At 39.2% G+C, this 144179-nt stretch overlaps 2 protein-coding genes and 1 pseudogene across 8 annotated transcripts; 1 reads left to right on the top strand and 2 right to left on the bottom strand.

Annotated features, from left to right (window-relative positions):
- Positions 1-40950: 40950 nt before the first annotated feature.
- Positions 40951-104636, bottom strand: GDAP2 (ganglioside induced differentiation associated protein 2). 4 transcript variants are annotated; one of them, XM_032420615.1, is made up of 15 exons: positions 104477-104636; positions 95824-96066; positions 94633-94772; positions 84284-84437; positions 83795-83883; positions 83511-83567; positions 78596-78672; positions 76809-76968; positions 74642-74798; positions 60352-60428; positions 59528-59604; positions 56736-56875; positions 56036-56090; positions 45303-45446; positions 40951-42351 (listed from the first exon to the last, which is right to left on the bottom strand). In XM_032420615.1, exons 2-15 carry the CDS (start codon positions 95997-95999, stop codon positions 42304-42306), a joined length of 1551 nt encoding a protein of 516 aa, XP_032276506.1. In that variant the 5' UTR covers positions 96000-96066; positions 104477-104636; the 3' UTR covers positions 40951-42303. The 4 variants fall into 4 exon arrangements, with proteins under 4 accessions (XP_032276506.1, XP_032276513.1, XP_032276532.1 ...); XM_032420622.1 differs by lacking the exon at positions 104477-104636 and adding an exon at positions 104314-104403; XM_032420641.1 differs by lacking the exon at positions 56036-56090 and having other exon boundaries at positions 45303-45409.
- An 89-nt stretch (positions 104637-104725) lies between these two features.
- WDR3 (WD repeat domain 3) lies at positions 104726-135648 on the top strand. 4 transcript variants are annotated; one of them, XM_032420591.1, is made up of 27 exons: positions 104726-104806; positions 107889-108090; positions 109069-109278; positions 111507-111625; positions 113492-113570; positions 114694-114789; positions 115684-115797; positions 115994-116095; positions 116548-116645; positions 117534-117641; positions 118158-118388; positions 120653-120746; positions 122947-123048; positions 124438-124523; positions 124699-124834; positions 125561-125617; positions 126659-126759; positions 126965-127076; positions 127218-127352; positions 127617-127667; positions 128854-128919; positions 129427-129519; positions 129954-130001; positions 130890-130933; positions 132592-132720; positions 134248-134341; positions 134656-135648. In XM_032420591.1, the coding sequence occupies exons 2-27, from the start codon at positions 107920-107922 to the stop codon at positions 134809-134811; spliced, it is 2832 nt and encodes a 943-aa protein (XP_032276482.1). In that variant the 5' UTR covers positions 104726-104806; positions 107889-107919; the 3' UTR covers positions 134812-135648. The 4 variants fall into 4 exon arrangements, with proteins under 4 accessions (XP_032276482.1, XP_032276487.1, XP_032276470.1 ...); XM_032420596.1 differs by lacking the exon at positions 104726-104806 and adding an exon at positions 104814-105094; XM_032420579.1 differs by lacking the exon at positions 104726-104806 and adding an exon at positions 105106-105192.
- A 3414-nt stretch (positions 135649-139062) lies between these two features.
- LOC116639324 lies at positions 139063-140671 on the bottom strand (annotated as a pseudogene).
- Positions 140672-144179: the final 3508 nt, after the last annotated feature.

Raw genomic sequence — 144179 nt, 5'->3', positions numbered from 1 at the left:
GTTTATATAATCATATATTATGTTTGTAGTTTACATATTTGTGATAAATATTCTCTTGAACGTGGCAAGTATTACATTAAACACAACAGAGGGGAAGCATTTAAAAAATGAAGAAAGAAACCAAAGGCTGAGATGGGCTAGATAGAGCAAGTATGTAGCCAACTTAAATGAGCTCAATTTCCAGGTCAGATGAATTCTGTCCCAGAATGTTAAAAGAATTTGCAGATGTGGTTGTTAAAAGTCTTTAGGAAATCATGAATGGGAGACATGATAGTAAAGTGAAGATAGTTAAATAAATACCCTGATTTTTTAACGCTGGGAAAGGTAGATTTTTTAAGATAATGGCAATCAATTTAATATTGATTCCTGTCACAAATTTATTTTATTTTATTATGTTATGTGAGTCACCATACAATACATCATTAGTTTTTGATGTGGTGGTTCTAACAGGTGATATGTTGGCATTTAGAAAAGAATCATGTGCCCACAAGGAGCTCCATGGGTTATTGGCAAATGTAATTTCCTTTTGTTATTGGGTGATTGGACTTGTACCATGATTAGGTAGGCATAAACATAGTGTAACAAGATCTCAGCAAGACTTTTGATAAAATAACTCCTCAGTTCTTGCCAACAAGATGGAGAGCTATAGATTAAAAGTAGTAGAAATGTGTGGATTTGTTGCTGATTGAGCAATCCAAAGGAGATTGGTCAGTATCAGCCTGAATGGAGATACGAGTGAGCTCTGTGTCTGCCCACCTTGCCTTTCTTGTGCAGACTTGAAATGAGGAGGGAAGGCTAACACACTAAGTGCCAGAACTAAGACTGGGAGAGACCTAGACAGGACATAGATTGAAAACAAAGCTCTCAGTTTAGTTTGAAAATGTACTTGGAATAACATGGTTGTGAAGAAGAGCTGAACTAACAGCCACTTGTCTGAAAAAGGGTTGGTGAGAGGCAGGGACTGGAGGAAGAAATATGTCCTCCAAGCTCAGCAAGGGAAACGGCCTGCTAAGGTTGCTAAAAGATCTGTAAGATCCACACTCTATTTTGCAAATGGTTAGAATGCATCTGGAATTTGAGCCCAACTATGAGCACCAATTTTAAAAGGGACATTGACCAACTAAAGAGAATCCTGTGGAGAGCAGGTTGGCTTTGTACGAGTCACAGCAGACAGGGTTGAAGGATTTTACGATTTTTTTGCTTAGAGAGGAAAAGCCTTGGTTTGGGATGGCTACTTTTAAATATTTAACCTACTGCAATGTGGGGAAGGGATTAGACATATTTAGGCTCCAGATAATCTAACTTGGTTTGGTAAAAGAAATCTTTAGGAAGGTAGATTTTTCTTTCAGAAAACAAAAGAGAGAGAGAATTTTCTAGCAAAACCATCCAGAGGCCGAATATCTGTCTCTCACAGAAATAAGTTCCCATACTAGAAGTGATCAACCAGTTCTGGGTGTTTTAGGGAGAATTCCATCACTAGGTGGAAGATTTTGCTAGATGACCATCAAGATCTTTACCAGTGGTTACGGTTCAGGGATTCTGTACCTACCCTTTAACAAAAACTCAACTCTGCTACTGACAGGATATTAGGAAAACACCATTTGGCTGTCAGTTGACTCCAGGAACCCATCTTAAAAGTATAGTTGCTTCTGGGTATAGGACGCTTTAAGCAATTAACACATAACCTTAACCTAATTTATCAAAGATTGGCAATAGACTGGACTCAAAAATCTGGAGGGAAAGAGAAAGAAATAAAAAATATATTACTTTTATTAACAAAACATGATCATCGTAACTGTAAAGGAATTTTTACAGCAGGAAAAGAAATCACCCTTGCCCTGTTGTCTTAAAATTGATCTCACTTTGACATTTCCTGCATTTGTCCTTCTACACGCTGTTTTTAAAAATTATTATTATTACTTTTTAACATAGGGGTAGTCGGAAATATTTTGATGGGAGAAGGTTGGGGAAATAGATTTATAGAGTCAAGAGTTAGCAGCCTGGTTCAGAGCAGAAGAGCTCTAAAAGCCTAGAAGTGAATGAAGGAGTGGGGAGGCTGAAAGATGAAAGGAACTGGCTGGTTAAGGAGCAGAGCTGTGCAAAGTACCTCCTTTTGGGTGGTGATTCTCTACTTGCTGGGCCCTGGCTCAACCAGATAGAATGGCTGGTCTTTCTTTAGGCAAAACCCACATGCCCCTGCCCACTCCCACTGCCTCCAATACCCTGGTACCCTCTCTGCTGCTCTGTCTCCTGGGCCTCTTCCTGCAGGGAAGCCCAGCCAAGTGAGGCTCCTTTTATTGCAATGTGACCAGACATGCTCCCAGTTCCAGATGTTGCTAGCATCAGTTGAACAAACCTCATGAAAACCATAAAGCCAAGCACAAACCCCAGATTAACTGTTTTAGATGTTTTCTTTGTCTGAGAATTGGGACAGGGGTCTCAATCTTCTTCATGCCTCTCTCAAGTTAAAGTTATATGGAGACAAATAAAAGTCACAACTTTCAACCTGTTGTTAATCATGACTGTATAAGAATAGCATAGGGCCCAATAGAGCCTAGTGAACGTTACCAAGGGTTGCAAACATGGTGCAGGGGGATCTGGCTTGTTCCAGTTCCATACCGTTGGGTGGTGGTCTAATCTGGCCTAGAGGCCATGGAGAGTATAGAAAGGTGACAAAAAGGCGTTTTGAGACTTGTTTCCTTACCTTAAGATAATAAAACTCACCAGAAAAATATAGAAAACTATTCCTCAGCTGATGGAAGGGCCAAGCCCTGCCAGGGTAAGGTGGACCCCCAGCCTATGTCAAGGGCATTAGAAGGAGGAAGGAATAGCGCCACGGTGATAGAACACAAGGAATCTGCTTTCCCAGGCAGGGTCTGGTCTGAGTTCCCATGGCAGGGAAGCTGTCATCTTTAATGCTAGGCTTCTTGTAGGACTTGGAGCCTTGGGCACCACATCTGCAGTGGGCAGGCCCCATAAGTACATGGGATATATCTGCAGGCCCCGTAAGTGAAGGAAGACAGAAATACTCTTTTTTTTCAAACCTTTAAGCCCTCCTATGCCTATGGGTCAATGTATGTTTCTCCTCTTGCCTAGAACTCCATCTCTATCCTGGATCCCTTTGTCTGGCTCCTACGTGTCCTTTAAAACCTTGATGTTTCCCCTCTGTTAAGTCTTCTTGAACTCTCACTTCCAAGTTCCCCATGGACAGCACCTGGTGCCCTATGACTGTGTTACACAGTTTTGTCATTCTCCCATTTAGCCCCCAGTCTTCTTTGAAGTCAGGGCAGTGTCTTATCCGTTCTGTCCACACAGGAACGCTCAGCACTGTTCTCTGAATAAACAAATAAAGGAATGGCATCCTGGGATTCTGAGGAGCTCCAGCAGTGTAGCATAGATGTCCTAAAGATGGAATGTCAGCAGAACAGAGCGGTGAGGCTTCTCCCAGGGATCCTAAGACCAATGGTTCCCATCAAGGTCAAGGATGGGGAAGTGAGTGGGGCCCCCAGGAGTGGCTTGGTGACCATCGTGTTAGTAGAACTGAATATGCAGAATGTGTAGCCGTTCTGAGGCGACTTCCAGAGCAGTGAGGATGAAGGCCTGTTTTAAGTTTTAAGTTATGATGTGGCCCCTGAGACATGTGAATACTACAGTGTTTCAGAGATGCTTCCAGAGCAGGGCTGATAGGAGCCCCAGTTGACCTGTGTTCTGTTGCCAGATACAGCGCAGTGTCACAGCGACCCTGGGGATAGTCACAATGGTGGTGGGGGCGGGGAGATGGATGTGAAGAAGCAGTGGGGGGGATCTGGCACTATTTTGAGTGGATCAAGTTGCCAGACATGATGTAAAGCACATAATTCCTGCCAGAGTAAGCCTCATATATGGAAGACTACTAGTAGTAATAATATCATTATTAATATTATCAAGCCAAAAATTAAAATGACCCCAACACTAAATAGCCAATTATCTGTGGGTGGAGGGGGTGACTTCATGGCTCAAGTAGTCTCATTCTGAGATGAAAGGAATAGAGAGCAAGTAGAAGACAAGAACCGACTAGGCTTGGTCATCAAAGAGCTGTGGGAATCTTGCAGTTTGCCAGTCAACATGTCTCACTTGAGACAAAAGTGGCACAGACCTGTGTTAATGGAGAACTATTCAGCTTCCATTATTAGTTTTTTTGTTTCTGTCCCTGCGGCACCAAGAGGCTCTCCTGGACAGGAGTGGTGAGGAAAGTGGAGGGCTTTGCCTTGGGGAGTTGTTGCCCTGCTTGTCAGCAGAGAGGGGCCCCAGCCCAATCCCTCTCATGAAGCAGGAGTACCTTGGTCACTACGGGGGTGACTGTACTGCCCTGTGGGGGGTCACCCTCCTTTTGTTACCAACTTACTGTTGTATAGCACTCACTAATGTCTTTCAAAGACTCAGCACCTTCTGAAGAAAACACTCACAAACCATTTCTACCTAGCAGAAACAACCGAGAGACTTCTTCAAACAAGCCTTTAGACTCAGCAGAGGATATTCTAGATCAGAGGCCGACAATTTTTTCCTATGAATAGCCAGAGAGTGAATATTTTAGGCTTTTTGCAGACCATGACCTTTATTTCCTAACTACTCACCTCTGCCCTTGAAGCGTGAAAGTAGCCATAGACACCAGGTGAATATGAGTGTGGCTGTATTTCAATAAAATTTCCCTTACAAAATGGTGGGCTGGATTTGACCTGTGGGCCATGGTTTGCTGACCCCTGAGATCAACAAAAGGCTGTCATTTCTGAAATGGTTCTTCCACATTACAGCAGGTTACTGCTGTGTTCTGGGTTCCTGTGGGGGAACAAAACGTAAGGATGGGTGTGACCTGGAGGGCAGAAAGTCAAAAGCAGGTCAATAGCCCTGCCCTGGCTGCAGTTCTCAAGGCCACTCTGCCAAAGAGAGCAGAAGGAGGACTGGTCAGGGGCATGAGGGGCCAGGGGAGAGGAAAAATTAGAATGTACGGTGAGAAAGGGGACTCTGCGTGGGACAAAAAAGGGGATGAGGGAGAAGCTGGGGATGGGAAGAGTAAAATAGGTGGAAGGATGGGAACCTCTGTTTTAGCCAACTCCCTTTCCCTGGGGCTGGGGCTAGGAAACACTTGCTCTGGGTCACAGACGACTTCTTCCAGCGTCTCCTGGACAAAGCCTCCAGCACCTCTGGCTGGGCCCTCAGGTGGTCCACGGTCTTAGTGGGTAAAGACCTGGTCCATTCTTTCTGCCATCTCAGATCTTGGACGCCTCCTACCCCTTCAGATTTCAACTGAAATCAAATAGATGATGTGCTTAAAAGTGCTGCAGGGCAGATCCCCTTTTTCTAGGCCTGCTCCTGCTCTCCACTGTCACAGAGGTAATCTTTAAAAGTACGGAGTCCCTTAGCCCGGTGATGGGTATTAAGGAGGGCACGTATTGAACGGAGCACTGGGTGTTAGACGCAAACAATGAATCATGGAACACTACATCAAAAACGAATGATGTAATGTATGGTGACTAACATAACATAATAAAATAAAATTTAAAAAAACACACAATACAATAGCATTTTAAAAAATAAAACAAATAGTGTTTTAAACAAACAAACAAAAAGTACGGAGTCCCCAGGATTGCTGTGTTTTTCCCGTAGGGGCGAGGAAATACTCAGTGATTTCTTCTTTCTTGTGCTTCTGCTTCTTAAAACACTGAGGATTCTGCAGTATTTGTTGTTGACAGCTCCCAAATAATGAATGGTCAGATCATGGAATGACTTCATAAATGGCAGTCAGCTCAGTAATAAAGAGCAGGTCTTTCCAAGGATGTTTGCATCATGCAGAGTCTACATTGTGCCTACATGTGAACATGGGGTGGAGGGAGGCAGGGGGCATGGGGCTCCACAGTTAGGAATTCTGAGCAAATACTGCACTGGAAGGAAGCATACTGGTGGCTGAGTGGCCTTCCAGGAGCCTTCTCTTCCCTCTCCTAGTCAAGGTTTTTACACAAAGGGGAGAGTGGTAGAGTGTTTAAGAACATGGGCTCTGGAGTCTGATGACCTGGACCCTAAATCACTGCTCTGACACATTCTGGCTATCAGTGACTTCAGGAAAATCATTTTACCCCTCTGAGCTGGATTTCCCTCATCTTTAAAATGAGCATGCTACGTCTAACTTAGAGAGCTGATGTGAGGATTAATTGAAATAAGCAGTATGAAAGCTTAGGCTAGTTAGAGTTTCTTTTTCTTCTTCTCCTTCCTATTGTTACATGGACAGGAGTCAAAGGATGTAGAGAAAGCCCCATAAAAACCCCAGACCTCCTGCTCTGAGCCTATTCTAGCTGCCTGAATTCTCCTCTGGAGATTCCTTCAGAAGAAATGCACATCTGTCTGGAGATAAAACAATGTCAGTTATTTACATATTATTATATTATTATTATACATTGTCAGGCATTTATATCTCAGGGAGAGTTAATATGCTCCTCTACATGCATTTTTCTTTACTTTAACAGAACACTTTCACATACATTATATGTTCAGAACTCATAAGTCCTGGAAAAGTAAGGCTAGGGAGGAATTGTTCTCTTCATTTCACAAAGGGGAAAAAATGAGTCACAGAATCTAAGTCATTCTGAGGAATCCTGGACAGAAACCAAGTGCTTATTGCTAGAGTAGTGTTTCTCAGAGTGTGTCCAAGGGTGCCCCTGCTCCAGAAGCATTGTGGGGCTTGCTGAAAAAGCACCTTCCTAGGCCACATCCACATGGGTTATTCAGACTCACAAGAGGCAGGCCTGAGAATCTGTATTCTTAGCACCTTCCTCATGTAATTCTGATACATGTTACAGCTTTGAAATCATTGCTCCTGAGTCTACACCAGTGGTTCCCAACCCCAGCTAAACATCTAGATTACCTGTGGGGGATTTACTTAACAAAATATACTCAAGCCATACCTACTCAAGGATGGGCCCTGTACTCCAGAACTCTGACTCAGTGGGTTCAGGGTGGATCTCTGGCGTCCACAGTGATTCTTATTCTCAGCTACAGTTGAACGCTTGCTGCAATTAAAATGACTTGCACAGACTGCACCCCAAGCCATTAAGTCAGAATCTCTGGAAATAGAACCATTCGTCTTTCAAAACTCTCTTCCAGGTTGTTTCTAATGTGTAGTTGCAGCTGAGAACCAGTGGTCTAGAGCAGGGGTCAGCAACTTTTTCTGTAAAGGTCCAGGTAATAAATATTTTTGGCTTTGAGGGCCATATGGTCTCTGTCACAACTACAGACAGTCCTTGACTTACGATGGTTCAACTTACAATTTTTTTTTTTAATTTACAATGGTGAGAAAGTGATATGCATTCAGCAGAGACCATACTTCAAATTTTTAACTTTGATTTTTTCCCAGGCTAGTGACATACAGTACAATACACTGTCATAATGCTGGGCAGTTGCAGCTCCCAGTCAGCCAGGTGATCAGGAGGGTAAAGAACTGATACGCTGACAACCATTCTGTCCCACACGGCCATTCTGTTTCTCATTTTCAATAGTCAATAAATTACATGAGCTATTCAACATTTTATTATAAAATAGGCTTTGTGTTAGATGATTTTGCCCAACTGTAGACTAATGTAAACATTTAAGGTAGGCTAGCTACCTTAGGTTAGCTCAAGTAGGTTAAGTGTATTAAACATATTTTTGATGTACACTATTTACAACTCACGACGGGTTTATGGGAACCTAACCCTATCATAAGTCAAGGAAGAGCCGTACTCAGTGTTGCCATTGTAGCATAAAAGCAGCCATAGACAATATGTAAATGAAAGGGTGTACTCGTGTTTCAATACATTTTTATTTACAAAATTAGGTGGTGGGCTGGATTTGGCCCATGGGCCACAATTTGCTGGTTCTGAGCAATGCCTCTCAAACTATCTGTGGTACAGGATAATTTTTAAAAAAATTTCCAGTCTGTGGTAGATTGATTTTTTTTTTGGTAAAATACAATAAAAGTGAATTCCTTATAAAAATGAAATAAAAAACATAAAATATAAGCCCACTGATTATGCAATTAGATGTCAGAGCAATGTCAAATTACTATCAAAGCTTCTAAATAGTTACACTCAATTTCTTTACCTATCTTGCATGGAATGGCAAAACACATCTCAGATTAGATCCATCCAAAGATTACACTCTGAGTCACACTGCTAAAATCACAATAGTCTTCCTGTTTAAGAGCTAAAGGTAAACAGAATTGGATAGAATTGATGGAAACTTTGTAGAGAAAGAACCTCTGAATCAAACTTTGAAGAAGATGATGGACCTCTGTTAGTGAAGAGGGAAAGAGAAGGCATCTTAACATAATCTTGCCACCTCATAAACACTCCATAAAGTAAGCGAGCTGGATTTGAATCAGGCAGGGAAAAGCAAGCTTTATTTGTTGAAAAGTTAGAGAGGAGTGTGTTGGCTGCTGTAAGTGGAGCAGTGCTGATGGACTCCCAAGTAGAAGCACTTTGAGGGGCTTTGAAATCAGACAGGAAATGAAAACCGGCATTGCCACTTGTAGTCCAGTTGGGGCAATCGTTGACTACCGGGAGCCTTGGTGACCTCATCTGTGAACAAAGTATCACCAACTTCCCGGGACTTTTGAGGAAATTCAAATCACATATAAAGTTCCTACCTCAGTAGCTGGCACTCAGTAAAGGACCACGACTGTTCCTGAAAACAGACAGGGCCACGGGGAGACTGCCAACTCTGCAGCCAGGCAGGTCTCGGAGTGCGAATTCTGACTCCGCCACTTGTGTGGCATTGGGCCATTTAACCTCGGGGAATCTCGGTCAGCTGTAAAATAGAGACGTTAATCCCTATCTACCTTTCAGGTTAAAGTAAGAATTCGAGATGATCAAGATATGTAAAACGAGGCACAAAGGTAGTGCTCAAAAGGTGGTAGGTCCTGTTTTTTCCTCATGTAAATTCTTTATTGAGCTACAGTACCATGAACATACAATTCACCCTTTTGTGTGTGCAGTTCAGTACTTTCTAGTATATTCACAATGCTGTGCAACGATCATCACCATTTAATTTCAGAACAGCTCTGGCCTTTTAACCCATGCAACTCAATAACCCCGAGGCCAGCCTCTGCCCTCCCACCAGCCACTGAAACTACTGACGGCTTGGTGAAGCCTGACAAGGGAGCAATGCGCCAACAACACTCAGCAAGATTTCTTTTTTTTTTTTAATTTTTTTATTGTTATGTTAATCCCCATACATTACATCATTAGTTTTGGATATAGTGTTCCATGATTCATTTTTTTTTTTTTTTAAAGATTTATTTATTTATTTGAGAGAGCGAGAATGAGAGAGAGTACATGAGAGGGGGGAGGGTCAGAGGGAGAAGCAGGCTCCTCGCTGAGCAGGGAGCCCGATGCGGGACTCGATCCCGGGACTCCAGGATCATGACCTGAGCCAAAGGCAGTCGCTTAACCAACTGAGCCACCCAGGCGCCCTAGTGTTCCATGATTCATTGTTTGTGCATAACACCCAGTGCTCCATGCAGAACGTGCCCTCCTCAATACCCATCACCAGCCTAACCCATCCTCCCAACCCCCTCCCCTCTAGAACCCTCAGTTTGTTTTTCAGAGTCCATTGTCTCTCATGGTTCTTCTCCCCCTCCAATTTCCCCCCCTTCATTCTTCCCCTCCTGCTACATTGTTCTTCTTCTTTTTTTCTTTCTTAACATATATTGCATTATTTGTTTCAGAGGTACAGATCTGAGATTCAACAGTCTTGCACGTAACAGTCTCTTTCCCAAGTCTCATGCCCTGCAGCTGCTGCTCCAATCTGTTCTCTCCCCTCCTCATCCTCTCCCTTCTCTGAGCTTCAGAGTCCTGCCCCACTAGCTCTGTGTCATTTCTCCCATTTCCTCAGCTTCTTCACTTTGTTACTGCCAGTCATTACTTCACCATGTCAGGGACAGCTAGCTGGTTTTCTGAGGTCTGCATCCCCTCTCAGGATGAGGGGTTCTTGAAGAGGGCTTTCCAACTGGAGCTACATTTCCCAACTCCCTGGCATCTGGGGAGAGCTATGTGGACCAGGGAGAATGGTCCTTATCCCTGGGAGGTGGGCAGAAATGATGTGTGTCACTTCCAGGCCAAAGTGATTAAGAACTGAGTATTTCTCCTCCACCTTCTCTTTCCTTGTCTGCCAGCTAAAGGCAGGAAGGACTCCAAGACCCAAGGGAATATAGCTAAGCCTCAAGGAAGGAACATGGGTCCATGAACCATCACATGGGAGGCTACCTCTGGAATCCCTGATGGGACTGATGGGAGCAAGAAATAAAACTATCCTAGTTATGCTATGGAGAATTGGAGGGTTTGCTTCTTACAGAAGCTAGTTTTGCTTGATTAGTATACCTGGTCAGCTCAAAGAAAATAAAACCTTTTTTAACCTCAGGAGCTTCCAGAGGGAAAATGGTTATACATACTATCCTTTGTATAGATTTTTCTGTCATATTACTATGACTCTTATTACATACCCAATTCCATCCAAGATTGGGACTTGCAAGGGTGATATTAAGATGTCTCTGTTGACAAAGAAAGATACTGAGTTGCTCCCCCAACCTGGGGGGTGCTTCTGGGGTAGCTAGTGAGGGTCCCCCACCCCATTTCCCACCCTCTGCTCTGGGACTAGATGCTCTAGCTCAGCAACTCAAGCGGTCAGTGGTAACAGGCCTTTCATAAATATTCATAAATGTATTTATTCATTTATGCATTTACTTGTTCATCTACCAGACATTTCCTGAGACTGTGCCTTGTAACCAGCAGTATTGTAGGTGCCACGGGGTGTGGAGAAATAAAGAGGTCATTATCCCTGTTCCTAAAAAGGAGAACACAGAGGCGGAGATAAGAGCAACAGCTTGTGACTAAGTCTGTGTCGAAGCAGTGGCAGCCACCCTCTGACAGTGTGCCAGGGAGGCCTGGGGGTTTGGTGGGACCCAGAGAGCTGGAGGCCCTTGGCTGCTCTGGGCCCTGTGGTCAAAAAAGACAAGGTCTTTGGCAGGGGCTGCACCATCTCCCAGCTAGGGTGGAGCCTATTGGCATTGCGTTAAAGCACAGCAAGAAGGAGACGCCAGAGTTCAGCTGGCTACTCCAAAGCACTAGGGAGTGGGCTCTGGCTAACTCCAAACAGAGATGACACCTCTCTCCCTGAAGTTGGCTGGAACAGTCCCAGAGAACAGCAGGAAACCTTCCTTGGAGACAGGCACTCAGGCTGAATTTCGGTTGTCAAGTCTGGCTCTCTCCCTTTTCTGCTTCTCTGGTCCCTAAGCCAGCAGTCCAAGTGAAGCCTCCATCACCTGCCCAGACTTGATCTGCCAGAGAAACCTCCATGGTGTCACCCAGGGGGAAGCTGGTGTACCTTTTTACAGTGTTAGAGAATGGACCTCTGGGTGTGTGTGTGTGTGTGTGTGTGTGTGTGTGTGTTAGGGGCCACGGGGATGCCCTGCCAATGAACAGGAGTCCTTTGGTACAGGTGCTACATTTTCAGACCACTACTATCTCTTTCCTCTCTCCCTTGGAAAGAAAATCAAGAGGACCATATTTCTTATAGCCCAGTGGGTAGTCAAAACCAGTTTGAAATCCACGGGAGATCTAGTTCTGGGGCAGCTCTGAGACCAAGATGACAAAGGATTTGGGTCAAAGCTCACAACCAAACAGGGGAAACACCTAGTGTTTCTTCCCTACAAAAAGGTAAGAGACAGAATGGGAAGATGAGAATGGCTCAAGTGTCTCCCTTAGTCTGTCCCTATGACCAGAGATTACAGAGCATGACATCTATTTGTGCTACAGAATTCAGATCTCCCCACAGGGAGCCAGCCTGAGGGTCACTGAACAGATGTCTGTCATCAAGGCTTCTCAAACTCCTTCCCATGCTGCCTAGTTTTAGGTAGAGAGCACAGTCCCAGAATTATGTGTCCTGTGACAACATATTGCTTCTCCAGTGGCCAGTCCCTTCTGTATAAGATGTTACCTTGAATGATGTTTCACTGATGCTGCTGAGAGACTTGCCCAGGGTTTCCGTACTGAGTCACCATGACCCAGAGGTTGGCCCTCAGGTTTGCTGGTTTGAGAACTTAATTCTATCAGTTCCTCATAAGGTCAGCAAGCTGTGGAGAACTGAGTCCCTAACTAAGGGCCTGAGTGACAAATTAGATACAGGCTTGTCAATGAGGGGATCAGGTAGGATCACTGGTGCCCAGCCTTTTCTCACAGAGCTCCTGAGGATAATACCACCCAGGATGCTAAAACACAAAGATATTCTTTGTGGACACAGATATTCTTAATGTGGACACAAGTATAGCAAAGCTTCAAGGGATATCCTTTGCTCCTAAGGAATATTTAATCATTCTAGAGTACCTGGATGAACTGTCCTACTGCACTCTGGAGATGTTTCTGGATGAATAGTGCTGGTTCTCAGAATCAGAAGGATCCCACTCTGGCATGGAGCTTGAGAAGCACCAACCAGTTTTGTGTAAATTCATAGAGACCACCTCCTTCTGTGATGTCTGCCTTGCCCCAGACATAATACAGTACAACTGAACAAATAACTTGATAAGCTAGTGCTTCGCAACTTTTTGTACATCATGCACCCCTGCAAAACAATGTTTGTATGGCATACTGGGTGTACTGATAGAAGCACTTGTTATCCTAAGTCCTGTTCTGCCACCATAAGGTTACAAGAAAGTAAAAGCCCCCACACATTTGCAAGTCATTGTTGCCTAATACACACACGTGCTGGAAAGCTCTGTCACATACCGGGATCTTCTTCACTAGACTTGGGAATATTTAGTAGAGATGGTAAGTTCTCTAGTCTCATCAGCAACACACCTTCTTTTAGGATCTGATCCTTTAACATTGAGTCTCGGGGTGTTTTGGTTTTATTTTCAGCAGGTGAATTCTTTGGATCCTGTCATCCACTCCCCAAATCTTGAATACCTTCTGTTCTCTCCAGATCCCCTCTTCCAGGCTGATGCATCCAGCATCCAGCTCCCAGCTGCTGATGGCTCACAGATTACTAGTCAGTGCCCTTGGCAGAGAGCTGCCTGGCTCAAGATTGAGGCCCCTCCCAGGGGCGTCTCACAGCCAGGACTGGCTAATGCAGCGCTATAAAGGTCAGGCTCCCTTGCTTCCATTGGAAATAATTCTGAAAGCACACCTCAGTTCCAGAATTGGAGATTGTCTAAGGATTATCTGAGGCCTCAGTTACAACCATAGTAAGGATCAATTTCTTCTTCTTTTTTTTTTTTTTTTAAGATTTTTTTATTTATTTGAGAGAGAGAGAGAGAGAGAAACAGCATGAGAGGGGAGAGGGTCAGAGGGACAAGCAGGCTCCCCACTGAGCCGGGAGCCCGATGCAGGACTCGATCCCAGGATTCCGGGATCATGACCTGAGCCGAAGGCAGTTGCTTAACCAACTGAGCCACCCAGGCGCCCTGGATCAATTTCTTCTTCTGACCAGTCCTTTTGGTGTATCTATGGAAGTACACCCAATAAATTTCTGCACGCAATTCTCTGCACCAGATCTGTTTGCAGGAAACCCTACCTAGGCCATTCTCTAAGATCTCTTTAGCATTTTATGTACTTAGTGTCATATACCTTTTACTGTGTAAAATGGCCAGATTTATATAAAACACACAGAGTAAACATTAAAAGTTACTTGATAATTCGAGGACTGGTGAGTAACTAAGAAAGGACAACAATTCAAAAGGAAAATCCTAGTCTCCCTATGGGAAAGGAGGGATAATCCAGAGAAACCAAAAGACTATCTGTCTTCTACATCTTCTAGGACAAGTTCCCTTCTCTCTCTGGGCCTCATTTCCTTCATCCATCATGTGATCACCACCTGATTGCTCTGTTCAGACTTCCCAGCTTCTACGTGTCTGTTTCTCTAAGGCAATGGTTCTCAAACTTCAGCATGCCTCAAAACCCCTTGAAAGACTTGTGAGAACACAGTCTGCTGGGCCCCAACTCCCAGAGTTTCTCATTTAGTAGGTCAGGGGTGGGGTCTGAGAATCTGCGTTTCTCATTAAGTTCCAGGTGATGCAGAGGCTCATGCTGTTGGGCTGGGGTCTACACTTTGAGAACTACAGCTCTAATGGCATCTAAGGCTGTCTCTTCTCTCAGACGGAAGAGGGACCGTTCACAAATTATAATGTAGTGGCATTATTACTCAGGTGACTTTAAAGAGTTACTTCAGCTTCTCTATTTCTTAGTGAGAAACTTTCTGTTTAGGGAAGAGATTTCCCAGCCTAGTTGCGGCCTAACTATCTAAAGCTAAATCTTATGTGGAAAAGAAGTCACTCTTTCCAGAGGAGACAGCAAAGATCATAAACCAAATAGATTTGGATTTATGGCAAGCTCCTCAAAGCAGGAGAAGGGAAGGAGGAAAGAGACCGTCTTTTGGAGAGGGTCTTTCTTGAAGACTCTTGCCACCTGAATGTGGTTTGGGATGCAAACAGGGTTAGATGCACAAGATTTCAGACACCAGCGCCCTGGGATTCTGGGAAAGTGCTATAACCTTCTGAGACATGCTCAGTGCCAGCAAGAATCATCAGCATAGGGCTGCACTGCTGGAAGCACTCTCCCTTCTCTGGCCCGGGGCCTCGCCACCCAGTCTGTTTTTACTGGACATCTTGGAGGTCTGAGAGCCCAGGCGTCAGGGCACTTCCTTCTTAAGAGTGTCGTGTCTGGGATGCTGAACCCAGGCCTGCCAGTTCCCATGCAAGCCTCCAGGCTGTGACATAGCTTTGCTGGCTGGAGGAAGGCAGGCTTTGCCTGTTCTCACCAAGTATTTGGTTGGACGATGCCCTGGAACTGTCCTCTGGAAGCACTCGGGCACTGCATGGATCAGGAACATCTTCAAATAAATCTTCCCTTTTTTCCCCAAGGCAGTTTACCCAGCTTTAAAGCATCAGAGGACCTCAGGAGTTGGAGGGACAATGAGAAACCATCCTGTCTGGCTCTTTCTCTTTAATAATCATAAAATCCTAGTCATCATAATGGAGATCACATTTGACAGTTTGCAAAGTTGACAAAGTTCTTCCATGCAGATTGCATTTCCCCCTCACATATTGCACTGAATCTGCTAAAGGCCTGCTGACTCTTCCCCTAAAGCACGTCCCATGCATCTGCCCACTCTCCCCATCTTTCCTGCTGCCACCTGAGCCACGCTGGTTCAGCATCAGCCTCCAAACAGGTTTGTTCTTTTGTACCCTTGCTCCCCTGCCACCCACTTTCCACAGATTTCTAAAAATACACATTGGTTGTGATTGCATGACATTGTGAATATACTAAATGTTCACTTTAGAATGGTTAATTTTATGTATGTTGTGTGAGTTTCACCTCAGTTAAGACGTGTGTGTGTGTGTGTGTGTATGTATGTGTATAAATCACAATATGTCACGTGCTGGCACAAAACTCTTCAATGGTTTCCCACTGCACTTAGTCAAAACCTAAATTCTTTACCATGAGCACACTAGGCCTACCCGATGTGACCTTGCAACCTTACCTACCTCATCTCCTACCACTCTTTATTCACTGCTCTGTTCCCAGGCACACAGACTTGCCTTCTGCACAAGCACGCTGAGCTCATTCCTAAGAACCTCTGCACTCCCCTGTCTATAATAATGTTCCACCCAGATCCACCCAGGCCAAAGGAGCCCCACCCAATTGCTTTCAGCACCCTGTTTTGCATTTTATTCATATCACTACTTGATATTGTCTTGTTTGCCTTATTGTCTGACTCTTGCCCCTCAAGAATATTTGTTCCCTGTCTCCTTCAATAGTGTATCCTATTGAACAATGCCTGACCCACAGTAGTTGTATTAGTCAGGGTTTTCCAGAGAAACAGACCAATGGGAAAGGGAGAGAGAGAGAGACAGAGATAGAGAGAGACCTATTATGAGATTAGCTCACATGATTATGGAGATTGGGCCTCCAAATCTGCAGTGTGGGCCACCAGGCTGGTGACCCGGGAGAACCAATGATGTAGATAAGGTCTGAAGGCAGTCTGCTGGACGATTCCCTCTTGCTGGGGGAGCCCGAGCTTTTTGTTCTATGCAGGCCTTCAACTGACTGAATGAGAGCCACCCACATTATGGAGGGTATTCTGCTTACTCAAAATTCACCAATTTAAATATAATCTCATCTAAGACACCCTCCAAGCTGACATATAAAATTAAACATCACAGTAGGTATTGTGTAGGTGTGAACTGAATTTCTAGTTTGATCCTTGGAAATCCTGTGACAGAGGGATGACTAGCCCCGCTTCACAGGTGTCCCTGAAGCAAGAAAGTTAATGGATTCATTTAAGAACACAGAGCTAGAAAGTGGCAAAGGCTGAGGCAAGCCCCTCTTCCACCACCGAGTCCAGAGCTCACTTTAACACTCTGCACTGCACTTGTACGCACATTGTCTTGTGCGTGATGCCAAGTAGGACTGCGTCCGGAGAGCGCCGTATCAACTCTTCTCAGTTAATTCGTCCTTACATTTATAAAAATCTCCCTGCTGGGACAAAACCCCAGAGAAGAGTCTGATGGAGGACTGCAGTGCTTTTCCCTCTTCCTCAATGCCCTTTTGTTTTTTGTGTCTTTTGCTTCCCACCCTCTTTGCTGCAATCAAGTCAATCAACAACACATTCAGGGGAAAACCGACCCACAGTTTTGCTCTAGCCCACTCCTCGTTGAAATAGCTACCATTTATCAGATGGTATGTCTGATATGCCAGCAACCTTAAAGAGTAGATATTAACTCCATTCCACAGCTGATAAAATGGAGGTTTGGAGGAGGAGTAGCTTGCCAAGGTCACAACTTGTAAATAGCAAGACAGATTCAAATCTCGTCTGACTCCAAAATTACAGTTTTCTCACTACCCCACAGGGCCTCTTAAAAGAAGTCAAATCTGTGACTCAATCCCCTCCCCACTTCTTTGCCTTCCTCTGCCAAACTGGAGCAGTGTGGTGCAGTACATAGATCGTAGGTCCTGGAGACAGAAGCCCTGGGCCCTTCCGGGCTGTCTGAACAAGGCTTTTGGTCTCTCTGTTATTCCTACAGTTTATTCATGTATGAAATGAGAAGAATGTACCACCATTTAGATGAAAAGAGATGATGTCTGTGATGGTCTCTGAGGACTAGAGAGTGATACATGTGTTAGTTGGTATTGTTATAATCTGTATACATGACTTCTTTGTTGATCTGAATTAAAAACTTAACTTGCAGGAGTCCTTTTCTGATTGATACAAACCCATTTAATCACCACTTGATTTGTATGCCTTGAGCATTGGCAAGCAGTTATGACCTCGTTTTTAAATAAATTCAGTTATTTGCTATGTATCCTCAAATGGACGGTTCACCGAGGCAGGGACTGAATCTTCTATTTCCTTTTTATCCTTCTGGCTTGCCTGACACAGGGATCTTCATTTAACAGAAGCTAAATAAATGCAAGTTGAAATAACTGGCTCAAGAATGAGAATTGGTAGGAAAAGTCAAGAAGTCATTTTGCCTAGGGCAAGTAAGACCTTTGATGAAGGCAAGTCTGGTGAATCCCAAAGTGCAAATTTGCTATGTATCCTAAGTTGGGAAGATATATTTCCCTAAGGTTAGTGAGGAATAACGGGGCCAAGGAGTGGGGCAAAGTCCCGAGATCACAGTGCTTTTACATTTTGAAAGGGTGGGTATTGGTTTTTTCTGTCTTAGGGTTGGCATGACATAGTGTAAAAATGACTAAACCAGGAGGCAAAAATCTGGGCTCCAGATTCACAAGTCATTTAACACCCTTAAGTCAGCTTTTAAATTTGTAACATGATAGTGCTGAACTCAATTATTGTAAGGTTATTATTTCCAGCTCAGAAATGTTATGATATCACAGACAAGAGGCCAACTTTCTTAACATATAAAGACCTCCTACAAATCAACTAAAAAAAAAGCCAGTAACCCAACAGAGAGGGTGAAGGATATAAGCAGATAGTTCACAGAAAAGAAATATAGGCGACTTTTAAACAAGAAGAGCCAGTGCAAGTTGAAGCTACAAAGAAATTCAATTTTATCAACTATCAGATTAGAAATAGAGTTCCAGGAGTGCCTGGGTGGCTCAGTCAGTTAAGCAACTGCCTTTGGCTTGGGTCATGATCTCAGGGTCCTGGGATCCAGCCCTGCGTGGGGCTCCCTGCTCAGCTTCTCCCTCTCCCCCATCCCTCCCCTCTCTCTCAAATAAATAAAATCTTAAAAAAAAAAAAAAAGAAATCGAGTTCCATATTACACTGTGTTGCTGAGTATGAGAAGGCCAGCACTCTCAAAAAAGTAGTGGGAGTGTATGCTGGAATATCACCTAGGGAGGACAGTTTGGCGATTACTGTTAAAATTAGAAGCTCACATACTCCGCTGTGGCAGTTCCACTCCTAGGTATTTATACAAGAATGCTTACACACATGAGCAACAACCTAAAAGGGCATTCACTGCGGCAACTGGGCAGTATCAGTGGACTTAAAACAACCTAAATGTCCCTCTATATACTGTTATTTAAATAAATTATGGTACACTATATTTCCGTACAATGCAACAATAGCAGTCTTTTTAAAAAGCATGAGGCATCTCTATATATACTGACATGGACAGACCTTCAAGATATATTGTTAATGAAAAAAGAGAGGGGGAAGACAAAAAGAATATATATGTTATATAATATACATATTCCTTTTTACTTAGAAATACTTTAAAACTTACAACAAAACTTGTAAAAAAAAAAAAGTGGTATAAAGAACATCTATGTACCCTTTACACAGATTTACTTATTATGAACATTTTACTGCATTTGTTTTATCACTTGAATATATGTATAGTTTTGATGTCTCTGGAAGCTAGCATAAGAAACTTGTAACGATGGCTGCCTCTGGGGAGGGAACTGAATGAGTTCAAGGGAGGAATGAGCAGGTGAGGAAGGCTTTTTATTCTATACCCTCTTGAACTTTTGAATTTTGTATTATATACAAAAAAGATAAATGAAAAGTTATAGGGGCATCTCTGAAAATTCTGAGGTCTGTACTTTAAAATCACTATTCTAGTTAAAGAAGTCAGAAATCTGGGGCTCCCTGGGTGGCTCAGTCAGTTAAGCATCTGAGTCTTGGTTTTGGCTCAGGTCATGATCTCAGGGTTGAGACCGAGGCCTGCGTCAGGCTCTGCGCTCAGTGCAGAGTCTGCTTGAAATTCTCTCTCCCTCAAAATATAATAAATAAATCTTAAAAAAAAAAAAGTCAGAAATTTGAAAGGTTGTGAAAGGGTAAAATGAAAGTCAAAAGATCGCCAAGAGTGACCAAATAGTGATAAGGGATAGTTTCTCTTAACAGAGATCTTCCAGCTGGTAAACAAAGAAAGAATGATAAAATTAGTTTATCAGCATTTGCAAGCCCTGTTGTGTCAGTGGGTCAACAGCTGTTTACACCAAAAAGGACATTTCTCTTTGTGTGCCCCCTGAAGGATGTACACACCACTGCCCGAAAAGATTCATGCCAAAGTGATCCTGCACTGGATTGCCTTCTAGACCTATTTATCAGTTAAAGGACATACTGGGATCAGAGGAACATGTTAGATAGATGATATTGCATGTCCGTAGGCAATAGTCACAACTGCAGAAAGATATTTAACCTCAAGAATATACAAAATTAGGAGTAAGAAAGGGGAATTAACTATAAATATAGAAGAGATTTTAAATGGCAAAATGTAATATTTTATGCTAATAATTTGAAAACCTTTTTGAAATAGATGATTTTCTTAGAAAATATTAGATGACCAAAATTAGAAGAATTAGAAGAAAAATTGATTTAAGAAAGGTTTCTGGGCTCAGGTGGAATGCCAGTCCAGGGCCTTCTGCCCTCCAATCCACTACATGCCCTCCCCCTGCTAGGTATTATCTTTGGCAGGCTGTCCCCTGCAGGCTCTGCTTCCCAGGCTCCTGGTCAACTGGCTTCTGGTAGAGGCAGGTAGTGAGAGATTATTGGAAGGCACACAGGAGGCTGGAGGCAGGGGGTGGAGAGAAGCCAAGGTCTGTCCTCTCCTACTCTGCCCCTCATGGAGTCTCTTCCACTGGGTTACCTCTTTTCTGGGACTCAAGCTCCTGCTAGTTACACCAACAGGATTCCAGCTTCCAACTCGTGATTTTAGCCTTCGGACTCCAGTTAACACCTCTTTCTACCTTTGTTCCCTCCAGGTTAGGGGTGACAGTTGTTTCTACTATTGCTAATTTCACTTGGTTGGCTTTTGGGTTCATTCTATCTTGATTTCCCTCTTTTTAAATACTGTGGGTGGTTTCTGTTTTCTTGATTGGACACTGAATGATACAGATGGCTTTAGAGATTTAACAAATATTTCCAAGGTACATATTTTTCAGAGCATAGAAAAGGGACCCTCTGTCTTATTTTATGAGATTAGCATAGTCTTGATACAAAGCCTGTAAACACAGCAGAATAAAACTAAACAAGGTATAAGAAATGGTTTTCATATGGCTACCTGATTTGTAACAAAGATACCACTGCAATTCAGCGCAGGAAAGGATGGTCTTTTCAATAAATAGTGTGGGGACAACTGAAATCCACTGAAATAAAAAGTTCATTGATCCTTTATTTCACACTCTATTTCACAGTATACCAAAAAAAAATTTTTTTTTAAACATGTAGGCCTATATATGATCGTTAAAGCAATAAGGTCCTAGAAAAAAAAAATAACAGGAGATATCTCCATAACTTTAGGTAGGCAAACATTTTTAAAACAAGATATAAAAACCACTAAACAAGAGAAAAACTTAAAAAATTGGATTTCATTAAAACTAAGAACTATTCATCAAAAGACAACATTCAGAGAATGAAAAGGCACGTGACAGACTGGAAGATAACGCCCTCTCTCCCCCAGCATGACAAGGGCCTCATCCAGAATATATACAGACCTACAAATCAAAATAAGAAGACTAAGAGTCCAACAGAAAAATGGGAAAACACCTGAAGTTGGCATTTAACAAAAGAGGATATTCAAATGACCAATACCCATTTTGAAAAGGTGCTCAATGTCATTCGATCAGGAAATTGCAAGTGAAAACCATAATGTGATACCACCACACTACCACCAAAATTAAAATGACTGATTAAGACCAAAAGTGGTAGACAACTAGAATTCTCATACATTGCTGATGGAGTATAAATTGGTTCAACCACTTTGGAAAACTGTTCAATAGGTTTTTAATTTTTTAGCTTTGAGGTATAATTCATGTATAAAATTGCATATTTTTAATGTGTATAATTTGATGAGTTTGACTTATGCATGCACCCATGAAGCAATTACCACAGCCAAGAACATAAACACATCCACCACCCCCAGAAGTTTCCTCAAGCCTTTTGGAATCCATCCCTTCTCTCTATTCTCCACCACCTCATCCTCAGGCAACCATGGATCTGCTTTCTATCACTATGGATTGGTTTGTCTTCTATATTCACGGAATCATACAGTAGGTATTTTGTATCTAGCTTCTTTTACTCAAATAATTATTTTAAAATTCATCCATGTTGATGTATCTATTAATAGTTTGTTTTTTATTGCTGAGTAGTATTCAAGTGTACGGCTGTAGCCCCATTTATTGTTTTATTCACCTGTTGATGAGCATTTGTGTCATTTCCAGTTCTTTGCTATTACAAATAAAGCTTTTATGAACATTAATGTACAAATCTTTGTGTGGATATATGCCTTATTTTCTCTTGGATAAATACTTGGAATGGAATGGCTGAGTCATAGGTAGGTATATATGCAAATATATTAAACAAATGAGCAGCAGTTTTTAATAGTGATAATGAGCGTCGTATTCCCTGTGACCCATCAATAGTGATAATGAATGTCGTATTCCCTGTGACCCATCAAGTCCACCCTGGCTCTATTCCCAAGAGAAATGAATGTGTACGTCCACCCAAAAATATGTATAAGCATGTTCATAATAGCCAGAAATTGGGCACATGTCCAAATGTCCCTGAATGGTAGCCAGAAATCCTCCACCATTGTGGTGTTCCTGAGTTGCTTTGAGCCAGTGGCAGGTATTTTGTTGTTCAGAAAACCTGACTGTGATAATCACTCCATTACACATACCCTCAATCCCTCTGCCCCTCTCTCCTGCCCGTGTTCTTAACTGTCACACCCGAAAACTCCTAAATTCAGATCTCTGCCTACTTCCTGCCAGCATCTGAGGAGCTGAATGTGACTAAAGAAAAGCATGCTCCCTTGTGACTAGTGTCCCAGTTCTTTCCAATGAGGAACGGTTCAGAGCCCCTAGCAGGTATTTGGAAATGCAAGAGGGAGCATTTTTGATCATCACAATCATCAAGGGATATGACTAAGGGCCAGGGATGCTAAATGCCCAGCAACATGCGTGCTCAAAAGGCCAATAGGATCGCCACTGGAAAACACTGCTTGATCACAAAACTCAAGTGGTAAGTGCTGTCCATAGCATGCTATAATTCTGTCATCGACTCCTTTTTCCCACTCCCCTAGATGACTTTTATCTCTTCTCACTTCAAACCTCCAAATCCTTTTCCTTCCTCTTCATTTTCAGCTGAAAACCCTCTTATTCAAAAGAAAAAACAGGAAAGTTCAGGAAAAAATTTCCACATTCTCTTGATATCTACCAATATACCTCACTATACCCACATACTCACTGTCCCCTACAGTCCTGATGGGTACCCTGTCCAGGCTATTTTTTGAGTCCTGGACTGGATCCCATCCCCTCTCACATACTCAACAATTTCCCTCCTGCAATCATTGTGTCCTCAATTTCCCCCTCTCTGCTCTATTATTCCCATCAAGATATAAACAATCCCTATCATTTCACAACTCCCAAAATATTCTCTCTTGACATCATGTGCCCCTCTCCACATTTTAGAAGGTGGTAATTTGCAGGGAGTCAGGTGACCTGGCTCTGCCACCATCTCACCAATGACCTTAGGTGGTTGGCCTCTGCACATCTCTTTTTCTCATCTATAAAATGAAAAGGTGACACTAGTTAATCTCTAAGGTTCCTTCCCTGATTAACATTTGATATCTATGACGTATGACCTCACAACGTACATATCTGGCAAGGCACAGAGCTAGGCTGTTTAAGAAAGGTGTTGCACAGGGAGTGCAGGGAAACCACACAGTCCTCTTCCTGAAGAACATGCGGCATGGGACAAGAACACAACTGACTCTTCTACAAGGGGTGTTAACAGTAAGGGCCTTAAAATAGGGATCAAGTTCAGTGCGGGGGAGATCAATGAGGTTCAGAAGACTGGGGGTTTCCTGGAGGATAGGGTTTATGACAGGGCTTAAAGGATACTCAGAGGAACAGTATAAATTCAGAAATGGAGAAACTCTGGTAAGATTTAGCCTGATTTCTTTCTTTTTTTTTTTAAGATACAGAGATACAGAGACAGAGAGAGAGAAAGCATGAGCAGGGAGAGAGGCAGAGGGAGAGGGAGAAGCAGGCTCCTCGCTAAGCCAGGAGCCTGATGTGGGGCTCGATCCCAAGACCCCACTGGGATCATGACCTGAGCCGAAGGCAGATGCTTAACCATCTGAGCCACCCAAGTGCCCCTAGCCTGATTTCTTTGGAGGTAAAGGAAAGTAGTGGGAAAAAGACGAGGTTGTAAAAATGGCCTGGGGCCTTATTGTTGGAATCTTGAGGTCTGAATGAAAAACTTGTTTCTTTACATGCAGCATGGAAACTAATGCTGAAAAAACTAAAGATGATGGAAACACGTATGTTTTGCAGCTTAGCTTGAGTCCCACATCCAACATGAAACTGTGTAACTAAGGTTCCATTCTCTAATAGAGTGATTGGGGCTGAGATAAAGAGAAAATCATCTGATTAATTTGGTCAAAGCACATCTAGAAATTGTCCAAAGAGAATAAATAAATAACCCTTTCAAAGTACTATTGTACCAAATATATATATTTTTCTAACTGTTACTATACATTTAACTCTGGAAACTAGTCTCTCCATATCAAGAACATTCTGTTCCAAGTTACCACAGGAGAGTGCCTATTTCTTATTTCATATTGGGACATGCAGTTATCTGGGTGGTTGCCAAGGCAAGTCTTGTCAGAGGAAAGGCAAATGTTAAATTGATAGGACAAAATACTCAGTTCTAAGATCAAATATACATTCTCATTTAATTGCTAGCACATTCTTGGTTACTTCGTATAAAGCTCAACATTAAACACTTCAACAGTGTTCAACAGCCTTCAACACTGGTACCAGTTGTGGGGTCCATCAAGCTGTTTGGGGAGCCTAAGAGTTTGAATTCCCATCGATCCCACCACCAATTCACAGGGTATCCTTAGGAAAGTAACTGCCTATCACTATTAGTTGGCAAATTGGAGGCCTAGATACTTTAATACCAGGTTCAAATCCTGGCCCTGCCACTAATGTAACTGTGGGCCTTAATTCTTTGTGCTTCCATTTCCTAATCAGCAGAATGGGGATAACAGGAGTTCTAGCCTCACAGGATTGTTGGGAAAACCAAATGTGTTCATCTATTTAGAATAATGCCTGGCATGTGGTAAGAGATTATAAACACCTGCTACTCTTATTTACCTCACCTCACTATTTCAGCCTCTCTCTGAGGTTATCACTGCTTACTGATGATTTTAAATAACTCGAAGGACCGTGAAGCAGAACTTAGGATGCTCAGAAATGTGACCTTATACCTCCACTTCTTCTCCCAGACTCAACTGCTGTGTGTCCTATGATCAGAGACCCCTGGGAAGAAAGAAGTTCTATCAGAATTTTTTCTTTGAGGTGGTCATAGTTATCCTCTGATACAGCATGTTCTTCAGGAAAACTCTTCCCCCCACCTACCACGTTATCCATTTCCATCTGCCTCCTTCAATTTCTTGGTAGTTCCTTTCCTCCTTTTCCTTTGGCTGGTTCATTGATACCAATTTTTCTTTTCTTTCTTACCTAGCCCATTTTTCAAGTGTGCTTATGTGTAAGGACAACAGGACAAATGTGCCAAAGGTCAAAGCCTGATAATTGGGTCAAGAGTATCAGTTTCTCCTGTAAGAGGTTGAGAAAAGAGGGCAGAGCCTCTTGGCTCACCAATGGGAGAAAGTGCTTTGGGAACCATGTAGTGGGCTGAACTCAGGAGATTTCTGTTAACCAAATTTCCCGTGCAAAACATGGAGAACGTGCATTTTCTATTCCTGTGTGCCTTCCTCACACCTGATGTGAAGAGAGTTAAAAATCCAACTCAGGAGCACCCTTAGTGTTCTTAGACATGTTGCAAAATTAAGTTCAGCTCAACATACTCTCAGATCTGATTCTCTCTGGAAAATCTCGGCAAGGTCATACCTTATAAGAACCATAACCAAACAAGGACACGATTACCATGTAATCTCTCTGGAATAGCTGCCAATTCAAATAAAGTTCGTCTCCTCAAATGCTCACTTGCAACTGTCATACCATGTGTCCTAAATGTTTATTTGAAAAACACAAAGTGTTAAAACTATAAGACAAGAAAGTATAGTATGCTGTTTCTGTCCATAGGTCATCCAGAATAAAGGTCAGGACTAATAACGCTCTGCTGGAATGTGGTTTGTTTTCAACACTTCACAGCAAAGTGAGATTCTTCAAATAAGACTGTAATAATTTGGTATGGAGATGGCCAAACCTCCTGGCCTTTATTGCCGAACACAATGTCCTAGTCTACTCTAATTCATTCCGTGACATATCTGCTTGAGGAATCTTGACATTTTCGTCACTTCTTTTCTCTATCTCCAGGTTGGTTGCCAACCCTTGCTAACACTGCAACAGGATGTAATCATTGACCAAAACTCACAGGACTCTGTGAACTGCTTCTGCTGCACCGTGTTCTTTTCAGGAATTTGCCTTGGCAAAGTCCTTGCATTTATTTTATTACATTTGGGTGAGCAAAAGCCTTTCTTAAAAGATGTAATTCTGGCAAATTCTTACAACATCCAGAGTCAGGGGGTTAATCTTGATATGTAAAGGATGTGACAATGATATTATTTCTAGTCGGATATTGCGCTTTCTAGTTCATAATTTACCTTCAGCTACATTTTGAGGTGATGCAGTGTAAGACAAGCATAAGGCCCAGGGGGGCCTCAGTGGCTCAGGTGGTCAAGCCTCCGACTCTTGGTTTCGGCTCAGGTCATGATCTCAGGGTCGTGAGATGGAGCCCCGCACTGGGCTTGCGTTCAGTGTGGAGTTGGCTTGAGATTCTCTCCCTCTCCCTTTGCCCCTGCCCCCACTGTCGTGTGCGTGCGTGTGTGTGCTCTCTCTCAAATAAATAAAATCTTAAAAAAAAAAAAAAAGAAGACAAGCATAAGGCCCAGAGATAAAGGCCAGATGGGTAAGAAAACTGAGAAGCTGAGGTTCAAACCCAGGTTTTCTAATCCTAGAGCCTATGTTCCTTCTGCAACACTCTACGAAGATAAGTGGTATAAACAAGGAAAACAAGAAGAAAAAGAATCTTCAATCCTTAAATCATAGCACACTATTAGGCCTTTCTTTCTAAACTGGGACAGACTGATGATTTTACTGATGATTTTAAATAACTCGAAGGACTGTGAAGCAGAACTTCACTCTCTCATTTGCCAAAGAATGCATTTTTGATAAAAATACATACATCTTTTATATCTTCTTTGCAAATAACTCATTTGATACCAAAAGTCATTTAGCTATTTAGATATGTAAACAAGGCAAGACTGATTTTCCTGCCTCCTCTTCTTCTTACCTTCTCCAGTTGTAATGCTTGTCTCTGTAGATACAGGCCTAATTGCTTTTCATGATAATATTATAGTAGAAAGTAAAAAATAACAAAAACGAACAAGAAGCATAAAAATGGGTGTGAAACAGTTAAATAGTGCCCATACCCCAGCAGTAAATAGGCTATTTTTTAAAATGTAGTGTAGTTAAGGAGTACATGTTTATAATGTCATGTCCAGAAGTAACTATAAAAGGCAGGGCTTCCAATTCATGTGAGAATCCAAGATGGCACTTAGCCTAATTAGTCAGTGAAAAAAAAATACATATTTGGTGCAGGTATTGTGCTCAGGACTGTGAATACTGCTGTGCTCAAAACAGATACTGTGCCCTCCTCGAGTGTACAGTCTAGACGGAAGTTTTTGTCTTTCAATAAAACCCACCTAGGGGTTAATAAAACTTGTTATTGCAGAAATGCAAAGAAAATATTATGTAGCAGGCGGCATCCAAAGCCCTATTTGCACAACTGGCTCACATTGGTCAATCTGATTACTACAGGGATTTCCCAAGTAGCACACAGGTAGAGAAATGGCTGCAGCGATAGAAATATAGCTGCTGAAGATTCTTTTTTTTTTTTTTTGAAGATCCTACATTTTAAAGCTTGAACTTAGAGCAACTGCTCACAGTGACAAATAACCTCTGAGATTAGTTGCTGTAACAGAAGGTCATCAGTCTCTAGCAGACTGAAGGTGTCCCACACCATCCTGGATCACACAAGAGGATGGATGATACAGATAGGCATGATGAGAAAGGATCTAGATGAGAATGAGGCTCTCATAAATCATGTATTAGCCTCTTGATGACATTCTGCTGGAAGAGGGAAGAGTTAGGGACTGAGTCATCACAAATTTAGGTGGGGAGTTGGTGGCTCCCTTTCTGAGGATGGGCATGTGGTCCCAAAACAAGCCCAAAGGGCAGATGTTAGTATTTAAAGATTGCAAAGCGAGACACAGGACATTTTGGACAAGGAAGATTCTCTGAGAATCATATGGAAAATAGTGAAGTGCACAGCAAGAGAGTTTAGAATCTCAGTCTAGCCCTGATTAAGTAGAAAGTTTATATATTTATCACCATGCAGTAAGTGGATCAACGATTCTATGTGCTTCCAGACATTTAAATATCACATATAGGGCAGCCGTGGTGAGTTAGGCAAATACAAAGCACACCAGCTGTGACTATGAGATTCCAGCACTTTTCCCTGCTCAGCCCAGGAGGGCGCCATGGTCATTCTCATTACAGTGATGTAAGCAGCTGCAGCTGTGATCAGTTAGTATCCCAAACATAACCTTTTTGCAGCACTTGGACTAGGCTCTTTCCAGACCTCTCTTATGAGTGGGGAAAGACTTATTAATTTGTTCCCTATCAAGATTCTCCCGGGATCCTGGACTGAGTGAAGAGGAACTTTCAGGTAGCTGATTACATTTTAGTGCAGATAGGAGGACTGACAGAATAGGTGGGCAAGAACTGATAGAACAGACATTTGCCTAGTCCCTCCTGGCTAAGGATTTTGTCCATCCCCTGTTGTGACAGAATTGGTCATTAACATCAGATTCACACTTGTCCTCCATGTTTGTGAGAACATTTTAAAATTTAATGTCTCTACCAGCCTATAGGATGCATGAAGTTAAGGACTATGACCCTCTTGTGCAAGACTGTATTCCCACAGCCCAGTGCGTGGTAGCTGCTTAACAGGTTTTCTGAGGAAGCAGTGAACTTGTGCCTATTAACTCTTTAGTAGGACAAACGCAGTAGTGTGGGTTCAGTTACTCACGACTGCAATTGATTCTTATTCTTACTATTTGTGGTAGTTACGTTCTGTAAAGTTGCTGGGAACACTAAGTCAATGAATCCTGAAACACTGTTCCAGGGAGAAATACAATATGAGGTTCTTTGCACCTCTGGGTCAAAACATTTTCATCAGCCAATCGATTAATCCACAACTTTGTTTTCCATATGTTCCTGTGGGAAGGCCCCTTATCTGGCTGACTCACTAACCCTGCACTCATGGCCAACAGCACTGTACAACTCATGCCTGAATGAAGCTTATCTAGCCCATTTATTTCTTCCATAAGGAACATCGCAGCCTTCTTGCTTTTGGGAATACTACATAGCACTTTAGCGCTACACCGGGAGCCATTTTAAACAGAGGAATCAACAAAGAACAAAAATGCAAAACACATGGCACCAAATGAACCAGAAACGGAGAACTTGTTTACAGCATGAGAGCTGAAACGAGAAGGCACCTTGTTCCACCTCAATTATTTTGCTGACATGAGGAAGAAAACACAGAACCTCTTTGGTGTGATGGGGAAGAGTAATGGACCCAAGAGGCAGTTTACAGTTAGCATCCGGGTGCCTGGCAGTCCCCCCAAGCACGTAGGGCCTATTGAAGAACTACTTTCATCTGGGAATGATTACATAAAGACAGGAGACATTAAGGAGAGGAGTGTGGTACTAAATAATCACCAAATTATAAAATGCTAGGGTTTAGCAGGTATCCCTTGAACACTGAAAAAAGACAAATTTGGAACAAATGGAAGAGTATACCTCACAGAGTAAAAATAAAAAGTAACAGATGGCATAGGCTTGGAATAGCTTCAGAAGTTCAGGGACATTCACAAGTAAGCTATTAAGGAAAGGTAGGAAGTGTTAGGGAATTCTTTATAATGCACCACACTGAATTTTTTGGACTCTGCTGAGGTGATGTGAAATGCGTGTGTCTGTCTCCTAGCCTGACAAGAGAGGCATTCTGACAACGGTGCCCAGGTTTGCGTAGTGGAGCTTTGCCTGAGCCTAGCTCAGTGGGTAGGTAGTAAGCATCCACCAGTGCCCACTGTGTGTGTGTGTGGGGAAGGCAGCTGTCAGGAAACAGGAACAGCTCTGGCCACTTAGGCCTTCAGGCTTGTTCTGTGGGTGACTCCGTCTCTTCCATCACAGAAGACTGCACAAAACTCCTCAGCAAGATTACCTCATCACCTCAGAGCCTTCCCACAGGCTTCCACACCTTGTTGGCTTAGTGTAAGATTAGTTTCTACCTCCAGGTCTCATATTTGGTCCTTAATGAGGCAATTTGGGACCTGAAACCCAATCCTCACTTATATTCAACCTTCCTGGAAAAAGCAAATTATTAAGAGTTAATGTTGTGAAGCAAGACTGCTAACCAAAGATTATTTGGCTGTCCATAAAGAAGTTATTATATAGGGATCCTCTTAACTCCTATGTCTTTCCTGCCCATATGACTTATCAAGTAGTTCCCCAATCCTGACTGATCAAATGGTTCTCTTGCTTCAGCTCTTACTTCTTTGACACCATAAGCATAAACACACTCTATATTTTTTCTTTTAGCAATTATTTAAAATTCTGTGCATGTCAGGAGCTGTTCAAGGAGACATTGAGAATACTGTAATGAATGAAACAGAAAGGTCCACGTCCCTAGTTATTCATACATACATATATGAATACGTCAACAATGTGGTATTTAAACTGGCATGGACCAATCAGAAGGGGTGCTGGCCGTAGGCTTGGAGCAGGGTTCTGGAAGGGCAGGTGGTATTGACCCTTTAGATTGTGTGGAGAACCAGGGAAACTGGGGGAAGGGTGGGGATAGTAAAGGGCATTTGGAAGGCTCAGGATAGCAGCTGTTTCCCATCTCATATGGAAGCATTTCAGTACCTTTAACAATTGGTGCAGTTGAATAACAGCCCTGGGAATAAGTGCCATGGGAAAACTTAAATGGCACAACATGGCCAAAGTGCGAATGGAGTGCCTTGTCCCAGAAACATGAGAGAATACTCATGTTTTAGAATGGAACTTCTTTGGCGGCGGGGGGGAGATGCAGTAAAGACAGTGCAAAGGGAGTAGCAAGTGAATGCAGTACCTGAATGTTTTTTTAAGTCTCCATAAGCAACAGACTTTGTTTTTACAGCATTTTGTGAAAACGAAATACCCTTAATCTTACTGTTCACCTGAAGTGAGTGAGTCATGATCTCAAGGTCCTGATGTAAAGGATGAGGGTATGTAAACAACAGATGCTTTAGAGGGGAATATAAAAATTAGTAACATCTGAATTTAATGTCGCTCTCATAATAACTCTCTCTCTCGTCTTAACGGGAGACCATGGTATGGAATGTAAGGTCCTAAGTAAATAAGAAGTAGAAGCAGCAGATGGCCCATCCCAAGTAACATACGAGCTTCAGATCTGGTTGGCCTCTAGGCAGTGGAAAAATGGATATTTCCCTCGCAACTGTATTTCTGAAGACAAAAAATTGCATGTTAGTCTTAATAGGCTGTGGCTTCTCACTTTTCATGTTGAAGCGCTTGGGTCCAATAAAAGTCATTTTTAAGTAATAATTTTTGAGAAAGTGACTTGTAAGGGAATCAAGAGTTTTAAGAAGTATGTCTGGGAGCTATGAGTGCCTATAGAGAAGAAAACATTTTAGGTCTTGTTTAGTGTCCTTAATATCATGATTTAAGGAAAAGGAAAGAAATAAGACATCTCCAAATCCTGTTTCCATGCTTATGAGAAGAGTTATACTGTTCAGAGTATGTGAATAGCATCTTCTTTCAATAGTTTGCCAAATACTTAACATAAGGTGTCTTAATTTGAGATTTATCTGGAGAGATGATCCAGACCTTTAAATTGTTTCTCAGAGGTGTCCCTGACCTATGAAAAGATTAAGAACTACTGGCATAATGGAAAAATTCATTCATTCATTCACTCATTCATTCATTCCACAAACATTTATGCACTGCCCCTTATATACCAGTTACTAGCCTAGGCACTGGGGATACAGCACAGAATGAGTCCAGTGAGGTCCCTGTCCTTAAGGAGTCTGTATTCTATTGAGAGGGCTGGGAGGGTTTATGGGAATCAGATACCAGGGTTTAGATACTGGTATTGTATAAGCAGGTAATTTGCCTCTCTGAGCCTCCATTTCTTCATCTGTAGAGTAGGAATAAGAGGGTAAGAATAAAAATGATTCAACTATCTAGCACAAAGGCATAAATTCAATAAATAATATTTAAACTCCCGTCACCAGGAGGAAGTAGGTATAGGTCGTCAGACAGCTATCACCACTTCATTTTTATAGATAAAAAGGTTAAGTGTAAAGGGGTTACATGCATCATGTTAGGCAAGGGAGTGATTAACATGGCTACGATCTGGGCTAGCTAGTTAATAGGCTGGCTCTTGATTTTCTTCCTCCACATTCCTTTCCTTAATTAGGCCTCTGCTGGATTCATCAGCTTTAAAGAACCACTGAATTATTTATTTAAGACAGGGGTTGGCAAACTATGGCCCACTGCCTGTTTTTATATGGCCCTCAAGCTAAGTGTAGCTTTTTATATTAAACGGTTGAAAACAAAGGGAAATAGTGTGTTGTTATACTTGAAAAATCATTTGAACTTTAAATTCCAGTCTCCATAAATAAAGTCTTATTGGAACACAGGCACGCCCCTTTGCTCAAGTACTGTCTGCGGCTGTTTTCATGCAGCAGAGCTGAATGGCTGTGACAGAAACCGTATGGCCTGAAAAGCCTAAAATATTTATGATCTGGCCCTTTACCAAAAAAGTTTGCCAACCCTGCTTTAAAATGTCATTTTCTCTTGAAGAGAAGACATACCAAATACATCATACAACTTCTGAATTGGGGATGTGACATAATTTAAAGAGCCAAGTGTATCTGATAAGTCTAGAAAGTGAGACACTTTGATCACAGCAATTAGAATATTTAAATAAGACAACAGCTAGTATTTTTGAGACTTTCAGAAGTATGAAGTCATTGGGTCCTCACAATAATTCTAAGAGGTAAGTGCTCTTTACATATGAGAGAGCTGAAATTCAAAGAGGTTGGGAAACATGTCCAGGTCACATAGCTAGTAAACGGCTGAGCTGGGATTTGAATCGAAGCCTATGCTTCTATATACCAGACTAAAGCCATATAATGTAAGTAAGTAAGAAACTCTGTACAGGTAGATTTACCCAATCTTCTCTGCCTTTCCAAAACCTATTCCCTAAAATTACCTTGTGGCTAGTTTCTTTACTTCTCCAAGATTCTTCTTTCTCTTCCGTAAAATGGGGAAAATACCTAGCTTGCAAGTTTACTGTAAGAATTAGAGATAATGTATTTACAATGCCTGGTGTCCTGTAAACGATAGCTCCTACTATTTCATTATTATTTGTAAGATGAGTGGGTAGCAAATCTGCTAAGGCAACTCTGGAAGCAGGGGAAGGTAGTAGCTATGAGAGATCGTTAAATACGTTCCCTTGTCCCTGAAAGGCCCAGCAAGCAGTCCGAGGCTGCCAGTTGCCTAAATTAGGCAGCTTTTTTTCCTGGAGAGGGTTTCTGACCCATGGTGAAGGAAAGGAGCAATAAAGGCTGCTGAAGTTGGGATGAGGGGCCAGTTCTTTACAGCTGATGGACAGTGCTCGCTTCTGTACAAAGTGTGGGCCCTACATGAGAATCAACATCAGCACGTGGAGAGGAAGCAGCTATCATGCTGGACAGGAAACAGGGGAGGCAGCAGTTGGGAAGTTAAGAGAGAATAAGCAGTTGTAAGTTATACTCCAGAATTCTCTTTTGTGAGGAACGAAACTGGGAAGATTGAGCCATAGGAAAGGACTACGCCACTACTTTGAACCCTGAGGTTGGTGACCAGGGGACACGCTTGCTGCCAGATTAGACATTAGAGAAATGTGGCCGCAGGTATTTCGCCTGGTCACCAACCCAGGCGTTTCTCTGTCACCCAGGGACAAATGGCAATTCCTTTCTTAGTGTGGGCCAGGTACTGTGCCAAGTGTTGTGGTCGTATTTTCTCAGGTGATTCTCACAACCATCCGATGAAGCAGATCTGGCTAGCAACATTTTATAGATATGAGAACTGAGGCTTCGAAGCGCTAAGTGACTCCATTCCCAGAACAACACTGCTAGTAAGTAAGCATCAGTCAGGATTTGAATCTAGTCTTTTGACATCTATTCCATGGCCCTTCCAATTACTCCTTGGTTGCTACCCATGGCTAGTGACTTATGTGGGTATCAATTCATTCAACAAATATTTATTGATACACTGTTCTCCTAATAAGTGCAACTTGGAGATGTGTCTTAGAAGGAGGACATACTGCAATAAAGCCCAAACAACACAGGAGGGAGGGTGGAGGACAGTGGGAAGGGGGAATGACTGATAACGGGTATGGGGCTTCCATCTGGGGTGTTGAAAATGTTGTGAAAGTAAATAGTGGTGCTAGTTGTACAACGCCGAGCAAACTAAAAACCACTGAACTATGCACTTTTAAATGGGTGAATTTTATGATATGTGAGTTACTTTTCAAACAAAGCTGCTAAAAAAAATAAAGAGAAAATTAAAAGATGAACATACCAAAAAAGGATATACTCCACAAAAGTAGAATAGAAATAGGCATAGTCATGAGAGCTTTTATATCCAAAAAATATAATATAGGATGGTATTATATTACAATTTGATTTTGGTACATGTCACAATAAATTATAAACATAAAAATAAAACAAATGAAAAATCCTAGATGCAGAGTGGTCTTACCCTGTGCAATGCATTCCACTACTGTGAACTAAAAAAAAAATGGCGCTCTTGCCTTCTTCTCACTTCCTGTGTAATTTTCATGGGAGTTATGTGAGGCTCCAAATTGAATTTTCTAGGACAGCATTTTCCATAGCAACAGGATGGATTCAACAAGGAAATGTTAGCAACTCATAGTTCTGGTCTTGTACTAAGTGCTCTACAAAGAAAACAACTGTGCAGCATGTCTGGGCTTCACTTACCAAACTTTAAGTTGATTGATAACCTCTGCTGCTAACTCTTGAACTCTGGTCCTCCCTGGAACTTGGCTGAGCAAATGCAACTTAGATAAAAAAAAAAAAATGATAAATAATAAATTAAAAAAAGAAAACTTCTTTAGAGGACACAAGGAATGTCAACGCCAAGCAGCTGTGCAAACACAGTTAAACCAAAGAGCTCTAGCTATAGATGGCAAAAGGTCATCCTGAAACTAACTATAGTCTACACGATCTGGCTAGGAGTCCAACCTGCCTTAACCTGCCTGGGCTTCTACTTTTTCATCTGTTTGGGAACCAATATCCCCCCTTATAATAAGTTTTAACACCTACTTTACTATTAGAAATGAAATTCTAGATAACAACCCACCTACAAACAATGTTTAAAAAAAAATCAATGTTAGAATTTACAATAAGCATTTCAAAATAAAAATGTCAGATGTATCTAAACTAGAAGACATGATGAAATAGTCAAATGCTTAGGATACCTCCTTATACAAAATAAATTTGGATTTTAAAGAAGCAAAAGATGGGAGGCCATTCCATCCAAAGTTATAATAAACTGGTCTTATTTGTATTTAATAAGAGAAGTAGGGCTCACAACCCAAATCAAGTAACAAGACTGCTAAGATGGAGAAAATCAGGTAGAACTAGGCCTTATCTGTAATGTGAAGGCAGAACAATTTTCTTACGCTGTGCTACAGGATGAGGCAATGAGGTATCACACAGGGCATATCTTCTATCTTGATAACACACATGTATGGAGAGCCATGCATTCACTGAACTTAAAGATCTTACAGATGGGTTAAAGATGCTGGATCAGAAACACAATAATTTCCATAACACAGATTATTATTATGCTTCTATAAAGGATGTCATAAAAGAAAAATATTTTTAAAAACAAACCTTACAAAATTCCGTGACAGCCTCACATTTCATGTATCTTCACTACCTTAATAATTTGTGCAAGTATATGTTTTAGTAAGTAGGGAAATAATTTGAATTTCATACATACTATCTCTGTTAATAAATGAGTTCCTCTTATAGCTCTCTCCTGGTATTTTCTCCCAGCATCCAATTAGAAAAAAACGCAAAAGAGTAAAAAAACCCAGCTTACAAGTATGCTTGTTCATTTTTCAGAACTCCAAAACTTATTTTAGAAAACTAAGAATAGAGAAAAGAGTTACTCAAAACTATTTTAAAGGACAAAACAATTTTTAAAAATAGGTTTCACAGGTGAAAATTAAGATGTTTGCAGACTATTTCTCAGAATTATCAAGGAATATAATAGTGGTGGGGGGAAATCTTTTTTCTGCAAAAAAGCTATTAAATTCGAGATTCAGGAAGAATCTCATGTTATCATTAGTTACAGATGATAAATGTGCAAGAGAACAGTAATGCACAAGTTGAGCCTAATGATCCTAATATCCTTTTACTGGATCACAACCTAGCATGACAGCCTTTAAAAAAAAGATTATATTTATCTTGATCTTGTGTTGATTTCTTAGCATATTACACAACTGTTTAAAAAAACCTTAGCCATTTCCCCTAAAGAGAAACATCATTAATTTTATAATAAGAATTTTTGAGAAAATACAATTTAATATTAAATAACTTTTTAAATAAGCAACTTATATTGATGTTTTATATTATTTTTGTAAGAGTGTAAGCTTTGAAGTCAGACTTGGATTTGAATCCTAATTCTATCACTCAATATATAAGATAACATATATAAAGTGCTTATAGCAAAGTTGAAGGCACATAGTAAGTCCTTAAATGTTAGTAGTATTTCTAATCAAAGCAATGGTAGCTGCCTTTTATAAACACTTACTATGCATGCTTTATGAGTATTATTGCATTTATTTCTCTTGTATTCAATGAGATTATCCCTGTTTAACACATGAAAACCCTGAGGTTCAGAAAAGGCTGAGAAACATGCCCAAGGTCTGAACCCAGGTGCGTCAGGAGCCAAAGCACAGCTACAGCCACAGCTAACTAACCGTCATGAAAAAGTCTCGTGTGTGTGGAAAGGTGGAGGGAATCTGAGGGTGTGAGTGTGTTTGGTGGGGGATCCATCAGTTTTCTATGAGAATTAGACATTTTTCATGCTGATGAAAAATTTAAGAAGTTAATATTCATGTTCTGATTAGTAATCTATTAATATAACTGCCTTAAAACCAAATTTTTCCAGGACATTTCAGTGCCTAGGTTTGCAATTGTGTTTACTTGCACGGTAGAGCCGGGTTCTGCTTTAGTTGTGGGAGGCTTATGGAGAACAGAGACTGACTTCATAGGGAAATGATTCAGTCAGGATAGATGAAGACCAAATAACATCACTGTGTACTAAACAAATGACAGTAAAGAGTCTGAACTGAGAAATGCAGTGGGAGACCTGAGTCACCATGTGGCACACACAGCACCGTCCAGGTGTATGCGGAACTCAACAGAACCTGTGAGACAGCACTCCGTACCGTTATCATGTTACAAGTGATAGTTTTGTTTTGGTGAAACATCATCATCCATCATATTTCACTAATGTTATTTTAAATTTTATTGGTTTTATAGTTTTGCTCGTATCTACCTATAAACTTCTTTGGGTTTTATACTTGTGCAAGAGCTATAAGCATAAAGCATTACATGTAGCTTTATGTTTATATATACTTAGGTAACAATAAATAATGAGAGAGCCTTTCCTTATTAAAAGGGGATGTGCATTATTCAAGTTTGAGAAACATGGCTCAATACTGTACTGCTTGTGTGCGTGGGAGTCAGCAGGTCACTTAACTTCTCTATCACCATCTAAGTCACAGGATTTGTAGGATTAAGTGAGATAATGAATATGAGTTACTGGCCCACCAAAGGGATTACGACAGTTGCGTCTCCTCGCAAGGGAAAATATGGAACATGATTATAGTCTGGGCTCTTTTACTTGTGGTCTTGGGGTATCAGGAGTATCAATAATCACCCAAACTTGTTAGAAACTAGAATCCCAGGCTCCACTCCAGAGCTACTATATCAGAATCTGCATTTTAATAATACTGCCAGCTGATTTAATATATGCACATTAAAGTTTGAGAAGCACTAGTCTAGGTCCCCACAGAGAAGGCTGACAGTAAAATTTACTGCATTTTGTACCACTACAGAGGTTAATCTCAGTGATTAGAGAAAAGCCAGGTGTAAATGACCAGAACAGACTGTCCTACCCTGGGGTTCAATACAAACATTACCATTTTACTACTGGTTCTTCACAGGCTCTATTTGCACAGAGTGGGATCCTCTTTAAATGGAATTTAACTTGGGGCGCCTGGGTGGCTCAGTCGTTGAGCATCTGCCTTCGGCTCAGGTCATGATCCCGGGGTCCGATGGAGCCCCGCATTGGGCTCCCTGCTCGGCGGGAAGCCTGCTTCTCCCTCTCCCACTCCCCCGGCTTGTGTTCCCTCTCTCGCTGTGTCTCTCTCTATCAAATGAATAAAATCTTTAAAAAAAAATAAAATAAATGGAATTTAACTTCTAATTCAGAAAGACTAAAATAAATTTTTAAATGCAAAGTATTCATAAAAGCATTCTGAATTCTGAATAAACAAATTTTAAGATGTCAATAAAACATTTTTAAGTCTCCTGTGCCCAATAGCAATTAAAATCATTTATGTATGTTAAGCTCATAATTAAATATTTCGGCCCACCAGAACTGGTCTGACAAAGTGCTGGCTCAGTTTATAATGACTGTGTGCTTACACTAGCAAAACACATTGCAAAAAAAAAAAAAAAAAAAGTATGACTGTGTATACAAAATGTATTAATTTTAACCGTTCAACAAAAATATTAGGTCACATTCAGTAGTTACGATTTTGTTAGTGTAATTCACCTAGAGAATATCTATGTTTTTCTCCTTCAACTCAGTGGCCCTATACATCTACTTAAAAAGATTACTTACTTCACTTAAAAAGATTAGATACCATTCCTGGAAGCAAAGAAAACAAAATTAACAACTAGTATCCAAGAGAGCCACTAATATATAAAATGACCTTGATGTCATCTGCTTAAGGGCTTTTTTGATAGAATCCAAGCTTCAACTATGTTATTTATTGCTCTGTGTTCTCTACATATGGGCCACAGAAACCACATTCGAAGAATGTAATGCAAAGTAGATTACCATGCGCGTGTATACACACATATACGCATATGTATATATGGTTTGGCCTACTAGGCAATTCTTATATTCTCTGCGCTTCTGATATGACCTAGTCAAAGGTAGAGTCCTCCCAAGAGTCAATCATATACCATGAAGTATATTATAAGTGCCAGTATAGGTAAAACACTCTACTGCATGTTGACTGATGATTTTAACTTAGTAAGAGAACAACAATTTGAAACTCACTGGTCAACTCCAATTTTAGAGGTGTATATGCTATTTTGCAGTCTTTTGGGTCCTTAATACAAACAATCCACTGTTCTTAGAACCATAATAATCCTTCTCTTTCTAGTACTTCAAATTCTAATAATTTCTAGTCATATATTAATCAATATAAACTCTATATATACATACACAGACAATCAAGGGAAACACAAAGAGTGATTTTTAGCTTATACTGAAACTACATTTTATCACTTTCCTATTAGCAATTGCAAAGAAAAGAAACCATTACCTACAGTTTGAATTCACTGAATGATATCTCAGCAAACAGAAAACAGGAAGAAATAGGCAAGCCATGTTTTTCTACTAGAGTGGTTATACGTATCCCTCTCTAGAAATGCAAGATATTTTAATCCTTCCAGATTTCAGATATTTGATAAAAAATCTATACCCATTTTTCCTATCAAAAATACTCTAAAAATCCTGTTCTTTAGTCTCAAACTAATTGAATCTCTTTGAAAAAATAAACATAATAGAGTACTAGCCAATGAAATAAGATGTATATTAAGGAAAAGAAAATCTTAAACCACTTGGTCTCTAAGCCTTAAGAGAGTCTAATAAAGACAGTTTCTTCCAAGAGGTTTTTTTCGCTTATATTAAGAAACTTGGATATAGATGAGTTAAGAAGAACCAAATATATGCTGAAGAAATGTACTTGTTTAAGAAAATCCTATTATGCCTTGCATGAATTAATGAATTCACTTAATATTTTGTACGTTTTCTTCCTCAACTAGCATTTGGCATGACCAAAGTTTAATTTAATTAAGGATTTGGTGGTGCTTTGAATTAACATCAGATGCTAGTACTCATCTCCACCCAGTCATCCTTTTATCCTCTAATGTGTCTCTGAAAATGGCATGTGTTCTCCAGGCAACCCAACCTTTGACAAAGGCAGATATATAGAACACTACATAATCATTTCACTATCAAGGTCACTATGTTCCTTCGGTAGGATTTAATACATTGAAACAACTTCATTACCTAACACTTAAGACAGCTATGAAAGCATGAACTTGGTCCCATACCAAATTTAGTTTCACTGAGAAGTGCAGCCCTTATTTTTAGTCACCATTAAATTATGAAATGTGGTTGGTATGTATACAGTTCCATACTACCTTAATACCCTAGGACATCAACTGAATGAGAATCTCACTATATATAGAATCCTGCTTGTGTTACTAGACATTAATATACTCATATGAAGGGACATTCTTTCAAAATTACTGCCTATAAGAAATTCTACACATCAATTTCCTTTCTTTCAAATGGCAAAGTAGCTTGCAGCCTCTATTATCTATAGAGGAAATGATTCAGGCCAAATGCCAATTTGAGATAGCCAAGTCCACTTTCAAAAAAGAAAAGCTGGCGTATTTTTATAACTGCTCCTAGTGCAAAGATACCTCAAATATGATCTAACAACAGACTGGAGAAGATGAAGCTAATTTTTCAGATTTTTAAAGTTCAAGGCTTAAGGGATTGAAAGTAGTGCTGTTTGAGAGGAAGCTTACTGTAGACATCTGACTGGCTGTCTGGATCTGATGACCTAGGGAACGTAACAGGAAACCCTTACCCAATAAGCATATACAAGGAGCAAGTGGCTTTGATTTCTGACACAAAGCAAATGTGTCCATTTCATGCAAAAAGATATGAGCACTTATTGAAGGAATGTAAAGCCCCTTCTTGTTTGTAGGGGAAAATAGAGGATGGGGCTAATACAACTATAGGGGGATTTCTCTGTCATAAAAGAATTATGTTTCCTTTATCCACTGAAGAATTAATTTGGGCACAGAGGAATAGGACCTTTGGAAGCACTGATCCTGAACACAGAACAGAAGAGTTCTACTTTTTCTTCTCTGAACTGCCAATGTACATGATGGAGTGAGGGAGATGGGGGGGCGGGTGGGTGTAGGAATCAAAAGGAATATGAAGACACCCAGATGGAAATGATACTGGTTTGACCTCAATTCAAGAAGAAATGTTTAAAATGGCTAACAGATGCCTCTTGTTAAAGTGTAGCACTGGGGGAGGAGGAGGCTAGAAGAAATTCTGGACAAAGTAGGAAGGAGGTCTTCAGGGTTGGGATTTTTTAGTAACAGCTCTTGTCGTAAGACAAGAAAAGTCACTCAAAAGGTGCCAAGGACGAGAGGAGTGCTTGGTAGTACCCCCAAGTACATTTATTATCATTTAAAAACTAACTGAAGCGACACCTACACAAACTCCCCTAGCATTCTGCATCCAAAGACATCACAAGCCCTTTCTAAATGTTAGCCTTATGATACCTCTGTGAGGTCGGTATCATAATCCTAATTTTTATTCATAAGCGAGCTAAGGCACAAATACTGAGTGGCAACAGCAGTCTGGAATTCTGTTCACTGCAACGCACTTCCTCCGTTTTGACATAGGCAACTCAAGAGACACTGTGAGGAAATGTCCTTAGAGGGAGTAGCTATAAAGCCCAACAAAATCACAACTCTGGGGAGACAGCACCCTCTCTAAAGGCTCACTGATGGAGTCTAGGAGATGCCTTTCGCGTAAGAGTACTAATGAGTGCAGCCTTTTAGAAAAAGGACACCAAATCACCCATGATTACAGGAAAAAGGCGGAAGATACAGTCTTCTTGTTTTCCCCCACGGTTGACACCAGAACAGTGACAATCTTAACAAATCATATAATCCAAAATCTTAATCTTCACTGGTGCAGTAAGATTCTAAGACCTATATTTTGCTAATGATTTCAATGTTTTGATCAGATACATTTCCACATCCTTGATCCCAGACAATTCTATTTTACCATAACTGAATTATCTGTATAAAATGTAATGCCAGGATCTGAAGCAAACAATGCTTATGGTCAGCATACATTGGTTCTATATATTTTGAGAAACACTTAAGTACACAAAGGAAGCAGACAATGTTAAAGAGATGGCGTGAACAATATTGGCGGCTTGTCTAATGGAAAATCCAGTGTCCTTTCAGGAAACTGAAGATACTCAAAAGTTGCTCCCCAATTTCTATTAACAACCCTCTAAAAATGAACATTTTCATTTGATACAAATATACAAATTTAAAATAAGTGTGCAGTTCAGAATGGCCTACTATTGTCAGATTGCTTATGTGCCAGAAAATATACAGTCAATAAAAAAATACCAGAGAGGTGGGGACAAAAGGCTCTCTGGATCTGAACAGCAAAAATGAATTTCACTTCAACAGGTAGCGATTCGTGGAGAAAGTGATGTCCTTGGAAACCAGTAGCACTAAAAGATGGCAGGTCACAAATCTGGTGATGGGGGATAAGATGTATAGTAAGGCCCATTTTCCTGTGGAAGAAAAAAAAGACAAGAACATTAAGTAATAAAACCAATTTAAATAGGAATGTGAAAGAAAAGGATTTATAGTCAATGATATTGTGTATGTATCGTGTATTCCATTCTACTACCATATTTTTTTAGGTTTTCCTAATCTACATTAAATTGTGATAAAGTATGAAGGGCAAATCTAATTCTTAATGCTATGAAATAAAGCTTTTTATATTAGTCTCATACTGTGCAAAAGACGGCCAAGCAATCTATTTTCTCTATTTCTGGAAACAATCTTAGAACTTTGAAGAACTGTTGCCAGGCAAATTTGTATACTCTCTTCTTTGACTATATTTTGTATCTGTAAGAATGCTCACTAGCAGCCTTTCTGAAATGGTCTCCGTAACATTTTGATATAGAGAGATAAAAATTATCTTCTAATTACCTTCAAAGGTTCCTTTCATTCCCATAAAACTTATGTCACTGTTCTAAGTCACACAAGACCCAGAAAATAGCCCACTGAAACCAGCCAACAATGACACATCATGCCCTGTCATACCTACTATTGCAAGGCACAACTGAACAGGACAATAAATTAACCAATTCCATACTCATTTCCTTTTCTGTGATTATATTTTTCATTTTCCTAGCAAAGGCAAATATTTCCTTACAAGATAATATCCAACCACCTACTGGATCTCCACCTCAATCCTAGTGTGTCACAAACTGAACATACCACCTGTCTCTTCTCTCCCACCCCCTCAACACCCTTACCCCCAATGCTCATCCTCCAAACTGCCTCTCTGGGGTGGCAGCAATACCATCCACCAAGTCTCCTACAGCAGAAACTTTGGTAGTCACCTTAGGCATCCTTCCTCTTTCATCTCCCCTAATGGTTTACTCAGTCACCAAATGCTGTGGATTTTTTTTCCTAAAACATCTACTTCTAAATCTAAGATCTTCAAGTCATTGCCATTATCACTACTGCTGCCCTAGCTCTAGTCTCATTTCTCCTCCGACTTTCTGATAGCCTCTTACTTGTCTACCTGCCTAGACTGTTAACCTCTCTAGTCACTTTCTACGCTGTTTCTTTTGCCATCATTCTAAACAGAAATATAATGGTAGGTCTCCCTTGCGGAATATTCCCCACAGACCACAAAGCCAAAGTGCTGCAAGTAACATGTAAGGCTCTAAGTATCCAGTGACCTGCCCTCTGCCGGCCCTTCCCATATCATCTCCTGACACCTTCTTTTGTTTCTTCCCTGTTTTTATTTCTCTCTTTGGCCTTTATATACAGACGGCCTAATATCTCAATTTTAGAAAGCTCTAGTACAGGCACAGAGAGATGATCCAATCACCCAAGAGTTAGATGTATAGGTTTGCTTTTTTTTTTTTAGAGATTATTTTATTTGAGAGAGTGCACGTGAGTGCACAAGGGGGGGGAGGGGCAAAGGGGGAGGGAGAAGCAGGCTCTTCCCTGAGCAGAGAGGCCAACACACGGCTGGATTCTAGGACCCTGAGATCACGAACTAAGCCCAAGGCGGAGGCTTAACCGACTGAGCCACCCAGGTGCCTCGAGATTATAGGTTATTTTATTAAATTTTGATTAATCACATCACTTGACCTACAAAATATAAGAAAAATATAAGAAAAACCTAAAACAAGCACACAAACAAAAAGTTTGAGTGTGGTGTTGATACTTAATGAAAGTTGGCTTTATAGGCCCTTAAGTATATAGAAAATGTGCTGGCTTAAAAGCCAGCCATTTGGGTTTTCTAACCAATGCAATCCAACTTGTATATTATACCCCAGAAAATAAATTATAAATCCAGACACTAGCTTTGAATTGTCATTCGAAATTTTTGACCACAAAATGTCTTTTAGTGTCTTTCATTTCCTGCTATCCATTTTTTTTAATTATTAAGAAGAGAGATGTATACTTCAAAAGAGTAACAGTAAGGCCATTTTCTACTCCGGCAATCTACAATAAACACAAACTGATGTTCTTCCCCCCCCCAATATATTCAATAATCTTTGTATCTATGATCCAGCTTCTTCAATTACAAATCCTCTCTGTTCTAAAGCCAAGCATGAAATTTTATTAGCCATTAGAACACATTAAATACTTTGCTCTTCACATAAAGGAAGATAAAAATTATTGCTGAAGTTAAAGAAATGGTAGAGAGAAAATGTCTTGCAGAATATTTATTTTAGTGTATACATGCTGTACAATAATTAGGGCACAACAATTCATTTCAAACTGAATATAACCTTCAAATATATTCCCTGATTCATGCATAAAGATACGTAATCAGCAACAGTTAGATAAGGAGACTGATGATCTTTTGGCCATGCATGTTACTTACTTTTTTTTTTTTTTTTAACTACTAAAGTGGTAGCATGAATAAACAAATGGGGGATGGAGCTTTAATGAAATTCAAGAGTAGCCCTTTATCAGTGTTTAAATAATATATTCATAAATGCATCTATAAGTAATAATACTAATACTACTGGTTGATACTCTTAAAAACATTATATAAACTTTTAGCAAAATGAAACCTTTAGTAGGGTAAGGGCTACTAAGATAGCCCACTGTTTTGAATTAATGCTGAAAATGTCACACACCAACAGATTCTTCTGACTCTACTTATGTAGATAAAAAGTTAATCAATCTTAAGAAAATTAGGCAGAGGTGGTAGAAAATGGACAATATAAGCAAGGATTGGCTTCAAACCAACAGCAGGAAAATCTCCCATTGAAAAGTTTACTGGGGAAAAAAGTCCTCTCTTAGGACAAAGTGTTTTCCTAGTTACTGTAGGAAAAGAATGTTAAATGATACTATCAAGTTTACTAAAACCTGCTAATGGCATTCATATCATCTTCTAATCAAAGCATGTTGTGCTCATCAGCAGTGTCCTATAGAACAGCTAAGATACTGCACTAGGTGAGGGAGAACTCCTGGTACTTCTTACCCTGGCATCATATTCAAGGACAAAAGGAGGAAAGTCAATCTGTTCTGGTGATATGGCAGAGAATAGCTGGTGGAGGCTGTCCACATGGTGGATTTTGTCCTTCAGTCCTGAGACAGAAAAGGTGGTAAAAAACCATGTTGATACCTGATTAATAGAAGAGAAAAACAATTTCAGCCAGTGGCCAAAGTTAGAAATATAAACATGATTTTGAAAATTTATACCAGGTAGAAACTATATTTCAAAACTGAAACCGATGTCAGAAAAAGCTTATAATAAGTAATGTTTTTCAAAGTGTGGGTTGTAGTTCATCAGTGAATTATGCAATCAGTTTAATGGATTATGAAGAGCAGTAAAAGCAACAATAAAAAGGAACCACACTAGAGCAACAATTACTGGGGAAGCTAGTAAGGGTGGGCGACGTGTTTCATGAAGCTTGTGCTTCTGTTTAGGTGTCTGTCTGCTCCTACACGTGTCGTACATTGTCATGTAATAGAGGCTTCTTACTGTGGGTTGTGGGCAAAATCCCCTGCATTATTTGGTAGAATAATCGTTTCATTGCTACTCTGAAAATGATTAACATCTCCAAATTCACAAACTCTTTTCATTTTTTCAAATGAGACTAAAAGAGAAGTTTGCCAATATTGGATACATCTATTTTTCAGCTGACGTTTGGCATGTGGTCTCTTTCTTAATCAATCAAAGCAAAACCTCTGTGGCTGTGGAGCCACCTTTGCTCATTTCACTTTACAACATGCAATCCCTCTATAAAAGCTAGTCCGCAAAATTTGTGGGCTCCAAAAAAAGAAAAAAAAATTCTTCATAGCAAACAACACTGACATAAACTAGGCAACAGCCAGAACTCACAAATTAGCGTTCATCTATCTAAACTGCCAATCTAATTAGTCATGTTTACCAGTGGCTTACACAACCGTTCTAGGAGGCAGATACAATATTATTGCTATCCCCATTTTATTTACAGAAGGAAACATGTGCATATGGACACGGGCACTGGAATGGTGCATTACGAATGTATAACTGGGTATGTTATACGTACACGACACTCTGGGCATCTGCCACTGATGCCAATCTTATCACATCTTCCAGGGTCTGTTCCAAACCTTTCACATATTCCATGCCCCTAATATGACATACTTCCTTTGTACCTCTTTATGAGAAAAGGCATGAAAAGAACAGAGACAACACTGCACTAACTTATCAGGATCCTGTCCAAATCTGCACTTGGTAGAGACTCATTTCCAGCATTATTTGTCCCTTACATTAAGCTCCAGATTATCTCTTCTATTGAGTTCATAATACCTGAAATTTCCATTGCATTTGGAGCACTTATTCCTTCTTCCTAGTATTTCAGCTTATGTCCATTTCTATAATTTCCCTAGGACTTGGCAGACAACCATAGAATAATAGTCTAAAGTTTTATAAGATACAGACAGAACCATCATTTTCAAAGTATTTGATAAAGAATGAGTAAATAAAGGTATCTACAATGATTTTTATAGCCTGAGTCACTATTCTATTTTGGCTATACTACCAATGACTGGCATAAGGCCTAAAATATTAACATTACCCTCTGCATCCTCTCCCCTCCCCTCTTATCAAGTTTATTTGGAGGGGGGTGATGGAGGGGAGGGGAGGAACCTGACGTTGCTAGAACCAGGCAGGTTAATTTAAATCAAATTAAACAGTCACTTACTTACATACCCCGAATCAGTTTTTGACATCAGTTTCTTTAAAGCACACACATAACTTATATACCTAATTAATATAAACTTCTGCAAACTAGATTAGTGACACTTCCAGATTAGGGCTCTACAACCAGCCACAGAGGCAGCTAATAAACCAGTAAGAGCTATGGAGAGGTCACAAAGATTTTGCAGATTCCAGAAAGAACCTAAGGAAATAGGAAGACTGTAGCGTCTGAACAGAGAAGCACCCGAAGGCCATGTTGAGAGATTAAACATGTGTGCAAGGAGTTAAACATCTGCTGGTCACCTGTGTACTAAGCACTGAGTTGTAGGTGATACAGGATAACAAGGATAGCGCCATTCTTCTAAAGGGGCCTTGGATTCTAGTACAGGAGCCAGATTATAAGCATAAGCATAACAACTACCTAAGGCAAAATGTACTAAATGCAACGAATGGCCCACAGAAACATGTGAATACCTATATATGCAAGGAGCCCCTGCTACGTGGAAAAAGGGAGAAAAATACAGAACTATAAGGGCCTAAGCAGAAAACTCTCGTGCCTTTGTTCTCTTGCCTCAGAAGCTTTTTACATGCTGCTTTTCTATGCCTGGCAATTGTTCTTCAGAGCTCAGATCAAAATTCACCCCAGTTAGGAGGCCTTCTTTGACCACCCTCCACCCAAAACTAGAAAGGAGCTTCTAAATGTTCCAACAAACACTTTGTTTACTCATGTTATTGCATAATTAGCATTCAGTATTGTATTATCTGATTCTCTAAATAGAATGTCTTATTCAATACCATATTCGGTGTGTATTAAATTAATGCCCAACAAAAAAAGTAAGGAATTTAATGTGTTGGAAGAATTAACAAGTGGAGGAGTGAGAGTTTCTGAGTGTATTATTTTACTACTGTTTAGGAATGGTTTACTATTTCTTCATTCTACAATAAAAATACATTGTACTTCAATCTGCACCTCAGTTTTTTCCTCTCTAAAATGAGCAAGTTAGACTTACATGATCTTTAAGGTCCCTCTTAGTTTTACAGTTCTAGGCAAGGACTCCTGCATATGCCACACCAAACGACATGGTGGGGTGGCGGTGGTAAACTCAAAGAGAAGGCTGGGTTGGGGAGACTAGGCAGTGACCTCAGGCATACAATCTGAGAATGAGAAACACATTTCTCTATCCCATTTTCTGCCATTACCTCCTTCACATCCTCCAGGTATTGGGAAGAGAAAATTACTCAAAGTAGACAGAAGGAGAAACCCAGTTAGAAGTTTTCTGTTCAGGGACACTCAAGAGCACTGTCTTTGCTTTTTAAAATTTTAGTTTTAGGGCGCCTGGGTGGCTCAGTTGGTTAAGCGACTGCCTTCGGCTCAGGTCATGATCCTGGAGTCCTGGGATCGAGTCCCGCATCGGGCTCCCTGCTCAGCAGGGAGTCTGCTTCTCCCTCTGACCCTCCCCCCTCTCATGCTCTATCTCATTCTCTCTCAAATAAATAAATAAAATGTTAAAAAAAATTTTTAGTTTTATATAGCTTAGCTTTTAATTTTCAATTATTTGTAAGTCACAAATGTACATTTACGTAAACTTGCATTACTTAGTATCTACTATTTTAATGAGCTGATGAAAATTTAAACTTTGAAAATGGACCGCTGTGATATTTTGTGAAGGCTGCAAATTCTTTCACCCAATTACTCACAAACGCAAAGCCAAGAGCATAGGATCACAAAACAATATAAACTAGGAAAAGACTGTTCACACACATGTGCACTAAAATAATCTACTGGAGCCAGAATCAAGAGTGGGTTTAACTTGTTAGTTTGCCTTGTATTAGTAAACTTCAAAGAAGTAGTGATTTCTATGAGCAGTCAATTTATTACCACTTTGGGTGGAGTGCCCTGGAAAAGATCTGATGAGTACTGAAATCAGAACAGTGTGATTTGACTGTTCTATTATCCTTTGATTTCATCTCATTATTTTATAATTACAAACACCCCATTTAGAGTTTTTGACTTAGTATAAAATAACGGTGGATTTCGTTACACATGGTTTTATTCTCTCAATCCTCCCTCATTTTCCCCATCCCAAAATGTTATGAAGAGGTAACAGAGCGCTTTTCACTTTATACATCTGGTCTTCAGCCTCTGCCCAGCCTGCCACTGACTCCTATCTGAAGCAATTCCAATGTGTGACAGCCAAGGCTAGTGGCTCTAACACTGAAATTTCTGGTAATGTGCTTCCATCAATGTCGCAGGGTGCATAGCTCTTTAGACTCTCTACTGTGGAGGAGGAGGGATTAAAGTCGTATCTTAGCAAACAGTGGCTACACAGTTTTATAAGTCTGGTACAAAGGAACACTATTCTGATAAATCTGAATTTGTAACAGAAGTAAAGAAAATTACGAAAATGTTCAAATATGTTAAAAGAATTTTTTTACAGTGAACACCAGTATAGCCACCACTCAATCATTCACGTTTTCCTTATGTTTTCTTTAACACATATCTACCCATCCCTCTGTCCATCTGCTGATCCACCTTACTTTTTTGCTGCATTTCCAAGTAAATTGCAGAGGTCAGTAAGCTGTCCCCAAATACAGCATTCATATCTCTAACTAGAGTTCAAAGTTTGTTCAGTTTCTTTGCTATAAAATTTACATTTGATGAAGTGCACAGATTTTAAGTGTCCTTTGCTCTTTAGGCAAATACATACTATATATATTAAACTCCTACTCAGATATAAAACACTTTCGTCACCCCAGAAAGTTCCCTCATGCTCCTCTTCCCTTAGGGCCCTCTCCACAGAGGCAAACGACATTTTGATTTTTTTCTACCATGGATTAGTTTTGTCTGCTCTAGGATTTCATATAAATGCAATCATACAGCATAATTTTTATATAAGGGTTCTTTCACTCAGCTTAATGTTTTTAAGATTCTTGTGTGTGGTTTTGTATGTCAGTAGTGTGTTCTCTTTCATTGCCAAGAAACACTCTTATTATGAGAACATGCTAGAGCTTAATTATTCATAATTCTATTGATGGGCACCTAGGCTGTGTCCAGTTTTTGGCTGCTCTGACTAAAGCGGCTATGAACATTCTTATACGAGTCTTTTTTGGCACATATATTTTCATTTCATTTGGGTGAATCTTAGCAGTGGCACCGATGTGTCATTGATGAGGTATATGTTTAGTTTATAAGAGATTTTCATAACTCTTTTCAAAGTAGTTGCACAATTTCCAATTCCTACTTATGATGCAGGAGAATTCCAGTTGCTTCACATCATTGGCAATATTTGGCACTGCCAGTCTTTTAAATTTTGGCTATTCTGGTGGCAGTGTAGTGGTCTCTCACTGCAGTTTTTTTTAAAAAATGTATCTTTTAAGTAAGATATAACTGATACACACTAAGCTGCACATAACTGAAGTATACAATTTCTTAAGTTTTGATATATGCATACACCCATGAAACCATCAAAATCAAGAAAAAGAACATAGCCATCACTCCCAAAGGTTCTCAGGGTCCTTTGTAATTCCTCCCTCCCACCCCATCTCCCTGTCCACAGGTAATCACTGCTCTACTTTCTGTAATTACACATTAGTTTGTATGCCCTAGAATTTTATATGTAATCATACAGCTGTTACACTTGTGTGGCTTCTTTTACTCAGCATAATTATTCTGAGATTCATTTGTGTTGCTGCATGTATCAATAGTTCATTCTTTTTTATTACTGAGTAGTATTCTATTGTATGGATATATCACAGTTTGGTTATCAATTCTCCCAGTGATGGGCATGCAGGTTATTTCCAGTTTTTGGCTATAACAAATAAAGGGGCTATAAGCATTTGTGTACAAGTCTTTGTATGGATAGGTTTTCATTTGTCTCAGGTAAATACTAGGAGTGGAATGGCTGGATCACATGGTAGGTATACAGTTAATTCTTTAAATAAACTGCTTTAAATTCTTTAAAGAAACTGCCAAAGTTTCTGTAACATTTTATATTCAGATAAGCACTGAAGGGGAATACCAGTTCTTCCACATTCTCACCAATATTTGGTATAGGTAGTCTTTTAGCCATTCTGACAGGAGTGCAATGATATCTCATTTTGATTTAATTTACTAAATTTCCTAATGACTAATTGGGTTAAACATCTTTTCATGTGCTTTCATGCGCTTTTCTGACATTTATATATTTTCTTTGGGGAAATGTTTGCACAAATCTGCCCATTTCTAAACTGAGTTGTTTTCTTATTAGTGATTTTTGAGATTTATTTATTCTAAAAAGAAATCCTTTATCAGATAAATGCTCTATTTAAAAAGATTTTCTCTCAGGCTGTGCCTTGTCTTTTTACTCTCTTAACTATCTTTAAAAAGGCAGAAGGTTTTAATTTTGATTAAGTCCAATTTCTTTTATGGATTGTGCTTTGGTGTTATATCTAAGAAATCTTTGCTTTACTCAAGGTCACAAAGCTTTCTCTATTTTCTTTTTAGAAGTTTAATAGTTTTACATTTTACAGTTTAGGTCTTTGATCCATTTCCAGCTAATTTCTGTATGTGATGCAAGACACGGATCACAATTCATTTTTTTTTTTTTTTGCATATGGGTATCTAATTGTTCCAGGATCATTTATTGAACAGACTCTCCTTTTTCCACTGATCTGACCTGCACTCTTCTCAAACACCAGTTATCTATATACACAGGAGTATATTTCGGATTCTCTATTCTGTTCCACTGATCTATATGTCTGTCTTTATGCCAACACCTCACACTGTCTTGAGTACCGTAGCTTTAGAATAAGCTTTGAAAGCAGGGAGTGTCAGTCCTCCAACTTTGGTTTTCTTTTAAAATAGTTTTGGCTATTTAAATTCTTTGCATTTTTATTGGTCAATTTCTACAAAAAAAGCTTGCTGAATTTTTGGTTGGTGTTGAATCAACATATTTAGCAAGCACTAATAATTTCACAACATTAAGTCTTCTAGTCCACAAATACAGTGTATGTCTTCCTTTACTTAGGTCTCCTTTAATTTCTCTCATGAATGTTTTGCAGTGTATATAACTTGTATAGGGCACAGGTCTTTCACATCTTTTGTCATAGTGATCCTTAAATATTTAATATATTTTGATGCTAGTGTAAATAATATTACTTTTTGAATTTCAATTGGATTGTTTGTTGGTAATATATACAACTGATTTTTAAATTTTGATCTTAAACCCTGAAACCTTGATAAAACTTACTCATTAATTGTACTAGTTTTGCTGAGGATACCATAGAGTTTTCTACATAGATGCTCATGTCATCTGTGAATAAAGACAGTATTATTTACTCCCCTCTAAATCTAGAGGCATTTTATTTCTTTTTCTTGCCATATTACACTGGTTAGAACCTCTGGTACAATACTGAATAGAAGTGTGGAGAGCAGACATTCTCGCAAAGACATGCTAAAAACCAAGCTCATCCTTCTGTTTAAAGAAAAAATTTCAGTAGCTACTGGAAGAACAAAATATAAATGGATGATGAGATGCGGGGAAATAGTCAAGCAGTATCTTTAAGTGCTACAGAAAGAAAAAATTAGCCACCCACTGAGCATAACAAAATAGTGGAAAAGTTGATAATAGACATTATCTGATAAGACCATGTAATCAGAACTTAACTGAACAGAGCAGGAAAAGTCCTTCATTTAATGGACTGTTCCAACACTGTATTTTTTTTTTTTTTTAAAGCCTGGCCAAACAGTGTTCTCATAAGCATTTAATTAGCACTTACTAAGCTATTCTAACACTGAGGGACCAAAAGTAAATTTGCAACTTTTATAAGAAATACTTAAAATATTTCATGCAAATTTTAAAGATAGTATTTAGATGAGAAATTCAGCAATTTTATAAACAATGAGAAATCCCAAAGTGAAAACCATTCTCTCAATGAAATCTTCACTCATCTATTAATTATGAAGTGTAATGAGGACTTTTCACTACTTATCTTAGTTAATTTCTCCACAGTGCTTTAAAATAATGACTACTTCTACAGTCTTTGATGCTTTTCCTGTCCACTGGCTCCCAGAGCATTAGTCAATCTTGGCTCTCCTGCTGATTTTTAGATTACTTCTCCTTGATCTCCTTCCTTGATCCCAGGGCTCTGTCTTTAGCTATCCTCTTTGTGACTTAATTCATTAACATATTTAAAGAGTTAAAGCTCTATTTACTTGATGGGGACTCTCAAATTTATATCCCAATCCATGATCCCCTTTATCTGATGACACCTGGGAGTCATGGATGACATAGTCTTTTCTCTCAACCCTACTCATCTAATAAATAACTAAATCCTGGGCTTTATGCTGAAATAAGTCCTTTTTTTCTCCAAACCCCACTGATATAATCAGGTTTTGTTGTTGTTTGCCTAGACCCCAAAGTTGACCAACTTTTGCAAAAGACCCTGTAGTAAATATTTTAGGCTTCTTATATTAACATTTTAAGAAAATGTCATTAGGCAGGCCTGAAGGAACAGTGCTACATACACTGGAGGCAGGACAATATGGACACTGACTAGGAGGGAGCTGTGTCCTTTCAGATAAAAGATGGTGGCGGCATGAACTAGAGGCAGTGGGACTAATGGCACAGGCATAGATTAGGACAACAGCAAGCACACAGAACTGACGTAATATGATGTTTCCCTGGCTCCTGGCTCAGGCACCTAACAGGCAGTGGTCCCATTTACTAAGATAGGAAATATAAACAGAAGTTTGGGAGTGAGTCAGGGAGGAGGGCACGAGTAGTTCTGATTTTAAAATGTTGAACTTCAGGGGCCTATAAGACCTCTAAGTGAAGTATCTAATCAATAGCTCAACATGCATGTTTAAGCAGAGGAATGATGATGATCATGTTGACAGTGGTAACATTTACTGAGCTTTTATTATAGGTCAGGTAATGTTTTAAGCATTTTACACAAATTAACTACTAATTTCATCCTTCCAATAACCTTAGAAGGTGGGCACTATTATTATCCCTATTTTATAGAAGATGAAATTAACACACAGAGAGGTTCTATAACTTGCCTGAGAAGATAAACTGGTAGTTGGTAGAGCTGGGATTAGTAATTCATTCCCTGAGTCTTGGGCCCATGCTTTAAGCATTAGGCTTCACGGCTTCCCCTGACATGTATTTGGGACTTGCATATAATTTTGAGGGTTGTTGAAGACATAGGAATGAAAGAAGGTACAGAATGAAAGAAAAGGATGAGGGCTTGGGAAAACTTTCAAAGGATGAGCAGAGAGAGGGCACAGCACAGGGGACTGAGAGGGAGCAGTTAGAAGTGGGAGAGAATTCAGCAAGGTAAGTTTCAAGGAAGCCAAGACAAAGTGTTTCAAGGAGAAGGGACCATCTGTGATTAAGGCTGCAGGGAAAACAGGATAAAGTTGACCAGTGGTTTTGCTGTGAGTAGCTTTAGCTGTCAGAGTGGGATTTGAACCAGATGGGAGTAATTTAAGGTGTATAAAAAATGGAGACAATGAACATAGAATGTAGATCACACTAAAAAATTTTGGTTGTTAAAGGGAAGAGAGATAAATGGAGGCTTTAGCATGTATAAAGTTGATGAGTTAGATCCAGAAAAATGGGAGAGGAGAAAGATAAAAATTGCTGAAGAGAAAGTCCTGAGGAAATGGAAATATATTGTGTAGTTATGAGTGGAGGCTCTATAATTAAAATGTTTAGATTCAAATCCAGACTGCTACTTATTAGTTGCTAACCTTGGAAAAGTTATTTAATCTCTCGAAGCACCAATTTCTTCACCTGCAAAATGGGCATAATACTACTATCTCCTTCATAGATATAAGGCTTAAATAAGACAATGCATGGGAAAAGCTGGAATATAGTAAGTGCTTAGAAAACATTAGCTATTTTTACAATGGGATCCGGACCACAGGTAGAGGGGCTGCTCTTCATTAAGAAGAAACACATTTTTTATGACAGAAAAGGAGGCAATGATAGGAACTCATGGCAGGTAAGTGTGGGGTGGGAGGGAGAAGACCGGCAGCTTTTTACTGATGTTTTCAATGTTCTTGGTTAAGAACAAGGCCGGGCCAACCATTGGAATGAAGAGCTGCTAGTAGGACAAGGCTTGAGGAGAACAGAGAGCCTCGCTGGGACATTGTCCAGTGAAATACCAGGGGCCCCTTAGCAGTGAAAGCTCCATAAGTCTGCTTAGAAGCCCAAAATCACACGGATCTAAGACTTCTCCATCCGTGCCCAGCAACCCAGATACAGGAGTGAAGAAAGCAGGGTGATGAAATTATGATCAGGTTTTGATGGGCAAGTGTGATGAAAGAGTAAGAGATCGTAAGTTATTTTAGGCATTAACAGCAGTGACTGAAGTGATAGAATGTGGGTTTTAGGCTATATAGGGAAGGAAATTAAGACCAAAAAAAAAACAAAAAAGAGATGATATTTTCAGAAAAAGCAAAAGGACCAAAGGAGTGCATGTTTTGATGAAGTCAAAATGCAGGATTAGATATTAGGGATATTAAAAGAGCAAGATAGCTATATTCTAGCTCTCACAAATCTTGCAGGCTAGCCTAAGGTAGAAAATTAAGTTATTAGAATTAAAAACATCACAATGATAGAGACTAAAATCTTAAGGGGGTACAATGCAAGAGTACCTACTGGTTGCAGAATTGGTCGGAGAAGGTTTTCTATGGAAAGTAATTGTTAAACAGAGATCTGAAGGACAAACAGAAGTTAGCCACGAGCAGAGGAAGTAAAGTATATTCTGTATTAAGAGCATGAGCAAAGCCCAAACAAACACAGAGCATGAAGAGGCAAGGACCGAGAGGCTTGTAAGAGTTGCCTACAAAGATACTGGAGTTTACACGGGACCAAAACATTAGGACCACAACTCATTATCACTTAAAAGGAACAGTAAACAAAGAAATCAGCAGGCACAGTGCTGACAGTAAGAATCAAGATCTTGATATATAGCTTAATATGCTGGCATGCAGTGCACTTAAATTCAAGATTTAGCTAAAAAGAAACACACTGTACCTTTGAACGAAATGTTGGATGAACAAAATAAACAGCCTTCAAATTCCTCTTGTATCTGATTCGAAATAAAAACAAGGGTCAGTATGTCATGCTATGGACAATTAACTCTTTGCTAGAGTACAGAAATATATTCACAAAGAAAAAAATTTAAAAATTGCTCTAGTTCACTTATTGAATTTTAGGTGAAATGTCAAAAAATTATTTGTTTTATAGAAGATATTATTTCTCTTGGCTGTGACAGAGCCACCTACAGGTAGAACAAAGTAAATTCATATTTAACAAACATTGTGTACCATTTTTTTATATTGCACTAGAATTTCTGGGACCAGGTTATGAATTAACACACTCATGGGTCACTGGGTCAAATGAAATAATATTTATAAACGTATTTTGAATAAAAGTAACACATCTTATTAATAGAAGGTGGTATTTTTGTTATTTTATATACAAAGACTGGTAATGATCCCAACCCTTTTTCAAGATGTTTAAAAGCAGGAAAAAGTTTACATATGAATTAACTTAGATGCAAAATACGCTGGAGTTAAAGAGGGCCACCTCATATTAAAATATCTATATATGATAAAATTCTATGTTATATGAAATATGTTTCTGCAGAATATGCAGCAATGTTTGTTTACTGATTAATTTTAGGAAAGAAAGAAGCTCTCTCCCCTCTTCATAATTTGCAAAAATAACTAACTTGACATCAACAACATCATAGAGTTTCTTCAGGAAGTCAGAGTCCAGGTGATTGTATTCGCTGGTCAGTGTGTGAAAATATACTAATACATATTCCTTCACAGCAATGTGATCCATTACATGGATAAAATATAAGAGAGCCTAGAAAAAAAAGAGAAGTAAAAGTAAGATTATCTTGCACAGTGGTCTATTTCACAGAAGCCAAGAGCGAGGCAAAACCCAGAAGATTAGTCTAATCGATGCCCCTGGCACTGCAGATGGACATCTCAGACTAATGAGTAGTATCAATTTTCTTTAAAAGAGCTTCAGGAAAGTGAACCATGCCAGTGTATAGTAATTCTCAGAAATGCTACAGTAGGATCCCTTTTTGCCTATTCTAAGTGGTGGGGGAAAACAATCAGTCTCTGTCCTCTCAAAAAACTCTTCATATACTCAAAAGAGTTCTTCAGTCAGCTGCCAGGTTTTCCCTCTCTAGGATAACAATATCAATATCATTAGAAGTACAACTTGTAGACTTCTGAACTTTCTTGAGGTTTCTGCTTGAACTCAATGAAAATCTTTGCAGTCTCTACTGGGATACAGACTTAGGGCTCTCACGTAACCAAGAATTACTACACGAGGACATCACGAGTGATGCCTCCCACCCATGGCTCACTTTGAGGACTAATTTTCTTGGCATCTTTAATGTTGACCTGAATGAGAAAAATGAGAACAAGTTTAGTTAGTGGATGGCAATGGACTAGCATTTCTAAGGCTCTGAAAGACTCAAATTTAATGTGACCCAGATCACATTTGAGAAATATTAGAGAAATATTCCATCACAGGAAAGATGAAATTTAAGAGAAACATTAAACACAAAGCAGAGATACAGTATGGGCAGGGCCAGGATGACCCAGTGGTGTACTATAAACAATGACATAGAGGAAGCTAAGAGTTAACAACTGAAAGATTATCATCAAACAGGCGATTTCCCAATTCTCCTCAGGACAGTCCTTGGCATTAACATGAGTGGACTAAGATGGATTAACATCCAACTGCTACCAGAGCTGACAGAGGAGGGCACTAAAACACAGTATCTTTCCAGTTTGTTGGTTTGGACCTCACAATATATCTCATTGTATTATATGAAATGATATATCATGGATATCCAGAACACCAAGCAAGTGCACACCAAAATCAAATGCAGAGATTTATGTTTTTATTTGTATCAATCACATTATTAATGATGAGAATGAATGTCATACTGATTGTTAATAACACAAAACAAATGACTACAAGTAGAAACTTACCAATGATATCATTTGCATCAGTTGAGTTTTTCCTGTGTGTGTGTGTATTTTTATTATTATTTCTGGTTTTACCAGAATGCTTCTGGTCCTCTTTATATCTACCCTCCACTCCCTCTCCAGGACAATTAAGATACTCATTTTCAGCTTTAAATTCCCCATCTTTAACTTCAGTTTTTTTCATTATAAGGAAGTATAGCCACATGACAGAAAAATGTAGAAAACAAATTCTCCCTAAAACCATGAAATCCATTTTAAATTTTTACATTTTGAGTTTTTACCTTTATGCTTAAAACAAAATAAGTTAAGGTCAGTGTATATGCAACTTAATGTATCACTTTTTCTCCTACTGATATTATAAATATTTCTCTATAGTATTTGCCTTTGGAACCATAATTTTTAAGGGTTACAAAACATTCCATTTGTGGATACACCATAATTACCTGTTAGGAATTTAAGGTCCAATTCTGTACTACAAATGAGCCTGTGGTAACAGGCCACGTCCAATGCTTCCACAGTGACCAGGAAACTAAGGGCTTAGCCAGAAGCAATTATCTGCTTTTGTATAACTCTGTTTTATCTTTAAAAATGGGTGCAATTTTTACATTTTTAAGCACATAATTTGTTACTATGGTTAAGAATGATGTATTAGTTAAAAGTGATTCTCCTCTCTTGCAGTCAGTTTCTAATAAAACTGATGTTCTAGGACAATTTACATATTTATCTTTTAGATTCAATGGTCCCTTGCCCAAGTATTCCAACTTGGGCAGTTTCAGGGTCGATAGCTACTTCCATACTCCAGATTATTTCCTTAGTACAAATTCTCAGGAACAGAATTCCTGGGTCAACGGTGTGACCACTTTTATCATTTTAATTCATCTTTGATGACAATGATTATTATTTAAAAGTTCTGGCTAGTTTTGAAGGCAACAAAAGGTATGTCATTCTGATTCACTTTTTTGAGGGGAGATTACTAATCATTTTTAAAAGCAGAATCATTTTCTTGTTTTTTTTCCTTATTTTTTTTTTTTGGCCAATAATACCATTTTTTCTTTTATGAATCAGCTATTTCTGTCCTTTGTCTCCAAATGAAGGGATCATGGCATTATGACATCTTGGGTTAACTACATCTCTGATTTCATCTCTTCAGATAGATATTCAAGAGTTAATTTTTCTTTTTTCAAGAAAAGCAGTATTTGATTGTTAGTACAATTATAACCCAGAGTGATTCCAACCCAAAACTTGCCAGTTGCGTCATATCCGAAACAGAGCAGCTGCGTTTTTGGTCACATTATGGCATTCTAGTATTTTTGTTTCTCCTACAGAACAAAACCAAACCCCTAGCTTACTGAAATAATATGTGCCAACATGCAGAGCCAGGGCCATTCTTCTGCCCAGATACACACAATTCTGCCCCATTTCCTTTTCTAAGTTCTGATTCCAAATTCATATCCTACTAATCATAAAATCAACATTATGTGTAAAACAGAGCCTTTTTACGGCTTACCTTGTCCATGTCTATTAATGTGACAGGAATGTTTCTTCCAACTACCACCATCACTGTGCGACCACAGTTATCAACACCTGCGAAGAGGAAATGTGATCAGCACCCAGAGACTTTATTCCAAGACTGGACTCTAATGTTATAAAAATATTCTACACAAATATAAAAGACTGCATATCAAGAACTTACGTTTTTTAAATTTCATCTTCAGATGTCTTTCACTATGTGGAAAACAATACTTTTTTTTTCTTTAGCTTCATGAGGTTTTGATGACTGCCCTTACTTTTAAGATAAGGCTTCTTACAGGTTTTAAATCAGGGACAGCCAAAGTTAAGGCTGCAGGGCATAAACCTTTTTATAAATAGCTTTTTGTTTAAGTTCACTCCAACTTTTAATAACATTAGTGATCCAGGAAAAACTACTTGGAACTCAACTCTGAAAATAAACAAGTACTGTCTGAAAAAGAAATTTAATGCAGAAAAGAATGGAAATCTGAGAACTTTCACCATCTCCATCATATATTTATGTAAGGTTTGAATTTTGTATAGCAAGTGGGTGACATTTTTAAAAGCAGAAAAAAATGTTAAAAAAGGTAAGAAAAAGGACATTAAGAAGAAATAAAGTTGGCCAATGTAGAACTACAAGATGAAAATTTGTAGGTTGAGATGTTATTTTTACGATCGTGATGATGAGCAAAAACTATCTCCATTAGTACAAAAACATTTTTTTCATAGATAAAATGAACAAAATCAGAGAAAAATGAAGTTTCTAACAGCATGCTAGGGAGAGTCCTTAATTAGTAAAAGTTGCTATGTCCTTAAGCTCACCTGTTTGGTATAAGGCTTTTAGAGAAGCAATATCAGATAGATCCTCAGATCTTGCTTGACATAACCAGCGATTATAACTAGAGAAATAAAGGACATAATTATTATAATAACTCCTTGTAAATTAAATTTACAAATGGAATCTGTTTCTATCTTTCCCTAAAGAATGAGATTTTATTGTAATGTGCAAGGAGTTAAGGAGGTCATTATATTGTGCAGAATCTCCACTAATGTGTTATTGATAAAATAAACATGAATGAGTTACTGAGTAACTAAGAGAGGAAGGTGTTCATACTAAATGATTTAAAAAAATCCTTTATGATCAAGTGAAGACTACTCATATTAATGGCAAAGATACCAAGTACTCCAATTAACAGTTTTCAATATTATCTTCCTTTACTAAAAAACATGCAAACAGAGAAATCCTAAAGCAAAAGCAGTTATCTAGAAGAGATGTTCACTCATCCAACAATGACTTGGTATTGAGAATCCTACAGTGAACAGACATGGTCAGTGCCCTCAAGGAGTTTACTTTTTATAACAAAAACAGGTAAGTGTTGAACATGTTATGTGGACCACAAAGGAAATAGGTAATTTTATGCGGGAAGTCTAGGCTTATTTAATGATTAATCAAGTCAGTTGCACTGATAATGCATATAGCGGATCCTAGGGACTACAGCTTGACTTTAGCTAAGAAGGCATTAAAACTGGAAGAGAGGACGTCTGGGTGGTTCAGTCATTAAGCATCTGCCTTCGGCTCAGGTCATGATCCTAGGGTTCTGGGATCGAGTCCCACATCGGGCTCTCTGCTTGGCGGGAAGCCTGCTTCTCCCTCTCCCACTCCCCCTGCTTGTGTTCCCTTTCTTGCTGTGTCTCTCTCTGTCAAATAAATAAATAAAATAAAAAAAAAAAACTGGAAGAGACATTAAAGATCTCAAAGAGGGTAAATGACCTGCAAAAGGTTGAGCTAATCTTAGTTACCAGCCAGTTATTGGTGGAGCTGAATTTGAAGCTGTACTCAGATCTCCAGATTTCTGAAAAGGTCAGTATTTTCTACTATTTCATACCACTTTCTTAGAATTCAAAGGGCCACTTATTTGCAAAAAAAAAGCTTTCAAGGCACTGAAATGCATGAAAAGCAACTTTGAAGCATCTAGGTCACATAGGGCAACATACCATAACATAAGGAAAACTAAACCAGGAGAGAGGGAGACTTGGTTTCTAATCCTATCACTTTCTGTGCAACCTTAGTAAATAAAGCTATTTCACCTCTATGGACCTGTTTCCTCATCTGCTAAGTGGTGTTTATGTAGAACATTTTTCAGCTATAAAGTACAATCACATAGCTAAGGATATTTAATAGAAGCCTATTACATTTGGATTGTAATGAACATGTGATGATAAAGCCTGCTAGTATCACAGAAATTGTTACTGCCTGTGAAAAAAACACTTGGTATCACATAGTTCCACAGTTTTCCTTTTTAAATTTGGAACCTTAGGGCTCCTGGGTGGCTCAGTCTGTTAAGAGTCCGACTCTTGATTTCAGCTCAGATCATGATCTCAGGGTCTTGAGATCAAGCCCCAAGTTGGGCTCTGCACTGGGCATGGAGCCTGCTTAGGATTCTCTCTCTCCCCCTTGCCCTCTACCCTTCCCCACTTCTCTAATAAAAAAAAAAAAAAAAAAAAAAAAAAGGAAACTTGCCCACCTATGTAAACTGAAAAGTCAAAGAGAAACAGCTTTAAATTTTGATTTAAGACACAATTTGCAAGTCAAGAGAAGACCTATGTTTATGGTAGTTCTCCTTATCCATATGTTGTGTTCCATATTTTTACACAGAGTCAATTCCTTGGTTATTCACACTAAATCCCCAATCGTACTGTTTTCTAATTGTCTTATGATTGAATCATCTTCACAAGACTGAACAGAATGCATCTTAAGTGGCTTATAAGCATCACAGGTCCTAGCACAAATCATGTAACAGGAATTCAGTAAATGTCTGTTAATTTCTATACTCCATTCTTGAATTCACTAGTTCATTTTTCAAGGATGTACTGTGTTCATGCAAGGGCCTGCATCATAGTACGGACTCAAATCTTTGTTTAGTGAAATAATAAACATGAGTATTATTCAAGATATTTTGTGGGGCATCTGAGAATAATAAAAGGTCCCTGGCTTCAGAGTTTAAAGTTGAACACATCAGATAAGATACATAAAGAATTAACTCTGTGGTAAAACAGAATGAAACAAGCAATCCAGCAGAGGTCTAAATATTCTATCAATATGCTGAGAGGAGGACCGGGAGGGGTAGGGTTGGGAGGGCAGAGTGAGGGGGAGTGGAGTGGAGGCAAGGTCCAGATATGGAGAACTAACTGCTCCTCCTTCTTTGCACCATAAAGATTTGCACAAGGCTTCACCCACTTACGGCCAGTGTTTGTTTCTACTCTTAGACAACAAGATAGGGAATACATCTTATTTGTCTCTATATGTCCAGGCAATCTCTAGGGTTACTGCTGATGCTGAGTAACAATGTGTTCAATGAACTCTGAAAAAATTTTTTTTCGAACTGAATTCAGGTGCACAAAACAGAATTAACCTTGGTTCAAAACATGCTCATCATGGGTACACACATGGTTTTCTTTAAAAACTAGTTATCTAGGGGCGCCTGGGTGGCTTAGTCAGTTAAGCATCCGACTCCTGATTTCTACTCAGGTCATGATCTCAGGGTCGTGAGACTGAGTCGGAATCCCGTTCCACCCTCAGCAGGGAGTCTGCTTAAGATTCTGTCTCTCCCTCTGTCCCTCCCCCTGCTCTTGGGCACACTCCCTCCCTCTCTCTAAAATAAATAAATAAATCTGCAAAATGTTTAAAAAACTGGTTACCTAATTAGTTATTTTTATTGAAATAATAAGCATTCTGAAACTTACTGCCCCAAACAAAAGCTAGCACCCTCGCAAAAATCTATCTCTAATCACGCGGTCATTCCCCTTTAATTCCAGCCCCTGCCCCCATAACCAGTCTCTGGAATTGCCCATCCATCATCTTCTTGCTTTCCTTTTTATATCCTTTTGGTTCATCTGATGTATTCCTAAAATGTGTTTTTGAAAAAGCTTATTATAATGTATGTAATCTTTTGGGTCTTACTTGTTTGACTTACTAGACTGCTAAGATCCATCTATATCATTGTGTGGCAATGTTGTTCCTTCACCTTGACAACTATATGATGTATCTGTACCATATGAAAACTATAGTTTTTTTCATCCACTCTCTTACTGGTGGGCACTTGGACTGTTCCCAGGTTTTTGCTCCTGTGCATAGTGCTATGATCAACTTACTTAACATGTTTTCTGGTATATGTGTGCCTGACTTCTTCAAGTGCTAGGTTATAGGTATATTCAGTTTTAGGAGATAAGACCAGACCTCTTTTCCGAAGTGCTGTACCCATTTATACTTCTACAAGCAATGAATATGAGATCCTGTGAATCCATGTCCTCAACACTTGGTATCAGCAGATGTTTTAACTTTTGCTAATCAGGTCTGAAATGGTATCTCATATCTCTGGTCACTAATGATGCTGAGATCCTGTTCATGTTTAATGGACATGTTTCCCTCCTCTGTGAGATGCCTGTTCATATTCTTTGTTTTCTATAGGGCTATTTGTTCTTTTCTCACTTACTTGTAGGAATTCTTTGTATATTCTTGATAGTAATCATTTGCCAGTTATGTTTACTGTGAATACGCCCATTCTATAATTTCCTTTTCACTTTCTTTAAGATTCATTGCCCCACTTGCCAAAGTTCTTAATTTTAATATAGTCAAAGCTATTTTTTCTTTTATAGTCAATGATTTTTATATCCTGTTTAAGAAACCTGTTCCTTTCTCCAAGGTATAAAAGATATTAGTTTACAACTTCTTCCATGAGTTTTAATTTAAAAAAATAATTAAGTCCTTAATCTATCTAAAATTGACTGTAGTCCATGGTGTGAACTCTGAAATAGCATGAACTCTAAAATGTTTTTAACCTTGATCTGTGATTAACAACTTGAGATCCTAGAATAGATCCTGGTTGGCAAAAGCAACATCCATATGAGCATGTTCAAGGGGAGAAGGCCTATAGCTTACACGAGATTCTTAAAGGCTTTATGATTCAAAAAAGGTATAGTATCATTGCTGAGACAGTGGTGCTGCTCCAGTTCCTAAGGATTGTGATGAATTCTAGGGCAGCAACTCAGGACTGCCATCTTCATCTGTTTCTTCTTTATTCTTATTAAAGTCTCCTTCATTCCCACTATGGATCATGTAAGTTTGATTTGACTATCTAGTCAGTTTTTTTTCTTTTAAATAAGTATATGGGAGAAGGGAATAAAAGCAAAAAAATGTTAGCTTTATCTCCTCAGCCAGTAGAGAAACAATGCTTCATTTCCCTCATCTATTCAAAAAGTATTTTAAAATTTCCATTATATCTCTTATAAACTGCACCTCATTTTTTATGGTCGTTTCTGCATTTTATTTCAATAAAGATATATAATCTTTTATCCCAGTCCAACAATCAAAAGCCAAAAAAGGAAAACATCAAATCAAAATAGTTTCTTGTTTTCTTAGAGCTTATTCCAAATAAACATTTCTATTACTTGTTGGGTAAACTATAATAATCATAGGTAAACAGTCACACAAAATATTTTGGCAAAATGGCAGCAAAGGTAGCCACTACAGAGCTCTGAAGGCAGAAATACTAAGTAGACAGTTTCTCAACAGGCTGCAATCAACTAAGGCTGGTTGCTGTCCTCACAAAGCTAATAAAAGGCAATTTCTTCCAGTTAATCAATTACTGTCTGCATGCATAGCCACAGGTTGAATGATGAAAAAAATTTACTCTAAAAACTCTTAAAAGACTAATGACTAACCTATTTGTGTACAACCAATAGCCTGGATTTTGGAATCAACACAAGTTTTTCCTGGCCTGAGGCAACTGCTCCCCACACTGGACCTAGTTAGGACCCTTGTATACTTATTGCATCCTGTAATTTAAAATAAATTATTCATATAATAATTAGTTTAACATTTCTCTCCTCTGCAAGATCCTAAGCTCCACAAGGGCTGGGGCTGTAACTGTTTAGCATGTCACTTTATTATGTTTTCAGCATGACACTTGGCACGTTGGTAAGGGCTCAATAAATAATAATGAATGAGATAAAGTTTTTATTGTGGGAAATGACTTAAGAGTTGTAGGCAATTGGTCGTAGGCTGACCGAGGAACACTCGTGAAAAAGTTACTGTAAAATAATTTTAAGAGTTTTAAAAGCTCTATCTTTGAAAAAGAATATTGCTTCCTAATTTTTGTAAGTAAGCCAACTTCTTCCTTATGATATACCCAAATTAGTGTCACAGTTGGATAGAAAACCTAGAAATATTAATAAAGAATTACACAACATGCCTAATTTTTTCAGATGAATTACCACACAGAGACAATGATGTGGCAAGGCAATGCCATGAGAGCAATGATCTGACCCCATGTAGTCAATCCATGGGACCTTTAATTTACCGATGGAAGAATTGAAAGCTTTCTTTTTTTTTCTTTTTTTTAAGATTTTATTTATTTGACAGAGAGAGACACAGCGAGAGAGGGAGCACAAGCAGGGGGAGTGGGAGAGGGAGAAGCAGGCTTCCCGCTGAGCAGGGAGCACGACGCGGGGCTCGATCCCAAGACCCTGGGATCATGACCTGAGCCGAAGGCGGACGCTTAATGACTGAGCCACCCAGGCGCCCCAGAACTGAAAGCTTTCAATCTGATCAACTAACATAATTAACAAAAACCAGACTCATTATGTGTAAATAAAGCCTTATGTAGAAAAAATAAGAGAAATAAATTTAAAAAACCCCACAGCCTACAATCTTAAACATTTAACACATGGCAGAGTTTGCAAACAGATGACCCATAGCTCAGTTATATCATATAAACTCCTAAACAAGTAGCCATCAATTCTCAAACTTTTTGGTCTCAGGGACCTTTTATGTTTATGTCAATTATATCTACCAATATTTACCATATTAGAAATAAAGGCAGGAATTTTAGAAAAATTATCTGTAAATCTAAGAACAATAAAAAGCTTAATGTGAATATACATAACTTTTTATGACAAAAACTGTGTTTAGGGAGAAGAGTTAACACTCTTTTAACATCTTTGCAGATCTCTTTAAGTTCTGCTGGATTCTCACATCTGCTTCTGCATTTAATCTACCGCAATGTCACATGGTACGTAGCCTCTGGAAAACTCCACCAAACACTGTGAGAATGGGAAGGAAAAGGGCAAATATGTCTGAGTAGCATTATAAAACTAGTTTTGGTTTCATAGGCTCCCTGAAAGGGTCTCTGGTTCCTTGACCACACTTTCGAGCTGCTATTATTCTGGAGTATTCTGCAGCACAGCTATGAGAAAGCACCTCATCTTTAATCATCACAGGCACTGGACACTTATATGGGAAACCTGAAAACCTTTTGATTCAGACGTAGCTTATCACTCAAGAGAACTGTATGACAGAGGCACCGAGCCTGTTTATAGTTCAGGCTTTGGGAGCTCCAGGCTGTGCTCTTCTGAGAGTCAGCAACTCTGTGCTGACTACATGTGCATGCAGCCTGACCACCGTTCAGAACATACCCCTGACCTCTGAAGGCCGTGTGGCTCACTCATGAATTTCACAACAGAAGGACCACCTTATTTATCTGGGTATGTTTCAGTACCTAGAATATTATCTTGCACAGAGTAAACATCTAATGTCTCCTGAACTGAACGGAAACTATCGACTGTGTAACAAATATGAATCTCAAGATCAAAGCCCTCTACCAATAAGAACAGTGCTTTCCGGGGCACCTGGGTGGCTCAGTCGTTAAGCGTCTGCCTTCGGCTCGGGTCATGATCCCAGGGTCCTGGGATCGAGCCCCGCATCGGGCTCCCTGCTCAGCGGGAAGCCTGCTTCTCCCTCTCCCACTCCCCCTGCTTGTGTTCCCTCTCTCGCTGTCTCTGTGTCAAATAATTAAATAAAATCTTAAAAAAAAAAAAAAGAACAGTGCTTTCCATGCTGTATTCATATTCCTTCCTAGAACCTATCCCGTTCCTGAGGACTTCTTTCCAGAAAAGAGGGAATAGATTTATTTTAATACTGGCTTGAACTAGTCATTATTAAGAGAAACACATTTCCTCATTAAAGAGAGAAAGAGACAAAGACAAGTCTCCAGTCTAAACACAAACTTCAAAATTTCCACATTATCTATACCACTCACGGAGAAATGAAAAAGGTAAGAGGGGTGTGTGTATGTGTAAAAGAGAGAAAGAAAGAGAATAGGTTGGCTGATTTGAGAAAAGTGGTAACAGTGCAGTTCTTTGTATATGAATAAAGAAAATCTCTAGTCTTTTGCCAACCTGTCTGAAGTTGGTTCGTGTAAGTGGGCTTAAGAAGGTGGTCGAGAGGGAGATGTGCCACAATAGCCACTTTGAAGGCTCTTTCTCAATGAGCTGTAACTCTGGGCAAGCTCATCTAGGGGATCACTTACCCCCTGAAAAGTAGACCGACTAGATCAGTGATTTGGAGCACAAAAGAATCACCTAAGAAACGTTAGAAGATTTCTGAGCCCTTTCCACAAAAGTTCTGATTCAGGAAGTTTGGTGTGGGGCATACACATTTTTAGCAAGCAGCCCTGGTGATTCTAATGCTTACAGACTGTGTACTCCATTTTGGAAAACTGTATCAGATGATTACTCAAACTCCTTTCAACTATAAGGTACTGATGAGAGACCACAGACCAGTGGTTCTCAAAGTGTGGTCCACAGTCCTGACGCTTGTTAAGGGGGTTTGCAAGGTCAAAACTGTTTTGACAGTTTCACAATCATACTGAAACATCATTTGCCTTTTTCACTGTGTTGACATTTGCACCAACGGTGCAAAAGTGCGGTTAAGTAGACTATTGGTGTCTTAGAATGAATCGAGGTGGAGGAACCAGATTGTACTAGCAGTCACTGTGTTCTTCACTGCCAAAATTCTCACAGGAAAAAAAAAAAAAAAGAAAGAAAAAGAAAAAAGCCAGTTTTATTTAAGAATGTCTTTGATGAGGGGTAAAAATTATTAATTTTATTAAATCAACCCTTGAAACACATCTTTTTAAGATTAACGTATCATAAAATGGAAAGAACACATAAAGCACTTCTGCATACCGAAGTATGAGGTTGTCTTGAAGAAAGGCACTGTATGACTTGTAAGCTAAACTCATTGTTTTCATGGAACACTGTTTTTCTTCAAATAACGACTGGCAGACAAACTGTGGTTATTCAACATGAGTATGTGGCAGATGTTTTCTCAAAAATGAATAAATTGACCTTGTCATTTCAAGAAAAACAACCAACAGTATTTCTTGCCAGTGATAAAACTTGAGCTTTAAAAAACATACATAATTTTGGAAAATTTGTATCCATCCCCAGAAGCTTACAGTTTCTAATACTTAAAGACTTTTCTGATGAGATCAGTGGCAATATTAACAAATATAATTTTTTGATATTGTGTAATGAAATGTATCATTATTTAGGAGATCTGAATAATTCAGTGAATCAATATTTTCCAGAAGACAACGCACCGTGTTATAAATTCATGCTGTAAATTCCCATTATAAAATCCATTCAAAGAGCAGGATAGAACAAACATTTTAATATAACAGAATATAAAAATTTATGGATATGCTTTGAGATTCCATATTACAACTAAACTTTAAGAAACTACCACTTATCAGGGTGGCTCAGTCGTTAAGCATCTGCCTTCGGCTCAGGTCATGATCTCAGGGTCCTGGGATCGAGTCCCGCATCGGGCTCCCTGCTCAGTGGGAAGCCTGCTTCTCCCTCTCCCACTCCCCCTGCTTGCGTTCCCTCTCTTGCTATCTCTCTGTCAAATAAATAAATAAAATCTTAAAAAAAAAAAAGAAACTACTACTTATCAAGTTATGTTATAATATCAAAGAATATCACAAGTTATTTGAAAAGGCTATTAACATACTCCTCCCCTTTCCACTTATATATCTGAGTGAGGTTAGATTTTCTTTATATACTTCACCCAACATAACTTATTCCAAACATTTAAACATTTGCAAAAATGTAAAATAGTGCCATATCTTCTCACTCATTTTTTAAAATAGTTATTTTTCAAAAAAACATGATGGGTTATTTTTATTTATTTATTTATTTTTCCCTGTGAAGATTTATTTTATTATGTCATGTTAATCACCATACATTACATCATTAGTTTTTATGTAGTGTTCCACGATTCATTGTTTGTGTATAACACCCAGTGCTCCATGCAGTACGTGCCGTCTTTAATACCCATCACCAGGCTAACCCATCCCCCCACCCCCTCCCCTCTAGAACCCTCACTTTGTTTCTCAGAGTCCACAGTCTCTCATGGTTCGTCTCCCCCCCCGATTTCCCCCCCTTCATTTTTCCCTTCCTGCTATCTTCTTCTTCTTTTTTTTTTTTTTTAACGTATAATGTATTATTTGTTTCAGAGGTACAGGTCTGTGATTCAACAGTCTTACACAATTCACAGTGCTCACCATAGCACATACCCTCCCCAGTGTCTATCACACAGCCACCCCCCCCCCCCCCCCCCCCCCCCCACTCCAGCAACCCTCAGTTTGTTTCCTGAGATTAAGAATTCCTCATATCAGTGAGATCATATGATACACGTCTTTCTCTGATTGACTTACTTCGCTCAGCATAATACCATGATGGGTTATTTTTAAATAAATTAATAAATAATTTCTCATATGATAAATATTGGTAGGTACAAACCATGTAAACAAAAGCTCTCTGGAGTCCTCAACAATTTTTAAGAGTGCAAAGGGCACCTGAGACCAAATCGTTTGCGAACCACTGCCTTCGACTATAAAAAGGTACTCAGACCTAGCAGTGCATGAATCACAAAGTGAAAAAGTTTCAAAATATATACAGATGCCAAAGTCCCAGTCACGTGAGGGACAGCCCCTTCATTGTATTTAAAGAAAAATGTTTGCCAAATGATTCTTACACATGACAAACTTAGAAACCACTGAAACTATCATGGTGATTGTGACAACCTTTGAAAAAGCTATTCATTGCTGCCCCCTAGTGGCAAATTTGCTTTCATTTCTAAAAATAAAATCTGAAAAAAATGAAGACCAGAAACTCAGCCAGACACAACATTCTAATTCTGTAAGGAACTCCAGAGGTCATCTAGTCCACTCCCAGTTTATAGATGGAGGCTTACAACAACTACACATCACTGCAATATACTGTGATAAATGCTATGCTTTGGTTAAGTACAGGGTATGAAAAAAAAATACAGGAGGAGGCATCTATTCCAGACTTCTCTTCCGTCTATCCTGGCTTATCTTCAGGAAGATAAATTTCCAGAGGCAATTACTGTTAAGCTGAAACCTGGGAAATGGGCAGGAATTAAAGGATGAGGGTATTCCAGTCAAAAGGGATGGCAAGTACCAAAGCTAAAAGGTAAAATAGACCATGATTTGCTCAGTACCGAGTAGAACAGCAGTGACCAATTTCAAGAGCTTGCTAAGTACCAGGTGCTCACAACAACCCTATGAGATGTTAACCTCTCAACCAACCCTATAAAGTAATGCTGATATGAACTGTTTAGAGTTTATCATTTTTTTTCCTTTAGAACTTTTTGAAAAGCAGCTAGCTTTCCAAGGACTGTTAATCCTGGGAAAAGCTTACCCAGAAGTACATAAGCTACTTTCCTTTATGCTTTAAAAAGGACTTATTAGGAATTGCTTTAGAAAACACCATAAGCTACCTAAGAATAAACCTAACCAAAGAGGCAAAGGATCTGTACTCTGAAAACTACAGAATACTCATGAAAGAAATTGAGGAAGACACAAAGAAATGGAAAAACGTTCCATGCTCATGGATTGGAAGAACAAATATTGTTAAAATGTCTATGCTACAGGCTGAGGGAAGATGGGAACCGAGATCAGTCCTGAGCTCTAGCTGCCACCGCTCTTGCTGCTGCTGCCTCATGGGCAGGTCTATTTCTAGGGAAATTTAGGAGGTTCTATTTTTAATCCTCTCACCTTTAATGTGTAACTACACTGTTGCATTTGAAGACATGAGATCAGATTCTGAGTTCTAAAGAGAGCCTTTTTATTAAAAATATATTTTAGAACAGGTTGAACGTGGGCACATATCCTAGAGTGCTGTTTTCTAAGACTAACAGCCACCACAAGAGATTTTGGGGTGGGAAATTTGTTTATGAATATATTTTATGTATCTTTTAAAACTTCAACTTTTTAATAAGTGAGGGAAAATTTTTACATGTGAAGTGGTTAGATCTTAAGTGTATAGTTCAGTGACTTATGACAAATGTTTGCACTTGCATAACCAACAGCCAACTCAAGATAGAAAACATTTCCTTCAACCCAGAAAATTCCCTTGTGCCCCCTTCCAATCTTTCCCCACCATCAGCAACCACTTCTTTAATTTCTGTCACTATGGATTACTTTTGCTTGTTCTTGAACTTCACATAAATGTAATCATATAGTATATACCCTTGTGTCTGACTTGTTTGCTCAACAGAGAGTTCTAGAGATTTATTTATGTTGTTGACTATATTAGTTCATACGTTCTTATCATGAAGTTGTATTGCATTATATAAATATAATACAATTAATTTATTCCTTCTCCTATTAATAGACATTTGGTTTGTGTACAATGTCTATTATTTAAAAAGCTACTAAATACATTCTTGTAAAAGTCAAAAAAAAAGAGTCTATGCTACGCAAAGCAATCTATATATTCAATGCAATCCCTATCAAAATACCATCAACATTTTTCACAGAGCTAGAACAAATAATCCTAAAATTTGTATGGAACCAGCAAAGACCCCGAATAGCCAGAGGAATGTTGAAAAAGGAAACCAAAGCTGGTGGCATCACAATGCCAGACTTCAAGCTCTATTACAAAGCTGTAATCAAGACAGTATGGTACTGGCACAAAAACAGACACATAGATCAATGGAACAGAACAGAGAACGCAGAAATGGACCTCAACTCTGTGGTCAACTAATCTTTGACAAAGCAGGAAAGAATGTCCAATGGAAAAAAGACAGTCTCTTCAACAAATGCTGCTGGGAAAACTGGAGAGCCACATGCAGAAGAATGAAACTGGACCATTGTCTTACACCATACACAAAAATAGACTCAAAATGGATGAAAGACCTAAATGTGAGACAGGAATCCATCAAAATCCTAGAGGAGAACACAGGCAACAACCTCTTTGACCCTGGCCGGAGCAACTTCTTGCTAGACACATCTACAAAGGCAAAGGAAACAAAAGGAAAAACGAATTATTGGGACTTCATCAAGATAAAAAGCTTTTGCTTGGGCACCTGGGTGGCTCAGTCGGTTAAGCGTCTGCTTTTGGCTAAGGTCATGATCCCAGGGTCCTGGGATCAAGCCCCACGTTGGGCTCCTTGCTCAGCAGGGAGCCTGCTTTTCCCTCTCCTCCCTGCTTGTGCTCTCTCTATCTCTGTCTCTTGCTCTTTCTCAAATAAATAAATATCTTCAAAAAAAAAAAAAAAGAAAAAGAAAAAGCTTTTGCACAGCAGAGGAAACAGTCGACAAAACCAAAAGACAACCTACAAAATGGGAGAAGATATTTGCAAATGCCTTATCAGATAAAGGGCTAGTATCCAAGATCTATAAAGAACTTATCAAACTCAACACCCAAAGAACAAATAATCCAAGCAAGAAATGGGAAGACATGAACAGACATTTCTCCAAAGAAGATATCCAAACAGCCACAGACACATGGAAAAATGCTCAACATCACTTGGCATCAGGGAAATACAAATCAAAACCACAATGAGATACCACCTTACACCAGTCAGAATGGCCAAAATTAACAGGTCAGGAAAGGACAGATGTTGGCTAACATAGGAGAAGGGGGAACTCTCCTACACTGTTGGTGGGAATGCAACCTGGTACAGCCACTCTGGAAAACAGTATGCAGGTTCCTCAAAAAGTTGAAAATAGAGCTGCCCTATGATCCAGCAATTGCACTACTCGGTATTTACCCCAAAGATACAAATATAGTGATCCAAAAGGACACGAGCATCCCAATGTTTATAGCAGCAATGTCCACAACAGCCAAACCATGGAAAGAACCCAGATGTCCACCGACAGAAGAATGGATAAAAAAGATGTTGTGTATATATATACAATGGAATATTACTCAAACATCCAAAAAAAAAACATCTTGGGGCACCTGGGTGGCTCAGTTGGTTAAGCATCTGCCTTCAGCTCAGGTCATGATCCCAGGGTCCTGGGATCAAGCCCCACACTGGGCTCTGTGCTCAGTGGGGAGTCTGCTTCTCCCTTTCCTGCTCCCCCTGCTTGTGCTCTCTTCCACTTTGTCAAATAAATAAATAAAATCTTAAAAAAAAAAAATCTTGCATTTGCAACGACATGGTTGGAACTAGAGGGTATTACGCTAAGCAAAGTAAGTCAGAGAAAGACAATTATGATTCCACTCAAATGTGGAAATTAAGAAACAAAACAGAGAAGCATAGGGGAAGAGAGGGAAAAATAAAACAAGACAAAATCAGAGAGGGAGACAAACCATAAGAGACTCTTAACCATAGCAAACAAACTGAGGGCTGCTGAAGGGGGGGCGCGGAGATGGGGTAACAGGGTGATGGACATTAAGGAGAGCACAGGATGTAGAGAGCACTGGATGTTATATAAAACTGATGAATCACTGACCTCTACCTCTGAAACTAATAATATACTATGTTAATTAATTGAATTTAAATTAAAAAAGAAAACACCTGAAAGAAATGGAATGGCTTTATAAGGTCCTTGGGATAAACCAGGGAGAAATAAAGTGCTTTTAAATTTAACAAAACGATAGATTATGCTTTAATTACAAATACAGTAAAGTAAAAACTTCATAACTCTGTCTTTCCCTGTTTCTACATTTAGAACCTAACTTCACCGAGAGGCACTAAAATTACAGCAGGAAGATCAGGAGCTCTGAAATCAGATGTGCATCTGAACACTGGTTTCATCACATATTAACTGTGACCACCGATAAAATTAACTTTGAATTTGTACATCTACAAAATGGGGATGATCTCCTCCTCCATGGATTGTCATGAAGAATAAATAAGAATACGTTTTATGTAGATCATTTAGCAGATGTAGGCTCCTTGCTTATTTCTCCTGTCCTTCTATGTCTATCAGGCCAAAGGGGTTTGCCTTACTTTCTTTGATGCTGCTTCTGCAGGGCTGCCTCTGATAACTGTCCCTGAAGGATCAGTCTTCTTTGCTTGTCAATATCTCCTTCCATTCGAGCAAAAGCATGAGAGCCGATGAAAGAGAGGTCAACTCCCAAGCCTTCAGCCTCCTCTTCTTGGCTGTCTGTAACAAAAATACTATAAATAGAGAGCTTACAACAAAACTTGACAGTAAATGCTACATTGTGAATGCTGCAATAGGGATGACTGTGACATAATCAAAAAAACTAGGGCTGAGGGTATATTTTTGAGAATCAAACTGAAATCAGATTCAGGTATCTGAAGAACTGAAATAACGCAAGAAACCACCTGTCCCTGTGTGACAGAAGTTTTAGGAATACATGAAATCAAATCAAGAATGACCTGGGTGTAATTGAGGAAGGAAAGAGCAGAATGTAATGATAAGCAAAAAGATAGAATTAATTACACTTTATGTAGGTTTAAAGAAGGGCTATAGCACTGCATCTAACAAAAGAGAAATATAAAGAACAAATGTTTGGGGTCATTTATCGAGAACTACTTAAGGAGGGAACACATGATAAATTGACACAAAAACTGGAGTCCTTTTGTCCGATAACTCTCAATGGCAGAAGGCTGGACCAGGACTGCAGAGTAGGATCCACATTCACTAAGATATGTTTTCATTCTAATTTAGCATCCTGGTTTTCTGCAGTGGTCATGCTGACATAATCATCTGACCCATAAGAGTTCCAGTTTTCACTACAAATTATTTCTAATCTATCCAGATGATCATTTTATGTTTGGCTAGAAGTCAGTACTTTGGGAACAGGTCATCTATCTCTTAGTGTGTTCCCCACTGCTTTACTAGCTTTGTTTAAAAAAAACAAAAAAACCCAACTTTTTTTTCTTAAACAACAAAAAATGCCTTGGACCATGGGGAGCTTCCCAAGGCAATGCCACTACTTGAAACCCAGTCAGGTGGGCCATCCAGCTGGGACTTTCTTATATCTATTTCACGCTCCTTAAACTGTGACAGGCCAACGGCTGAGAAGAGTGTGCTTTTACGAAAAATACCCATGAACAAATCAAGTAAAACTGATTTTACATCTATTTTAACAGACTGAACATTCTAACTGAAAATATTTATGAATACTAGGTCTTACATCTATGAGGTAATTAAGCACTCTTTGAAAATGGTAGACACAAGGAACCCTTTGGTTAATGAGTTAGCCTAATCTACTGCCCAGAATTACGATCTCAAATTGGGTTAGCAATTATTACTCCTTGTCATACAAAATGCATTTATGCATTTAGGAAAAACTATATTCTACAGTGGTGGTCATGATCATGAGGATTCCCAAATAACTCTGGGCATACCCTAAAGTACATGGGTAGCCCTCCAGCAAAGCTTGGTTCAGACATTTCCTAATGGTACACCACTTATAATTCCCTCCATTTGACTTAAGGCTGTGTACTGGTGATAAAAAGGAGATGAGCAGCCTTCTACAGATTTTAACTTGATGCTCATTTAAAAGTGTTCATGGTAGGAATCTCATAGTAATTCCTAAGCTGCCGAATTTTCAGAGCAAGTTCTAGCACTGAGGCTTGTGAGGCATGTCTCCATAACTCCACACAAGGAGTTATGACCTTAACCGTGTACCCATGAAGATCATTATTAGCTGTCATACAGCACAGATTCAGAAGGGCTCCCATCCTACTGTGCTCTACCATTGCTTCAAATTACATGAGAATATAACCTAAAGAAACAAAACAAGTGTTAATGGTATTCTTGTCTTAGTATTTAATGTTAGGTCTGGCTTTTGGAGGATATTGTTAAAGCTGCTGAAAATTTTAGATGATTATGTACTTGATTACTGTCTCAACAGGGTCCTGCATACAACTATAAACTTCACGAGGATGCAAATGTTGTTATATCCACCTCTGGATCTCTACTGCCTCAGACTTGATGTTGTGTGTGTGTGTATAAATATATATATTTTAACTTAAAACACTAAATTTTAACAAGAATAAGACTCTAAAAACATCTAAGTTGGTCTTGAATTTAATGTCACACCCATAGAGAGCTCCCCGAAGGTAGACTGAACTTTCTCCTTATTGGTGGTGTTTTATCAGTCCCCGATAAAAGAGGGAAATTAAGAAAAGCAGAACTCACCCTCCGGGGCACCAGGTTTTTCACTTATTCTAATCTGTCGTTCAGGTACCACAGGCTCCCCTTCTGCATTTCCAATATCTGCAGGTAGGTATGGCAATGATCGACATTCCTCCTTTAGTGACCTTGGGAAGTACAGAGGTAGCAGCTTTTGGTAAGTAGCCTGTGTCAGAAAAGCAAGACATTCTGTGAAAAATAATGAAGTAATGAAGCACGCGAGCTTAGTGCTGTTCCAGACACAGTGAAGAAAGCCTCCATCAAGAATAAAAACCTAAGCTCAACTAGATGCTATCTGGGACCCTCAAGCAGTTCTTTTTTTTTTTTTTTTTTTTAAAGATTTTATTTATTTATTTGAGACAGAGAGAATGAGAGAGAGAGAGAGAGAGAGCACATGAGAGGGGGGAGGGTCAGAGGGAGAAGCAGACTCCCTGCCGAGCAGGGAGCCCGATGTGGGACTCGATCCAGGGACTCCAGGATCCTGACCTGAGCCGAAGGCAGTCGCTTAACCAACTGAGCCACCCAGGCGCCCCCTCAAGCAGTTCTTATGTTAAAGGTCAGGATACTGTCAGGTGGTCAAGTTAAACGTGACTCCCATCCTGGCAACTTCAGGTCAGCGAACCTGGAATGCATAAGTCCTGCCACTCCTGTCCTATTGTCATTTGCCCCTCCCCAGGAATATCTTTATTTATTCTTTATTTATTCTTCAAGTTTATCACCTCCCATAGAAAGCATTTCCTAACCCTGTGCAGGCTGGAGTTCCTATCTATTCCATACCTCCATTAATGCACTTACCATAATTATCATAACTTATCTGAACTGTCTGTCCCCACCAATAGACAATGGATTCCTTGAGGACAATGACCCTCACTTGTTCACTGGCGTATTTCCAGAATCTAGTGTAATAAACCTGGATGCTACAGACACTCAATAAAAGATCACTGAATGAATAGGTTAACCAGATAAAACAAAAAGAGATAGCAAACAAGCAAATGTGCCTCATTTTAGCAATTTCAAAAGTATTTATATATCATGTATATAGCTATTAATACCATGAATGGATATTTCACATGTGTTAACTCATTCATCACTAAACTCCTGTGCTGTAAGTACTACTAATACTCCTATTTTATCAAAGCACAGACAGGTTAAGTAACTTGCCCAAGGTCACAAAACTGCAAAATAATACAAGCTGAACTGGATGGAGCATACTAAAACTAAATAAAATTTAAAAAGGGTTAAAAAAAATAAATAAAGCCATAAAAAAAATAAAAAGGGTTAAAAAAACACCTCATTTTCTAAAATGGCTCTAAATTAAACTGAAACATACTAAACCTAATTACACACAACAAAGCAAAACATAAACCTCACAACTTAATCAATGCTAGTCACTAGGCTAGGCTGTCATGTTTCCAGGCAAGGTAGACCCAAAGCTTTTCCAGCACAGCAATTTTCTAGTTATACTGCCCAAGCACCCAGTACTCAGATTATAAGGTGATGCCTTGAGAGGTTTTAAGAGCTAATACAGGGAGCAAAGCAGAACAACTCCACCTTGTAAGATTTCACTAAGTGAAAACAGTTTAGCAGTAAAAACATTATCAAAATGCTCCTTCTTGACTTGTTTTTAGTATCTAATATGCGTTCGTTTCAACAAAGGATGGTAAGCCCCACTGCCAAATACATACACAGATACCTAGGATTTGCCTGCTGACAATTCAGTAAATAGAGAATGATGAGACAAAGGCAAACAAGTAAAAATAAGATTTAAGCAATGAAACATAATTACAAAATACCTCTTCTAGTTCAGAGACAGCAAATACTACTTTTTCAATGGTCTCCCCATGAATTTCTAGGAATCTCCTTACAGTGCCTAAGGAAAGGAATAGAAAAAATGATTCAATAAATAAGAAATACCTGTGTGAAGAAAATTCAAACTCTTCGAAGTTTTATTTTTATAATGGATCACTACTCATTTCAGTCAGGTCTCTGCTCAATGACACCTCATCAGTGAAGCCTGCCCAGAGTACCATATTTAAAAATCCTTCTCTGATTTGCTTTCCTCCAGAGCAAATATTATAGACATTTTGTGGAGTTTCTTATTTTATATCTTCTCTGCCCTCCCTACCCCATCTGCTAGAATGAAAGTACCTCAACAGCAAGAGCTTTATTTACTGCGTTATTGCCAGCTTCTAGAACAGTGCCTGGCCATAGAAGATGCTGATTCCAGACAATTCTTCCTTACCCAGTATATTTTTATTCCCTGGGGCCTCTCTCTCTGACCATTTAGTTAACAGTATTCAATGACCTACTCAGCACTGCATCCCTGTCAAAATCCCATTGACCAAAGGTGAATTATTTTTTTTTGATTTCTATGTTATCCCGATTCTTCCCTATCAATTTCCTATCAATGAAACCTAATGGCCTTTTCTTAGTCCTTACCTCACTAGAGATTTCATTAGCTTTAGTTTTATGTGCCCATGCCCTACCTTTTAAAATGCTGTCCTCCACGTTTCTGCCCTCCACATTTATTTTCTTGATATATATATATATATCAAGAAATAGATCAATTTTTGATATCAATTCTTGATATCATCAATTCTTGATAGCAACATCATCAATATCAAGAAATATATATATATGTATGTATATTCTCTTTAGCTCACCAATTTGCTGGCTTAGCACCAATGTAAATATTTATATTCTCAAATCTTTATATTCTGTTTTCTGAATAAAAGAGCTGAATTCCCTACTGCCTACTGGGCATATCTGCCCAGATAACCCAGAGGCCTCAAACTCTGAAGGTCCGAAACTGACCTCCATCTTTTCCAGCCAAAATCAGTTCCTCTACCCATATTCTTTTTTATCACATAGCAACATCAAATCACTCATCCAAGCTCAAATCCTGAATTTTTTTAACACTTTTTTCACCTCTTCCTTCATCCTGCATTTTCAATGGGTTCTCATATCCTTTATTTCTACTGTTATTTCTAACATCCATTCCTTCTCTCTTCCAGATGCTCTCAGGATCTTAATGCTCATGAAGCCTTCAGCAATAAGCTCTTGTTTTCTTGTTTCTCTCTTTTCCAGGTCTATATATTCACTGTTGCTTGAGTTATCTTCCTTCCCTTGTCACCCTCCTTACTAAGTAATTCTGAGGCTCTGCACTGCTTGTAGATTAGGATCTAAGTCCCCAGCAAGGTTCGCCACACTTGGACCTCAACTGGCCACCCCTCCAACCCTGCCCTTTAGTCCTATTTCCCACTATTCCTCCCACAGGCCTTACTTTCAGCAAATTGGCTTCTTTGCTGTACTCAGAATATTCCACTTAACTTTCATGCTACCCTGCCTCTGCTTGCATGGTTACCTTTGACTAGAATACCATTCATTCACCATGACCTTCTATTAGTGAAGTCCTACTCATTTTTCAAGATCCAGTTCAAGGCCATCTGGTTTGTACAGAACTCCATCCTTCCTTGTGTTCCTTCTATAACCGGAATGGCCCTCCATTTGTGAACTTCTCATTGCATTTTATAGCTAGACTGTGAGCTTTCTGAAGGCCAAGTATATCTTACATTAATATTACCAGAACCTAGCACATCTTAAGATATGGCAAACAACTGTTCAAAAATAATTAGTAGCTGAAGTAACATTTTATGGGTCTGGTTATCTACATATTGCCTACCTTGTTTACTACTGTATCTCGAGAATCTAAGACCCATTTGTTGAAGGACTAAACTATTTAGAATTCTTCCTCTGTTAGGTGACAAATTTATTTTTCATTTCTCTCTCTATTCTGCTTTAATGATTTTCTAAAATTGAATTTTCCAAAAGGGATTTTCTTTTATTTTGACACCAAGGTTTTTTTCTTTTTTTTTAAGATTTTATTTAGAGATAGAGTGTGCGCGACCGTGTGTGAGCAGGGGGAGGAGCAGAGGAAAAAGGACAAGCAGACTCCGCACTGAACACGGAGCCCGACATGGGGCCCGATCCCACGACCCTGAGCTGAAACCAAGAGTTAGACGCTTAAGCGACTAAGCCACCCAGGCACCCTGACACCAAGTTTTAATTAATGTTCACATATAGTGGTTTCCCAGCATACAACTGTAGGATTTCCAATGGAAGACAAAATACAATACCAGAGAGTAACCAAACTGAATTCCCTCAGCAGAATTCATTAAGAAAAGTAATTCTGCAAAAAGGAGAAAAGAAAGAGTGATGTCATGGCTATAATATTTTAGTACCAACTGCCAATTCAAATGGTTTCTTTCAGAGTTTCATCTGTGCACTATTCTTTGCAACCAACCAGGATGTCATGAACCTAACTTTTACTGAAAACCCTTTAACTGGGAGAATGACATCTGGGGCATTAAAATTCCCAACATGGAACCACAATAAGAACAAACAGCGTCATCCTTTTTCTCACCACTGTATTCTCTTTTATATAGCACAGGGTCTCCTACACAATCACTCAAAATTTTGCTGAATTAATAAATAACCTGATAAATTTATTTCAATGCAGAGGTTTCTTTAGGCTTCTACTGGAGAAGAATTGAACTGTACATGAACCAAGAAAAAAAAGACAAACAGTCTTGATATTATCATCTATCAAGAGGATATTCCTTAGGTTTCAAATGAAATAAACTTTGGTAATAGTTTAATAAGTAGGAAAGAGTTTGGTACTAAGGACTCAGAGTTACATTTATTAGATTTGTTCTTGGCCCATATATGCTGCAAAAGTATACAAGCCATTGATTTCCCAAATGCTCAGAAAGTGTGTGAGCAAAGGTCACAACTGTTTATATGTATTTTTTTTAATGAGATGCTACAGTTTTACTATCAGATTTAAGGTGCAATAAGTCAAATAGGCCTTATATAATATAAGTTGACTTGTCCATCTTTATGTTTTCCATTTCATTTGTGCTAATTCAATTCTTAGAAATTGCTTCATCTAAGTCCCTTAGGCCACTGTTGATTTTCACCTGCTCTTACTACAATTACTGCTCAAAGTTAACACCTCTAGGGTAAATCGAGTGATTTATCAAGTGATTTAGCTTGGGAAACAGAGCTGGTGAGACTGGTAGAATTGGGATCAAAAAACAGTCTTCTGGACTCCTTTTTCAGACCCTTTTCTATAAAATGTTGCTTCCTCTTTGAATTCTGACCTATATGATTACTTTAATAAGAAATAGAGACATAAAAAAAGACTTAGCTCAAGGTATGGGATGATGGGGCAAGGACTAAGGAATCAGAGAATGTCAAGACCTGCCAAGAGCTTTGCCAAAAAGAATTATACAAAGGCAGGAACTTTGCTTTGGTAAGGCACCATTCAGAATATATGCAGAGTATCGATAACATATGAGTTTCCTACTGAAGTAGTTCTAACCTCAAGCATAATTGAATTATGTAGTATAACAGAGAAGTTACTAGACTTGGGAGTCAGGAAATCTACATAACCTTGAGAACATGATAAATTTCTGAGCTTCTTTATTTGTAAAATGGACACGTGAAACACAGGGCTGTTGAGGAAACAAAATGGAACTTCTTTATGCCTTTTTAAAACACGTATTTCTTAAGCAAGTATCATAGGTAAAGCATTCCTGATGTATGAAAGCACTGGAAATGCAAAGATGAAAAGATTTCTGCTCTTCAAGAAGCTCAGTCTAATATATATAAATCATAACTATAAAATATTAAATTTACTATAAGATCCTTGACTTCTAAATCTTAAGTCTTAGAAGTAGCTAATTATTAAATAAGATTACTTATGTCATAACTGACCCTAAATTCTAGGCTATAGACTTATAGGCTAATAATAATTTTATACATTGGAATATCTCTGTAATTTTTTGGTGGATATAAGACTTCCAGCTCCTCCTCTTTAAATTCTAGAGATAGAAAGGGGTCTTAAAGATCATTTGATGTAGTTTTCCTCTTCAATGAGGAGTATCTGCAACAGATGGTCATTTAGCTTCCGCATTAATATTCCCAGTGACAAGAAGTTCACTTAAAATACCTTTCCATTACAGAGTCCTATCTCAAGTGGGACCAAGTCTCTTTCTTTGTGACATAGTCTTTGACCTGCCTTCTACCATTGGAGGTCTTATCTACAATCCTTACCAGAATCTATTAGCTTCCTGAAATTGCACACAAATTCCCTCTATATGTACATTCCTCTGGGGAAAGGGTCCACAGCTTTCCTTCAGCAGATGCTCAATGTAATTTACGATGGCTCCCAAAATAGTTCAGAACACTGCTCTCAAAATGTAGCATAGAATAAGCTCACAATGAGACTCCTTTAGACATTGAAGATGAGAACCATATATGCTAAAACAATGCATGGTCTTCTTTAGGAGAAATACCACTAATGTTTCAAACTGTTTGCTCTCCAGTTTGTCAGTGTCTCATATTAGACAGGACACCCAGAACTACATACAAATGTGTAGATGTGGTCTGAACCTGCATATAATACAGTGAGATCATGGGTTCTCTCGAGCTAAACATCCTATTTTTATATCACATATATGACATTGTCTCATTATGATTGAGCCCAGTCTTTTTTAAACCTCAATGCAAGGATTTATACTCAAGTAGCACCTGTGAAAGCTGCTGTTTCAACTACAAAGTGCTATATAAATATTATATTATGAAATCTGTTTTGGATTCATTGTTACAGCCTGTTATAATTATTCTGAATATTGATTCAAATACCCAATGCGTTGGCCATAGTTCTTGGCTTGGTATCATTTCCCAATTTAATAGGCAAGTCTGTAGGAGAAAAGTGGAGAAAACATCAACCTGAGAAAGTAAATCGAGCTCAGCAACTTAATACAAAGTTCTTTCCAGGATGCCATGATCTGTTCATCAAGAGATCTTCTTCAGCTATAACTACTTAACTAGTTACAAAAAAATCTGTAAGACTCAATTTATGTACAGCATCCCAATCCTACTTACAAAGTGCTCAATGTATGCACAGCATCTCCAATGTTACTTACGAAGTGCTATGTGTGTTGCATCCTCTAAAGGATAACCTCGTTTTGCAGAATTGATGACACAGAATCCCACAGAAGACATTGATTGCTCTCTGCAATCAAACAGAAAACACAAACCACCAACATTCATAATACATACATATGTAAATAATTTAAAAATGCAGCTCAACTTCTCTTTCCCTACCCCCTCAACAAATCTATTATAACAGGTAATCCACTTGCACTTTTTAATAATTACATCAATATTATAATTGTACCATTTGGGGGAAATATATTCCAAGTAAAGACTGAGTAAAATGGGAACAGGTTAAATTCTTTAGTCACCCAAATCCCCAAACCTGCTAAGTGTGTGAAGATAATTAATTTTATCTTCAGAGTCCTCTTATGTGATTTAAATCCCTCAAAACTGACTTCCACAGCTAGGTTTCATTCTGAAGCGGGGGCCTTTCACAGTATACGGCATGCTGCTTCCAGGAAGTGAGTAAGCCGTACTTGGCCAGCTGAAGCACGTTTCTGTAGCAGCTGTACAGGGAACTCTCAGCAGCTGTGCGGTAGCGGCTCTTGTATTTAGGTCCCACCGTGTGAATGATGAACCGGGCAGCTAGATTAAATCCTTTTGTCAATTTGGCTTCACCTGTCCGGCAACCTGGGAACAATGGAGCGTACATAAGTCATGGAGGTGTCAAGAAAAAAAAAAAAGTCAACAAACAAGGCATGAAACAGAAAAGTAGTAAGAATTTTGAGAAATTTCAATTAAAAATATGGATTGAACACAAACATTTATCTCTGTTCCCAAAATGACAGTGAAGCAATACAATAGGTATAAAAAACAGAGACAAAGAGAATGGGAGAGGACACGAAGCAGATAGGCATCATCAGAATTTTGGAAGGCAGAAAGTCAGTGGCCTCGAAATAACTCATTTAGCAAGCAGAGAAACCTAACTGCTCGTAGAAATAGGGTCACCAATATGAAGCAAGCTGGTCTGTACTGAAAGGCAGTGTTGGATTCAAGATAGACTGCTTTGATTCAAATCTTGAGTCTACCACCCTCCTGCTGTGCTACATGGGCAGGTGCTTGGCCTCTCCATGCCTCATTTTCCTATTTAATGGGAATACTACTGGTACTTACTTCACAGGTCTAAATGAGTTAATACATGCAAAGTACATACATGCATTATCTATTATTCTTATTGTTGTTATTATTACAGAACAGGAGAAAGGCTCAAAAAGTGGAAACCTATGTACTTCTAAAAGCTATGACGTGAAGTGGGACTAAAGAGGGGAGGCTGAGTTAAATTTGCATAGAAACAGTCAAATCTGCAACAACCTTTTCTCCAGCCAGCACAGCGAGGTGATGATTTATCACCATAGCAGCGGGAAGGTTTACTCTCTAGAGATGCTGAACTAGAGTTTCTGAACCCCAGAACCTCAGGCGTGGCTGAAAAGATGGGATTTAGTTAAAGTGTTACACTCAACAGTGATAGCTCTAGCCCTCTGCTCCTAATTGGCTTCTGAAACACAGACACCCACACTTACACCCCTGAAAGATTCCTTTCCAGGAAACTAAGAGGCCCAAACCAAAGGACTCACAGATTGTGACAACTAAACAACAAAACAACAGGGCTCCTGCTCATCCTCTGCTTCTAGATCCACCAAGCAGTAACTCTTGCCCACGCACACAAAGCTTCCCTTCACTTTCTCAGTTCCTCCCTCATAAATACAATTGGCACACTGACACTCAAGGATCACCAGGAAGCGAGCAAAGCCTCTGGCCACAGGGGTGTCAAAGCAATGCTCAAAAAAGAGAGAATGCAACTCCCAATACCATAATCACTACTGTCAGAGAGGTAAGAGAAGATATAGTATCTCTGAAACAAAACCAGAATGTTGTAAGAAAGAAATATTCAGAGAACAGGAAAAAGTGCTTATATAATTTATAGCCAAGTGAAAAACATGATAGCAGTAACAAAAAGTTCAATTGGTGGGTTAAAGCTAAAGTTAAGGAAATCTTCCAGAAAATAAAAAGCTGGAAAATAAATAATACATGAAAATTGGAGGATTAAACAAGGAGGTACAACATCCAATAGAATTTCTTCAAAGAGAGAACAGAGAATACAGAGGGAAGGAAATTAGGAAAGAAATAAAACAAGAAATTTTCTGGAACTGAAAGATAAGTTTCTAGACCAAGGAGCCCACGGGATACCCAAACCACACCAAGGCACCTCACTATGAAATTGAGAACACCCGAAATAAGACGAGATCATAACGTTTCCAGAGAAAAAACCAGTAACATACAAAGAATCAGGAATAAGAATAGCATCCGATTTTTCAAGAGCAATAATAAAAATTGGAAGCAATGCCTTAAAAAATCTGGAAAATGATTAACAATTTAGAGTTTCATTTCCAACCAAACTTCTAATTAAGTATGAAGGTAGAAGATCTCAGCAATTTTGCCCCCATCCATCCTCAGAAATCTCCTGGTAGATTTACTCACAAAAATTAAGGAGTAATCACAGAAGAGAAAGGCATGAGATCTAGAAAATGAGGGGACCCAATCCATTAAATAGAAAAAAGGATTTCCTAGGATGTTAACTGTACAACAGGCATAAAGAACAGTCTAGAGAGGAAAGAGGATGGGGGATTCCAGGAGGGACCTTATCAAGAAAAAAATGGAGCTGAAAGATAAACAGAAGTTTTGACTTTATTGAGAGGTTTACAGTTAAAGTCTGGGATTGAATCAATAAGTTAATTAATTAGAAAATTAAGTAATCAGATCAATAACTTAGAGGAAAATAATTGTACAAAAAGAACACTAATCAGTTTTGTAATCAGTGGCGAGTAATATTTATACATTCATAATGTTAATGCTGAATGCGGATTTAATAAAAATTTGACAGGCCAATCTGGGAAGGTGGTGAAGAAGGAAGAAAATGTGAGTGTTTTATGTACAGGCAAATGAGGGGAGTGGATGAACAAGAGTTTAATCTTTAATTTCCACAGTAAGAAGTAAACAGGGGAAAAAAATCAATACAATAGTTGTAGCATATTATATGGAAACAGAAGGTAAATAAAATAAGGAACTTAAAGGTTTGAAAGTAGATGCCCCTGGAGAACAGAATCAAGGCAGGAAAGGGAAAGGCAGAGAACTGTAGCTTTCCTTTGTACATAAAATTCTTTAACTTTTAAAACCACATATACGTTGATCCATGAAAAGCCATAAGCACAAAGTGACACTCAAAAAAGAGAAAGGCTTTTGGAAAACCCTCATTTGGCACCACTTGAGGCAGCTATTAAACCAATTCTTTATTTTGAAAAATGGTAATTAAAAGAAATAAGCATTTACCCTGCCCTCTTACAGAAACTGTAATCCAGAGTAACCACATGTCAGTTATTGAGGAAAGACTCCACAGGAATGTAACCATGGATATAATGACAGGTTTTAGAAAAATACAACTTCACAATCTTAATGAAATTACTGACTCAGACAAGGACTATATAAATAGTTGCTAAAACCATTATGTGAACGTGTGACAGAGAACTGGACATTCATAGAGCTTAAATAACCCCATATTGATTACTTTTCAGTCACAAAGGGTAAAACAACTGTATAAATAGAAGAATCAAGTTGTCATCACTCTATAACAGAGAACCATCCTAGTGTTAGTAATGGTTCACTAATGGGTCAATCAGATTTTATACATCTTCCAATATGATACATTAAGTATACAATACAATAATCACCTATGGAATGCTTAAGACAAACCTGATTCCATTAGATATAACTTCTAGGTTATAGGAGATACAAGGGATAAAGCAACAAACCAAATGGCACCTCAGGGTAATTAGATAAATCCAGAAGGTGGGCCATCTTGGAAAACATTTTGGCCTAGTACTCAACAAGTCAGTGTCATAAAAAGGGAACTGAGTTGGATGAAAAAAAAATTTTTTTTAAGATACAACAATTAGAAGTATGACCCTGGATTGGATATTAGTTTGGACAAACTAGCTGCAGAGGGCATTTCAGGGTCAACTGGAAATTTAAAATATGATTTGGGTATTAGACGAAGTAATTTCTGAAACCAAAAGGTGGGATTCATTTGCTGAAGAAAGCAGAATGCAGAACAGTATGTGTACAATTATCTTATCGTAGATAAGGACTGTATACATATAATTATTTTATGCTGGTAACAATATATTTAAGAATGTATGCATATGCCCACATATACCTACAGAAAGATCCAGAAGAATATGTACTATAGGACTAGTACTGGTGATCTTTGTGTGGTGGAAATGTTAAGTTTTCATTTATTTTGTAGCTTCTGTGCATATAATTTCTACAATTTACATTTATTGCTACTGTAAGTAGAAAACAATTATTCAAAAGAAATGATATATATATTAAAAAAATAAAGCAAGCAAGCAAACATGTATTTGGGCAGTCAGTTTGCAGAATCAATCCTGAAGATCTGAGGGCAGACTACAGAAACAGAAAAGAATTGCTAAGTGTTCAGGATACTCTGGTTTTGGGAATCCCACCTTTCCTTTAATAATTGTTAACCAAAACTCAGAACTCTGGAGACTAGACTTAGGCTAAGTACTGTTGCACTGCTTCCTAATCTTCCATTTGTTCTTTCTAAGCCTATTTCTTCTAACCCAAAACCCAAATCCTGACATGATTATGAACAGTTAAAACACAGTCCTGGCAGTATTTTTAATTCCTGTAAAACAAATACAAATTTACTGAATAAGTTCAAGTTCACTCCAGCCATAACTCTGTCCAGTGCATCTTTTACCCCTGACTACATCCTCTGCCAAGGAGCACCTGCTGCAATGATAACCTGAATATATCTGAGTACTAAAGATTAGTTAGGGCTCTTCAACTTCACTTATTTCTCTCTAAATCCCAACATCCACAGTAAGAAACACAAAAGTTGTCTTAATGTTTATAGCAAAGAGTCCTATTCATAAACTTAGCAATCAAAAAATGTAGTATACGTCTTCCCATCCTAGCAAACCTGCGCATTTAATACCAAGTGATGGAACATTTAAGCAGCAAAACTATACAGTGATCCTGATGGGAGAAGAAAGTATTTTTCTCATTTTGCACAAGGAGATACTTACACTACTTAAGTATTTAATATTTAAGTACTTAATTACATGTATTCTTGCCCAGAAAAAAGTAGACAGGCGAATTATCAGATGTTATTCTGACCCTAAGGCTGAACATCATTTATCAATCTCTCTCTTATCACACATTCTTTACCAAAACAACAGCCCCACACAGCTTTAGGTTCATAAAATTCCTAAATTCAAAGACTGGATATAAGACTGAGATACAAACACACACACAATTTTTTCTTTTTTTTTAATTTGGGTATAATAGGCCAAACCTGCCCATTCCATTTTTAGGAAGCTCTATTTCTTAGAAAATTTTCTCTAAATGAACTGAAATGAAGTTTTATGTATCTTCCCACCAAGGATTCTAGGAACACAATAAAATTATGTCTCACTCTCTTCAGTATGAAACTTTTTCAAATGTTTGGGGAATACAATCATGTTTCCCTCAAATCTTCTCTGTGCCAACCCTAGCCCTTTAAACTATACCTTCAAATGATACGGTTTCCACAGTGTACACCATGCTAATCATTTTCCTTTAGGTGTCCCCCAGTTTATCATCACTCTTAAAAAGTAGTAATAAAAATAAGATGAATACTGACTGTATACTACAGGTCCTACCAAGACAGATAAAGGACAGATATTCTTGACTCTGATGCTATACTTCTTCACCCCACCCCCACCAGCTCTATTGAGGCATAATCAACACATAACACTGTGTAAGTTTAAAGTGTATAACGTGATGATTTAAGTATACATTGAGAAGTAATTACCACAATAAGGTCAGTTAACACATCTATCACCTAAAATAACTACCTTTTTCTTTTAACAAGAACATTTAAGATCTACTTTCTTAGCAACTTTCAAGTATATAACACAGTATTGTTAATTATAATCACCAAGTTGTACATTATATCCTCAGAATTTAATCATGTTATAGCTGGAAATTTGTTTCCTTTGACCAACATCTCATTTCCCTTACTCTCCAGCAACCACTATTCTCCTGTTTCTATGACTTCAGCTTTTTTTAGGTTCCACATATAAGTGAGGTCATGTAATATTTGTCTGTCTTATTTCACTTAGCATACATAATACCATCAAGTACTATGCATGTTGTCACAAATGACAGGACTTCCTTCTTTCTTATGGCTGAATAATATCCCATTGTGTGTATGTGTATTTTATACCATATAATGTGTACACACTTGTGTATGTGTGTATATATATATACACACACATATGTATAGATAAATGAATAAAGAAAATGTGTTTGATCCTTTTAATGTACTGTTGAATTTGGTTTGCTAGTATTCTGTTGAAAATTTTTGCATCTATGTTCATCAGGCATATAGGACTGTAGTTTTCTTGCAGTGTTTTTACCTGGCTTTGGTATTAGGGTAATGCTAGTTTTGTAAAATGAGTTTAGAAGTGTTCTTTCCTCTTCAATTCTTGGAAAAATTTGAGGAGAATTGTTATTCTTTTTAAATGTATGATAGAATTCACCAGTGAAACCCTCAAGTCTTAGGCTTATCTTTGTTGGGAGGCTTTTAATTACTGATTCAATCTCCTCACTCCTTTTGGTCTGTTTAGATTTTGTTTCTTCACGATTTAGTCTTGGCAGGCTGTATGTTTCCAGGAATTTATCCATTTCTTCTAGGTTATCCAATATGTTGGCATATAATTGTTCACAGCAGTCTCCCATGATCCTTTGTATTTCTGTGGTGTCAGTTGTAATAATATCTCATTCATTTATACTTTTATTTGACTGCTTTCTCTTGGTTAGTCTAGCTAAAGGTCTATCAATTTTATCTTTTTTAAAGTCAACTTTTTCATTGATTTTTTTACGAATTCTTTCTAGTGTCTATTTTATTAAATTTCTGCTCTAGATTTTATTATTTCCTACCCTCTGTTAATTCTGGGCTTACATTATTCTTCATTTTCTAATTCCTTGAGGTTTAAAGTTAGGATGTTTATTTGAGACCTTTCTTTTCTCTTAATATGTGGGCATTAATTGCTATGAATTTCTGTCTTAGAACTATTTTTGTTGCATCCCATAAATTTTGGTATATTGTATTTTCATTTTTTTTGAGATACTTTCTGATTTTCCTTTTGATTTCTTCTTGACCCACTGATTGTTCAGGAATGTATTAATTTCTATGTACTTGTGAATTTTTTAAATTTTCCTTCTATTACTGATTTCTAGTTTCACACCATTGTGGTCAGAGAAAATACCTGATATGATATCAATCTTCTTAAATTTGATAGGGCTTGATTTGTGGCCCAATATATGATCTATCCTGGAGAATGTTCTGTGTGCGCCTGAGAAAAATGTGTATTTGGTGTTGTTGGATGGAATGTTCTGTATATGTCTATTAGGTCCATTTGGTCTATAGTATAATTCAGGCCCTCTGTTTCCTTATTAATTTTGTCTGGATGATCTATCCAGTGTTGAAAAGTGGTATTCTGTGGTCCCCAAGTATTACTGTATTGCTGTCTGTTTCTCCATTTAGGTCAATTAATATTACTTTAAATATTTATTTAGATGCTTCAATGTTAGGTACATACATATTTACAACTGTTACATCCTTTTGATGAACTGATCCCTTCATTACCATATAGTTACCTTCTCTACCTCTTGTGACCAATTTTGACTGAAAGTATATTTTACCTGGCGTAAATATAGCCACTCCTGCTCTCCTTTGGTTTCCATTTGCACAGAATATCTTTTACCATCCCTTCACTTTCAGCCTATGTGTGTCATTAAAAAGCTAAAGTGAATCTCTTATAGACACTATACTGTTGGATCTGTTTTTTTTAATCCAACAACCACTCTGTGTCTTTTGACTGGAGAATTTAGTCCTTTTATGCTTAAAGTAATTATTGCTAGGTAAAGAATTACTATGGCCCTTTTGTTAATTGCTTCCTGGGTTGTTTTTTTTTTTAAGTTCCTTTGTTCCTCTCTTGCGGTCTTCCTTTGTGATTTGTTTTTCTTACTGGTATGCTTTAATTTCTTTCTCTTTATCTTTTGTATATCTATTAAAGGTTTTTTTCTTTGTGGATACCATTAGGCTTACATAAAACATCTTATATACATAATAGTCTATTTTAAGCTGATAACAAATTACCTTCCTTTATGATGCTGTATTTCTAGTGATATAATCTGATGTTAGTGTTCTCAGTAGAAATGAGACATTATCACCGCTGAGTCTGGTTAGTTAAAATCCCAGAAAATTTCTAGTCATTCATCTGCTACTTAAAGGATGCCTCCACTATTCTTGTTACAGAACACATAGAGACCAATAAGACATACAGTCTCTGTCTTCATGGAGGCCAAAGTTTAATGGGAACATTGTCATCAGGTAAACAATTTATGAAATTACAATTGTGGTAAGAGCCCTAAAAAGAAGTACTACAGGCTGGGAGCATATATCATGGGGAGAGTGGCCAATTCTGAAGTAAACAGAACAGTGCTTTGGGGAAGAGATATAAGCAAAGACTTAAGAATAAGAGTTAAAAACTGAAAGAGCAAAGTACATGCGAAATTGAAAAGGAGCTAAACATAGCAACTGGAGATCAGTTTGGTTCAATACGTTAAGGAAGGGAAAAGGGGCTGTGAAAGGAGCCTGGAGGCAAGTGACTGAGACCTTGTAAGTCCTTGGGGAACCAGCTTAAGGAGTTTGCATTTTAAGTGTAATGGGAGGGCTATGTGGTTCAAAGCAGAGAAGCAATAAGAAGGGATTTACAATTTAAAAAGCAATGCTTCCTGTATATGGAAAAGAGATTTAGGTAAAGAAGAATGACCAGCTGAAAGGGAAGCCATGGCTATAGTCCACAGAGGGGATGATGGCACGATAGGCAAGTTTGGAGGCAGTGGTGATAAACAGATTCAAGATACATTTATGGCTTGATGACAAACTTTATGTGGCAGATAAAGAGGAGGAAAGCGTTAACCCTTAAGCTTTTTGCATGAAAAATGAAAAATGGAGTGAATGATAATGCCATTTTACCAACAGTAAATACTTTCTTATATAATAAGGGTTGTCAAACTGGGCTTCCCCATCCTGAATTTGGATAATTAAGGTTTAAACTTATTGCAAGACTTTTATATTCATCCTTGTCAAATTTTTTTTTTTTTTGGCTCATACTTCCAGTCAGTTCAGAATATTTAAAATTCTTTGGTCTAACACCCAAAATCTCCTTATTAACTCCTCTCAGCTTTCTATCACACACAAATTTGGGAAGTCACACTTTGTAATCACTTATGAAGTTGTTACTGAAGATGCCCGCAGGTTGGCACTGACTCATCAAACAACTGAGGCCTATAGCTAACACCAGCAATTACACTAAACACTTAGAATGTGCCTAGCGCTTAATGTTCATTATTTAATTTGGTTTTCATGATATTGTTTCCATCCTCAAATACTCACTGAGCCCTTTTATGTGTAGGAAACTGCTCATTTTAGAGAGAAGGAAACTCAGGCCCAGAGGTGAAGTTAATTGGTTTTACATTACACCATTAGTGAAGGGCAGAGTTATAACGTGCACTCCTGCTCAGAGGCTCTCAAACACATGCTGTTAAATTCTGAGGTTTCATTTGTATCCTTGTATTAAATTTTATTACTTCCTTTTTCTTATCCCCAAGTCCAGCTCTAAGGTATGAGAATACACACACACACACACACATACACACGGACAGGCCATAAGGAATTTTTCCAGACAAGCTTCTCTATTACCTTTATCAAAGAACTTCTCAGTATTATCTGTACTACATTTTCTAATTTCTACATGTTCTTCATGGTATCATGTTTTTAGGTTGAGGGCTTTTTTTTCCCTCCTTCTGCCATCATAGAGTTCAGCTTCTTGATCAGATAATGTAATTCTTCTCTATCCCCTCTTTCATAGAGTCAGATTATGTATTCCTGTTCAAATTCTAATATCCTTATTAGGTTAGAAACCAGTTTTCATTGTTAAATGGTAGAGGTCAAAGAAATCAAGATTTTATACAGGTGAGATTTGTTGTTTACATTTTAAGAAACATTGCTGTATTTCATAAATACTTTTTATAAAATGGGATGACTGAATTTCACAATATTCTATTTGGGCTCAAATAACAGTAACCTGGTTTGCCAGGTTGGTAATTTAAGAAAATGAATGCGGATAAAGTAAATAAGATGCTGAACTAATAGAACTCTTCCTGTCCCCATTTCCAATGAAATATTCTCAGAAGAATGTTCTGGCTAAGAAAAAAGGAGCAAGTACAAAATTAATTGAGAATATATTTTGCTCTTACAATGCATTTTGGTTTTATCAATAAGTTAATTACATTTCCAAAGTGCAACAACTGCCTTCCACGAGGTATATGAAAAATTCTCTATCAATATCAAATCATGATAAAATTTTTCAGTTTAGAGAAAGGATAGTTGTTTCACAAGGCTTATTAGTGCAAGAAAAATATACAGCCAAGAAAACACTACCAAAGATTTAACTGGCTATAGTGGTTGTCATTTTCAAATTCGAGAACATGACAGAGGAGTTTACTGAGAGTAAAGTCTCAGTGTTCTGCTTCTAACACAATGTGGGGTTTTCAAAAGCTGTGTTTATGAAGTTTAAACAATAACAAAACAGCTACATCTACTTAGTATTCTCACTAAAAGCAAAATATGCTTCTTCAAATATCAAAAATAAATGTTTCCTAAGCAATAATATACCTAGGAAACCTCACTCACCCTTAAGTTTCTGGAGGTCCTCCTTCAAATCAGGTCCTGCGAGCATGAAGATACTCTCTGACACAGGGTTCTTATCTGTAAGATTTTCATTGCTGGTATTCACAATGGCTGTACAGTTCAGCAATGCCACATCTCCTTTCCTGAGGAAATGATAAACAAATGAACAAGTGGGGAAGAGGAGGGAGATAAGAAAGCTAACTGCTAATTCTTTCAAAATATTCTACCCTCACTCCCCTTACAACGTTGGTTTGGTAGCTCACAAGCTTAAGCAACAGTAGAAAAGTGGTTCTGGACTCAGGAAGACTAATCTGGCATCTTAGAACTTCGGTGCAAATGCTACAACCCTGAAACCTACAGAACCCTCATGTTACTCCTTTGCTTCTGCATTTCTCTTTCACTGTAATAGAATGCTTATATAGCTAAAAGTGGCTGGTTTCAAGAGTTTACCACAGCAGCATTATTTATGATAGCCAGAAAGTGTCAACAACCCAAATGTCTATCAACTAATGAATTGATAAAGTGATAAATGTGATAGGTATATCCATACAATGGAATATTACTTGGCCATAGAAAGGAATGAAGTACTGATTCACACTCCAACATGGATGAACCTTCAAAATGTTACACTAAGTCAAAATTGATTCCATTTACATGAAATGTCCAGAATATACAAATCTATACACAGAGAAAGTAGATTAGTGGTTGGCTGCAGCTGAGAGATGGGTGAAATGAGGAATGACTGCTAGTGGGAACAGGACTTCGGGGTGATGAAAATGTTCTAAAATTGACTGTGGCGATGGTCATACAACTTCGCCACAAAATATACAAAAAACTACGGACTTATACAATTTAAACAGGTGAATTGTGTGATATACGAATTATACCTCAATAAAGCTTTTTTTTTTTTAAAGGTATTACTACTAATAGCAGTATCTTGACTGTGGTGATCAAAGTGAGAGAGCAGGTTCATGGATACATACATGTCAAAATTCACCAAACTGTACACTTTAAAAATGTGCAGTTTATTGTTATGTCAACAATACCTCAATAAAATGTAAGTATAAGCAAAATAATATGTCAACAATGCTAGGGCTTACAAAGAAGAGTTTTGAAGAAATTATGGGAAAAAAAAGTTTAGAAGAAATTATCAGAGTATTATTACATCACAATATGATTTAATCAAAGAATTACCAAAGAACCACTTTCCCATTGATATTCTTATTGTAAAGAAAAGGTGATCTAATAGTGTTTTCCTGAAACGTTTCAGCTGCAGTATCAGAAGTATCTAATTCATCTTCCCACGAGTCGCCCCAGCTTGGTAGTGTATCCACATCCACAAACTGGGAAGGTGCACCCAAGGGATCCATGGAATGGGAACTTCAGCTTGTCTTTCCCCAAATTCCTCAGCAATTCAATATTCACAGCAGACTTTAGCTTAAAAGAAAAGAAAGAACTGTTTTAATAGAGAAGTACAGATACTATTTTACTTCTTAGATCAAAAAAACAAATCTCTACTGTGAAATGCTCTAATAGGACATTGTGTGATTAGTCACTTAAAATATTCCATAAAAACCAATATATAACAAAGAATTGCAGTAGCTTCTCTAAAACAGGAAGAAAGGGAAATTATTTCAGCACAAATTCTTTTTTTTTTTTTATTTTTAAAGATTTTTATTTATTTATTTGACAGAGAGAGACACAGAGAGAGAGGGAACACAGCAGGGGGAGTGGGAGAGGGAGAAGCAGACTCCCCGCTGAGCAGGGAGCCCGATGCGGGGCTCGATCCTAGGACCCTGAGATCATGACCTGAGCCGAAGGCAGATGCTTAACGACTGAGCCACCCAGGTGCCCCTCAGCACAAATTCTTTTCAAAGAATCACAGCCATTAAAATAACCACATGGTCCACCAGTTCTACTTCCCAAAAACACAGGACAATTCATTCAACATTCACTGAATGTCTGCTATTGGGGGAGGGGAGCTTGCTAGGTGCTGCAACAGATATAAAGATAAATAATATGGACAATTTAAAGAGTTCAATCAAAAAAAGTAAAGAGTTCAGTCAAATAATAATACGGAGATAAGATCTTACTCAATGATAACTGAGTAAGACAAAATGAGAAGCAAGGAGGTTCCTGCAATCAAGTAGTAAGAGACAATAAAAGTTTAAATTTAGTGGGAGAAGCCGATGGAGAAGAAGGCATGGATTTGAGAGGCAACATATAAAGGAAGAATTAACAGGATTAGACAATTTATAAGATGTGGCATGAGACACTGATGTAGTAGGATATTGGCTGTACGGAAATACAGAAATTAGAAGAGGAGGGTGATAGGAAGACACACAGTATCAAGTATTACAAAGAGAAGTAAGGATATTTAATTTGCCAAGAAGTCAGATAGCTGTTTCAGTAAAATGTAGATTCATTCATTCACAAATCTTTGTAAGCATCTATTATGTGTCAGGTACTGTTCTAGGCACTGGGGATACACTGGTGAATAAGAAAGAGCAAGTCCATGCACTTACTGAGCTAATGCTTCCTGGAGAGGAGATGATAAACAATAATCAAACAAGCAAGCAGGTATCCAACAGAATGATTGGAAGCAGTAAGTATTATGAGAAAAAAGGTGCTATTTGAGTAGAGAGCTAAACAAAGTGAGAGATCAGGCCATATGAAGCCCTGCAGAGTGTTTCAGACAGAGGAAATAGTAAGAGAAAAGGCCCAAAGGGCAGGAAGGAACTTGGTGTATCCCAGGAAGGGCGAGGAAACTGATCTGGATAGAACAGAATAAGCTAGGTAATGAGTGGTAGATGATGAGGTTGATGGGAGAGGAAAAGGCTGAATGATGCAGTGTGTAAGCCCTGATAAGAAGGTTTGGTCTTATTGTAAATATGGGGGGAAGCTGTTAGAGGATCTTGATAGGGGGAATGACTTAATATAAATAACACTTGGTCAGATTACTCTAGCTACAGTGAAATCCAGTAGGGGTGAGAGTACAACCAGAGATGAGCAGAAAATGACTGCAGATTTAGGTGAGACGGTGACGAAGGTGAGGAGAAATGGTTGGATTTGGAATGTATTTTGAAGGTAGAGTCAACAAGACTTGCTAAATGAATATGAATGGTGAGGGAAAAGAACAGAATCAAAGGTAAGGTAACTCCTAGATTTCTTGCTTGAGCAACTGAGTAGATGCTAATTCTATTTACAGGGAAGGGGGAGGCTGGAGTAGGCTGTGCGGCACAATGACGATCAAGGTCATTCTTCCTCCTGTGTTTTTGCATGTGTGAAGTTTGAGATGCCCCTCATTTGGCCAAGTATTGATGTCAGACATGCAATTGGCTATATGAGGCTAGAGCTCAGAGGAGAGGTCGGGCTACACACGTAAATATGGAAGACTCAGCCTTTGGGTGGTATTTAAGGCTATGGGAACTGGATATGATTACCAAGAGACACAATGCAAATGGAGAAAAGAGACTGGAGGGCTGAGTCCTAAGGCAAAACTTACAGGCTGGAAAGAGGACAAGTCAAAAAAAAATGAGGTAAAGAGGACTGATAAGACAGGAAGCAACACCAGGAAAGTATGGCAGCCTAAAAGCAAAGTGAAGAAAGTATTTTGAGCAGTGCTTGAGAAGGATCAGTAAATGCTACTGAAATGCTGAGTAACAGGACTGACGACTGATCAGTGGGTTTGCTAAGGTAGAGATCATCACCGGTAACACTGAGCAGACAGACGATCAGGAATGAAAGCTGGCATGTGAACTTCCTGTTAGAGAAGTTTTTCTGTGTGATCCTGTCTGTTGTTAGAGGCAAGGAGAACAAATACACCTTTCTACATCTAATTCCTTGGTGTTTCTTGCTGAGAAATGTGAGACACTAAGTGGAATGAACCATGGATCAGGCACAATATGTTAATTCCTGCACCAGCACCGTGCAGCAGGAAATGTGATCATTTATTTAACAATTTCTGAAAGGCCTTAGAAATTATACCATGATAAAACTGTATAAGAGGATTCTTCTTATTTGATACAAAAAAACTCTTTTGAAATTATTTTGAAATAAAGAAACTAATTTTATCTAGAAGTTGGTGTTTAGTCCATCCAATTGGCCTTTGAAACTAGAGGCAACCACGAGATCTGTTGATTTGTTAAAAAGTATTCAAACCTCAGCTGGACAAGCTGAATAGAGGACAGATAGAGACTACATTCATTTTCCATGACTGAACTGCCTGAAGCTCAATGGAATGACACTTCACAGAAATTCATACTTTAAAAAATTATTCACAGATTTTTGAGGACAATGACTCATGCTAAAACTTTAAAAAATATATATTTTATTTATTCATTTGAGAGAGAGAGAGCATGAGAGACAGAGCACGAGCAGGGGGGAAGGGCAGAGGGAGAGGGAGAAACAGATTCCTGCTGAGCAGGGAGCCCGATGCGGAACTCGATCCCAGCACCCTGGGATCATGACCTGAGCCGAAGGCAGACGCTTAAACAACTGAGCCACCCAGGCACCCCATGTTAAAACTTTTTAACTATAATATAAAAAATTCCATTAAACATTAAACTTTGTTTTCATTTTGCAAACTCAAGTGCTGACTTTCAGGACAAAATTACTTTTTTAAATAACTTTTCTAAGTAATACTCACTTATAGGACATATAAGAAAAAAAAGTTAAGAAAGGAAAAACTCCCAAATTTTAATAGAGTTCCTATCTTTTTCTATGATAGGTGAAATCATACTGTAGGTACAATTTTGAATCCGGCTTCTTTAGTATTTTGAGATAAATATTTCCACATGCAATTATACTGTGGGGGAGAGGAAGGGTGGTGCAATGTGAGAGCTAGGGTTCTGTTATCAGCAGGCCTAAGTTTAGGTCTAGGACCTAACAGCTAGGTTATCCTTGACTATAAGCCAGGGTTTCCTTATTTCAAAGATAAGAATAATACACTCCTAGGGTTACTGTGAGGATTAAGTGATATAATCTGGCACAAAGCAAGACACAATAAAAGTTGTTACAGCTTTCTCAGAGCCAATGTGGAAGTCACCTGCACAGCTGTTGAGATAAATGTATGTCTCCGTGTATGACAGAGACTAGAACATTTGCTGTCAAAGACTCTAATGAGCACCAAAAACCAAACACAAATTGCTGAATTAAGATACAGTTATTTATCTCAATGTCTGCCCTTGAAATGACTTGTTAATCCCTAATACCTAGATCAATCCAACATCTGTTTTCTCTAATTCTGCTCTTATGCTACTAGGGAAAAAAAAACCAATCAGTAATTATCCTGTCTGCTGCCAAGACAAATGCATGTTTTTCAATGTCAGCTGGGCCCTCCATCAACACTATTAGGAAACTGTTTTAATAATTCTTGGGTGACTCTCTATGCTATACATATAGCATCTGTGGTTAACATCCTCCAAGATGTCCTTCAATGATACCTGCTTCCTGATATCTATGCCCCTGTATAGCTGCCTCCTACAGAGAATAGGGCTGACCCATGTAACCAACAGGATACCGCAGAAATGGCAGTATATGACTTCCAAGGATGAGTCATAAAAGATATTGTGCTCTTTCTTGGAGTGCTTGCTCTGGGGAAATTAGCTCACATGATGTGGTACACTCAAGCAGCCCATGAGAGGTCCCCATGGGAAGAACCTGAGGGTTCCTGCCAACAACCAGCATCAATGCCCAGACAGGTGAAGGAATCACCTTGGATCTTCCAGCCTTAGTTGGGCTTCAAATGACTTCAGCCCAGCTGACATCCTGACTGCAACCTCATGAGAAACCCTCATGAGCCAGAACCACAAAACTAAGCTGCTACCGAATTCCTGACCCATAGAAATTGCAAGATAATAAATGCTTATTTGTTCCATGCATTCATTTATTCAAGCATTATTAGGTACGGAGACTCTAATGGAAGAGACAGACTCATAAAAATCACACAAATATACATAATCACAGAAATAAATACATAGTTAAAATCTGTGAGAAGTGTTCTGTAAAGAAGAACAAGGTGGAAAGTTAATTTAGATTTGGAGAAGCAGAGAATGTCTCTTCCACAAAGTGACAGTTAAGACCAAAAGTAGAAGAGTTTTACAGAGGTAAGGGCACATCTGGGAGCCACACTTTAAACCTGCCAAACTGCCTTCATTTACGCATTTTACTCCACTTCACCAGTTCTCTTATAAGAGAATGTTGTAACTCTCCCTTCACTATATCTACTCTCTCCTTCCCCTTGGTTCTCCTATTCTCAAAAAACTCTCCTACCCCATTTCTTCTTCAGACACCAATGAAAAATCCTCATTCCACCATTTAACATTAAAGCATAATCTGTTTTGCAGCTCTATTTCCTTTTCTCCCATTTATTCAACCTACTGCAGTTTTGCTTCCATCTCTGTTAACAATGCTGAAACTGCTCTTTCAATGTCTAACAATGTCAAATCCAGGAACTAATCAAATTTTAGTTGCATTAACTACTAATCATTCTTTCTCTGAAATTCTATTATCTTCTTTGACAGTACACTACTGGTGGTTCTCCTGTATCTCTAATCACATCTTGTCTGCATAATTTGTGGGCGCTTCTTCCCAGATCTTAAAAGTCATTGTGACCCATAAGATATTGGGTACTTAATGAGTAATAAATACAGTTCAGGGCTCTCGAAGTTTAATGGCATTATATAGAAAGTGTCATGACATTTAATAAAGGGAAAATTCTTTTTCAGCTCCATCTATAAGCTGAAATTGATTCTTCTCACCAAAAAGAGATTTAAATCTCCCCTCTTCTCCAACACAGCAAAGCCAAGCTAGGCAGGAAAATTTGATCTCTGATGCTTAAGGTACAGTGGTTCTTAACATTCTTGGGGTCACAGATCCCTTTGAGAATCACCTAAGAGGTCAAGACCTTTTTACCATCCAAAATGTGAGCACATGATGAGCTCATACAAGCAGAGTTACAAATAAATTTGAGAAGGTTCCCAGACTCAGATTAAGAATCCCAATGATAGAAAGAAGACAGAGTGCTCAGGTGAGGGAGGGGGGAAAAGCTACACTAAAGCAAGACTTTCCACTGAATATCAGTTGATCAGTTCTGTACTTTGAACAGGTTCAAAAGCAAACACTAAACCTTAGTATTAAAGGCTCCTGAGACAAGACATCTATGTCCAGGATCAAAAAATCTACATGAGACAATCAGAAGATTCCAGAATGGATCATATCTATTTCCTTAGCCATACTATGTTAAGGGTTACCTTCAGTATCTTCATGATTGAAGACCTAAAGACAAAAAGAACTCTCTATATATCCTTTATAATCCAAACCTGTAATGAGTATAAACCATTCTCATTACCCTGCGGCTTGTCTTTTTTCTCAAATATTGTAAACATTTAGGTTAAGTACTCATTTTTTTTTTTTTAAACAAATCTCTCAGTCTTTTAGTTTAAGAAGTCCTCTAGGGGCGCCTGGGTGGCTCAGTTGTTAAGCGTCTGCCTTCAGCTCAGGTCATGATCCCAGCGTCCTGGAATCTAGCCCTGCATAGGGCTCCCTGCTCAGCAGAGAGCCTGCTTCTCCCTCTCCCACTCCCCCTGCTGGTGTTCCCTCTCTCATTGTGTCTCTGTCCAATAAATAAAATCTTTAAAAAAATAAAAAATAAAAAAAGAAGTCCTCTAAATAATTCTTTATATGAATAATTGGATTGGCTAGAGAGGTTAGATTTTTATTGTTCAAGACTAAGCAGAGTCAGACAGAATACCCTGGATCACGGTCTCAGTATAACCTGGTTTTTGTTTGGATAAAAAGAAAATGGTATCATTTAATAGAAAAGCAGGAACTTTAAATCTGTTTGCTTGTTCTTCAAAATGCTTACATTGGTTAGACAGGCCGGGATAAAAGTGTAAAGAGATAAATTACAGGTTTACCATTCTTTATGACGTGTATTTCAATATTTAAAACTTCAGGGCACGTCAGATATTTATGTATAATACTCCATCCCAACATCAAATCTATTATAATATTTAAAAATCATTCTACGCAAATGGAAATAACCTTTTTTTAAGTTACTTAGGTGGAAAAAACAAACTGAAGCAGCTAGGTATGTTAACAATAAATACAGTAAAACAAAAATATTTCTAAGCAATATCAATGGTCTAGGTCAAATTTAACACAGTCATTCAAGAACATCCAGAGCACAGGCCCCAATGGTGAGTCTGTAGTACCACCTTCATATTAAAAGAAGTTTACTACGTCTTAATTATAAGTATTAATAAATTGAACAATTTGAAACTTAAATTAGAAATTAGGGTTATACTTTTTAAAAACTGTATGATTTGGAAATTTTATAAGATGCATTATCTTGGTACATAGGTGCTCTTACACCAACTCTTATTAAAATTATTTTTTCCATTTGTGATTGTCCCTTCCCATAATATTTCATAACATTAAAAGGAATTTTTTTAAGTAAAATCATGACTCATTCAAATATAAAAACGAAAATGTGTTCAACATTTTATTTAACTCAGAGAGAACCCGTCAGGTGACAGATAAAAGGAATCCCAAAATTGAACACATTAATAGATCAGAAATACTGAAATGAATGTACAAGAAGGCAACTTCCACTGAATCTCTAAGAGGACAGAATCTGCACGTCTATAGACAGAAAATATTTAGTACTGACATTAGTTATCTATAGTTCACAGAGTTGTAAAATTGCTTTCTTGGAACAGCTTTCTAGATAGAATCTAGATTATGCAGTTTTCTACTGAAGCACACGTTTTTTCCCTATATTAATATAATGCACATCTCCTATGGGAGATATTAACCATACACACCCACCTAAATGCTCCCTTCCTCAGGAAACTTACTGAAACAATAGTCTGTTGCCACAATTTCCTCCCTTCTCATTCATCCAACCCACAGCAATCTTGTTTCCAAACACCTACATCTACCTACAGTCTCATCATATCCATTCGCTACTACTGCAATTTTCTTGACTATGGAAGACTGGCTGCACGTCTTAAGAACTCAAGAAACGAAAAAAAAAAAAAAAAAGAAAAACTCAAGAAACGTCTGAAAATAACGAGATAATTTAGATAAAAGTCTAATTTCTAGGTTGGCTGCAGATATCTTGCTCAATAATCGAAGGCAGAGGCTTATTTCTTTTGTACAGCTATATGTTAGCTTTAATTTTCCACAACTACAGACACCGGAACTCATTTTTGAACATTTCTATACAGCCCAAGAATAGAAGCGGACAGAGCTGCAAGAGAGAAAAGCTAATTTCTACCTGGTGACAGAGCACCTAAACCTCAATTACCAAGGAAGGAGGAGTCAGCCCTGGTCACTTCCCCCTCAAGTGGCCAGGGAGCGGAAACACAAAGACCAATGTCACTCCAGGGACTGCAGGGATCCAGACGACTCAGCATCTTGGGCTTAGCGCCTTACCCACTCCTGACTCGAGCTGCTCTCAGTTTGTGGCACGCCGGGTCCACACGCGCGGCAACATAAACTCAACCCTGGGACTGTAACCCGCAAAGGTCCCAGCCGCCCTATCTCGCCTGCATCAGGGCGCGTGCCTTCCTAGTGACTACAGCACCACTGTCCCTGGTGCCCAGGTCCGCCTACCCTCTCTCTTCTCTTCGATAAGTCGTCCCCGATAGCGCCGCGGGCCAGAGGAGCCCGACTAACCTCTGGGGAAGAAGCGGCAGGCTCATTCTTCCAGAGAGCGGACAGCACTAACCCTCTCCGTCCGCACCCTCAGTACGGGCCGAGTCCGAGAGCCTCCCGCCGTGCCCCCACCCCCCTCCGCCCCGCCTTCCCCCCCGGCCCCGGTCCCAGTCCCACTTCTTACAGCACTCCGGCGGTCCCATCCGGGCGGCAGCAGGGCGGGTTAAGCTCCTCGTAGAAAGCGTCAGAGCGGCATCCCCGGACACCCCTGGCCAGGAGCTCGACGGTCAGGCGAGTCAAAGTCCCAGGAGCCTGGAGTGACCAGCTGCAAGTGCTTTGAGTGGCGAAACACTGACTTCCGCTACCGGCCGGTCCTCACCAACCAGAGACCGCCTACGTCATTTCCTCCTTGAAGGCAAAAGGAATGCCGGGCGGAAGTGGGTCCCGAAGCGGACCCGGAAGGGGTTGGTCCCGGGGGCGGGTCCAGGAGGCTCGGAACCTCGTGGAGGCCAAGGTAAGGACTGTAGGAGCACGGCGTTCGATCGCCTTTGCTTGCGGCTCGGAGTTAGTTGCGTAGTCCTGGCTGAGGCCCCCGTGGCGCCAGCAGCAGAGGAGGCGGGGGCATTTGCGGCCGGTTGCTAGGGTGGCGACTGGGAACCTACCGTCCCCCGCGGCCGCCCGCAAACGCCCGGGGCTGGTGCGTGCACCGTGTCTCCCGAGGATGCTCAGGCAGCATGATCGGTGCGCGGAGCACCCCCTCACTCTGTCCTGACTGAAGACTCGGGTTAGGGACGTCTGACAGGTCTGTTACTACGCCTCAGCCCCTCAGTGCATCATAGATGCAACATGTTTTCGGGCTCCGTAGGTATTGGAAGCAGGGATGGTAGGTCGCGGAAGCAGGTAAGGTCGTGACCTCTCTCCAAAAGGCGTTAAGATCTGTGCACGTGAGACACAAATGACTAGTGCCAAGTTGTATGGAAGATACCTTAAATATTGAGGCAATAGAAAAGGCTGCGAGAATGGTCTAGCCTCGCAGGAAGTGGGCCTCAGAGGATAACACCGATTTAATAAAATAGGTTGACATGACAGTGCACGTTATTGTAGGTGAGAGGAACAATATGAAGAATGCAAGGTGGCAGGACAAAGGAAGGAAACCAACTAACCTGACAAGAACCCAGTGATAAAGAGCTGGAACAGAAAGTGGAAAGAGAGAAAAGAATCCTACTTCAGAAAACCGATGAATTAGGTGGAAGTTTCTGACAAAAGAAAGGACAGAGGCAAAGAAGCAGTTTAGCTTAGTGGTTAAAAGAAGAAATTTTGGAATTTGACTGTATTGGAACCTGGCTTTGGCACTTAAAACTGGATGTATGACTTTGGGCTAGTTATTACACATCTTTTTGCTTAGTTTTCTTGTCTGTAAAATGGAGGTAAGAATAGTGCCTACTTTGTAAGGTTATTGTGAAGAATTTTTTATCCTTATATTTACAATATTCTAGATGCTTTTCACTTTTTTAATTTATTTTTAAAGATTTTATTTATTTATTTTGACACAGAGAGAGAGAGACAGCGAGAGAGCGAGCACAAGCAGGGGGAGTGGCAGGCAGAGGGAGAAGCAGGCTCCCTGCTGAGCAAGGAGCCCGATGTGGGACTCCATCCCAGGACCCTGGGATCATGACCTGAGCCGAAGGCAGACGCTTAACGACTGAGCCACCCAGGTGCCCCTCTAGATGCTTTTTAAAAAATATTTATTTTAGAGAGAGCATGAGCACGGGGAGGGGCAGAGGGAGAGAATTTCAAGCAGACTCCTCCCTGTGCACAGAGCCTGCTTTGGGTCTCAATCTGATGACGCTGAGATCATGACCCCAGTGGTAATAAGAGTCCGGGGCTCAATGGACTGAGCCACCCAGGCGCCCCTTGATGCTTCTCTAAGTGCTTTGCACATGTTAACGCTTTTAGTTAACTCAGTTGCTATTTGTAATTAAACAACTGCATATGTTTACTCAGGTGTATACATTGAATAAATTGCCATATAGTAAGTGCTCTGTAAGTCTTGGCTGCTCTAATAATATTTTTTATTAATGAGCCAAAGTTTGCTACAAGGCTTATGAGCCTGAATGGCAAAGGGGATTGTGTATCTTAGAATAAGAAAAAAAATGAGGGGTTCAGGAAGCGAGGTAGGTTCGGTTTTACCCATGTTCAATATGATGCTGCAAGGTATTTGAATGGGTATCTCATGAAAGTTTTTGGAACTCTTATCATTGGTATTCGCGTACATGAACAGAACGGAAATAGAGATGTAGGTGTCCCTAGGCCTAGGTATGCTATATGAAGTCTCCAAGGAAAATACTGTGGAAAGAATTGATAGATGGCCAAAGACTATCAAGAGGAACAACTATAGTTAAGGGGCTGGAGGAGTAAGGAATCGGGAAGAGTTGATAAAATGGCCTAGGCTAACAGCATTATCACCATGTTAATATTCTTTCCTTGATTTTTAACTGGCTTTTGTTGGTTCCTAGGTGAGGAAAAATGAATGGTTACTAAAAGGAAATATTAAAGAGAGTAGGCATTGAATATTTGTCTGTTAAGATAGGCTAAAACCAAGTGTAATCAGAAATGGACCCTGTAGAATTAAACCAAAAGTAAAAACCAACAACAAAAATCAGCTTCCCAAAAAAACGGTGTATTTGCTGTCTCGTATTGTGTCTTTTTTAAGTTGCATGGGTGTTTGGGGCACTTTTCACTCTTTCATACCAAGACCAGACTGGCTTGACTTAGTATCTCCTTCACTTGTTGTCTCTTTTATCTATAAACATGTTTTCATTGAATTTGATTTAGGGGAGAACTAAGGCATCTTTCAAAAATAATATGCCATGTTGCTGTATCATGTTTCTGTGCCAAGGGTAGGTAGCTGACCTGATTTGGAAATCAAAGAAGGACATACATGTACTAGAACAGTAGTTCTCCCAAGTGAGGAACCACACAACCACAGCATCACTTGGGAACTTCTTAGAAAGAAAAATCTTGGGTCCCATCTCATACCTACTGAATCAGAATAGGCACTGTGGAGCTTTGGTGGACGTGGTTCCCAGCAATCTGTTTTCATAAGCCCTCAGGTGATTCGGATACATACCAGAGTTTGAGAATCACTGCTGGACGTGTGCCACGAGGTTGGGGATTTTATTTTACTCAACACTCTAGTGTCTAAAATGGCGCTTGTCTGGGTAGTAGGATTACAGTAATTGTTCACTGTAAATATTTTCCGACTCAATCTTGTCAATCTCGGTGTAAAAATTTGATGGTGGTTAAATGAACAGTGGTGAATTATTTAGCTGCACTAAGGCCATATGTCAGTTATTTGTGAGGCGGGCACGACAAGGTGACCAATTTGAAACTTGAGGAATGAGGGCTTACATGCTGAGTCAACAGCAAATACAAAATGATGATGTCAGGTATTTATGTCAATGCTTTACTCAGAGTAAACAAAGGTTAAGAAGTCACAAGTTATAAGTTTTAATCACATGATACACGGTGATGTTTGCTAGTCTAGCAGAACCAAGGTACCCAATGAGCTGACTTTTCTTTGTGTGTGTGCACAGCCGCCTCACTTGCAGTTTCAGACGTTATAACATGGGGCTCACGAAGCAGTACCTACGCTATGTTGCCAGTGCAGTTTTTGGCCTTATTGGCAGCCAAAAAGGTAATATTGTCTTTGTGACCCTTCGTGGTGAAAAAGGACGCTATGTGGCGGTACCAGCCTGTGAACATGTTTTCATCTGGGACTTAAGGAAAGGAGAGAAGGTAAGCCGGCGATCAACTAGGTTGGTAACTGATTTATAGGTATTTGAGGATGGAGAGGCAGAGTGGGAGAGCTCTGATTTATTATGCACAGATTTTTTTTTAATGTATGTGCCCCTGAAAGAGAAATCTTTCTTCGTTGGGTCTAGGTAGCCAAGTATCAGGTTCTGTTGTGTTTTTCTGCACTAAATTCTGAAAACCACGACCAAATAGGAGCTTACCTCTTAGGTATCCATTTGTAGTATTTACAAGTAATTATTTGTAATCACAATTCTGACATGTTTGGTTTTCTCTACCAGTTCTTTATTTTTCAAGTTCCTCTAGTTGCCCTCACAACCAGTTATAAAATATTAGGCGTTTAAAAGGACTAATACTTAGCTGTGTTGGCAGAACCTTTTTTTCACTGATACAGAGGAGGCCCAAGTTTGTTAAACTAGGCTTTGATATTTTGTGTCACTGAGTTCCCTAAGCCTACCATTTCTACCACACCAAATACAGGTATTTTGATCTTGCCCAGTCACTGTGTGACTCCCAGGAGGTTAATACTTTGATACTTGTTGCTAGCCAGTTTCTTGGGGATAAACCATGTAGCACCCTAGTGCCCTACAGGTTGGTTTCTCTCAAGATGGGGTTCAGTTAAAGCAAGGATGCGTTTATAACCCTTTATGGAATATCATTTGGTGTTAACTTAGGATAAGGACTTAGTAATTTATCGCTTGGGAAATTTTTGTACATACTATGCTAATGTAGAGCTTTGGAGAAAATAATTTTAACCTTTCTTAAATGTTTCATTGCCCTGTACAAATAATAATGCTTATATGAAAGAACTTGAGATGGATTGCAGAATTTCATTATTATTCATAAGAATGATTTGGAATTATTGATGCTCTTAATTTTACTGTCCCCAATTATTCCCAGCCATTTCCTTTGATGACATGCCTAACTCTACCTGTACATTGTTTATGATTCCTGTGATTTCAGATCCTCATCCTTCAGGGGCTTAAACAAGAAGTCACTTGCTTATGTCCCTCCCCAGATGGGCTACACTTAGCTGTTGGTTATGAGGATGGGTCTATCCGAATCTTCAGTCTCCTAAGTGGAGAAGGAAATGTGACCTTCAATGGACACAAAGCAGCCATCACTTCCTTGAAGTATGATCAGCTAGGGGGCAGGCTGGCTTCCGGGTCCAAGGTGAGACCTTGAATCAGGTACCCAGATTTTAATCTAGTGAACGAGTGTAAGGCTTATGCTGAAGCAGGTTGTTCGCATAAACTGTTGGGTGAAACAGTGGGTCTTTGATGTACAAAATAGTATAGGTGGTGGAAATGGAGGAAAGAAGGATGAATATGAATTGGGAGGTTCATTTTGTTGCCTGTCACGTTCTCTAATAAAAGCCTATTAAGTATAGGAACAAGATGAGGATGCCTCTGATAAGTATTATATAACATCATTATGGAAGTGCTACTTAAAACAGTACACAAGGGGAAAAAAAAAACAGATGGGACAAGGAGAGACAAACGGTCATTCTTTGCCATAAATATTGGTAGCTTTCCTATGTCTCAGAGTCATCAGTTAGAAAATACAATGTAAAAGATTGTATTTACAATAGTATATTAAGTGACAGAAAAATACTATGAAACTGTACTGAAGAATGTAACAGAAGACCTGAACAGAGATACGAATCATGTTCTTGAATGAGAAGACAAAGATGCTGGTGTTTTCTGGTTAATTTATATAGTTACAGCAATGTAAATAAGTGTCTCAAAAAGGTTTTGTTGTTGTTGTTTTAGTAACATGACCAAATTATTTAAAAGGGTGTATGGAAAACAAATGAGTCAAAAACACCAGAAATTTGGGAAAGAGGAATAATAAGAGGGCTGTAGATTGTTTTTTTTCAGAGTTAGATATTTTTTTAGGAGGTCTCAGATGTTAAAATGTGTTATGAAGTCATAATTAAAATGTGTTAAACTAATCTATCAACACAAAATAGGTAGGTTATTGCAACCAAATGGGAATCCCAGACACAAATCCACTTTCCTATTTCTAATAATATTTCAAAGATGACATTTCTGGTGTGTATAAAAATGATGAATTCTAAAACAGTGCTTAGACAATTGGCTATGTAGGGGGAAGTTTAAGTTAAAGCTTTATGCCACCTACCAAAATGAGTCACAGATTAAAGACTTACATATTAAAGATATTTTGTGTAAACTGGAAGATATGTAAGTAAATGTTTATCTGATACCAGGGTAGGAAAGGACTTGAAGCATATCAGCAAAGAAATTATAAAGAAAAAGAGTGATAGATTTGAATATTTAGATTTAAAACATTTGTACATTTGAAAGAAATAGGAAAGTTGTTAAGAATAAGTTCCAAGAGTTCTTATCACAAGGAGGAATTGTTTTTCCTTTAGTCTTCTTTTTTTTTCTTTTTATTCTATTTATATGAGAAGATGGATTTAGCATCATGTTATATGTATACCTTAGACTTCTACAGCAACGTATGTCAATTATTTCTCAATGAAACTGGAAAAAAGTTAAAGGACATTGAAAAAGAAAGTATTTAATATTTTCAATATAAAAAGAATTAATATCCTTCATCTCTTAATAATTTATAAACAGTCAAACAAAAAGTAAGACCCAGAGGAAGACGAAAGACAGGCCTTAGCAGTTAAAGAGAGGTATAAGTGGCCAGTAATCCCCACAGAGCATGGACAGAATGTCTCATTGGTATTCAGAAATGTAAATTCAGTAACTACTGAGACAGCATTTGTAGCTGGTTTTTGAGAAACTAGTAATATCCAGAGCTGAGGAGATGGGAAAACTGGCCTTGTCATTCATATCCCTGGTGGACCTAGAGATTGGTGCAATTTAAAGAGATCAGCTTGTGATGAATTGCAAACTTTAAAAATAGAAATACCTTTTAACCCAAGAATTTCCCTCTTTAGTATTTATTCTGACCCGAGGTATATACGGAGATTTATGTACAAGAATGTTCACTTCCACATATTTATAATAGCAGAAAATTGGGAACTACCTAAATGGCTAAAGTAGAAAAATGTTTAAATGGATTATGGTATATCCTTAGGATTGATTATTTTATGATCATTGAAAATGAGAATGGTCTGGAAGGACATGGAAAAATGGAAATATTTTGAAATAATGGGGAAAAAAGGGGGGAGGGTTATAAAATGACATGAATAGCATGATCCCAGTTTTCTGAAAATAACCTGAATGTTGAATTGGAGCAGTATAGATGGTGGAATTAACTGTTGTTTATTCCCTCAAAACTTTTCTGTTTGCTTTCCAAATTTTCTACAAGGACTACGTATCACCTTTGTAATAAAAATATTACCTTGTATTGTTTGTCGAGGCCTGATGAGGTAAAGAAAATTCTTCTGTATTATCTGATCCCTTTAGGACACAGATACTATTGTGTGGGATGTGATCAATGAAAGCGGCCTCTACCGTCTAAAGGGGCACAAGGACGCCATCACACAAGCACTGTTTCTACGAGAAAAGAATCTGCTAGTTACTAGGTAAATAACGGTTTCATTTCCAGTTCTTTTCTATGTAAATGCATCAGAGAGGGTTTCAAAGACAGAATTTGGGTCATTCCTTCCTCATTCGTCCACACTATCCTCAGACTCATGTGTTGGCTTCTTCTGCCCTCTGCTTTCCTCTCTCCTTCCCTCTTCTCCCCAGTAGTACCCTAGAAGCTATCCATAGAGTTACTTCTAGCATTTTTAATTCTCTTCTGATTTGTCATTAATATCCTCTGGTATTAGCTTTTTCACGGTCCTTAAGCTTTGACATGCCATTTATAGAATGAGCTGTCTGCTTTCTGGATCCTGAGAAAGTCAGGAAAACAGAATGTGGAGCAGTGAGCAGAGGTGAATACCAAGTGTTTGAGTTGCCTGCCTTTTGAGAGCAGACATACTCTATGTAGGCCTTCTGAACATCTATTAGGTTGAACCATATGAAATTTCCATTTGTGCAGGTCAAACATGATAGGTCAAATATCAGCAATTTCATATGTTTCAACCTGATATAATAATGATCCATCCTAAGGAATGGCCACCCAGGAAAGTTTGGGATCCTGAGGTTTGCCAGCAGTAACTAGAAGAACTATAGTAATGATTCAGAAGCAGTTGTGAAGGAGCCCTGAATGCCATACCATTGGTGGGCTAGTTCCTGTGGGATGGCACATTGGTGTGTTGTTAGATAACACAGATTTTGTGAGAGAATGACTAATGTTCTAAAAGAATATACACATTTAGCTTAGGGAACAGTTGATCCTTGAACAACAGGGTTGAATTGGTCAAGTCCACTTGTATGCGTTTATTTTTTCAGTAAATCCAGTACAGTACTGTAAATGTGTTTTCTGCTATGATTTTCTTAACATTTTCTTTTCTTTAGATTACTTTGTTGTGAGAATATTACATACAAAATAGGTGTTAATGAACTGTTCATGTTACTGGTAAGGCTTCTGGTCAATAGTAGGCTATTGTTGTGGGAGAATCAGAGGTGTGTGTGGATTTTTGACTACACTGGGGGTGAGGGAGTTGGCGCCACTAGCCCCCTCGTCGTACAGGTATCAACAGTGTAAAAGAAAGGAAATAACACCGTGAGGTGGGATTGTATAGGAAGGACTTTACAAGTGGGGTTTTTGGTTTTTTTTTTTTTTTTTTTTCTTTTTTGCCAGTTTGGTCATGAAGGAGGATTATATTCGATTTATATTAGTGAAGAAGCAGGGAAGGGGCATTTGAGGCGGGAGGAGTAGAGCTCGTTGGCAGGGAGACTCAGAGCCAATGAATGAGAAGTTTCGAAAATGGTGCTAAAGAGCCTGATTTTGATTCTATAGAGAACCTTGAGCTAGTGGAAGTTTAAAAAATTGAGATTATCTGATAGTTTATTGGATGTAATGAAGGCACAGGAATGGACAAAGAGACCGGATGAGAAGCTATGAAAATAGTTCAGGCAGTAGAACTTAAATTCAGGGTCGCAGGCAGAAATGGATTGGAAGGAGTCAAGGCCTCCCAGAGGAGGTGTTTTCAGGATGTGGGGACCACCTGGACATGGGAGATGGGAGCAGAAGAGATGTGAGAGATTTCTGTGTCAGACGGGGGGGGAATGTGGGTGCTGTGATGATGAGCCACAGGTCAGCGTCTGTGTTCTGTGACACTCTGAATTCGTAGTTATTTCTGTGCTTACAGGTGAAACATTGTATTTTCTACCTAATAATGGAAAGTTAGGATTCTTTACTTTTTAAGAAAAGGTGAGGTAGAGTGGTAGCATTAGACATTGTTGCTACATATATTTTTTTGAAGGCAACACATGAGTCCTTGACCTACCATTTACTGATTTTTTTCTAATAATATTTTTCTCCTGTTTCTTTTTTTTAGTGGGAAAGATACCATGGTGAAATGGTGGGACCTTGATACCCAGCACTGCTTTAAAACAATGGTTGGCCACCGAACCGAGGTACATGTAGGATCACGGGCCCAGGGAAAGAATGGCAAGGCAAAAAGATGGTTTTCTTCCCTGGGCCTCTCATGGCCCTTTGCTTTTACTGCCCACAGTAACCATCATGTGCTGTCTTGAGAGACAGAGGTTGGAGTGGTGGAGGGAGCGAGCGCTAGCTGTCGGAGCAGGTAACAGCTACCCTGGCATTTAGTAGAAATTGGCCTTGGAGAAGTTTCTAATCCACGAACATGAGTTTCATTGTTTTTAAATAATGTGTCCACCTTTTTGATGGTAGGGAGGTCTATTGACGCTGTATGCACAGTGCTTGGCCCCATGACCTGTAAACAGCAAATCGTAGTCATTATAATAGTTACCCGAATGTAGACGTTTTCGATAGAGATCAGGGAGTATTTTATATCTTTGCATCCTCCTCCATGCTTTGTTCATACCAGGCTCTCAAAAACATTAATTAATGACGAGGAAGAGCAAATTATTCTTGGACTGTTGATTCACAACAATACTGTTCTTTTCATTGTTCTTAGATATTTGAGGCTGAAAATTATACGATAGACATCAATGGGGTACCTTTTATTTGCAGGGCATGGCTGAAAGCAAAGAAGTACCGGACTTAAAATCATCATTTGAGTGGATTCTAGTTAGGAATTGTGCTGAACAGCCATTATCTAAATTTAAGGGTAGGAAATTACAGAGAAACTTGTAGTTTACTCCATAATCAACAGTTCTACCACAGGCCATGTTTTCTTTCCAAAAGTGAGATTTTTCTCTCTCTCTTTTTTTTTAAGATTTTATTTATTTGATAAAGAGCGCACAAGCAGGGGGAGCGGCAGGCAGAGGGAGAGGAGAAGCAGGCTCCCCGCTGAGCAGGGAGCCCAGCGTGGGGCTCGATCCCAGGACCCTGGGACCATAACCTGAGCTGAAGGCAGACATTTAACCGACTGAGCCCACCCAGGCACTCCGAGATTTCTCTTACTGTATTTTGAAAGGGTTACCTTAAAATGAGGCTTTGCAAATGTCAAACAGATTTCACTACAGACAGTCTACTTAGATTTTTGGAATGTCACATCATATATCCTGGAGTCTCTTAAAAATCATACTATTTGAATCTTTTTATACTCTGTAGGTGTGGGGGTTGGTGCTGGTGTCAGAAGACAAGAGGCTCATCACTGGGGCTTCCGACAGTGAGCTGAGGGCTTGGGACATAGCCTATCTACAGGAGGTAATTGTTTTTGGTTTTTTTTGATCACGGGCAGTGCCGTGTTTTAGCAGTGTCACAGGCTCATTGAATTTTGAATTAGCTGTAATTACTGAGTACTTCCATAATACTAGAAGGAATTTTAAAACTTTTAGTCAGAATTTTTTTCTTCATTGTTAGCTCAGTTGCCCTCATTTATTTGAGCTCGAGGAAGGATAGTTTTAGGCTTACACCTTCTGGTGATGCTAATGTTTTAGTTTGTGGCGTTCTTAGCCCAGAGTTCCTGGACCTTTGGGTGTCCATGGATGGACTTCAGGCTATCTGTGACCCTTTCCCCTCAGACAAAATTCTGTGTAAAATTTGTGTGTGTGTATAAACATATGTTCTGAGATCTATAACTCTCTCAGATCCTCAAAAGATTTTGTGTGGAAGAAAGTTTATGGACTGTAGGTTTAGCTGGAGTTAGGTGTGTAGCGTTGTGTCCAGTAGCTGTTCTGGTGGGTTCTACTGTAATAGGCTAGGCTTTATCCTTTCTTCACGTCTGGATTGCCTCTGTAGTTCTGTGTGCCAGACTGGCATCTTTCCTCCAGAATATGGTAGCCTTTCATATAAGAAAATTTTAAAGTTAATGAAGAATCAGTCATCATTTTTTCACCTCAGTTTAAATTACTAGGTTGCTAAACCATAGTCTGTATTTTTTGGAAAGTTACCGGAGATAGTATAGTGAATACTGTTTTGTTTGTATTTGCCGTAGTCTGTTTTTAACATACTCTGGTTAAGTGTCCTACCACTGAAGAGGTTTGATCAAAGAGACCACTTATTCATGGACATAAGAATAGGTTTCTAAGTCATTAGGGTTAAGAGACACTTCCTGGGACACATTATTTCAGCTTCTATTTTCCCATTTTTATAAAACAGGTGGAAGACTTAGAAGAACCAGAGCCCAAGAAAAGCAAAGGGTCTTCCCCTGGAATACAGGACACACATGAGCCTGAGGATGGCAACCCAGAGACAGATGAAACTCCTGAGGATGTAATTCTTTTTCTTATCTTCATTTGTGTTGTGTCATGGGGAAAGCGAGAATTGGAGACTTTTTAATTTAAAAACTCACAGTTATCGTCATTTTTGGGAATATCTTTGTCCCCTGCATCTCTTTAGAATCGTACCTTTTCAGAGGTTTGACAGAACTTGCATTTTACTTTGGTCTTCTCCCTTGCTTCTTCCATAGCGCATCCTTACATGCAGAAAAGCTGGTTCCATCATGCGGGAGGGAAGGGACAGAGTTGTGAACCTTGCGGTCGACAGGACAGGGAGGATTCTAGCTTGCCACGTGAGTACCAGTTGTCGGAGAAAGCAGGGACGGGGCTGTTCCTTTCAGAGACTCGTGCTTGTTTTATATGCAGTGTAGAGATTAATTTTCCCCCAGTCTTGTTAACAATTCATTATGTGCTGCTGTGTAGACCTATAATCCCTAGCTTCTATTAGCATAACACAGTAATAGTTACTATTATTGTTCTTATTAGTTAGCAAGCATTAAATGTGTGCTTTTCTGAGCAGTCTAAAAGCATTAGCCAGCTTTTTATTTAGTCTTCTGAGCAATGCTGTGAGTAGGAGGTGGTATTCCCACTTTACACATTAGATGGCAGTCCCAGAGGGAGGAAGCTGTCCGAGGTAATACGACCAGTAAGGGAAGAAAAAGGAACATTATTGTTTAGGTCTTACTGAGAAAAAGCTACGTTACAAATTGCCTTTCCTGGACTCACGTCAAGTTTCACCTTTTAGGGAACCGATTCTGTGCTAGAAGTGTTCTGCATCCTTTCCAAAGGAGAAATTCAGAAGAAAATGGATAAGAAGATGAAGAAAGCTAGAAAGAAAGCAAAGTGTGTTGCTTTTATTTTTTTTTAATATTTACTATTAAAGTATCTTGGGTAAGCCACGTAGTACTGATAGAAAAACTATGGCTTCTTTAAGGAAGCGATTACTCTGTTAGCAATTACTGTTAAAAGGTAGAGAAGTTGTTTGGAGTGCCAGGAGTCCCTGTTTTACATTTCTACTCTTTAGTACAGCTTCGTAACTAGCATGTTCCTGAGTCGTGAACTCAGAGCCACATAGAACTAGAAAGCCATACAGATTTTTAAAAATAGCTTCTGAATGATTTAGTTCTCAGGCCAGCAGGTATCTTCACTGACAGCAACTCATACACAAGGAAGCTGGGTTGCATAATGCTAACCTTGGGGCCTGTGAGGAGAAGGACTATAGAACTGGCATTTGGGGGCAACATCACCTTGGAATAGGTTATTATAATAACCAAAGAAATCGGTTCCTCAGTGGTTGAAATTTATCAAGGCTCAAAGAAAAAGTCACCTTGGCAAGCCTTGTGAGACCTCTGGTTTATTTGACATAGTTGGACTTGTAAGTGCAGCTTAATGGATCTTCTAAAAAGTCCTGAAGTTAGAAAAGTTAACCAGGTACACTTCATTGGAATAGTTTGAATTACAAAGACTTACTTGCCCCAAGAAATTTTATGGGCTGTTGCCTTCAGAATCCACTTATTGAGGGTACTGATTAAATGGAATAAAATTTTATGACACTGTAGTTCACAAAGCATTTGTCCATAACACTGCATTATCTAATTCTCATGGTACTCCTTTGTTAAGTGACTCTCCCAGGATTACACAGGTTGTTGGTCTTGGAGCCATAATTTGACTAACGTAATAGCAAAGCTTCTTCTAGAAAAGTCATTGTTCTCTCCCCCCACCCCGCCCCAGATTAAATTCTTCCAAAGGGGAGGAGGAAGACCTTGAAGTCAATGTCAAAATGACACTGCAAGATGAAATCCAACGGGTGACTAATATCAAAACTTCTGCCAAAATCAAGTGAGTAAAAGTGTAGTATCTGAATTACCTGAGAGCAATATTGTAGAAATAGTAAGCTACAAAGTTGTATTGGTTTTTTCATGCTCATTGTTAGCAGTCTAGAGGAATTACATATTTGGAGACAGTGATCATGGGATACCTGATAGGCCTGCTTATTCATCATCTCATATTTGTTTTATTATAGTAACTGTTTCTATTTGTTTAATCTTCTTTCCTGCTGCCAATTAAAAAGAAAAACGTGTACCCCATGCTCCAAAAGGATTTCAGGTCACGTATAAAAATTATTTACATAAAAGCAAGATACATGTCAGATCCAGTATCTGAGCCCAGGTTTTTTTGACTTAAAAACCCATACTCAACTACCGTCCCAAGACGCAGAGCACTTTTTGTAAAATTCTTTATACTTGTTCAAACATCACATAGATGGAGGACGCTGTGAAGCCTTTCTACTAGAAACAGTTAACCTTGTGAGTGAAGATGGTGGCTAGAACATTTATGAATTATTTTCTCACACAGATCCTTTGACTTGATTCATTCACCTCAAGGAGAGTTGAAGGCAGTCTTCCTGCTGCAGAATAACTTGGTGGAGTCATATTCGCTGCACCCGTCCGCGCCTGCTCCTCAGCCTGTCAGGACGAGCAGAATCACCATTGGGGGTCATCGCAGTGACGTGCGGACCCTTTCTTTCAGCTCCGACAACATTGCTGTCCTTTCGGCCGCGGCAGATTCTGTGAAAATATGGAACAGGTTTGTGAAATGGTGCTCTCCATACTTTTATCCAGTCATGTTTTCTTTCCTGCGAATGAGGTTCTAGTACTCTTGATGGTTAGTTGTTAGTCTCTTAAGGCCCTACATACAGTTCCATCAAAAATGTATCTTGACTGTGGGCCTGTGGAGTTTAGAGTTGGAAAGGTTGCTTTTTAAAATTTGGTGCAAAAAATAAACGCAAGCTTATTCCATGTCTGAGGTTTGTCACCGTACTTGGGTAGAGAAAAACACACAAACAGGCTGCCTACTCCTTGAATTCTAGTAGGCTCTTAGTGCTGTCCAGTATTTTTACTATAATTTTCCATTCCTTTCCTAGATGACTATTCCACACCTCTTCTCTCCTCAAGCCCCAAAAACCTCTAGCACCTTCAAGCTGGTGACCTTGCTTCCTAATTCACTGAAAAATGGAATCATCTAGAAAACATTCATGTGCTCCCGGCACATCTGCCAACTCAGCACATATATACGTGTATATCCACGTAGTCCACTTTCCCTCCTGTCACTGTGTTGGTGTTCCTAATCAGCATTGACCACAGCTTGTACCTGTGGCTCTTTCTCTGCTCCCCTGCTAGCGGTTGTCGTCCTCCTGCATCTTTGACATTTCTGCTCTGTTGGATCATTCCCGTCAGCATGCAGCTATGCTCTAATACCTCCCATCTGAAAAGAAGTAATAGCCCTGTCTCCTCCTCAGTCTCTCTGGTTACGTCCCATCCTCTGATTTCTTTTCTCTGTTCTGTCTTCATCTGTCCCCCATCAAGCCTCTCCCCACCTTTTCACCATAGCAGCTCTTGTCGCCTCATCAGGGATCTTCATGTTTCTGAATCCAGTGACCCGTAAGCTTCATGTGACACTCTCTCCTGGAATTGGTAACTTTCTCCTCTTTGAAGCACTTTGACTCTCGTTACTTCCTCTTCCTCTGCTGGCCGTTCCCTCTGTCTGTGCTGGGTCCTTCTTACCTTTCAGACCTCTAAGTGTTGGAATACTTCAGGGCAGAGTCTTTGGACCTTTTCTCTGTCTACACTCACTTTCTGCAGCTTTCTCTATGCTGACGATGCATACATTTCTCTCTAGCCTTAGCCACTCCCTGAACACCAGACCCTTACATCCAAGTCTTTTGTTTGTGTCACCACCCGGCTGTCTAATTGGGCATCTCCATTTTTCATATGGCCCCAACCAAGCTTGTGATCTTCTTTCTCCCACAATCTCCCACCTGTTGCTCTGCCCCGTCTTCGAAAGTAATTACTTCCTTCCAGTTGTTCTCCCCTCGATGCTGTGGTCACTCTCTCATATCCTAGGTCCAGGTCACTAGCAGATCCTGTCAGCTTCAGCTTCAGAACTTAGCCAGCATCCAGCACGTGTCCTCACCTGTGCTGCCACCCCCAGCTCCCGTCCGCCATCGCTTCTCACCGTGGTTGTTGTCGAGAGAGCTTCCTGGCGGGTCTCCCCGCTGCGTGCCCCCTTGTAGTCTGTTCTCCACACGGCCGCCAGCATCATCTTCATGATGGAAGTGTCACTCCCAGTAGATCCACCTCATTGCCTGGAAGCCAAAGTGCTCACAGACCTCACCTCTGACCCCCCTCCCCTTCTGCTGTGCTAGAGCCCACTGGCCTTTTCTCATCCTTAAACACAGCAAGAGCATGTCCCTGCTGTGGTGATTGCATGCCTGTTTTTTGTGCCTGGAACCTTCTACCACCCTGACCCTCCTCCTCCCCTTCCCCCAGTGTTGTTTCTCCACAGCACCTGCTGTCACCTGATAGACCAGTATGTGTTTGTCTCGTTCCTAAAGAATGTGAGGGTCGTTTCTGTTTAACTCACTGTTATACCTCTAGTGCCTAGAATCGCATCTGGCATTCAATAAGTGTTGAATGAAGTGGGCATTTGATACATATCTGTTGAAGGGATGAATGTTTATCGTCCAATAAAATGAACTCGTAGAGATATTTAATAATAGGCTAATTCGACTTGTAATCCTGTGGGCTCGATTACTTCTTTATGGTGGCACATTGAGCCCAGCAGATGCTTTTTTTTTTTTGCCCTGCTTTTATATAATCTATTCCTTAGGATTAGGAGGCCCCTACCAAAAGAAAAAAAAAAAAGTGCCATTTAAATTTTTCTCTCTTGACTATAATTGGGTCTGAGCCGAGCTCTGTGTGGCTAGGTGTGTATTGAACAGACATGCTGACCTCTAAGACAGGGAAGCAGGTTCTCTTAACATGTGGTTCTTTATTCGTTCTTTCTCACAGGGCCACATTACAGTGTATCCGCACGATGACCTGCGAATATGCGCTGTGCTCGTTCTTTGTACCTGGTGATAGGCAGGTGGTCATAGGAACAAAGGTAAACTGAGGCTTTTTCTTGGATTTTGGAGGTTTTTCTACTCAATATTCTTAAAGTTTGAGAACTCTGATTCCTATTTTTGCATGTTGGAAATGAATGAGAGCTGGGTAATTTGAGAAGGTTGGTAGTTCGTTGCCCTTTTTTGAGGGGTTTTCTTTAAAGGTTTTTTTTTCTTTATTTGTGTTTTTAAAAAATCAAACCTTATGTCAAATTGTGAGGAAGGAAATTACAATCATGACCTTGAGATAACTGTCCATTCATGTTTTGGTGGTCGGCCTTTTGTGCATCTCTTCACGAACACATATGTAATTGTGTTTTGAGAAGACTAATGATGAAATATATGAAGTACCTATTGTCCGGCTTGGCAGGTAGAAGCATTCAGTAAAGACAGACTGACTAGTCCTCATTCCCAGTTGCCAGTCAGATTGGGAGATAAATGTGTGGGAATAAGCAGACTTGGATTTGGATCCAGATTGTCCCCATTTTAGAGTGGATAAATTGCTGCAAGTCCCGAAACTTCTTATAGTATGTTTCCTTATCTATATAATAGGATGAAAAGAAGTGCTTTTTGACAGTGGCTTTTGCACTACATAGGCCTAGCCTTGAATTCTAGATTTTCCACTCACTGAGTGTGAGAACTTTGGGCAAGTTACTTGCCCCTGTGTGCCTTGGTTTTCTCATGTAAAATGAGGTGAACAACCTACCTCACCCTACGGAAAGCACTTAGCACAGAAGCTGGCTCACAGCGAATAACAAGTAAATAAGAGCTGGGAGCAGAAGTACTGGTAGTAGGAGTAGCAGTGAGAATAAAATGGAATGAGGTCTTTGGAATACTTTGAAAAGTGCTTTGCAAGGATTTGTCATTGTCGCCCCCCTAAACTCGTGCTGTATGTGCACGATTTTTTATTAGAAAACCTGTGTATCACAATGGGTCTTTTTTTGCCCAGTTAAAAGTGTAAAGTAAGCCAGAGAGATTTTAGGGTCACTGTCAGGGAATGAACATTAAATTCCAATTACAAGTTTCTCTCGTTTTTCATTCCTTCTTTCAACAAATGTCCCCTCTATTGTTTTTGTTAGGAGAGCATTTTGTGAATATCTTAAGTCTACCTGTATGGCTAAAGTGCAATCCGCAGACCCCAGCCCAGTCTCTGTGCGAGGCAGTTAATGTACATGATCTCATTTAATGCCCACAACCACTTTGAGATGCTGGTGCTGTAAATCCCATTTTACAGATGAGAAAACAGACTCTTGGAGGTGAATTCAGCAACAGTCACAGAGTATGAAAGAGGCAGCCCTGGAACTCAGGTCTTCCTTACACTGTTGCCACCCCATGTGCAGAAGCCCATCATAGAGCAGGCTTTGCTGCTGTGTGTATGTGATCATGTTATTTTTATTTTTATTTATTTTATTTTTTAATTTATTTAATTTAATTTATTTTTTTTTAGTTTTTAAATTTTTCATTCTTTATTTTTTTTTAAGATTTTTATTTATTTATTTGACAGAGAGAGACACAGTGAGAGAGGGAACACAAGCAGGGAGAGTGGGAGAGGAAGAAGCAGGCTTCCCGCTGAGCAGGGAGCCCGATGTGGGGCCCGATCCCAGGACCTGGGATCATGACCTGAGCCGAAGGCAGACGCTTAACGACTGAGCCACCCAGGCGCCCTCTTTTTTATTTTTCATTAGCCAAGTTCTAAGCAGGAAGTGTGGCTCATTGTCTTCTAAGCTTTTGCGTTTTTTTTGTGTTTTTGTTTTAAGTCCATTGCCCTCCCTAGCATCGTAGGTAGATACCTATTTCTCATTGTCAGTGTATTCTAGAGGAGGAAACCAAAACTAGATGGGGAAGAGTTAGTTAAGCCAATTACCATTTAAACTTGATAAAGCTTAAAAGTTTTTTAGGTGTATTTGCTGTTGTGTGTCTCCTGATTTGCTGAAGTTGGAGAACCAATGAATGTGACAAGAGGCGGACTGCCAGGTTGCCCGGTTCCGTCATGGCCGAGCAACCTTGCCAGAGTTAACCCAGCACATCAGTGGTGTTTATTCAGATAGGAGGCACAGAGCGGGGAATGTGGGATCCATTTGCTAAACTGTCAGCCACATGGCCGCTGCTCGGCTATGAAATCTTTCCTAAACTGCGTAGGCATGAATCTTGGAGGTTGTGGGTGTGCTTGTTGGAGCTGTGCTCATTTTGTGTCTTCCTCAGACAGGAAAGCTGCAGCTTTATGACTTGGCCTCAGGAAATCTGCTGGAGACAATAGACGCACATGATGGAGCTTTATGGTCCTTGTCTCTCTCTCCAGATCAGGTGATGAAACCAGATGTTATGATCTGGACTTGAGTACTTCCCCGTTTCTTACATCAGATTTTACTGCTGCCTAACAAAGATTTATTAGGTGTTTCTTTAGAGAAAGCCCGCTTCTTGTCTAATCTTTAGATTTCCTATATGATGGCATATCATGTGCCTGATAATATGAATAGCTGTCATTATCAAATGAATTCTCATTCAGCTGCTCTTGATCATCAGCTGCATGACATCCGATTGCTTACCCTTGTGAGTTTTCACCAATGGTTTGTGCTACTTCCCAAGAGGGAATATTTCCTTGGGCAACAAAATGCAGAGGATGGAGTAGACTTTTCTGTTCCCCTTTTAGTCTATACGTCTATGACTATATAAGTCTAGTGTTGATAGCAAATATACCAGCCCTTTCAAGTCAGTAACGGGATGCTTCCCTTCAGAGGGGTCACCTTGGAGAACTGTATACTTAACTCTAGTCATGGTGCTGTTGCTCAGAACATTTTGAGGTATTTTTTGGACAATAATAAGAGATTGTGGCCCGTTCATTTGAATCTTCTCAATAGTGGCAAACCTTCATCCATTGAAAGTAGATACCATTTTTGGAAAAAATTGAATCTGGAATTTAGAGTGGGTTATGCCATTTGGGGTCAGATCAAAACAACTTTAAAATTTAAATAGTAGTAACATCTTGGATTTGTAGAGGATTCTTTCTGCAAAGTATTTTTACATCCATCATGTCATTTATTATTTGCATAATGGTTTTATAAACTAAACTATAGATAGTCTTTGTCATTACAGCAACACTAAAGGTCATCGGTAGGTTCTTTTCTATGTTACTAATCTCAAATGGCAGAATAAACACTTGGGATCTAATTTTCTGACCCATGCTCATATACTTTAATGCTACAGTGTGATGGGACTAATTTTCTTGATATTGGAAAACAGTTTCAAACATATTTTAAGCAGGGACATTGCAGGAATAAGTTTATACCCTACTGAGGTAAATACTTTGAATAAACTTATTTTGATGATCCAGTCTGTGTATATTTGTCAAACCATTTTATTACTTAATAGCAAATTCTTTGACTGGTGCTTTCTCAGGTGGAGCAAGAAACCCTACCATGTTCAGAGACTTCCTGATGCCGAATGAAAGTATAACTAGAACTTTACACTAGTTACCATCTGTCTACATTAGCCCCTGCTAGAAATTTTTAAATAAGGTCTGTGGCAGCAGCCCCAAAAGAGCAGTGGAAGGGGTTAGGAAGGAACCACATTTTTCTTAATTCTTCTCCCATGCTGTTAAGTAAAAATGGTCTTTTATACAATTTTGATATGTATCTTCTTACCAAAGTTTCTGTAATAAAATATTTCTTAATTGCAATGTCATTGGCTTTTCAGCGTGGCTTTGTGACAGGTGGTGCAGATAAATCTGTCAAGTTCTGGGATTTTGAGTTGGTAAAAGATGAAAATAGTACCCAGAAGAGGTGAGTAGACATTTTTTAATTTGTGTCCTTTTTTTGGAGGGAGAATGGGGAACCACAGAATGGGCCTTTGACATGTGTATTTCTGTTGCACTCCAGGGAGTTTTTGGAATTTTTGTCTGCCTGTGTAGAGCCCTTATTTATTTACTTATTTATTTCATGCTTTCCGTCATGCTAGACTTTCTGTGAAGCAAACCCGAACCTTGCAACTAGATGAAGACGTCCTGTGTGTCAGTTATTCTCCCAACCAAAAACTGTTGGCTGTGTCTTTGCTGGACTGTACTGTGAAAATCTTCTATGTTGACACTTTAAAGGTACAGTGATTATGCCTGGAAATAGTTTCTGTCTTTCTCACTGACCGTGGGTTGAGCCTGGAGAGTGGCCTTGACTGTGCCCAGCAGTGGTGTGTTTCTAAAGATGTATGTGTGAATCAAAACACTGTAGGTGTACTAGGAAAGCTAGGATTTTTGCAGAACCCTTTGGTTTATAAATTTTGCTTAAAGCGAGTTGTATTTCATAAGCTCAGAAAATCTGTAGACGGCACATCCTGTTGCCGCCAGTAATTGCAGAGAATTGCTGCATCTCCTGGGCAGGGATTCCACACTTGGCTGGACATCAGGATCATTTGGGTTGCTTTTAAAAATTACAGATTACTGGGCCCTAGGCCCAGAGTCGGGGGGACTGCAGCAGGCCTGGGAACATTGTTGGGAAGCGAGTGCCCAGAGTCTTTGCAGCTAAGAGATGCAGAGGACGTGCCTGTGGCCTGTTCTGACTGAGGTGGTAGGCTTCTGGGGGAGTGGCTCCTCCACAGTGCAGTGTTCAGGGCAAGTGCATGAGGGCTCCGTGTGCTGGACACGGGTACGAGCTGCCTTCAGTGGTTTGTCTTCCTTGAAAAGAGAAATAGGAAGCAATCCAGAACAGTGTTTAGGATTGTATCCTAAAGTTCTACTTTAGATCCACATGTAACAAACAATGCCTATATCTTATAGACAGACGTGAATTGTTTACATTCTTTTTTTTTTTTTTTTTTTAATATTTAGTTTTTTCTTTCACTCTATGGACACAAACTGCCTGTTATATGCATGGACATTTCTTATGTAAGTAAAATTTAAAGTGTCTTAGTAACAAGCACTTTCTTCGTTCTTGGCTTGCTATCTTCATTTTAGAGTATTTTTTCATCCTATTGTATATCTTTCTCCCCAAAAAGCCATAAAATAATGTATATTGTAATCGTACCTCATATATGTGTGTGTGTGTGTTGTGTGTATATATATATATATATATTTTTTTTTTTTTTTTTTTGCTATATATAAATTACTTTAGTGCTGTCAGAATATGTTCAAAATATCTGAGTTAATCCTTGCAGCTAACACCCTGTTGTGGATTCCCCAGATAGTATTTTCTTATCTAAAATACTATGATTGGTAGACCACCCTAAAATACAAAAGACTTTAAAGAAGGCATCCCCCTTTGTTCTGAAAGATCATGCCGGTGAAGAAGATGGAACTTGGCTTCACATTTGGACATTTACAGTATTTTGCACTATATCTATACTGTTAGTTCCTTGACCAAAATGATATTTTTGCAATGTCTAGTTATGGATAAGAGTGGGAATCTGTGTGAAAGGACTGCATACTCTGGCCATCTGTGATCAGTACCTTAACAGTAAGTGGGCGGCACAAGATATTTCCGGTGGTCTTGTTATGCTGACAACTATTTGAATGAGGCATTGACATAGGAAAGATAAAAGGGAGAACATGGGATAAAAGGCTGGGTCGCAAACATTCTAGTAGGTTCTTTTCCAGACTTTTCTTTCCTCCTCCTTCCCTCTTCCCCCAAATCCTATGACAGGGATGAGCGATTTTTCTTCCTGTTTAAGGAAGTAAATAGGTAACAGACATCAAGGCACAGTACCGCCCTATAGCAGTACGAAAACTTTGGAGCCACAGAGTTCTTGCTTTCACTCAACAAGCTTTTTAAGGAAATCTTAGGTTAAAGCAAAGAAATAGGTGCTCTTGATAGAGATGGTATTTGTATTGATTTTAATGTTTCTGGAAGAAATGGGTTAGTCTTGCTTTATGTAACTGTAGATTTTCTGATAATCAGGTAAAGTAATGGTTCCCTTCTCTTCCTCGTAGGATGGAGCACTAATAGCAACAGGCTCTGCTGACAGGAATGTGAAAATCTGGGGTTTGGACTTTGGGGACTGCCACAAGTCTCTCTTTGCACACGATGACAGGTAGGTGCAGTCTTTTCAAAGATGTCCCTTTGAGTCCTGTACGTATCATTTCCCTTGAATGTCTGCGTCTATTCAGACAGTCATAAATACAAAATTCTAAAATATAAATAACCAGGCATGCTAGAACTAGCTCTTCAAAACTGTGCATGAGGTTCTTCACTAATGTGGAATTGCTTGACATTTGATCACTTTTCTCACTTTTCAGTGTGATGTACCTACAGTTTGTGCCCAAGTCCCACCTCTTCTTCACCGCTGGGAAGGACCATAAGATTAAGCAGTGGGATGCAGACAAATTTGAACACATACAGACTCTGGAGGTGACCTCTTGCCTACTTTGCTTGCTCAGTATTCAGAACTACTTTTAAGATCAAGTGTTGATCTTCCACTCAGCGCAGGTTTCGGCCAAGGAATAAGGTGTTCCTACTCAGGGTTTCTCTTTTTGTGTCTTCTTTCTCCAGGGGCACCACCAGGAAATCTGGTGCTTGGCCGTAAGCCCCAGTGGAGACTATGTTGTGTCATCGTCACATGACAAATCCCTGAGACTTTGGGAGAGAACAAGGGAGCCTCTTATTCTTGAGGAAGAAAGGGAGATGGTAAGGACTCAGGCTTGGTTACAGAATGTGCTGGTGGGTGGGTGTCTAGTTCTGTCTAGTGCGGCCACCCCTCCGCCAGTGCATGTCCAGGCACCTCCAGAAGAGGTTTCCAACACCCCCATCAACCATTTCAGCAGCCACACAGAGACAGAGATGCCATTAGGGGATTGCATTTTGAAAGACGCAGCTTTTTACTGTCTCCTTTCACTTCATGTAGAGACCGTGTTTCTTCTTCTAGATTAATTTGTATCTGTCTCTTGGCAGCAAAGGGAAGCAGAATATGAGGAGAGTGTGGCCAAAGAAGACCAACCTGTAGTAAGTAAATTCTGGGGGACCCTGAGATTGAGCCCTGTAATTATCTTATTGGAATTTACTTTAATTTCAAGAATTTCTAATAGAATTAGAATTGGGGCCAGATGCCAGAGTCATCACCAGCTGATGTGGAAAGCAATCTGTGTAGTCCTGTTTGATTCAACTGTATATCCTGATTTTGTGGGACAAACGACCGACCAGATTTGGTATTGGATGTTTGTCATTCTGGCTTTTTTTTTTTTAAGGAGGCTTCAGAGAATCATAGAACAAAAATAAAAATCAAAAAATTTTAGAAATTGGGCATTCTCTTTATACTTTTAGAGGGTAGGATATTCTTTTCCTTTTTTTCCATTTTTTTTTTAATGAGTAATTCTTTTTTTTTTAATTAATTTTATTTTATTATGTTATATTAGTCACCATGCATTACATCATTAGTTTTTGATGTAGTGATCCACGATCCATTGTTTTCGGATAACACCCAGTGCTCCATGCAGTACGTGCCCTCCTTAATACGCATCACCAGGCTAACCCATCCTCCCACCCCCTCCCCTCTAGAACCCTCAGTTTGTTTCTCAGAGTCCATAGTCTCTCATGGTTCGTGTCCCCCTCCAATTTCCCCCCCTTCATTTTTCCCTTCCTACTATCTTCTTTTTTTTTTTTTTAGCATATAATGTATTATTTGTTTCAGGGGTACAGATCTGTGATTCAACAGTCTTACACAATTCACAGCACTCACCATAGCACATACCCTCCCCAGTGTCTATCACCCAGCCACCCCCCCACCCCCCTCCACTCCAGCAACCCTCAGTTTGTTTCCTGAGATTAAGAGTCTCTTACGGTTTGCCTCCCTCTCTGGTTTCATCTTGTTTCATTTTTTTCCTCCCTTCCCCTATGATCCACTGTCTTGTTTCTCAAATTCCTCATATCAGTGAGATCATATGATACTTGTTTTTCTCTGATTGACTTATTTCGCTTAGCATAATGGAGGGTAGGATATTCTTATGATAATGAATATAAAATACTTAATAGTGTCTGGCACTTATTAAGTACTCCATTGATGGTAGTTGGTAGCACCATGATAGCATTATCATAACATAGTGATGACTGCTCTTTTCTGGATATAAGATTAATTTATTGGTTCTTTAGTGCCTGTCAACAATATTATCAAGGATCTCTTTGTTTCTGGCAGGTTCCAGGAGAGACTCAAGGTGACAATTACTTTACTGGAAAGAAAACTATTGAAACGGTCAAAGCAGTAAGTTGATATATATTCTGTATCTATATTTATAGATGTGTACATTTTTAAGGAGGATCCCAACTTTTTAGTGAAAGGTTTTATCAACCAGGTAGCCCTTTTATGGCAAAAAGTTGATGAAATTCATAGGTAGAGCTCAGAACCTCTGTTGTCCTCCCTTGTAACCAAGGACAGGAGTCATGTTGAATCGGCACATGGTTTCTAGAAAGGAAGGCTTGATCTCCTTGGAAGCAGCACCCCTCAGAGGTCCCGGGAGCTGCCCTACTCCATGTGTGCGCATACATATGACCTCACCTGAACCCAAGACGCTCCGTCTCCTCCCTGTAAATTAAACAGAAAAAGAAACACCAGAGACATCATCACATGCTGTTCGGCACTCTCCTGGCACACATTTATTAAACCGATTCAAGCTAGTTGGTACTTTTCTAGTCAGGCCTTCCAGTTGCAGGGTTCCGGGATGCTGGGACACATGGTGATGACTTCTCTCCTTTGTCACCATCCACGTAGGCTGAGAGGATCATGGAGGCTGTCGAGCTATACCGAGAGGAGACTGCAAAAAGGAAGGAACACAAAGCCATTTGTAAAGCTGCAGGGAAAGAGGTGAGATAGTCCATGGAGTTACACTCTGAGAAACATGTATCCATAGAATTCCTGAGAAGAACACCATCGCTGTGGGAGTTACTGACTCAGATCAGGAAATGACATAAATGTGATAGAGTCTTTTCTAATTCAGATATTAGAAAGAAGGAGTCGAGGGGCTGTGAGGAGGGGACCTGGGTCTTAATACAATTGCAGACTGAGTTGCTTACCATATGGAGCAGAAACTGCTCCTGCAGGGTTTCGGACGCACCACAACCGTTACAGATTTCTAGATGAATTCTAGAAATTCTAGAATTGCCTGAACTCATTAGCACTATGGAAATTAAAAGGCCTGATATTTCTTGTATATTCTTTCAAAACTGTACTGTTGTCGCACTGCCTGTGACAAACACTGTCTTGTTTTATAATGACTTGATCTGATGATTTCTTCACAGGTTCCTCTTCCCATCAACCCCATCCTCATGGCTTATGGCAATATCTCTGTAAGTAGAGTGTCTACCAGTTCCCCTTGGTTACTCAAAGGTTACTTTTAGGGACAAGAGAGGGACAGTAGGAAGTGCAGAGGCATGATTTGAGGCTGGATGCATCGGGAAAAACTTTGCCATTAACACTCTCTCCTGTCCTCTAGGATTTTGAGCGTTTCAAAAGGACCATTTTAGTGTAACTTCTAAGTCATCTGTTTTGGTTGGACTGGATTGGCATTCTCATATTTTCTTCCTTTTTTTTTTTAAGATTTTATCTATTTGTCAGAGAGCGAGAGAGCAGAAGCAGGGGGAGAGGCGGAGGGAGAAGCAGGCTCCCCGCTGAGCAAGGAGCCCGATGCGGGACTTGATCCCAGGACTCTGGGATCATGACCTGAGCCCAAAGCAGACGCTTAGCCAACTGAGCCACCCAGACGTCCCGCATTCTCTTATTTTCTAGTGCTTATTTATGTTCAGTATCCAAAGCCCTCTGAAGATTCTCTTCATCTAAATGAACTTTGAAATTGAGGTTTTTGGAGGAAAACTTGACGTAAATCAGTCAGATAAAGGAGGACAGAGAGAGAAATGTATGCTTATGTAGCAGTCTCCAGTTACTTAGTACTTTACTCACATGTGTCATTCATCATGGTCATCACGTGAGTCAGTGTAGCCTCATTTTACAGTTGGGAAATTAGCCTGACTCACGGTTAGAAGGGAACAGAGTTGGGAAGTGGTGGAGCTGGACTGTGAACCCACATGGGACAAACTCTAAGCCCATGCATGTATATTGCCATCCTAGAACACTGTTTCTCCTCTGAGTGGGATCCCTGGTTTTTAGATGGGAATTACAGATCTCCAGTAGAAACCAACCTAGAGTATCACTAAGGCTGTTATTTGCTTCCTTTATAGCCTTCAGCTTATGTGTTGGAGATTTTTAAAGGAATCAAGTCGAGGTAAGTCCCAGTGTACAGTGACTATAATTTGTCAGCTAACAGCATTTATCGAATGCTTGTCTGACCATGAGATAAATAGAAGTTATAATTGATGGTTATTTTCCTTAAAGGTTTAATTATGTCAACATTTTGGTGGAAAATAGTATATTATAATGTCTTTCTGAAGCAGAACTAGGAGGCTCCTCCTAAAGTATGAAGGGAGATGCTTTTAGAGACAAATGAAGGGTAGCCCTACTTTATATTATAGGTAATGAAATCATCATCAGTCACAAGTACCAACTGGTAACCTTTTTTGGTTATGTGTTTCCTTTGGCTTATTTTCTGTGTACATACACAATTGGAATTCTATGTATATAATTTTATATCCTTTTCTTTTTCACGGAATATTTCCTGAGCATTTGCTCAGGTTACAAATATTCTTCAAAAATACATTCGTTGAATTATGTCAAAACATTCCATTGTATGGATAATTACTATTGGATTTGCTTTTGTTTTTTTTGCTGTTAATCAGTACTGCTTCAGTGAACACCTTTACATAGGAATCTTTGTCATAGCATAACAATAACTATCAGTGGGCATGAGTTTTTTAAAGGTCTGTGTTGCTGAATTACTTTCCAGAAAGTTTATAGTGATTTTGACCAGGCTTTAAAAAATTCTTTTGCCAGGTTCAGAGGCAAAAGGTGGTATTATATTATTTTAATTTCTTTCAATTATTAATGAAACAGAATTTTATATTTGTTGGCCATTTGTGTTTTTTTCTGTGAATTTTTAGTTACTTTTCCTTTCTTATACTGTTCAGTAGTTTCTTACTGGTTTTAAGAATTTTTGTATCTTTTGTCATATATTTTTAAAATAATGTTTCTTGTTTGTGATTTACCCTTGGATTTTATTTATGAGTTTTACCTACTTAAAAGTTATTTTCATAACTTTTCTTAATCTCTAAATCTGTCCCTTACAACAAGAAATAAATACACTATCTGAGGATCTGAAACTTCCCTGGAGAAATGTAAATCAAAATTTAAATTAATGGAAGTGTTGTGCATTCCTAGAAAGGAAGATTCTATGTTCTAAAGATTTAGGTTTTGTTTTTTGTTTTTTTTTAAATTAGTTCATAGGTTTGTGAGCCTGGTTGAAAACCTCTTGAGATTTGGAATTGGAGTTGATGAAATGATGCTAGAACTAGGTCAAGAAAAATAAAACAAACCAGAAGAAAACAAGAGAGAGCTATCCTCCTAAATTAAAAAGCTATAAAATTAACAAAACTAAAACACTACTGGATTATTGTTAGAATCAATCATTAAAACAGACTTGAAAGCCCTGAAACAGAGTCTCATATGTCTCAGTGTATGGCAAAAAGAAGTATATAAAGATGGAATATTCAACAAAAGACTTTGGAGAAATAATTTCTCCAAAAAAAAAAAAAAAGTTAGATTCTCCTATCATGCCATGGACCAGAATGCATCAAATAGGTTAAAATATTAAATATAAAAAATACTGAAAAGAGGGAACCATCAGAATATAGATGAATAGTTAATTTAACCCTGAATGGGTAAGATCTGTTCAAATATAAAAGCAGGAGGAAAAAAATAGTAAAAGATTTAAAAATTGAGCATGTTGAGAAATGTGACATTTTTAATGCTTATTCTCTTCTTCTTCAGTGAGCTGGAAGAGTCTCTGCTTGTGCTACCTTTTTCTTATGTCCCGGACATCCTTAAGCTCTTTAATGAATTCATCCAGCTGGGCTCTGATATTGAACTTCTGTGTAGGTGCCTCTTCTTTCTGCTCAGGTAACATCCTTTCCAAAGAATACTGTGTCTGCTCCGCCTAAGTGCTCTGGTGCTACTTGAACTAATGGTGTTAATGCTCTGGGATTAAGAAATCTGATGTTTCAGACTGAGAGGGTTACAGGATTTCATTGCTGTGGGACATAAATTGTTATCCTGCAGAATCAGTCTTGTCCTTACACAAGGAGAGTGATGGCCCACCTCTTTAAGTCACAAGATAGAGCATCGCTCAGGGATGCTTGCGTCAGCATAGGTCTCTGGGTTGCAGTAGCTCTGATCCTTGTCTGTTTGCTGAGAGCCCATTACTGAATGGCCAATTGGCCTCATTTGTTGTGTCTTTTTAACTGTGTAAGCAAAATGATTTAGTTTTGTCCTCATAACAGCATCGTAAGGAATGGTGCCTTTACTTTTCAGGTCTCTGTAGAAACAAATGGAAAAGTAAGGGCATACAGGGAGGGAAGGAAGAAACATATGTTTATTGGATTATTCTTAAATATGAACATTTCCTCTTAGTGTGTAATTGAGAAGAATATATTTATAAGAGTTTAAGAATATACTCTTCTTGAATCCTGTTCTCTGCCCCTCAGTCTCCAGCTGTTAGAGCAGAGAACAGAAACAGAGAAATTGAACACTCTTTAAAATGCTCTTAATGAAGATAAAATACAAACTGATCAGCCAATACCAAATAGTTAAAAAAAAAAAAGCCCAAACAGGTATATTTCATGAATTGGAATTTGACTCGATCTATTTTCATGCTTCTTAATCCTCTGTTCCTTTTATTCCATCAAGATAGTAGCAAAAGAAGAACAGTGATATGTTTATAGTATTCTTTTGCCGTATTTATAATTCTGGGCAAGCCCTGAGGCCTTCAGTTGGTACTCAACAATGTTACTAATAATTTCTTACCGCTGTGGCATCTGTACTATTGAAATCAGGGTTACTCATTCTAAGTGAGACACTATGAGGGCTTCCGGCATATCAGAGGGGTCACGGATGGGGAGGCCCATACAAGTAGCTGTGGCAGGTCACAGGTGAGCTTGAGGATGCACACCGAGGAACATAAGTTCATGGACATCATCTTGGTACTCTAGGTCGGAGTCTGACTCTCTGATCAGGGACTCTTTTTTGCTGTGGCTTCACTAGAAATATTAATAAACCTTTGTTGAGTTAGTATTTCTTAGAGAGTTCATTTCTCTGAGCTTTCCATAAAATACCATTTTCAGAGTCTGTGGCCGCATGGTAGATGGCTGCGAAAAGAGCCAGCTTTGCAAATGAGTTGAATGTGTCATAACTTTTACGATAGTAGTGTTAAAATTGACAGATAAAACTGAGTAGCAGGCAAGAAACATCTTTAGCTATTTTTGCCAGAAGCATTTCTATACTGCCATAATGATATGGTGAAATGAATCTTTTGTGTTTTGTTTTGTTTTGTTTTACTTTGATATTGTCTATTTGCTTTTCTAGAAGGGGTAAGCAGAGCCAGAACCACTACCTCTCTCTGTAATGTGACTGTTTTGTTTTTCTTATTAGAATTCACTTCGGGCAGATCACTAGTAACCAAATGCTTGTGCCAGTGATTGAAAAGTTAAAGGAAACAACTATTTCAAAAGTCAGCCAAGTCCGGGTAGGTGTCCCTGTAGAAGTACAGTAACGAGGGAGAAATCCTAGTGTGTGTGTGACTTAGAAGTAGCACAGCGAGCTGTGCCTTGTCTTTGGTGGTATTGACCAGACATAGATCAGTATGTGAGATAAGATTTTCATTGGAGCTGGTAGGAATAGGGAGAAGAAAACAAAACCAAACCAGGAAGACCTTGGACAAGGAGGGATGAGTAAGAACACCTGAAGCATTGGTTCTCCTGACTTGCTTATGCTGCTGTATTGAACTGAAGTGAAAGAAAGGTCATTTAATCTTTCTTATATCCCCCCCCAACCCCCTAGGATGTTATTGGCTTCAACATGGCAGGTCTTGAATATCTCAAGAGGGAATGCGAGGCAAAAAGTGAAGTTATGTTTTTTGCTGATGCGACCAGCCAGTTGGAAGAAAAGAAGAGGAAGAGGAAAAAGAGGGAGAAGCTAATTTTAACATATACTTAGAACTCAAATGTGGTGCCCTTTTCTTTTTATTTAAAAGGACTTCTAAACTAAGCAGTGGAATTGGTGTCAACTTGGAAATAACCAAGTGACAGAGCTTGTTGTGTTACGGAAGATGTCAGGATGTGGTTCCCAGCTTTGCCTGAGGAAATGCCCAGTGTGGGGCTGTGCGCTCTATTTCTTGGACTTACAGCTTGATAGTTTAAAATCTCTCTGTGCCCTCGAAGGTTGTGCCCTTCAGGAGTTGTTCCCATTATATTCTAGCAGGGAACAACGAGCTTTTTTTTATTAGTTTTTGACTAGAGCTGAAATGAACATTTCTAAAGTTTTTCTTATTTCTGTGATAACAGAAGATTTAATGATGTGTTACTCTTTGTATTATGTTTTACCTCCTACAGAGACTATCAGGTGCACAATTGATTGCCCTCTCCCATTAAATGCAGAGTTGTGGACCTACAGAGCTGAAAAGGACCATAAAAATTCTCTAAAACATCCTCCTTTAACTTCACCTCTTAGAGGTGGTTATATCTGTATATAAAAATATCTAATTGCTAATTTTTTCTACTTGTCTAGTTGTTTCTAATTAAAGTGCAGTCAAGCTGAGATGCCTTGCTGGGCTTCTGGGTGATTAATACCATAGACATACATACATACATATGTATATGCATGGTAAGAGTTTGGGGAGGTGGGAATATTTTAGAAGAAATGGACACATTCCTTTGGGTCTGGCTTCTCTTTGTGGGAAGTTTTTAAGTTGCTACTCCAACTTCGTTGCAGTTCTGTGTAGATTTCTCTGTCATCTTTTTGTTGTTGTTGTTGTTTTAAGATCTATTTAAATTCCAGTTAGTTAATATACAGTATAATATTAGTCACACATCCAGCACATCGATTCAGCACTTCCATACAACATCTGGTCCTCTTCACAAGTGCCCTCCTTAATCCCCATCACCTTCACCCCCCCACCCCCCCACCCCTCTCCCCTCCAGTAACCATCAGTTTGTTCTCTATAGTTAAGAGTCTGTTTCTTGGTTTGTCTCTTTTTTTTCCCCCTTTTGCTCTTTTGTTTTGTTTCTTAAATTTCACATATGAATACAATCATATGGTATTTGTCTTTCCCTAACTGACTTTTGCTTAACATAATACTGTCTAAATCCATCCATGTTGTTGCAAATGGCACGATTTCATTCTTTTTTATGGCTGAGTAATATTCCATTGTGTGTGTATATACCATATCTTTATTCATTCATCAGTCAATGGACACTTGGTCTGTTTCCAGATTTGGCATGTATCCCTTTGAATTAGTATTTTTGTATCCTTTGGGTAAATACCCAGTAGTGCAATTGCTGGATCATAGGGTAGTTCTATTTTTAATTTTTTGAGGAAGCTCCATACTGTTTTCCAGAGTGGCTGCAGCAGTTTGCATTCCCACCAACAGTGCAAGAGGGTTCTTCTTTCTCCTCATTCCTGTCAACACTTCTTGTTTCTTGTGTTGTTATTTTAGCCATTCTGACGGGTGTGAGGTAATATCTCATTGTGGTTTTGATTCACATTTCTCTGATAGTAAGTGATGTTGAGCATCTTTTCATGTGTCGGCCATTTGTATGTCTTTGGAAAACTATTCATGTCTTCTGCACATTTTTAAATTGGATTATTTGTTTTGGGGTGTTGAATTTGATAAGTTCTTTATATATTTTGGATACTAACCCTTTATCTGATAAGGCATTTGCAAATATCTTCTCCCATTCTGTTGGTTGCCCTTTAGTTTTGTCAGCTTTTTCCTTCACTGTGCAGAAGCTTTTTATTTTGAAGTAGTCCCAGTAGTTTATTTTTGCTTTTATTTCCCTTGCCTCAGGAGACATATCTAGAAAGAAGTTGCTGTGGCCGATGTCAAAGAGGTTACTGCCTGTGTTTTCCTCCAGGATTTTGATGGTTTCCTTTCTCACATTTAGGTCTTTAATCCATTTTGAATTGATTTTTATGTTTGGTGTTAGAAAGTGGTCCAGTTTCTTTCTTTTGCGTGTTTCTGTCTGGTTTTCCCAACACCACTCGTTAAAGAGACCATCTTTTGCCATCGGATGTTCTTACCTGCTTTGTCAAAGATTAATTGACCATATAGTTGTGGGTTCATTTCTGGGTTTTCTCTTCTGTTCTATTGCTCTATGTGTCTATTTTTGTGCCAGTACCATACCTAGGTATCTTGTTTTTGGTGCAGTTGTAAATGGGATTGATTCCTTGATTTCTCTTTCTGCTGCGTCATTATTGGTGTATAGAAATGCAACAGGTTTCTGACATTGATTTTGTATCCTGCAACTCTACTGAATTTGTTTATCAGTCCTAGCAGTTTTTTATTGGAGTCTTTCAGGTTTTCTGATAGAGTATCATGTCATCTGCAAATAGTGAAAGTTTTACTTCTTCCTTGTTAATTTGGATGACTTTTATTTCTTTTTGTTGTCTGATTGCTGTGGCTAGAACTTCAGTACTATGTTGAATAAAAGTGGTGAGAGTAGACATCCCTGTCGTGTTCCTGACCATAGAGAAAAAGCTCTCAGTTTTTCCCATTGAGGATGATATTAACTGTGGGTTTTTCATATATGGTCTTTATTATGTTGAAATATGTTCCCTCTACACTTACTTTGTTGAGGGTTTTTATCATGAATTGATGTTGTACTTTGTCAAATGCTTTTTCTGCATCTATTGAAAGGCTCATATGGTTCTTATCCTTTCTTTTATTAATGTGATGTATCACGTTGATTGATTTGTGAATATGTTGAACCACCCTTGCAGCCCAGGAATAAATCCTACTTGATCGTGGTGAATGATTCTTTTAATGTACTGTTGGATTCAGTTTGCTAGTATTTTTTTTTTTTTTTTGAGAATTTTTGCATCCATGTTCATCAGGGATATTGGCCTATAGTTCTCTTTTTTAGTGGAGTCTTTATCTGGTTTTGGTATCAGGGTAATGCTGGCCTCATAGAATGGATTTGGAAGTTTTCCTTCCTCTTCCATTTTTTGGAACAGCTTGAGAAGAATAGGTATTAATTCTTTAAATGTTTGGTAGAATTCCCCTGTGAAGCCATCTGGCCCTGGACTTTTATCAGTCTGTTCAAGTTTTCTATTCTTGTTTCAGTTTTGGTAGTTTATGTTTCTAGAAATTTATCCATTTCTTCCAGGTTGTCCAGTTTGTTGGCATATAATTTTTCATAATATTCTCTTATAATTGTTATTTTTCCTCTCTCATTTGTGATTTTGAGTCCTTTCTCTTTTTTTCTTGATGTGTCTGGCTAGAGGTTTATCAATTTTATTGATTTTTTTCAGAGAACCAGCTCCTACTTTTATCAATCTATTTTTTTTAGTTTCTTTTTTGTTATTGTTGTTAAGATTTTATTTATTTATTTGACAGAGAGAGACATGGTGAGAGAGGGGAACACAAGCAGGGGGAGTGGGAGAGGGAGAAGCAGGCTTCCCGCGGAGCAGGGAGCTCAGTGCAGGGCTCGATCCCAGGACCCTGGGATCATGACCTGAGCCGAAGACAGACGCTTAACTGAGCCACCCAGGCGCCCCTGTTTTTTTTTTTTTAGTTTATATATCACTTATTTCTGCTCTAATTTTATTATTTCCCTTATGCTGGTTAGGCTTCATTTGTTGTTCTTTTTCCAGCTCCTTTAGGTGTAAGGTTAGGTTGTTTATTTGAAATTTTTCTTGCTTCTTGAGGTAGGCCTGTATTGCTATGTGCTTCCCTCTTAGGACCACTTTTGCTGCATCCCAAAGGTTTCGGACTGTTATAGTTTTGTTTTCATTTGTTTCCATGTATTTTTGATTTCCTGGTTAACCCATTTATTGTTTAGTAGCATGTTTTTTAACCTCCATGTATTTGTGGTCTTTCCAGATTTTTTCCTGTGGTTGACTTCTAGTTTCATAGTATTGTGGTCAGAAAAGGTGGGTATGATCTCAATCTTTTTGTTTTTGTTGAAGCCTATTTTGTGACCTAATATGTGATCTGTTCTGGAGAAGGTTCCATGTGCACTTGAAACGAATGTGTATTCTGCTTTAGGATGGAATGTTCTGAATATATCTGTTAGGTCCATCTGGTGCAGTGCATCACTCAAAGCCATTGTTTCCTTGTTGGTTTTCTGTTTAGGTGATCTGTCCATTAATGTAAGTGGGGTATTAAAGTCACCTACTATTATGTATTATTATCCATATAGTTCTTTTATGTTTGTTATTAATTGTTTTATATATTGGGCTTCTCCCAATTTGGGGGCATAAATATTTACAATTGTTATATCTTCTTTTTTTTTTCATTTTTAAATCATTTTACTCTTTATACCATAATCACATTAAAATTGGCAGAACTCCCATGACAGACAGGACAGAGACCTGTCAGGCAAGGCAAATAGTGAAGGTTTCATAAAGCTGGAGAGAAGTACCAGGGTTCCACAAGATGGCCGCAGCGATCTCAGACAACAGTGCCACGGTGTTGGTGTCTGAGCAGGTGGGAACACAGGTGGCCTCAGCCATAGCTGGCCTGAGGCCACTGCTGTTTCCTAAGGGGGATTTCCTAACATGCTTGGAAAGCAGATCACTTGAACAGAAGTGCATGGAGCAGGGTACTGCTTCTGCTGAATAAATTCTACAGGTTCCTGGGCAGGGTCTACAAATCTCATGTGATAAATGGTTGCTGAATTAGGATTTTGCAAAGGTAGTCCCATAACCAACATCCAGGGAAATTTTACCACCAGTGAAATTCTTAGGCCAAAAAAATAAATAGCCACACATACCAAACCTACACACCGTGAATTAAAATGGTGCCATGTTAGGGCTTATGAAAGAACCAGAGCAGGAAAGATTATTCAAACAGAAGATCCTCATCCTTCTCTTCAGCCAAAAGATTAGCAGGCTCCATCACCTCACCAGCTGCCCTCCGTTGCTCCAAGTCTTTCTCTGATTTTTCCTTGAGAATCTTTTTCTTCTCCTGTATTTTCTTTAATCTATAGAACTCTTCTCGCTCTCTCTCATCCAGCTCTGTGATGATGTAAGCAAGGGTATGTTCAATATGGGGAATGATGACGCGTTCAATGGCATTGACACGCTTGTCGCTTATCTTAATGGCTTCATCCAAAGTAACGAAGTCTGAAGCGAAGCTAGTTCCATCGGTAACTCCACTGCTTTGGCATAGTTCCTCTTTAATTTCGCCAGCTGCTCCCCACCTCTGGCTAAACCAGTCAGTTCATAACTGTCAGTTCCTTCATGGTAATGTTCAAACACTGGCAAAGTAACACCTGCTACGTTATCTTTCTTAGCTCGGATCTTCACTTGGGCTTTATTTACATTTTGGATAACTGGTGCTGAAATCCCCTGCTGTGAACTTGGCCTCAGCAAGTGAAAAGGCAGCCTCTCTCATCACTTCACCCATCAACATTTTAGTCTCTATCATCTTCTTTAGGATCTGTCGAAATCGAAGAGTTAAGGCATCAGATTTTTTCTTCAGGAGGTTTCGACTTGTCTGTGCTCCTTTTAATCGAGCCTTCATGATGGTCTGTGCCATGCGTGAGGGAAAGATTTCAATTCGGTCTTTGCCCGACATTCTGACAATGATAGTTTGGCTCGGATCCCTCGCCGGGCAATCGAGGCTGCAACAGTCCCAGCCACAGGGTTGTCCTCTCTTGTTATATCTTCTTATTGGGTTGTCCCCTTTGTCTGTTTTTATAGCCTTTGTGTTTTTATAGTCTTTGTAAGTCTGGTTTGTTCAATAGATGCATTGGTACTCTGGCTTTCTTTTGACATCCATTTGCGTGATAAATACTTCTCTGCTTCCTCACTTTCAATCTGCAGGTGTCTTTAGGTCTAAAATGAGTCTCTTGTAGGCAGCATATAAAGGAGTCTTTTTTTATCTGTTTTGACACCCTGTGTCTTTTGATTGGAGTGTTTAGTCCATTTACATTCAAAGTAATTATTGATAGACATGTATTTATTGCCATTTTATTACTTATTTTCTCGTTTCTGGAGATTTTCTCTGATCCTTTCTCGCCTTTGTCACTTTTGGTCTCTCCTTTGCACTCACAGACCCCTTTAATATTTCTTGCAGAGCTGGTTTAGTGGCCACAGATTCCTTTCATTTTTGTTAGGGAAGCTTTTTCTCTCCTTCTATTCTGAACGATAGCTTTGCTGGATGGAGTATTTTTGGCTGCAGATTTTCCCCATTCAGCACTTTTGAATATATCATGCCACTCTCTTCTGGCTTGCCATATTTCTATTGAGAAATCACCAGCTAGCCTTATGGGTTTTCCCTTGTAAGTTAGGGACTTTTGTCTTGTTGCTTTTAAGATTTTTTTTCTTTATTACTATATTTTGCAAATTTAGTTACAACATGTCTTAGTGTTGACCTGCTTTTATTGATTTGTTGGGAGTTCTCTGTGCCTCCTGAATCTGGATATCTGTTTCCTTCCCCAGATTAGGGAAGTTTTCTTCTATTATTTCTTGAAATAAATTTTCTGCCCCCTTTTCTCCCTCTTCTGGAACACCTATGGATACAAATATTATTATGTTTGATGGAGTCACTAAGTTCCCTAAGTCTACTCTCATGTTCCATAATTCTTTTTCTCTTTTTTCAGCTTCTTTATTTTCCCTTATTTTGTCTTCTCGCTCAGTAATTCATTCCTCTGTTTCTTCCAGCCTGCTTGTCATCGCATCAAGCCTGTTTCCAATCTCATTTATTGCATTTTTCATTTCTGATTCTTTTTCAGCTCCTTTATCTCTGTAGTAAGGGTCTCACTGATGTCTTCTATTCTTTTCTCAAGCCCAGTGAGTATTCTTATGATTGTTGTTTAAATTCTCCATCAGTTATGTTACTTATATCTCTTTCGCTTTGATCTCTGGCCGTGGCCTTATCTTGTTCTTTCATTTGGGATAAATTACCCCGTCTTGGCATTTTGTCTAGTCTCTGCCTTTTCCTGTGTGTTAGAAAAGCCAGTTAGGTTTCCTGCCCCTGGTAATGGCCTTTATGAAAAAGAGGTCATGTAGTACCCAGAGCCTGGTGCTTCAGGGAGTGTCTCCAGTGTGTGCTGCCTGCACTCTGCTGTTGTGTTTTGGCTGTTCTGTCTTTTAGGCCAATTGTCTGCAGAGGCTCTCCTTGCCTGCTGTGGACAGTGTTTGGTTCCTGGCCTGAATGTGGTGAGTTTTAACTAGGTGTGCTCTGGTCTGCTTATGAAATGAATCCTGACACCACTTCCACAGAGGCCCTGCAGAACTCTCTGGTGGGGAGATGTGGTGTGGGCAGGGGTTTGTGCTGGTCTTCTGGGGTAGTGGCCCACCACGCTTGGACTGAGGCAAGCTTGACGAAGAAGGCAGTCCTAAGAGCTCAGGAGTGTGGGGTTTCATGTAAGCAAGTTGGACAGCCAGTGTCAGTGCTGAGCTGCTTCCTTCTGGTGGCTCTGTGTTTATGCTGAGCGGTGGTGGAGGGAAATGGCACCAGCCAGCTCCTTTGTTCCCAGAGAGGTGTCTCTGAATGTTGATAATCCCCCCCCCCCCCCCCACCTCCCATGTCCCAGGCATTTTTTCAGATGGCTCTTTCCATGCTGTCTGCCCCCAGGCTGTTTTCCTGCCTTCTCTTCTGGAGCAGCACAGTGCCCTCTGGGCTCTATCCCAGCCAAGCCTGCTGACCTTTAAAACTCCAGGCTTTAAGCTCCACTGGTTGCAAGAACTCACAAAATTAACCCCTTGTCATTTTCCAGGCCAATGGCTTCCAGGAAATATCCCCTGGTGTGTTCCACTGGCTGTTCCTCTCTCTTGCCCTTCTCCATGACCATGGCTCCCTCCCTGCCAGAGCAACCATGATTCATTTCTCCCCTGAAACACAGCTCCACACTTCCTGCTTCTTTGATGTGGCCTCTTCTATCCCTTTGGTTGTGGAGCTTGTTCTGTCAGTCTTAAGGTCGATTTCTGGGGTATTTATGCTGATTTTATCATTATCTAGTTGTTTTTGTTGGACAAGATAAGCCTAGGGTCCTCCTACTCCACCGCCATCTTCTTTTCTCTCTCTGTGTCTTCTTGAGTCAGTTTCAGTGGTTGGTGTCCTGTGAATTTGTCCATTTCATTTAAGGCGCTGTGTTGTGGTGCCACCATTTTTTTTTTGCCAGTCTCAGAGCTGCAGTTCTTGTGGTGTGGTTATCCGAGGGTCCCTAGCCACAAGTCTAGTACTATTCCTGACCATAACAACACAGTCACTGAAGTAAGGTAAGGAACATGGTGGTATTATTCGTTGCGTAGAATATAAGTAAAGATTATTTTAGCATATAGTTCCTGAAGCTTAAGTATGAAAAGGTAAGAGAAGAGATAGTATGGTGGATTCTAGGTGCTTCTAGTCTGAAGAAGCAGCCTTTTCTTTAAGCGTCTGTTCCTGCCACTAGGGAGAGGAGTTAGTTACCTCTTGAAAGATATCCTAATTCCTGAATGAACAAAGGCTGAATCCATATCATGTCTGTGCTTCTTGGAAGTGTTCATCAGAAAATAGGAAACTGCAGCATTTCCCATTAATGTTTTTGATGTTTTCCAAACCAAAACAAGATCAGGAGGGTACTCTACTTGTATTTAAAAGTGTTGCTTTCCCATAGCTTTGCCATCAGTTAACATGGATTGTAGCAGGGAATTTAAAGGTGTTTCTGTCTGGTAGGTATTACACAAATCAAAGAGAAGGAGAGCTTATGACAGATGAAATGATGTATATAGGAAGTGACTGAGCTCTAACTTTTGGTTAAAATACTTGAAACTCCTTAACCCTAAAGGTTTAAGGTTAACCGGTCAGTTAAAAAGTTAATTTTAGGGGTACCTGGGTAGCTCAGTTGTGGGATCAAGCCCCTCGTCAGGCTCCATGCTCTGCAGAGTTTGCTTTAGATTCTTTCTCCCTCTCCCTCTGCCCCTCCCCGCTTGTGCTCTCTCTCTCTAAAAAATAATACATAAAATCTTAAAAAAACCAGTAAACTTTAAAATTTTAAGCCAAGCCAGTTTCTGGTCATTAAGTCAGCATTTATTGGCTTAGCCAGCCATTGGCTAGATATAATCCTTAGTACAGGAACCATGTAAGGAGTAATACATCTTGCAAATCATGCAGTGTTACCTGTAGAAGCTGGTGATGCCGTAAAGAAAAGCCTCATGATGGTTTATTGGGAATATAACATCTAAGCTTTTAAATATTTATATATGTCTCTATGTAAAGAAGATATGCTTAACCATTTTGAGATTCCCTGGCTGGAAGTTAGGTGCTTGGTATACTTGGTTATTAAATTGTTTCTCAGTTCAAGTGTCCTAAGTCCTAGCTCCCCCAAAGAAATCTCTAAATCTGGGAGGTGACATAGGACAGTGACCAAGGAGGCAGT

The sequence above is a fragment of the Phoca vitulina genome, unplaced genomic scaffold (genome assembly GCF_004348235.1).
Source record: "Phoca vitulina isolate PV1807 unplaced genomic scaffold, GSC_HSeal_1.0 scaffold2, whole genome shotgun sequence".
Taxonomy (NCBI): domain Eukaryota; kingdom Metazoa; phylum Chordata; class Mammalia; order Carnivora; family Phocidae; genus Phoca; species Phoca vitulina.
The sequence above is the reverse complement of the archived record's forward strand: the minus strand, read 5'-3'. Positions and strand labels throughout refer to the sequence as shown.

Excerpts from the sequence above, each read along its gene's own strand:
- GDAP2 (XM_032420615.1), bottom strand. The coding sequence starts at position 95,999 with ATGGATCCCTTGGGTGCACCTTCCCAGTTTGTGGATGTGGATACACTA. Across the intron at positions 94,773-95,823 it reads AATGGGAAAGTGGTTCTTTG|GAAAGGAGATGTGGCATTGC; the intron begins GTAATTCTTTGA and ends TCATTTCCTCAG. Across the intron at positions 56,091-56,735 it reads TATGATGTTGTTGATGTCAA|ATACAAGAGGAATTTGAAGG; the intron begins GTTAGTTATTTT and ends ATTTCGAATCAG.
- WDR3 (XM_032420579.1), top strand. The coding sequence starts at position 105,173 with ATGGTAGGTCGCGGAAGCAG. Across the intron at positions 105,193-107,888 it reads ATGGTAGGTCGCGGAAGCAG|CCGCCTCACTTGCAGTTTCA; the intron begins GTAAGGTCGTGA and ends GTGTGTGCACAG. Across the intron at positions 123,049-124,437 it reads TGTCTCTCTCTCCAGATCAG|CGTGGCTTTGTGACAGGTGG; the intron begins GTGATGAAACCA and ends TTGGCTTTTCAG.